This window comes from Felis catus, chromosome B2, assembly GCF_018350175.1.
Source record: "Felis catus isolate Fca126 chromosome B2, F.catus_Fca126_mat1.0, whole genome shotgun sequence".
NCBI classification, from domain to species: Eukaryota; Metazoa; Chordata; class Mammalia; order Carnivora; family Felidae; genus Felis; species Felis catus.
Window position 1 is genome coordinate 2,735,123 of NC_058372.1, and position 127,349 is coordinate 2,862,471.

The 127,349-nt window shown below is 49.0% G+C and overlaps 9 protein-coding genes, 3 long non-coding RNA genes and 14 other non-coding genes across 30 annotated transcripts; 15 read left to right on the top strand and 11 right to left on the bottom strand.

The window, feature by feature from the left end:
- Positions 1-9,007: 9,007 nt before the first annotated feature.
- LOC101083514 (histone H2B type 1-K) lies at positions 9,008-9,564 on the bottom strand. The gene has a single exon (XM_023254699.2). The coding sequence runs from the start codon at positions 9,522-9,524 to the stop codon at positions 9,144-9,146; it is 381 nt and encodes a 126-aa protein (XP_023110467.1). The 5' UTR covers positions 9,525-9,564; the 3' UTR covers positions 9,008-9,143.
- Positions 9,565-9,814: 250 nt separating this feature from the next.
- Positions 9,815-10,977, top strand: LOC101083265 (histone H2A type 1-J). The gene has a single exon (XM_023254698.2). The coding sequence runs from the start codon at positions 9,846-9,848 to the stop codon at positions 10,236-10,238; it is 393 nt and encodes a 130-aa protein (XP_023110466.1). The 5' UTR covers positions 9,815-9,845; the 3' UTR covers positions 10,239-10,977.
- A 5,941-nt stretch (positions 10,978-16,918) lies between these two features.
- Positions 16,919-17,451, top strand: LOC101083933 (histone H4). The gene has a single exon (XM_003985688.5). The coding sequence runs from the start codon at positions 16,945-16,947 to the stop codon at positions 17,254-17,256; it is 312 nt and encodes a 103-aa protein (XP_003985737.1). The 5' UTR covers positions 16,919-16,944; the 3' UTR covers positions 17,257-17,451.
- A 1,677-nt stretch (positions 17,452-19,128) lies between these two features.
- On the bottom strand, positions 19,129-22,657 carry LOC101084193 (histone H4). Its single transcript, XM_023254700.2, has one exon. The coding sequence runs from the start codon at positions 22,640-22,642 to the stop codon at positions 22,331-22,333; it is 312 nt and encodes a 103-aa protein (XP_023110468.1). The 5' UTR covers positions 22,643-22,657; the 3' UTR covers positions 19,129-22,330.
- A 4,122-nt stretch (positions 22,658-26,779) lies between these two features.
- On the bottom strand, positions 26,780-27,343 carry LOC101084446 (histone H2B type 1-C/E/F/G/I). Its single transcript, XM_003985690.6, has one exon. It carries the CDS (start codon positions 27,323-27,325, stop codon positions 26,945-26,947), a length of 381 nt encoding a protein of 126 aa, XP_003985739.1. The 5' UTR covers positions 27,326-27,343; the 3' UTR covers positions 26,780-26,944.
- Positions 27,344-27,613: 270 nt separating this feature from the next.
- On the top strand, positions 27,614-28,528 carry LOC101084707 (histone H2A type 1-E). Its single transcript, XM_003985691.5, has one exon. The coding sequence runs from the start codon at positions 27,648-27,650 to the stop codon at positions 28,038-28,040; it is 393 nt and encodes a 130-aa protein (XP_003985740.1). The 5' UTR covers positions 27,614-27,647; the 3' UTR covers positions 28,041-28,528.
- A 630-nt stretch (positions 28,529-29,158) lies between these two features.
- On the top strand, positions 29,159-29,768 carry LOC101084959 (histone H3.1). The gene has a single exon (XM_003985692.5). The coding sequence runs from the start codon at positions 29,184-29,186 to the stop codon at positions 29,592-29,594; it is 411 nt and encodes a 136-aa protein (XP_003985741.1). The 5' UTR covers positions 29,159-29,183; the 3' UTR covers positions 29,595-29,768.
- Positions 29,769-32,111: 2,343 nt separating this feature from the next.
- On the bottom strand, positions 32,112-33,030 carry LOC101085206 (histone H2A type 1-E-like). The gene has a single exon (XM_003985693.3). The coding sequence runs from the start codon at positions 33,002-33,004 to the stop codon at positions 32,618-32,620; it is 387 nt and encodes a 128-aa protein (XP_003985742.2). The 5' UTR covers positions 33,005-33,030; the 3' UTR covers positions 32,112-32,617.
- A 266-nt stretch (positions 33,031-33,296) lies between these two features.
- LOC101085463 (histone H2B type 1-C/E/F/G/I) lies at positions 33,297-33,767 on the top strand. Its single transcript, XM_003985694.3, has one exon. It carries the CDS (start codon positions 33,329-33,331, stop codon positions 33,707-33,709), a length of 381 nt encoding a protein of 126 aa, XP_003985743.1. The 5' UTR covers positions 33,297-33,328; the 3' UTR covers positions 33,710-33,767.
- A 4,224-nt stretch (positions 33,768-37,991) lies between these two features.
- LOC109500260 lies at positions 37,992-82,556 on the top strand. 5 transcript variants are annotated; one of them, XR_006598572.1, is made up of 8 exons: positions 37,992-39,331; positions 39,484-42,848; positions 45,193-46,545; positions 47,776-47,986; positions 75,945-77,205; positions 79,660-79,736; positions 79,824-81,277; positions 82,298-82,556. It is a non-coding gene; the product is annotated as an uncharacterized LOC109500260 (long non-coding RNA). The 5 variants fall into 5 exon arrangements; XR_006598569.1 differs by having other exon boundaries at positions 39,484-41,281; positions 42,301-42,848; positions 79,660-81,277; XR_006598568.1 differs by having other exon boundaries at positions 79,660-81,277.
- TRNAQ-UUG lies at positions 40,461-40,532 on the top strand. The gene has a single exon. It is a non-coding gene; the product is annotated as a tRNA-Gln (tRNA).
- Positions 43,673-43,744, top strand: TRNAQ-CUG. Its single transcript has one exon. It is a non-coding gene; the product is annotated as a tRNA-Gln (tRNA).
- Positions 48,269-48,340, bottom strand: TRNAM-CAU. The gene has a single exon. It is a non-coding gene; the product is annotated as a tRNA-Met (tRNA).
- Positions 66,154-66,226, top strand: TRNAV-CAC. The gene has a single exon. It is a non-coding gene; the product is annotated as a tRNA-Val (tRNA).
- On the bottom strand, positions 67,612-67,685 carry TRNAT-AGU. The gene has a single exon. It is a non-coding gene; the product is annotated as a tRNA-Thr (tRNA).
- TRNAL-UAA lies at positions 71,273-71,355 on the top strand. The gene has a single exon. It is a non-coding gene; the product is annotated as a tRNA-Leu (tRNA).
- A 7,774-nt stretch (positions 82,557-90,330) lies between the features above and the next one.
- Positions 90,331-100,306, top strand: LOC123385646. The gene is made up of 3 exons (XR_006598580.1): positions 90,331-98,083; positions 99,563-99,622; positions 100,146-100,306. It is a non-coding gene; the product is annotated as an uncharacterized LOC123385646 (long non-coding RNA).
- TRNAI-AAU lies at positions 95,084-95,157 on the bottom strand. The gene has a single exon. It is a non-coding gene; the product is annotated as a tRNA-Ile (tRNA).
- On the top strand, positions 97,230-97,303 carry TRNAT-AGU. The gene has a single exon. It is a non-coding gene; the product is annotated as a tRNA-Thr (tRNA).
- Positions 100,307-100,730: 424 nt separating the features above from the next.
- Positions 100,731-100,803, top strand: TRNAV-AAC. The gene has a single exon. It is a non-coding gene; the product is annotated as a tRNA-Val (tRNA).
- Positions 100,804-101,527: 724 nt separating this feature from the next.
- On the bottom strand, positions 101,528-103,356 carry LOC123385649. Its single transcript, XR_006598583.1, has 2 exons — positions 102,620-103,356; positions 101,528-102,198 (listed from the first exon to the last, which is right to left on the bottom strand). It is a non-coding gene; the product is annotated as an uncharacterized LOC123385649 (long non-coding RNA).
- On the top strand, positions 102,402-102,483 carry TRNAS-CGA. The gene has a single exon. It is a non-coding gene; the product is annotated as a tRNA-Ser (tRNA).
- Positions 103,293-103,365, top strand: TRNAR-ACG. The gene has a single exon. It is a non-coding gene; the product is annotated as a tRNA-Arg (tRNA).
- Positions 103,366-104,745: 1,380 nt separating this feature from the next.
- On the bottom strand, positions 104,746-104,819 carry TRNAI-AAU. Its single transcript has one exon. It is a non-coding gene; the product is annotated as a tRNA-Ile (tRNA).
- A 2,418-nt stretch (positions 104,820-107,237) lies between these two features.
- On the bottom strand, positions 107,238-107,310 carry TRNAF-GAA. Its single transcript has one exon. It is a non-coding gene; the product is annotated as a tRNA-Phe (tRNA).
- A 10,711-nt stretch (positions 107,311-118,021) lies between these two features.
- TRNAI-UAU lies at positions 118,022-118,115 on the bottom strand. Its single transcript has 2 exons — positions 118,078-118,115; positions 118,022-118,057 (listed from the first exon to the last, which is right to left on the bottom strand). It is a non-coding gene; the product is annotated as a tRNA-Ile (tRNA).
- Positions 118,116-127,349: the final 9,234 nt, after the last annotated feature.

The following is a 127,349-nucleotide window of genomic DNA, read 5'->3' on the forward strand; positions in this document are numbered from 1 at the left end:
AGACATTTAAGCAACTGTACCACCCGGGTGCCCCTAATTTTTTTATAGTGATGGTAATCTATAACGTTACTTCATTGTTACTACTTTCATGAGAAGTTTACTCTAGTTTTCAAATAATCAAAAGTAATTCCTTTTTTGAGAGAGTGCAAGCAAGGGAGGGGCAGAGAGAGAGGGAGCACAGAGCCTGATACGGGGCTCGATCTCCCAACCACGAAATCACGACCTGAACCTAAACTAAGAGTTGGACGCTCGACCAACTGAGCCACCCAGGTGCCCCTCAGATGTTTTGTGTTTTTTTTTTTTTTTAAAAAAAGCTCTGCAAAGTTTCCCGGGCTTGTCTGTAAATCTGTTACTCTACTGACTTTATACCGCTTGAAAAGGCTCTAAAATTTAATTTCTCCTCTTACGGGTTCCTTTATGCAAAATTCACTGATGTTATATAGGAAAATTTTCCTCTGCTTCTGGATCTTAGCGGTAATGTTGCTAACAATCTTATCAAAAGACAGAAGGCTTTTGATTTTGTTGAAATGTGTTTGATGGACTAAGGTGAAGCCACAGCACAAAGAAACCTGGAGCAGAGACACACATTATTGATGACGCCCTACCTGCCGGAGGGAAACTTAAAGATCGTCTTGTTAAACCCTCCTCTAATTTACAGTCGAGCAATCGGAAACGAGACAGGTCAGATGGCAAGCCCTCTAGCACGCCAGAACTCAGGTCTGTGGGATTCCTTTCCAGTGCCCGTGCGTGTGTGCGTGTGTGCGGGCATGTGTGCACAGACGATTCAGGAAAAGCACGAGCTGGAGAGGAAAGAAAGCATGACTCATCCATCCGGCATATATTTACCGTTATATGCCAGGGATTACGCCCACAAATGACATGGATTGTAACACACATTTACTTTTAAAAATTAGTAATTTTATTATAAAAGACAACTATGCTTTTAATCAGTAACATAGAGGCAAAAACCTTTAAGATGTCATAAGAAGAGGTAAATAGGAAACAGGGCGTACGTTGTTCGGTAGAGATCGTAGGGGCGAAAGAGTCCAGAGCTATTCTTGCACTAAATATATGAGATGCTAGATGTTTGGAACTCACGCTCACCAGACTCGTGTCAGTCGGTAATCATGAGGCCTGAAGTCAGCCCCACTCTGGGGACACCAGGAGTCTGGGAACAAAAATAAAGCCTGTGGCTGTCGAGCAGACTCCTGGGCCAGCTTCCGTGGGGCCAGGCGCCGGCCCTGCATCTGCCCCGCGGGCTGATGCTCGGAGAGAACAGATAGACGAGAGTCACACACACTTGAATCAGGTAGCTGGCTCGGCCCCCTCGTACACCGAACCTCTCTCTTCCCCTCTGCTGCTTGCGGGGTTTCTAACTGATTTAAGTAAGGCACTGTGGTGAGAGCGCTGAAACGCAGTCTGAGTCTTTCTGTGCCGTGCCCTCCGCGGGAGATCGCCGGGACCTCGAGGTAATTTCTTGCCTGATACCAGTGAGGCTGCCCGGTCCTAGCCACGGAGGGGGGGGTCATTGGGAGGGAGGCGGCCAGAAGGTACGTGCGGGAGCATTCCGGGCAGAGGGAGAGGTAGTGCGAAGGCCGGTGGGGTCAGGGAGGCTGGGGCAGAGGAGGCCAGCTGGACCCTGGGGATCGGAGGCCCGAGGCAGCCCTGGGCCGGAGCACCTGACCCCTCAGAGACCAAGGTAAGGGCTCGGAAGTGTTGAAGCTGATCTGACGAAGTCCCAGGGATCTCTGGGCTGCTGGGGGGATGCAGGGGCGAGGGGCTGGGAGCATTCAGCAGGTGGAAGCTGTTCAGTGGCCAGGACAGAGGAGGTGGGGCGTGGAATAGGATGGTGGAGGGGGCAGAGTGAGGGACTCGGGGTCTGCTTCCCTTCATCCCTCAGTCACGGCGGAGGGGGCCTTCCTCCCCAGTCTTCTCCCTCTGCACGCTTCCGCCGGAGTAAACCTCTCTAAAATGTCACTTGCCTCGTTAATAACGCTTTTCACAATAATGCTTCTTTCTACACAAATGAATCCAGACTAGTTATCCTTGGGACCGTGTGGCTTGAGCCCTGAATGCTGGGGTTTGCTTTGAAGAATTTGCCCATTCTGTTCCACCTCCCTTACAACACACCATACCAGATCATGATTCAGGAATCAGATATCTCACGTATAAAGCTCCTTCTGTTGTTGTATATCATGATCTATGTCCTTTAGGACAGTGACCATGTTTTTGCTTTTTTTTTTTTTTTTTTAAGTTTATTTATTTTGAGAGAGAGCATGCAAGCAGGGGAGAGCCAGAGAGGGAGCGAATCCCAAGCAGGCTCCACACTGTCAGCGCAGAGACTGACACGGGGCTCAAACTCACACACTGGGAGACCATGCCCTGAGCTGAAGTCAAGAGTCAGACGCTTAACCGACTGAGCCACCCAGACGCCCCTGATGGTGTTTTGTTTTTATCACCTGCTTCTCCAAGGACACAATAATAATTGATCCCCTTTCTCCAAAGGGGGACCCCCTTTCTCTCTTCAGTTCTCTTTGTCCCCCAAAGACACACACATTTATTTTCATTTCTTTCCTTCTAGGCTTGTACAACACGTCTGTGAGAAGGACAAGAAAACAAAGTCAAGTCTGAGGTTTGGGGATCGCTGTCCCAGCACCAGCAGCTCCCACGTGCCTCGTCTTTCCCAGAGCATGTTCTCACTCCATGTCTATTAAGCTTCCAGCAAGGGGGGGGGGGTCCCTCAGCGTCTCTGACAGATTTTACAGAGAGACGACTTGCTGACCTATCGGGTGCATACGTATCAGGTGGCCAGGGGAGGGAGGCTTCTGAGGCATCTACAAGGAGGTGACTGTTGTAAAGGCCAACCCAGGAGGCGGATGTGGGGAGTCCATTCCCTCCGGGGCCACCATGGCTCTGTGCCACATTTCGAGGAGAGCTGAGTTCCTCTATGTTCTTAGGGTCAAGGGTACATAGAGGAGCTCCAGTATCACAGTGGGCCCCGCACAGGTGGCCCCCCACCTGTGTTTCAGTGTCCCGCTTGTTTATTCTCTTCCGGCTGAAGCTGAATGTCAGTGTCAGTGCTGCTGCCTTCGTTCAAAGCCGGCGGGCTGGCACACCCACAGACAAAGCTGTCCACCTCGTCTCACGCCTGTGCTTACTCCCATGTCCAGGGTCAGCTTCTGGGAACCATTCAGCTAGACATGTGGACCTTCTGGCTTACCCAGGGCTGACGCCTCTCCAGGTCTTCTGCGAACGGATCTATCAGCACTGCCGACTGTTTCTGGGGGTACCCCAGCATCTCGGAAGCCTCCCAGCAGCTCTCGCCTTTAACATTGCCATGCTGTAGCCTGTGCGATCAAAGTCACCAGGGTCTGCATTCCCGCAGAGCAGTAGCGGCCCTTCGGGAGCATGCTAGGAACGAGGCAGACCCGATTTAGGCTGTCCCAGTGACTGGGGGGAGGTGCACCCCTAACAGGAGCGGACGGGCTGCTGGGTGTCCTATGAAGAACGGAGTCAGGGGACACGCGACTTCCAAGTGTCTCCGGGTAAATCTGAAGGTGCGGGACCTGTTGTGGATCAAGCCCAGAACCCGGAAGCACGAGGTCTTTGCCCACGTGTTTGTGTGTAGTTTAGGGGACACTGAAGTTTCCGACAAATCCAGATTGTGTTTTGTTCCTTTCACATGCTCATGTCCCCCAAGAATCATTGGTGTTTACAAAAAGAAAAAAAAAAGTCGCCTCACTGAGAGTTAAGTCTCTTTTCAGTGTTTGAACACCCAAGTCAACCCTACAAGGTCTTTGTGGCTCCAGGATGACTCTACACACAGGTTCTGTGAGGACTGTTGTGTCAACCTGACAGGGCCGTGCACTACCCAGATACTGGGTCAGACATTATTCTGGGTATTTCTGTCAAGGGGGTTTTGGATGACAGCGACATTTAAATTGGTAGACTTAAGGGGCTCCTGGGTGACTCAGTCGGTTAAGCATCCGACTTCGGCTCAGGTCATGATCTCGTGGTTCATGCGTTTGAGCTCAGCGTCCAGCTCTGTGCTGACAGCTCGGAGCCCGGAGCCTCCTTCAGATTGTGTGTCTCCCTCTCTCTCTCTCTCTCTCTGCCCCTCCCCTGCTAGCACTCTGTCTCTCAAAAATGAATAATAAACCATTAGAAAAATTAAAAATAAATTGGTAGACTTAATTTGTAAACAGATTGTTCTCCCTGATGTGGGTGGGCCACATTCAATCAGTTGAAATCAGGAAAAGGAACAAAAAGGCTGTCCGTCCCCTGACTAAGAATTACTCATGTCTGGCTGCTTTTGAGCTGGGATATTGGCTTCTTCCTGCCTTTGGACTCAGACTGAAACATGGGCTCTGCCTGGGTGTCAAACCTGCGGGTCTTCAGGCTGGAACAGCATGGCCTCCCTGGGTCTCCCAGTTCCTGACTCAGCCGGCAGCTCTCGGGCCTTGTCAGCCTCCCCAGTCACAGGAGCCGGGTCCTTGTAAGAAACGTCTTAATATATATACACATCCATCCTACTGGTTTCACTGCTCACCAGTACAGGTGCAAATACTCAACTACTTCTCTATGTGTTTTTGTGTAGGACGCAAGCATTCATGTTGAAGTCATCTCCTTTATTGTTAAAATAACTGTCTCGCATTTCATTTTTATATAATAGTTACACTGTTTCATGACCTTTAGAAATTAGGCATGCGTTTAAGTGTTATTACCTAAGAATTTAACTTTAGGCTGGAAAAAGGGGCCCCTAAAAATAGATATAAAAGGGGAGCCCGGGGAATGACACACATGAGAACCACTGCCTTTCATAAATGAAGTCCAGGAAATGTAACCTGTTTATTAAGCTACACAAGCCCAGACCTCACGGCGTGTGCATAAGCGCGGGTCACGGCTCCTTCCTCTCCTCCCCTGGCCTCAGCAGCCCTGGCCTGGAGCCTCTGCCCTGGTGCCTTGAAATTTAAAGGTTCTCCCCAGGGGTGGCTCAGTCCGTTAAGTGTCCGACTTTGGCTCAGGTCGTGATCTCATGGTTCGTGAGTTCAAGCCCCGTATGTTTGGGGCTCTCTGCTCTCAGCACAGAGCCTGCTTCTGTCCCCTCTTTCTGCCCCTCCCCTGCTCACATTCTCTTCCTCAAAAACAAATAAATATCTATACATATGAGGTTCTCCCCAAATTAATATCCTTGGGGTTCCAGTGTTCCTTTACAGCTTTTCATAATTTCTCCCTCAAAATGATGTAAGCCCAGCCCTTTGGCTGAGGCACTTATTTGGTTCTTCTTTCTGTCCCTGGGATTCTTGCACACCTGCAGGGGTGGGGTCCTCGTCCCGTAGTCTACCCGACCCCCTTCCTAGTACTGGCCAGGCCCTCAGTCAACTCGCTTAAGCTGAAGCAGTCCTAGTCACTCGTGATGCCAGGAATACTTACACGTATGTTCAACGCTGTAGGAGTTGAGAGAAAGTTCTTAACCCTATTCAAGTCTGGAAAATAATTTCCTTGCGCGTTTTGTTAACTTGTTTTGTGTTTTAATACCGCATGTCTGCTTTTCTCGGGAAACCTCCCAAGAGGCCGAATAGGGGAAAACATCAGAAAAGGCGAGCTTCTGAAACAGAAGCTCAATAGAAGTTGAAAGCAATGAGGAAGCAGCCGGGGCACCTGGGTGGCTCAGTCGGTTGAACGTCTGACTTGGTTTCCGCTCAGGTCATGATCTGGCTGTTCGTGGGATCCAGCCTCGAGTTGGGCTCTGAGATGACAGTGCGGAGCCTGCTTGGGATTCTCTCTCTCTCTCTCTCTCTCTCTGCCCTTTCCCTGCTTGCACGCTCTTTCTTTCTCGCTCTAAATAAATAAATAAATGTAAACAAATAAATAAGCCTTAAAAGAAAAGGTATTAGGAAGCAGATAAACGAGCCATCTGCAGAAACAATACACATTTAAAGGGGTTTGGACAGTTGTGGGTGAGGAGATGCTTCCGTATCCAGGAACCTAACAGGTGCCTAAGGGAAGTTGTGGTCAAATTAATGTCACGTGCCCGATACAATGTCCTGAGGGCTGGTAAACTGCATGAAATCTAGGAAGGAGTGAGGGAAAAAAAAAAAAAAGGGTTAAGCTTTTGTCAGGACATTTTGTTCAACCTGGAAGGAAGTTTTCAATGAAGAAAACATGGATTTCTCTAGGCTGGACAAAGGCCATTTTCAGGTAATGTAACTTGGGGAAAAGCCTCTCCTTTAGGATAAGATTCTCTCATCTGTTTTTTATGTTCCCATCTGTCCCTTTGTGCTCTAAAAGTTGTTCTTTAGAGACAAGATGACAAAAAGTATTACTTGGGGCACATCATGTGGATCACGGAAGATACCGGCCAGTCTGGTGTAAGACAGTGAAGTGACATTCAGATTGGGATGAGCTCAAGTCAATCTCCCCAAGACTGATCAGCAGTGCCATAAATTAATCAAGATACTTTGAACAACGAAGGGTTAGAGGCCTGGATCACCAAAGTGCAAATAACCCACAAAACCTAGCATTGGGTTCTTTATTTTTCTCTCCTTTCAGGAATTTCAAGTTTCTAAATGCTGAAGGGCAGTGGACCCGATGTGTGAACGCTGTACAGAGGGACCACAAATGCCTTCTGCGTGCTCCTGTCCATTCTGCGCAGATTTCAGAATCCTCCTTCCCGGGTTCTTCAAAACATCTTTCCTGCTGACAGGTGCAAGTCATATCTACCTATTCCTATACCTGTACCTGTACCCGTACCTATGCCATCCACACCCATCTCTGCACACACACGTTCCCCAGGCCGAGGATCTATGTGGTAGATAACTTAATGCCTCTAAACCCCCTCATTTCCTCCCCTGGATTTTATCTGCCGAGTCCCTCATGCTGTAAAACAGAAATACCAGAGTTTACCGCCAATTATCTGCACTAATGGATTAATGGACAGGACCAAAGGCACATGTGGTCTGTCTGAAAGTAGTGATGAAAATAACCAAATATATGCTAAATTTACTGTCATCAACTCTCTTTTTTTCTTTTTTTTTTTCATGTTTACTTATTTTTGAGAGAGAGAGAGCGTGAGTGGGGGAGGCCCAGAGAGGGTGACACAGAATCTGAAGCCCAACGTAAGGGCTCACACCCATGAACCACAAGATCATGACCTGAGCCAAAGTCGGACGCTTAACCAACCGAGCCACCCAGGCGCCCCTGTCATCAACCGTCTCGAAGGGCGATGGAAGGAGAAATGATACATAGACTTAAAAATATTTCTTTTCTAACAGAATTGAGGAAGGGATATACACACATACATACACATGAATACATAAAACATATACAAAACACACACACACACATGTATAGGCCAGAGACCTGTCCCAAAGATTTTGAGAAGCTGAGTAGACAGAAAAGTTTACAGGAGCTGGAGGAAGTGGGTTCTGGCTGAATTGTAGCCCACATCTTGAGTTTTCTGAATTCATGGGCCTTTTTAATAGCCCGTCAGTCTTTTTCTCCTCAAAGAAACTAATTCTATCTACAGAAACCCTGTACTGTATTGAATTCTCATTTATAAGGTTTCCTCTAGGACACAGGAGATGATGGGACCTTGATTTTTATGCAAGATTCTTTCCCTATTATATTTTTCAGTATCGCATTTGCTACATAAAGGGAGTATGTGTAACATACATCTTAAGTGTAAAACAAGTTGTATCAAACACCCACGATGAACTTCTAGCACTAAATCTGGAATGTTGATAACAAGTTATTTACCTCAGTCACTGAGGTGTGCGCTTCCTGATTTTTAAAAACTCGCACATGGAGCTCTTAAAGTTTTTTGAATCTTACACTTACACGTGCTTCTATAGAGGCTTAAATAATAATGTATTTTCGAGTTCTAGAGAGTGCTATCATATATGAACCTCCTGAGATTTAGGTTTCTGAAATTTCACCAAGCACTGCTGTGTATCTTAATCTTTTTCCTGCCATGTGGACTCCTAGCGAGTGAATGTACCGCAATATATCTGTTTAGTCTTTTTGGCCATGAGTATGTGGCTGCATCTACTACTTTGCCACTAGGAATGGAGAATATTCTCACCCAGACACCTGTGTGTGGAACTGAGTACTGACTGGACAAAGGACTGAACTGGAGTACTGACATTGGACAAAGGGCATTATCAAAAAGTTCAGCAAACCCAACTCAAATGTAGAAGTGTTTCCACCCCCCCCCCCCCCCCCCGCCAAGACCAAAATATTTTTAAATATGCCATTCCTAAGGCTTAAAGCGGAGAGAAGGATTTGTACTCCCTGAATCGGGGGTGAAGGAACAGCCTTCTCTGACTTTTCTCATTTTCTTTCCAAACGTCTTCCCATAGAAACAGGAAATGCAAGGCGCACAGAGAGAAAGAAAACATGGGATGGATTCTCCGACAGGAAAGGCAGGGAACAGAACCCAATCCCTCCTCTAAAGAGGAATTTCACTCAGAGAAACGAGGGAGTGAGTCCAGCAGCGGTTCCTCACGCCAAGCCACACGGCCCAGAATCACCCCAGTGAGGACAGACTACCACCGGGCGGCCAGCGGTAAAGTTTAAACTCCGCGCGCTGCGCCCTGGTTGGCTGCCCAGACCAACGTGGCCACCGATGAACGGGGATCTTCCATTTCCTTCTGCTGCCTTTCTAACTGGCGAGTAGCGAATCCAAACCTGGGGGAGCAGAGCTGGCACGATCCCCAAAAGAAACAGTAGTGAATAAAAGGATGTGTGCGCTTCTCAGCGCGTGCCCAGGGCTTCGCTGTAAGGTGCGCCTGGGACCTAAGGACAGAGCTTTGTGGTCATGGAACCTCCTGCCAGGCTGACGTGTTCAAAGCTGACCAGGTTTTGTTTAAGACAAAGGGTGCTTTCTTTCAGTAGGCTTGTCTGATCACGAATGTGATCCTTCCTGACCGAAACCCATAGAAATACGTCTCTGGAGTGATTTCAACTTGCTGTACACTGTAATTTCTAGCGAGACGAAAACACGGGACTCAGATACGGTTTCTTTACAGAAAACAAAGACCCAGTGTAAGTAAGTGCCAGTTCCCTTTAGAAGACGGAGTGGCTCTGAAAAGAGCCTTTGGGGTGTGGACCGAGCCTTACCGATTGCTCTGCAGCCGGCGGGCTCACTTTGCGCTGGTGTACTTGGTGACGGCCTTGGTGCCCTCGGACACGGCGTGCTTGGCCAGCTCCCCGGGCAGCAGCAGGCGCACGGCCGTCTGGATCTCCCGGGACGTGATGGTCGAGCGCTTGTTGTAATGCGCCAGGCGCGACGCCTCGCCCGCGATGCGCTCGAAGATGTCGTTGACGAACGAGTTCATGATGCCCATGGCCTTGGACGAGATGCCGGTGTCGGGGTGCACCTGCTTCAGCACCTTGTACACGTACACCGAGTAGCTCTCCTTGCGGCTGCGCTTGCGCTTCTTGCCGTCCTTCTTCTGCGCCTTGGTCACCGCCTTCTTCGAGCCCTTCTTCGGGGCCGGGGCGGACTTGGCTGGCTCAGGCATGGTCGGGAATCACCGCTAAAGAACTTGAAAACAGAAAGAATGAGTAGGAGGCTCTAAGTGTCCTTTTTATCCACAGCTTCTTAAACAAAGGAGGCACTGGACGAAATCCTGTAGCTAATTGGCGAGTTCTGCAAACGTCACGTATTAATTTTGTTCAATCAAAGTAAGTGTATTTGAAAACCAGCATCCCATTGGTTGCAGCGAAACTGTAATTTTAGCCAATGGGATAGTTTTCTTTTTGCGCCCATTAGAGACTATAAATAGGGTAGCTCTGGCTCAGCCCATACTGACCGTGCTCAGGTTTGTGATATTTACTCCGTTATGTCCGGACGCGGGAAGCAGGGCGGCAAGGCTCGCGCCAAGGCCAAGACGCGCTCGTCGCGGGCCGGGCTGCAGTTCCCGGTGGGCCGCGTGCACCGCCTGCTCCGCAAGGGCAACTACGCCGAGCGGGTGGGGGCCGGCGCGCCGGTGTACCTGGCGGCCGTGCTGGAGTACCTGACGGCCGAGATCCTGGAGCTGGCGGGCAACGCGGCCCGCGACAACAAGAAGACGCGCATCATCCCGCGCCACCTGCAGCTGGCCATCCGCAACGACGAGGAGCTCAACAAGCTGCTGGGCCGCGTCACCATCGCGCAGGGCGGCGTCCTGCCCAACATCCAGGCCGTGCTGCTGCCCAAGAAGACCGAGAGCCACCACAAGACCAAGGGCAAGTAGAAATATGGCCTAGTCTGGAGCTCAAGTCTCCTGTTCAAACCAAAAGGCTCTTTTTAGAGCCATCCACTTAATCAAGGAAAGGAGCTGTGCCTCACGTTCTGTCATTGTGATAACAGGTGTTGAATAGTGGCAAATCCTGTTAAAAAGAAAATTTACAGGCCTGTCAGTCGACCCAAGAGTCCTAATTAAAAGAAGTCACCTTGCCAAAAAAGACAAACCTTTGCCCTAAGGAACCCATAAGAGGAAAACTTGGGTGTCCTTGATTCTTCCCGCAGGATCGAATGTCCATGTGGAACCCAAACTTGGCAGCCTGTGACTTTGGCCTATCCTTACCTCTTCTAATTCAATGGAATCCTCCTGAAAAAGACTCCCCCCTCCTATATGTCCTGCGTTAGTCCTGCAGGCCGGTGGACTCCTTGTTTGAAATAAGTTCAGGCAGACCATGCATTTCATAATTGTACACAGGTGAAGTAAAGACGGCAAGGAAACACATCGGGGAGACCATGTGCCTTTGCAACAGACGTGAGAGGTGGACGTTGTAAGTCAGATTTTCACCTTAACTATACTGGCACCCAATGAGTCCCAGTGCCTATTCTGGCTGTTCTCGGCCACCAGCACGCCCTTATCACCAAACTCAGAAGCTGGAGGGCGTCTTCCATTCCTCTCCACGGAAGTACACCTCCGCCAATGTATAGTTTTTCCTCACGAAGATCTTCTAATAAAATTAAGTTTCTATGCCGCTTCTAGTCTCTGTGAGTTAGTTTGTTTCCTGGGTCTCTTGAAAGGTTTGTATGTCCTATCGTGAAATCTGAACTTCAGTCACAGGCAAAAACCCCCTAGAATCCGTGAACACAGCAATCCCAGATCGGAGGGAAATGTCACCTTTAAAAACGTTTCTTTCAAAGTTACGATTATTCGATGTCAAAGGACCCACATCCTGATTTCAGTGAATCTGATTAGTCAGTTGTTTCCTCTTAAAAATTCACCTGCATTAATCAAATCTGTAAATTTTGAACAGCTATTTCTCTTAGCATTGGAAACGTCAAATAGAATAAGTTAACACAGCTCCAAGGAAGGCCTAGGAGTTCTTTCCATGTTTAATCATAAAATACGCTGTTTTGATGATTGATGTGGCTTTTGTGACAAGGTTCAGAACAAATCTCCCAGCATGAGACACTTTGACGAGTGGAGTTTTATGAGCTGAAGACAATTAGGCCCAAAATACTCAGGTAGACTTTTTCCCACCCCCTCTACTGCCTACAAGGATGTGACTGGGCCTGGGCCAGGAAGAGAGCTATCACCAGAGGTAAGTACGAAGTGTGAGCTAGGTCAAATTTCTCCCTGTCTCCTTGTCTCCACAAGGCCTGGCAAACTTTTGTTTACTGAACATCCTCTCCCCATGTTCCTGTGAACAGTCTTCCCTTTGAAGCCCAGACCTCTGCCCCCTTCTTAGCTCAGTAGCATTCAAGCCTCAACTGCCTGACTGTGGGAGAGCCTCACCAGTCTTGGTGGGACTCCTGCATGTACAAAATTAAATGTTTTCCTCTTGTTCATCTGTCCTCTGTCAACTTCATTGTTAGACCAGCCAGAGCACCTAGAAGGAAAGATAGGACAAGTTTTGTCCGCCCTTAACAGATCAAATCGCTAGTAATTGCTTTCTTGCATTGTTTGTATTTCTCACAAGAACGACTACATTGTTAAATTGTTATTAAAATTACGTTATTCGCATGGTTTTGATTTATCAAACCAATGAACCCATAATCAAATAATTGGCAAATAAATACACATTTTTGTTTTAAGTAAAATATATTCAAGCGTGATACACTATCACTTATAATTCCATGTTAACTGAGTTTTTTGTTAGTTGCCTATAGCTCCAAGGTCATTGGATAAAGTGCGTACTATTGATGAGGGAGCATGAGGCCGACTGAGGGGCAAAGCACAAGCTGGCACACACCCCCGCCCCAGGTGGGCCATGTGTGATATTCCTCGGACACCCCTGACCGCCCAAGAACGAAGGAAAGGGGTGTCAGTGCTGGCCATGGTGCTGTGGGAAACTAAGGCAAATGGAAAATTAAATTCCCTTACTGCCTACAGCCATTGGCAAGTCCTTGAAACCAGCAGAGTGACCTCCCTCTAGGAGTTCAGCCGCCTCCATGATGGCACTTTGCTGGGGGCAAAATGGAACCTTGGCTTTACATTATCCCAACTTTAAGGATCTTGTCAGTCTACTTCCTTTATCTCAACTGCCCCAAGATATGTGCTGGTAATCCTACTCCAAGCTTATGGCCCCCCATAAGAGACCCCCATACATCTAAAGGGTCTCATGACTGAGGTTTTACTAAATGATAATAAATGGTGTTCCCTTAGCAACAGCTACCCCTCAAGGTCCTGGAAACTTGGCTTCCAAAATACCTTAGAGACTTACTCTACCTGTCAGGACAGCTCTTCCTGCCCAGGGTCCTGTCCCTGTGCTTTAATAAAATCACCTTTTTGCACCCAAGACGTCTTCAACATTCTTTCTTGGCCATCGTCTCTGGATGTCACTACCCGCCCCCCCCCAAAAAACTTCATCACTATTATTATTTATATAATCAAAAAAATAAATAAATAAAAACTTCTTTTAAAAAATAGAACAAAACCTTCAAAAACTCTTGATGAAATAATTCAGATATTTGTAATTGCAATCAGATCCAGAAGGACTGATGACAACTTCATAGTTTATACTGTAAAATCATTTTCATAGGAGGTAAAGTTCAATTTTAGGGGCAGAACATTTATGGAACCTTTTATTAAACAATTGAAGTATAATTGACACAGAGGAAAGCAGTGTTTAAGCTTTTTTCTGGCGTTGGTCTCTCCATTAATTTCCATCTCTGCAGATTCTGAAAGCACCTCTTCCCATGTTAGATTTCCCGTGTATCTCACCTATCAGTTTACAAAGTCCCTTAGAGTGGAGACTGGGTTTTATTCATATTTGTGTCTTCCTAAACACAAATGACACAATGACAACCCCACAAAATATAGTCAATAAGTTGTGTCAATTTTATAATAATAAAAATCCTTATAACATAGGTACGTGGTATAAAATAAAAGCAAAAAAAAAAAAACCACACACACACAAAAAAACAAAAGAGATGGAAAGGTAAGTAAAAAAGAGATCCCATGGAGGAACTGGAGTCAATCTAAGTGGAGGCAGCGTAAAGATGAGACGGGTCCAAGGAGCAAAGACCAGTCTAAAAGACGTAAATTGCCTTTTTCAGTTCATGGTATTTATCTGGAAAGAGGCTGTGCTTGATGACCTTAATTTGATCGGCCTCCTGCCTCCTCCCCTAATCTACCAACAATCTCACATTTAAATAAATGCTACTGCTGTCGATGAATATAAGTTACCTGGTGGAATAATGAAACAGCTCAAGTGATCAGGGGCCCCAGCGGCTTGGAGGAAGGCAGGGATGCAGGCCAGGGCGCGAACAACAAGGGCAGAGAATTAGGGATCCCCCAACCAGTACAAACTTCTGAGGCTTCAGTGACTTTCCCCTAGGGTTGCTTTTGTGTGGTTTTTATAAATCTCTCGGCTTCCAGATTTTTCTATATGCTTACTATTGAAGTTGTCTACATGAAAATATTGGTTTTCCTGGTGCAGTGGTAGTATCTCAAGAGACAGGGCTTTGGTGAAGAGGGAGTAGCAATGGACCCTCTGCTGCGATCATCCTTCACTTACATTTTTAGCTGTTAAAACACTGATTAGAAGTTAGTTCAAAACAGGGGCGCCTGGGTGACTCGGTTAAGCATCCGACTTCAGCTCAGGTCATGAGCTCACAGCTCGCGGGTTTGAGCCCCGCGTCGGACTCTGTGCTGACAGCTCAGAGCCTGGAGCCTGCTTCGGATTCTGTGTCTCCCTCTCTCTCTCTGCCCCTCCCCCACTCATGCTCTGTCTCTCTCTCTCTCTCTCTTAAACATTAAAAAATTTTTAAAAAAGAAGTTATTTCAAAACAGAATACTTGATGAAGATGTACATACATATATAGAAATGAAAACAGAGGAAAAAAGTAACATGTTCATTTTGTTTAGGGTAATAACTATTAAAAATATATTTTCACCAAAATAAATGTCCATAAAAAAAAATCTATTGAGGGACAGCAGATTTCTCCAGCCCAAAATATATCTCTTTGGCCTAAGGATTATTTTGAGCTAACAGCAATCAAAACCTAGCAGATTCAGGAAAACCTCTTATGTTCCCCCTTACCTGCCTAAATTTACATTGGAAAGGGGGCCTGTACCAGGAAAAGGTACTACCAGAGATACCTTTTATTTTATTTTATTTTTTGAGAGATATTTTTATCCTGGGAAATGTATCTGCATGACAGGGCAACCCTTATTTTCCAAACACCTTCTCTCTCCTTCCTGTGAATGGTCTTCCTTCCTTTTAAACCTCCAGACAGACCCTTTCCCTTTTCCTTAGTTCAATATGTTACATAAGCCTCATTACCTGGGTGCTCTATTTGTGTGTGTGTGTGTTTATTTATTTTTGAGAGAGAGAGAGTGTGAGCAGTAGAGGGGCAGAGAGAGAGGGAGACACAGAATGGAAGCAGGATCCATGCTCTGAGCTGTCAGCACAGAGCCCAACGCGGGGCTCGAACTCACAGACCGTGAGATCATGACCTGAGCCGAAGTCGGCCGCTTAACCGACTGAGCTACCCAGGCACCTGTGGGGGCTGTATTTTTATGAGACTCCCATACATATGGTTTGTTTCATTCCTGTTAATCTGTCTCATATCAATTTAATCATTAGATTAGCAAGGGAAGAAAGGAAATATTTCGCCCTTCCCCCACATAATATAATACATATTAAAATAAACATAGACTCTGTTAATAACATAATATGTAGTAAAAATAAATGTTAGTTATTTAACATTGTGTACATCATGTACAATGTTTTAAATTCATGTGTATTAAGGTAAAACTATTTTAAAGTATAAAGTAAATATAAAATGTTAAATTTAGTACTAAAAATAAAAATTACTTGTTATATTAAATAGAAGCATGCCATGTATATGCAGTATTTTACATAAATTATCTTCATTAATTCTTACACTGTTTTTGAGGTGATTACTGTTACTATCCCAATCCCATTCTGTACATGAAAAAAGATTTAGAAAGCATAAGCAAGTGACCAAAACCCAATCAGTAGAGAAGATACAATTTCAAACCGCAGTTGTTTTTGTTTTTTTGTTTTTTTTTTCAGCTATTAACCGGTTCCTAAAACACACACTTGAACAATGGGTGACGTTAGTTACAGTAGTTTACAAAATTATATTGGTGTCAAAATTTCAGAGTATGATCTTGTATTTGTTTTTAAGAAATAAAATCCAACGTACGCGAAGAATATTCTATTTTAAGTCTTCTATGAAAACCAAATTTTCATTTTAGTCGTTGAAAATTAAAAGGCTTAAAAGAAACTGCCAGCGGTAAGTTTATGGATATAAGTACGTCATTTTTGTAGGGCTTCAATTGTACTCCAGTGAATTTACAGTTAATGCAACTGTGATCAAAATCTTAAAGGGATTTTCCCCCCCCCGAAACTGCTACAATGATTCTAAAGTTGCCCATGAAAGGAACCTTGTGAGACTAGATCAGAAATTTTTGAAAAGAAACCATGAGACCTGTCATGGCAAATTAGGCCCTCTAATGCAACTGCAATGTAAAACGTTGATGTAATACAAAAGAACACTGTAGGGGAGGAAAAATAACTAACCCTCTACCCTGCTAGGTTCTGTACGTCCCCCCCCCCCGCCCGCCCCCCACGCCCCCTGCCATAGCAAAGGCAGAGTAACCAGAGAAAACAAGCAAAAGTTTAATGACGTACACGTCATGTATTCCTGGGAGATAGTCTGAAAAACTGAGAAGAACACCTGAAAAGGCCCAAGCCACCCCCTTTACATACTCTCTTCCACTAAAGACAAAAGACGTCATGCGGGAGGGGCGTGCACAGGGCGCCGGTTATGGGCTCCCAGGGAAAGGATGGCAAGCAACGCAAGGTTGTTCTGCAGAATCAAGGCCGGGCTTTCTCCATGGACAAGATTCCGTGCTGATCTAGTCGTCCTTCTTTCTGGCACAGAGAGGGAGACACCGATTGAGATCTCCTTCACAAATGTGAAACTCCCCTTAAGAAAGTGTGAGTTCTCCTCTGGCTTTAGAGATTCTCCTGCGTCTGGTATTTCTCTAAACTGCTCAGAAATAGCCCTTATGTCAGACAGGCCTATGTGCGGGCGGCGTACACCGTACCGTTCACACGCACGGGGCATGTTTGGCGAAGGTGTGTCTGAGCTCCCCACTCCTATTTTGGGGTGGCGTCCTAGGGTACCCTTCCCAATCATCCCCTTCTGAAGAAGGACAGCACTTGCTTATAAAAAAAAAAAAATGAGCCCCTGTGAACATTCTCACGGGAAGATATAATTTCAGATACAAATATCAACGGTTTCAGAAAAATCTAAAGCTTAAAACCGAAACTCCTCACTCCGTTCCCTCCCCCACACCGCCATTGGTTCTCAGCCCAGAGAGGGGCGGAGCCCGGCGTGCGGTCGCGGCGCCTCGGTTCCCGCGCGCGCGCTCAGTTCTCAATCAGGTCCGACGACTGCTTATAATAATGCCGGTCGGGACAGTGGGGCCATCGCTGAGACTTACACAGCGCATTTAGGCAACTATGTCTGGTCGCGGCAAGGGCGGGAAGGGCCTGGGCAAGGGGGGCGCCAAGCGCCACCGCAAGGTGCTGCGCGACAACATCCAGGGCATCACCAAGCCCGCCATCCGGCGGCTGGCCCGGCGCGGCGGCGTCAAGCGCATCTCCGGCCTCATCTACGAGGAGACCCGCGGGGTGCTCAAGGTGTTCCTGGAGAACGTGATCCGGGACGCCGTCACCTACACGGAGCACGCCAAGCGCAAGACGGTCACGGCCATGGACGTGGTGTACGCGCTCAAGCGCCAGGGCCGCACCCTCTACGGCTTCGGGGGCTGAGCGCCCGGGACCCACCACGACCTCCCCAAGCACAGAAAAGGCCCTTTTCAGGGCCCCCATCCTCTCAGCGAAGGAGCCGTGACGCGGGTTTCGCTTTGTGTTCTCTGACTTTGTTGTGTTAACTCCTATTCTGGCCTTTGCACTCCTATTCCTTACGTGTCCAGACTAGGAAAGTCTTACTGCCAACTGCCCACATTTTCGTCCGTTTTCCTTGGGCATCAGTGTATTTAGCAAACATGCTTGGTGTTCTCTGTTTAACGTTTAAGTCTGGCGTCTGGGGATTTAATGCTGCACTAGGAGCTTCGGTATGGCCGCAGTTGGAAGGAAATGGGGCGATTTTTTTCTGCCCAGACGGTGTACATGTGTCAGGGTTGAGAGACGAGACGGACTCCGTGTCTCCGCGCTGAATTCGTGACTTGGTGCGTTTAGTATTCTCGACGCTTTCAAGTTTAGTTCCTGTTTAGTGGCCTTTATTCTGCTGACCTATGTCCTCTGCTCAAGAAACCAGTGCGTGCTAAGGGGACTGGAGAGCAGCAGTAGTGACGAGCCGTCCTTCCTTGCCCCCTTCCTGATGCATGCAGCACGTGGTTGGCCCCCTGGCTCGGATCCTGGTTTCCACCCAGTGTGGAGACCGGTAGGTGGTAGAAGACTTGCAGGCTGATCCCCCACAGAGGGCTGCTGAGGGTGGGACGCAATTGGAAGGCATCTCAACTGAGTAACAAGGGAAACAAGGTTGCATTACAGAAATGTTAGGGTGACAAAACAAGGCAGACCCTAAACCCAGAGGAGCTACTGCAGGGATCTTGGGAGTGGAAGAGTGGAAAAGGAATCAAACAAGGGGTTAGGACATGAACCCAGACCTAAATTCAAAGTAGGTCTTAATATTCCTCCAGACCAGATCTTAGCAAGTAGAGAAAGAAACCCAAAGTCAAAGGTGAAAATCTGGATGTTGGTAGAAAGCTTGGCCAGTGCATATACACAGGCCGAAGTAGTAATTCCCACAGGTATATAAAAAAAGTAAACAGTGATCGAGATATTAGATATAGATATAGATAAATTAGATAGATAGATAGATGATAGATAGATAGATATTTTTCCCCCTAAAGCTGAAATTAAAAACTTTAAACATTTGCCCGTGCTTCACCAAGAGTTAACCTTTGTGAGGTCAAATACTAAATATGCACCTGGCCTTCTCCCAACTCAGGACCCTGGATGCATCTCAGAAATACAGTGCGGTCTTTCTTAATGATTGTGATCTCTCATTTTCCTGGGAATACTTGCGCTAACTTCAGCTAACATATGACTCTAAATTGCAAAACCCACAGTGTTTTGAATGGGATTTCCTTTTGTCTTTGCTATTCCTGTAGGAGATTGTCTGTCGGGAGAATTTGGTTTTGATTATATTTCCCCAACACCTTCTGAAGGTCTATTATCTGTTTGCGGCTTTCCACTGATTTCTTGAATAATTCTGGTAACAGTCTCTCAGTTCTTAAAAATAAACAAGTAAAAAAAAAAAACCCTTAAGTATTCTGTACATTACTTGTTATTTTTATAGTTAATATTCTAGTACTTGTCTTCAGAAACCCATGGCTTATGTTCATACCCTGATTTAAAGAAACATTCAAAATTTCTTGATATTACCTTTCATAAATCCAGGCCCCAAATTTTGAATAATGAAACCCTGAAGGTATTACTTGTATCTAAACTCCTCTTGTAGTTTCCCACGTGGCCAGGAGGCCACACATATTTTCTCATTTTATGAGAAAAGATGTACTTTGTAATTAGCAATATACAATTGTGAGAACTCCTTTCTTATATATCGTGTAATAGGAAAAAGGAAGGCAAATCAAAAATAAACTCTACATTCCTAAGTTAACCAGATGAAATATTTTTAATATAAATGTTTAACAATTTTACTTAAGTTGGATAGAACATATTTATATTTATATACAATAACCACACAAAACTACCAACAGACTTTGTTCCTAGATATCAACGCCACGGCAAAAAAAATAACAAATACTTTCTGGGAAATATCAGAAGGTTCCTGGAGGTTTATCAATCTCCGTATTCACAGTATCATACCTAAATAGAGGATTCTATCCTATTCCGTAATGATAACACTGATTAATATAATAAATTAACCAGACATTCTCTAGTCATCAATGGATGGTTACTATTTTTCCTTATGCTGTTCTCTATAGGCCCATGCTACAAGATACAGATCTGAAATTGAGTTTTACAGAAGAAGCATCAAAAGAACTTTAATAAATAATTGTACCAGATACCTGTCAGACTCTACCTTGGGACTGATTTAAAATTGTCCAAGCTGTATTAGAAGCAGGGTACTTAACCCAAGATCAGCAAAGCAAGAGTTAATTAGTTAGGACTGAATGAACTGATTTGGTTGTGGCTAAAATTCCCTTACTAAAGTCCTCTTATACTTGTAATTGTTGTCTTTTTCAAATGGATTCCTCAAATTTAAAAAAAATATTCTATTAAAAGAACTCCTGGTAAATTGTCAGGAATCTTAAAACTATCGACTCTGTGGAAAACAGGTTATATATTGATTGGCTCTATCTACAAAACTTCACAGAATAATGGTTGGATTTTATGCAAAATGCTAGGAATCCAAGGAATCCAAGGAATGCGGTTATTATAATGTGGTTGGTATAGGCTTAGAACTAATTGATCCTTCTTAAAACAAGTAGGCCTTTCCTTTATCCCCTTTTCAAACCATCATTAAAACAGACCAAGTAAGACAAAAGATAAAATTTAAAATACTTCATCATAAGATGAAGTATCACAGTTGATAAAAAGCCTTGATGTTGGTTCCCTAAACATTTCAAAGTGTATATTTCTCTACTATTTGCAGATATTCAATACTGCTAGAGAAACAAATATGATGGATGAAACTTCTGTCTTAAGTATAGATAAATACCTAGAAAGTGGAGTGTGTATGTATTAAGGATATAAAGAAGGGGTAAAGGACCAAGAGACATGTAATATTCATGAGGCACTTTTATACTTGAAACACCAGACACTAAATATGCATGAGATACGTAAGGCACTAAATATTCGTGATACACTAAATATATTTGGAACACGTAGTACCTTGATTCAGTCACCCTCTGGTGATGTCCATCCTGGCCCCACATGTCCTTTGCCTAAGATACGCAAATCAAGCACATGCCCATTAGGCAGGTGAACTAGTAAGCAACAGCTGTGACCAGGAATAACCGTCTGTCTTCCATAGACTAGCTCCCTGTCATTGGCCCTGGGCACCTTCCATTTGAGGAACTACTTGTCCCAACTTGGGCTGTAGTCTTCAAGAAGAAAGGCTGTATGTGGCAGAGAGAAAAGTAACTAAATACATGACCAATGATTCAGCTGCTGTGGTCCATCTATCTCCTCATGCCCTTACCCAAGCCTTAACTTACCACACGTCTTTCCCCCTGTCTCAGGCTATGTACTCAAATGTATTAAAAACAAACAAACAAAACACACACACACACACACACACACACACAAACAAGCATCCCCAGCATTTAAATTTGGTCTGAGTCTTTCTGGGCCACAGGACAGCTTGTCTGGTGGTGTATTCTGAGGCCAGCAAGGCATAAACCCAGAATGAGTACAAATGAACAAGTATACATTGTAAGAATAATCAAGAGAATACCTCCATTGGGTGGGGGATGGGTGAGATGGGTGATGGGCATTAAGGAGGACACTTGTTGGGATGAGCACTGGGTGTGACATGTAAGTAATGAAACACGAAATTCTACTCCGTAAATAAATAAATAAATAAATAGAATATCTCCGACATTTGCAAAGTTGTCTGGAAAAAAACATACACCGGAGGATTATGCACGGCTCCCTAAGAGACTATAGTATCTCCTATTAATGTGGCTGGATCTCTACTGGAATGTGGTTTTTAAGAAAAGTTGCTCACACCCGGAGGTCACAAAATGAGATACAATTAGTGGCGGAACGTAAATGATAAGTGCTTCACACACAGCACTGTATGGCAGGCAGGATTCAAGCACTTGTCATTAGCAACTCAATCCTCAAAATAATCCTTTGAGTGAGGTCTCCTCCTCTTCCTCCTCCTCCTCCGCTTCCTCCTCCTAACCGTGTAGGTGAAAAAACTGAGGCCCAGGAAAGAGTTAGAACTGAACCTGCTCTCACAACCAAGTGACGCTTCTATAACGACTGTTTAGACGTTTCACCACCTCTCATCACTTCAGTAAGCAAAGTTATACAACAGGACATTTACGTCTTAACTTTCACAATATTTTGTTTGTTTTACATGCTTAAGAGATTCGTCTTTATGTCCAAAGTTCACGTGGGTCCACTCGCTGGTGCCAAAGCTGACATTTTCCCTCGAGTTAAAAGTACATTTTCCATGTGTTACATCCACCATTTGTACTTCATAAATTAACGCTGAACGAGCGCCGATTAGGATCCTTGCCCTTAAAACATAACAAAAACACATTTAGCGTTAACTTTTAAAGGCTGTCTACTCTTCGTGGGAATTAAGTGATGGCGAACAATAGGACATTAGTGGCCCCTCCAGACTTAGACACCACTGACCTGATTGACAGGTGACATTTAGAGGGGGCGGAACCCTCAATTACAAACTTAAAAATAGACTGCCACCTTTCTTAGAATAAAAACCTCCCTAACTTTAAGTCTGAAAACTTTTTCAACTCTGCCAAGCGGACTCTGCAGGACTTCTGGCAAGGGGCCGATCACAGGAGGGGGTCTCCCCAGCAGGCCCATAGTTAAGCCTCAAAAAGGAAGTTGTGTCCACCGCAGGCCTCATAAGCCTCTTCACACGACCAGCTTCCTCGAGCGAATTCGCAGCTAACAAGACCCCAAGCCAGGCGGAAAGGTTCGCTGTTGTAGGTTTGCAACAGGAGAGGGAGCGACCCGTGCGGGATGCGGACCAGCGAGCGACAAACCAGCGTCACGGCTCCTCTGTGAGAGTGGGGGGAGCCCTGAGAAGGGCCTTTTGCTTGTAGACAGGGCGGGACGGGGGTGCGCAGAGCCCCGGAAGCCGGGAACCTGGAGCTTAGCCCCCGAAGCCGTAGAGGGTGCGGCCCTGGCGCTTGAGCGCGTACACCACGTCCATGGCCGTGACCGTCTTGCGCTTGGCGTGCTCCGTGTAGGTGACGGCGTCCCGGATCACGTTCTCCAGGAACACCTTGAGCACCCCGCGGGTCTCCTCGTAGATGAGGCCGGAGATGCGCTTGACGCCGCCGCGCCGGGCCAGCCGCCGGATGGCGGGCTTGGTGATGCCCTGGATGTTGTCGCGCAGCACCTTGCGGTGGCGCTTGGCGCCCCCCTTGCCCAGGCCCTTCCCGCCTTTGCCGCGACCAGACATACCGACACGAAAGACTCCACAAAGCCCTGTCACGTCCCCAGAGCTGCGAGCTTTTATGTATCCTCAGGCGGACCGAACTGAGAACCTAAGGAAGCCGCGAAGTGCCACCCAGTGGGGGAGGGAAGTCTGACCGAAAAAAAAAAAAAAAAAAGCCTTCGGTTTCCTTGTGCTCTTTTGTTCTATACCTAGTACCTTTTGTGACCACGTGTTAAAACTTTAAAAATTGTTTTTGAATGTTATGAAAAATACAAAAAAAAAAAAAAAAATGGGGGGGGGGGCAAGCAATAAATTAGCAAGCTCTTACCCCAGGATACAGAGAGCACTTACAACTACTGGCTACTTTGATATTTTGGTGAACAGACATATGCACGTATTTTTTTCAAAGAAAATTTACACAGTGCCGTGCATAGGGATTGTGGAACTTCTTTATGCTGATTATGTTTTTAGTCAATTTCCTCTCTCTAAAGAGAAAAAGACGTTTTTAATATCCACGTGGTATTCTTCCTTAAGAATTCTCTATAGTACACTTTAACCAATTCTCTAGTAAATCCTTAATAAACCAGATGTTTAAAAGAATTCTTTTCCCCACTGATCGATGTGTCACTTTTAACAGTGACTCGTACTTGGAACTGTGGGGGCAAGGGCAGGCCACTAAGATGGGCCAGTTTGGCGTGAAGGTTATTAAAATCCAGCAAATTCAGGAAAACTTTTTACCTCCTCCACAACTAAATAAAAAGAAATTGCATGGAGGACCTGCTCCAGGAAGCGAGCTTTCACAGTCGATAACTGTATTATGAACTATGTATAGAAGATGGGCAGGGACCCGGCAAGGCCTGTTTGATCAGAGTCCTCTCTATGCCCCCTGAGTGGCCCGGCAGACATTGGTTAACCAAACTCTTCAGAAGTGCATTCCTTCCCTTTGAAGTCCCAGACCCCTGCCCCCTCCTTAGTTCAGCCTGACATATGCCTCATTTTGCTGGACTGTCTTTGAAATGTCGTGTCTGTGTGGATTCCCTGTACATACACTATTCTATTTGATTTTCTCCTGTTAATCTGTTTCATGTCAATTTGATTCTTAGCCTAGCTAGAAGGACCTAGAAACGGACAGGATATTCTCCCTCCCTGACAGAACTATTACCAAAAAGTCTATTCTGTTCTATATTTTAATCAGTTTCCTTTGCCAAAGGAAATCTATTTTCACTTGGAACTTTGGAAAAGTTACATGACTGAAGGTGAAAAAAGTGATTATTTTGATATCTGTGTAATATTCCATCATAAGCAGTTTCTATGATACATTTTAAACAAATGTTCTAGTACTTAACATAATGTGCTTTTTTTTTTCAATTTTAAAGGAGATTTATACATAAACCTGAGGATAACCTAGAGTTGAAATGCTTTGTCAGAAAGGATGTAGATTTTGTGGTATTTGATTAATATTACTACACTTTCCACAAAATTCTTATCACATTCACCTGTGCCAGCGATAACTGTTGTGCATGTGAGTTTACCATCACTGATAAAATACTAAAGCGACATAGTTTGAGGTGGTATATTCTGCTCCCCTGCAAAATACTGGATCTTGTTTCAGGTTTAAAGGAAAAATGAACCCCTTTTGGAAGTTTTCACATCACTGCATTGCACTTATTAACTGGGGCAGAAAAATTGACATCTTTAAAAGAAAGAGCTCGTCATTTTGTACATTGTAGGAACTGGAAATTTTCCCTTTATTCCTTTCATGGTTCATTGGCTGGTCCACTAATTGAAATGACATAAAACAGATTAACGGGGGAAAAAAACAAATTTGATTTCATAAGTACAGAAGCCCTGTAAAAAATAAGAGACTCCAAGGCAGTCAGGCAGTCGAGACTGAGTCCCCCTCCCTGGCTGAGGGATGGGATGGGGACCTGGGGCTGCAAAGGGGAGGAGGGCCAATCACAGGAAGATAAGAGCCGCTGCTTGGTTAGTCAGATGTTTGCCCGGCCTCAAAACATCTTTCCACATTAAACGTTCTGTCTGGTAATAGCTCTCCCTCTGTTATCAACCCCTTATCGAAATCCTTTAACGCAGTTAAGGGAGGGGCAAAAGTTTTTCTTGGCCCGTGAGGTTGTTGATTGGCTTTAGTTCTTGTGCCAAATAGTCCACTTGTCAAAGGGGCATTTTGAGACTTGTTCTGAACCAGGTCACTGTCACATTGCTGGGCTTAGAACGGGGCCTGGCTCCTAGTATCGGGGCAATAAATATTTGCTGAGTGAAATGTAAGGAAATAGAGAATTCTCAATCCTCTTCGGATCTCTGGCTAAGAATTAAACCAACACGAGACAGACTAACGGGGAAAAAAAGGGTCCAAATCTTACTGAATTTTTCCATTCTACACGAGAGCCTTCACGAGAGCAGGACGTCTCAAAGTGACTCTCGCAGGGGAACCTCCGTATCTTTTAGAAAAAAGATGAATTTGTGAGGAATTGACAAGACACAGGGCTTTGAGCTTGGGGTAGTCAATTGAAGAAATAATGTTTTTTCAAATGGCCTTTTGGCCCCCAATTCCCCTGTCTCCGGTGACAAGAAGGCCTCCCTTCCTCTGGGTGCAGGGAGGGCACCTTTCCCTGGGGAGGCTCTTCTCCCGCCTCAGGGTCAAAGGGCGGAGCGGGGTGGGGGGTGGGGGGAGGGGGGTCCGAGCGACCTTCCAGCTTTTTAGTTTCTCAAACTCTTTCAAGCTCAAGATATTAATATACGCCAAGGGCCAAGGTGCCGTATTTGGGGGCAGCGAGTCTGGAACCCGATCGGAATGAGCGTGGCGAGCCTCTCCTCCTCCCAAGTCCCCTTTCTGAGCCCCCTTTCTTGAGCACTGATGTTGCTCCAGCTGAAAGCTGGACGTCAGCCTGTGCTCCGCCACCTTCTGTCAGTCCGTCCGTGTGCAGCAAGGCCTGACCTTTCTGCCTCCTTTTCCCCGTCCGCCCTCCTCTTCTGACTGCTGCCTCCTTAGTCCCGACCTCACCCCTGGCTGGTATTTCCAACGTTTTGACCCGGATCTCACTCCCTTTCAATCTGTTCTCACCTAGGCCACCGGGAAAATGATTCAGAATCCTACATCTTGCAACATTTTCAATTTCTGCAGTCTGCATTCTCCCAGTAGATAAACATTATATTTCTTGACAAGGTGTGCAGGGCTTCACAGTATCTAAGGTTTTCTACCCCACCCTCGGCTGGCCTTTCCACCTTCATCTCCAGGCATCCCAGCCTCCAGCCACTCTAGCTTCCAAAGTCTCTAAGGGTGTGCTAGGTGCTCAGACCAACCTGCCTGGAGCAGGCTTCCCTCCCCTCTACAGGGTCTTACCCACCCAGCAGGCTCCACTTAGCTCACTTCCCAGCTTATTTGCACAGTCCGCATTTTCTTCTGTTTCCTCTGGAGATGCTGGGACTTTCTCATTGCAGGAAAGTGTCTTAGCACCTACTAGGCACTGGAGACCAATTTGCTGCATACATGGAGGTGTGAAGAACTGTGGACTTGATACAAATAAAAAGACTGAGTTAGTTACTGGGAATATTAAAGAGAATTGAAGAGGCGGAGAAGGAAAAGAAACTTCTCCAAGTCTTCATTTAGCCTGATGGGAAAAGGCTCAGCTTTATTTTTCAAACTGTATTTGTTACACCTTTACTGAAAGCCCTTTAATAATGCTTATACTTTTACCAGGGAGCGGGGGGAGGCACGGTATGGACGCCTTCGTGGGGTAAACTGACAGAGGTGACCAGGTGAGGAACTAGAGAATAGAATAGTCTGAACTACGCTGTCTGGTGACGTTGTCACCAAGTTTTCAATCAGCACTGCTGTCCTGACATTAACATTACCTTCCAACTATAAAGCCGTATCAACGAAGACCCACACCCCATGATCCTGTCTTATCCCTCTTACCCCGGAGAAAACTAGCGTAGGTCTACGCACAGATTAAGTCGAAGAAGCCAGAAATCACTACTTTCTACGTAGTTCACCACAGGAACCTCTGAATAGTATTGCAGCCCAATTTAGAAAGCCGAGGTGATATCTTCTTTGGCTTTTTCTTAGTACACAAGATTTCATACTACAAAGCAACTTCAAATTTGATGCTAAAATGCTCGAGGCAAATCCTGCTAACAAGAATGTCAGTTTTTCATAAGTTATTTACTTCTAAGAGAACATACAACACCCAATTCTACATTAAGCAAGGCTAACAGCGAACAAGCTCTTTCTTAGAGAGCGTGGATGGCTCTAAAAAGAGCCTTTGGGGCATGGGTCTGGAGAATCCGATCTTCCTGGGAAAAGCGCGTTTACTTGGAGCTGGTGTACTTGGTGACGGCCTTGGTGCCCTCGGACACGGCGTGCTTGGCCAGCTCCCCGGGCAGCAGCAGGCGCACGGCCGTCTGGATCTCCCGGGACGTGATGGTCGAGCGCTTGTTGTAATGCGCCAGGCGCGACGCCTCGCCCGCGATGCGCTCGAAGATGTCGTTGACGAACGAGTTCATGATGCCCATGGCCTTGGACGAGATGCCGGTGTCGGGGTGCACCTGCTTCAGCACCTTGTACACGTACACCGAGTAGCTCTCCTTGCGGCTGCGCTTGCGCTTCTTGCCGTCCTTCTTCTGCGCCTTGGTCACCGCCTTCTTCGAGCCCTTCTTCGGGGCCGGGGCGGACTTGGCTGGCTCAGGCATGGCCGGGGCGACACGGGACGCGCTCAGAAAAAACGAAACCGTACGGCGGGTAAAACGCAACTTGTCCTTTTTATATAGAAACCCTTATGCAAATAAGGTGTAAGTTACAGTCCTGGGTCTGATTGGTGGCTCGTCAACATGACGTCACTAGTTAGCTCTGCCCAATCACAACGCGACACTCCCAAAACTGCATTCTCGTTGGAGAAAATAAAGCCACAAGCTTAGCCAATGCAAAGCCTTCTTTTTCGCGCCCAATCAGGGCTATAAAAAGTGCTGGTTGTGTGCTCGTTTCGCCAAGTGCCTCTACAGTGTCTAGGTGGTCATGTCCGGACGCGGGAAGCAGGGCGGCAAGGCTCGCGCCAAGGCCAAGACGCGCTCGTCGCGGGCCGGGCTGCAGTTCCCGGTGGGCCGCGTGCACCGCCTGCTCCGCAAGGGCAACTACGCCGAGCGGGTGGGGGCCGGCGCGCCGGTGTACCTGGCGGCCGTGCTGGAGTACCTGACGGCCGAGATCCTGGAGCTGGCGGGCAACGCGGCCCGCGACAACAAGAAGACGCGCATCATCCCGCGCCACCTGCAGCTGGCCATCCGCAACGACGAGGAGCTCAACAAGCTGCTGGGCCGCGTGACCATCGCGCAGGGCGGCGTCCTGCCCAACATCCAGGCCGTGCTGCTGCCCAAGAAGACCGAGAGCCACCATAAGGCCAAGGGGAAATAGAATCCTGGATTAACTTGCTACAACGCCCCTCCCGCATAAACCAAAGGCTCTTTTAAGAGCCACCTAAAATTTCCTGTGAAGAACTGTACACGAAGGACCTTTTGTTTCTGATAATTCTGAAACGTCATCAATCTCGCAACTTAATGCGTTAAGTAAAAGCAATTGAGTAAAAAGTTCGACTTCCTAGTCCTAACATTTTCAAATCCGTCCTCTTAACTTTTCATGTCATGCAAAGAACCTACCGTATGGACTTGTCACTTTCGAGTGAGAATTTTTGGATGTACATGCAGATTACCGGGTAGACCCACCATAGGTTACTGGTGGTGGGGAAGTAGATAATCCTTAAGACAGGAATATGAGTAATTCTGCTAAATTACACACCATGTTTCATGTCCTTTGCAAAGCCAGTCTCTCCTCCCCCGTTAGTAAAACAAGACAGGTATCGTAGTTTTGAATTTCCAAGTTAGCAGAAATAAAGTATGCTGCAATGGAATTGGCTTGTATTCTCTGCAAATGAGAAGTTCGTGGAACAATGTTTCCCTATGAAGTTTCTAGTCTGTGGATTGTTTGCATGCAAGTTAGAATTTTCTTGTTGAAAAATAACAAATCCCAAAATGTAAAAAGTATAAAAAATTGAGGGGAGTTGGTATAGAATTGAGCTGTCCAGAATGGTAGCCAGTTGTGTCTCGTGATCACGGGACGTGTGGCTAGTCTGAATTAAGAGGTGCTGTACGTGTAAAATGCACACTGGAGTCCGCAGAGTTTGGAGAAAGGAATGTAAAATATCTAACAGTTGCTGATTACATGTTGAAATGATTTTGGAAATACTAGGTTAAACAAAATATTTAAAATAATTTGTTTTTTTATTTTGTTCTAATGTGGATATAATGTGAAAATATGTTTCTTATGTAGCTTGCATTTATTTCTACGGGAAATCGCTAATATAAAGCGGACAAAAAATACATATTGAGGTCGTGGACAAAACCATCAGCACACTCGGCGCTCCATAAAAGTTTCCAGTCTTTAACCAATCCGGTTACCGGTTGTGTAGGCTGGTCCCCTTTTGTCCAATCAGCTTCTGACTCTCACTATAAATAAAACGGAACCGGCTTTCTTTTCTCACTGGCATCCAACGTCCAAGCCATGGCTCGCACGAAGCAGACGGCGCGCAAGTCGACGGGCGGCAAGGCCCCGCGCAAGCAGCTGGCCACCAAGGCGGCCCGCAAGAGCGCGCCGGCCACCGGCGGCGTCAAGAAGCCGCACCGCTACCGGCCCGGCACGGTGGCCCTGCGCGAGATCCGCCGCTACCAGAAGTCCACCGAGCTGCTGATCCGCAAGCTGCCGTTCCAGCGGCTGGTGCGCGAGATCGCGCAGGACTTCAAGACCGACCTGCGCTTCCAGAGCTCGGCCGTGATGGCGCTGCAGGAGGCGTGCGAGGCCTACCTGGTGGGGCTCTTCGAGGACACCAACCTGTGCGCCATCCACGCCAAGCGCGTCACCATCATGCCCAAGGACATCCAGCTGGCGCGCCGCATCCGCGGGGAGCGGGCCTGAGCCACAAGGTCTGTCACTCCTTCCCAAAGGCTCTTTTCAGAGCCACCACATGTACGCTGAAAAGGACTGTTTCCCTGTAACGGATATTGATGGGTTGGTTTCACTGGTGGATAACGACCATTTACCGGCGCTTTACAGTGTTTTAGGAAGTTAGTAAAGACCCTCACAAGTGCACTTCGCTATTGGCCTGCTTGCACTCCGATTTATACTTTTAGTCCTGTTTAACCACTCTGGTCTGGGGTTTATTAAACCTCTTTTCTCGGTAGACAACTTGATGTAAACACAAGGAAGCTACCCGCACATGTTCTCCCTTTCTTGTTCTCCCTGTCCCTTCTCAACTTTGAGGCAGGTGGGGAGAAATTTTCTAAGTTACTTTGTACTCTTGAAGTTGGGTTCCAAGGTCACAACTGCTAACTTAAAATCACCCATCTTGATTGTGTTAATTGCCTTCAGGTGAGTGGGTTCATGGTTAACTAGCGCCTGTGATTTCCACATCCAGAGTTTTAAGATAATGCCAGTATTTTACCAATTAAAAATGTCCTACTAGCCTCTACCAGCAAAACAATGTATTATAAATATCCTCTCCGTAATCTGCCTTCCTCTGGAAGGGAAGGCATATTTGGAGGAAAGCAGTGCCCTCCCACCCTCCCAATTTACCCTCCCCTACACACACACACACACACACACACACACACACACGAGGCCGTGCTGATCCAAATCAGATTGGTATTGAGTGTCAGTGAAGCTTTCCTTACCCCTGGGCTGGGAAACAGCTATTAAGAAGGGCCCCGTCCACCCTGATCAATACTCTTGCTGGTTGGGCAGAGTATGCAAAAAGTACACTTCTCCAAGTTAGTCTTTCCGTTCTCATTATATGAAGACTTATGCAGGGGCAGTGAGTAGTTCCAGTTGTGTGGACCTGGTCATGTTTAGATCTGTGGGTCTAAAATGGATACTCCAAGTCTCTGAAACCATTCCATGTGCTAAACTGATTATCTCGTGACCTACCTCAGCTCTTTCTGGGCTTTCAAGGTGTGCTTTCATCACCCCATAAGAGGAATTGAGTTTTGCTATAGGAATGGCACGCAAAAATGCATGCTCAGTGACCCCAGATCATTTTGGCTCATGCTAACGTGTCGAATGTGATGCCATCTTCTAAGGCTCACTGAAGGAGGAGGGATGGTCTGATCAGTCTGGGGTGTGCATTTTCACTTTGCTAGAGATCTGCAGGAATTTCAGAATGTATGTGAATATGTACGTCTTAACTCAGGAGGTAAGTCTGAGATGGACATAAAGGTTTGGGAGTCATTAGTACATAAAAAGTAAGGTTTGGGAGTCATCAGTATATAAAAGTCTTTAACACCAAGCAAGTGGCCTACAGATCCCTTCTGGCTTCTTCCTGTCTCTTGCAATCTGCTCTGTGGCCAGTATCGAACTTCTTGTCATTGCCTGAAATATCACAAGCCATGACTCTGGTGCTGCTCATTCTCTGCTGAGATCCCCACCCTTTCCTCTAATTCCCAGTTTCCTCCAACCTTCAGATGAGATGTTCCCTCTCCTTCCTTATCCTTCCGTCTTAGTCCTCCCAAAGTCCTGTGCTTCTTTCTCTTGCTATCTTGTGTTTTGATTATTTACTTTTGGGCTTTATCCCATTAGAATGAGTTTCTTTTGGACAGGCAGGGTCTTATTGTTGTGTCCTTAATGTATAGTACCTGAATATGAAACGGAAACTCACGGAAAGTGTAAGTACATTACAATTTAATAAATGAGGCCACAGAAAAAATAGTCTTTGTGCATCCATTTCTTGAGATTGCAAAAAAAAAAAAAAGTTGCATAAATATTCCAGTCTTTTCCAAGGACTAGTATACAAGGATCTTGCTTTGCCTGTGTAGAAATATGGACAACGGACCAGGATCTTTGAACTCACTATTCTCAAACGGGCCTTTGGCTTTTCAGAAGCGTTTCTATTCTTTCAAACTGGGTCTCCATCATGAAAACTTGGACTCCAGTTCTTAGCATTCAGTGCCATCCTTGTTACGACCAAGATTGTACCGCTATGTTGGACATCTACACGTTTGGCCATGTGGTAATATATGTATATACTCATAGACATGAATATACACATGAATAATTATAATACTATAAACTGTATTTGAATACTTTTAGTAAACAGATCATGAAAACCAAATTATTCTTTAAAGGCAATTTTTTAATTCAAAATTACCATCTTCCTGACACCCTAGTGATTTTGTGTACCATATATGGAAACCACTCCTGCATCCTGCCCAAAGTTACTTTGATAGTAAAATTGTCACCTACAACAAACTTTCAGACACTGACCTAGGTAGTCACCTTGAATCAACTTACTGTCCTTGTACATTCAAATAAATGACTTTGAAATTAGTCTATTTAGTTCACAAATGTTAACTTGTTAGCAAAGTATCCTAAACACTAGGAAAGGCAAAAAAACTCTTCTCCCTTCATTGTACCCACTCCTAACCTGACTCAAGAACTAGAATAACAAAAAAGTGCGTTTTATTACATGCAGAGGCCCACTGAAGTTTCCGACCCCAAATCAATGACCAAGGTAGAAGTTTTTACTTTTTAGACAAAAACCTGAGGATTTGGCAAAATACAGAAAACATGTTTGAGATCCTGGACTGAACAAGTTGAACAAAAGCAGACTAGTAGAAACTGCAGCTCCCGAGTCTTTAGAGTTCCTATCTCTGGTGACCCAGCTTTCAGAGAAACAGGAGTCAGTGTCTTTACACAGTGGAGGTTTCCCAAGTGTATTTACTTCAGAGTAATATGCCAGTGTGGTAACCTGGGGGCAGCCTGCCCTTGGCCACTACAATACCAACTCTTAAGTGTGAACAGGAAGCTAAAGCCCAACTAGAAATTGCACTTCAGTCGTCCTGAACGAAAGAATAACGTGAGAAGAAAACAAGTTGTGTCACCTTTTTAGGACTATAGAAGTGGCTCTGAAAAGAGCCTTTTGTTTTTGTGGTTTCCAAGCTTCCTTCTCACTTGGCTTTGTGGTGGCTCTCGGTCTTCTTGGGCAGCAGCACGGCCTGGATGTTGGGCAGGACGCCGCCCTGCGCGATGGTCACGCGGCCCAGCAGCTTGTTGAGCTCCTCGTCGTTGCGGATGGCCAGCTGCAGGTGGCGCGGGATGATGCGCGTCTTCTTGTTGTCGCGGGCCGCGTTGCCCGCCAGCTCCAGGATCTCGGCCGTCAGGTACTCCAGCACGGCCGCCAGGTACACCGGCGCGCCGGCCCCCACCCGCTCGGCGTAGTTGCCCTTGCGGAGCAGGCGGTGCACGCGGCCCACCGGGAACTGCAGCCCGGCCCGCGACGAGCGCGTCTTGGCCTTGGCGCGAGCCTTGCCGCCCTGCTTCCCGCGTCCAGACATAACGACCCCAAGTGCACAGACAGTACCTGATACAGCCAACACCAGGCCAGCACTTTTTATAACCCTATTGAGCGCGAAAAAGAAGACTTTGCATTGGCTAAGCTGGTGGCTTTATTTCATCCAATGAGAATGAAGCTTTGGGAGTCTCGCGTTGCGATTGGGCAGAACTAACTGTGACGTCAAGTTGACTAGTCACCAATCAGACCCAGGACTGTAACTTACACCTTATTTGCATAAGGGTTTCTATATAAAAAGGACAAGTAGCGCTTTGCCCGCAGTATAGTTTTCGTTTCTCTTCCCAGCGCGTCAGGTCTTCTCTAGGCCATGCCTGAGCCAGCCAAGTCCGCTCCCGCCCCGAAGAAGGGCTCGAAGAAGGCGGTGACCAAGGCGCAGAAGAAGGACGGCAAGAAGCGCAAGCGCAGCCGCAAGGAGAGCTACTCGGTGTACGTGTACAAGGTGCTGAAGCAGGTGCACCCCGACACCGGCATCTCGTCCAAGGCCATGGGCATCATGAACTCGTTCGTCAACGACATCTTCGAGCGCATCGCGGGCGAGGCGTCGCGCCTGGCGCATTACAACAAGCGCTCGACCATCACGTCCCGGGAGATCCAGACGGCCGTGCGCCTGCTGCTGCCCGGGGAGCTGGCCAAGCACGCCGTGTCCGAGGGCACCAAGGCCGTCACCAAGTACACCAGCTCCAAGTAGACTCGCCAAGTAAGCGCCCTCTTACCCAACCCCAAAGGCTCTTTTTAGAGCCACTTAAGCTTGCTAAGGAAGAGCTGGTGCACTGTCGTTATTAGGGAAACGGGTGTTGTTCTGGGTAGGTGATCGCGTCCCGGATCACGTTTTCCAGGGACACCTTAAGCACCCTTCGGGTCTTCTCGTCCAGGAGGCTGGAGGTGGGTTTGACGCTGCCATGTTGACTGGGTGATGGGCTTGGTGGTGCCCTGGACGTGACTGCAGCGTTGTGGTGGCGCTTAGCACCACCCTTACCCGTGCATTCCTGCGCTTGCCATGTCTACACCTGATAGTGGCCGTATAAGCGGAAACCCCAAGGACAAAAGTCGCAACCTGGAGCACTGAAGGGAAAAGAGAGTGGAGTGAGGCCAGCCTTTTGCTTGAACTCTGGGGACCAAGTGGAAACTAGAGGAACACGGGCGGGAAAGCCTCACAATTCATCCCACTTCTTCCTTCCAAAGGTGGAGGAGGGGCAGGTGGGTGCTAAAGCTTACGTTGAGTCTCCGAGGTCGTCTTGGGCGGAGATAAGGCAGCCTTCGTGGTGCCCTCGCAGGGACTAAAGAGCCCTAAGGGCTCAGCTTTAGATATTTAAAGCAAGAAAAGGAGATTAGTCAGTGAATGTGGGCCTCCACGTGCTATTCGCCATTCTGCACATGTGGGCACAAGGTGCAGCGAAGTTCTTGGGCTCCCTGGATAGGAGCGGAAACTCCGGGCTCTCGCTCCAGCTCCACCCCTTGCACGGCTCTGAGTACTGATCTGCAGGATGGACACACCGCCAGCAGGTGCACGGCGTCCAATATGGCAGGTACAGTGCTCAGTGCAAGTTAACTCCTCAGAACAGCTCTGTGAAGTGGGCACGGTCACCTCCCTTTCTCAAGTAAAGCAAAACAACTCACTTACCCAAGGCCACCCAGCCAAAAAAAATAATAATAATAATAATAATAAAAATAACGCGAATGGAATTTAAGCTGCCAAATTTGAGTCCTCGCTTTTGGTAGGATTGGCTGCCTCTTTTAGGGCATAATCCCTGCCCTGATGAGAAGGGAAAGTGTAAATGAAGGCCTTTGCTTTTATCATCCTTCTACAGTAACCCCTCATTTCTTCAGATTTATTGGGCATTAACTATGTTCCTAGCACCATGCTGGGCTCTTGGCCCCATCGGGCCAGTTCTTGCTGTGTCTTGCAGCAAATTGCATAAGGTACAGATCTCCACGTCTTCCCTCTGTAAAATGGGAATAACTCGGAGATGACAACGAGAGGTCTAAAGGAAGGTTGCAGCTCTTGGTCACTCGATGTTCCTTTGTCTTCTTGCCGGTATCTTTGTCTGTGTTCGAGTCACGTGGAATAACCAACGTGAAAACACGTTATGGCAGTAGTAAAGCATTTTGCTACCGGAAAGCCAGTAAATCAATTGCACTCCGGCCAGTTGCTACTTATGGTCCCCCGCCACCCTGTTGCATTAAGGTAGTAATGAAACTTCAGTAATTTTTATCTATTCCTCTTTCGAGTTTCTGAAAGAAATCTCTGTAGTAGTAGGCCAACGCAAAGTGACAAATGAAAGTCTTCTGTGTCCACCTCCTTGCCAGGAGTCTTGTGACTTTGCTAGGATAAAAAGATGCCAAAGCAGATTTTAAAATGCTTTCTTGCCACCACCAAAACCCCACTGTATTTCCCAATCCTTCCAACCAGTTAAACTAACATTTTATTTCGCCTTTAATACTCACTACAAGCCAGTCATTGTATGTTGGGTTAGAAATGGAAATTCCTGAGTAAGACTCCATGATCTTAATTCTCAGTCACCACTGGGGGCCCTGAAAATTGGTAATCCTTTCATGAAAGAAAATTTGACAATCTCTTTCAAAACAATGCATCTAGTTTTACACCCAGAAACCACCTCTGGGATTGTATCATTCGTGAAAATGTGCAAAATGACATATATGTACAGAGTTTTTCAGCAGCCCGGTTTATAGTACAAGAGACTAGAAGCAATCTGAGTGATCAAAAACAAAGCGATAAGTTACAGTGCATTATTCTGATGGTAAAAACAAATAAAAATGCTCTTTTTCATAATAACAGTAGCTAATATGTATTGCTTACCACGTGGCAGACGAGGTCCTAAAAGATTCCTCACATAAATTCCATCCTTTAATAAGGTTTATAATAACCTTAGGAGTGAAATTACTACTATGCCTGTTTTATAGATTATAAAGTGGGGATTCAGAGAGGTTGAGTACACGGCCTGAGGTTGCACAGCCAATAAGTAATGCAAACATACTTTTTAAAGAATCTAGCTTCAGAATCCACATTTGTAACCACTGGGTACTATTAGGCTTCTCCAGGTATCGATATGTGATGGTCTCCATTACTGGCTAGTGCAAAAAGTAAGGCACAGGATAGTGTGCAGAGAATTTTGTATGCGTATGTTTGTATGATTGTAAAATGCCTCTAGAAGGATACTAGATAAACTGCCAACGATTCAGGGAGGATCTTTTCAACTGTAACCCTTTTATGCTCTTCGAATTTTAAATCAGGCATGCACTGCCCATAAATGAATGCATGAACGAACAAATAAATAAACCTAAGAATCCCCCTGCTCAAATACAGATAAAACACACATAATAAATGCCTTGGCAGAGATGTGTATGGAAAACCCAAGGAGCACAGGACAGGTGATATTACCGGTAGGGGTGGGGATCATACAAAACAACATTCTAGGCAGAAGAAGTAGGAAAGTGGGTATCACATTCAAGGAATCAGTAATCGTTGGTGGGACTAAAGTCTACAAGGGGAGGCAGAAGGGAGCAGTCCATGGGCCCGAGCCATTAGTCTGATGGAATGTTATACCAAAGGCTTCATTCTGTACTCTGCGCAGGCTTCTGAAAATGGCAGGCCTTCGGGATAAAGCAACTAATACGAATTGTGAAGAGCTTATCAAGTAAGATTCTGAAATATGCAAAATTCTACACGCCAATATAACTGGATGGCTATTTGAGTGAAGCGGGCTCTCAAATTATTTATTAAATTAGTCCAGCATTCATAGGATCTCGTTGCTCCAAGAGCATGAAGGAGAAGAAAAAGAAAGTATCACTACTTTGGAACTAGTAGAAGAAGCTCAGAAGAATTTATGACCGGCTTAAGGGAAAGATTTCATATACAACATTGTGGCCTCTGTAGCCTATGATCAAAGAAGCCAATGGATGAGAAGTGCCCGCTTCGGAGATAAATGCCGGAAGGCTGTGCACCAATGTCTCGTGTTCCGAGGTCCTAGGAGACCCCCTTACAAATCTAATGACACTCCTCTGTGTTTATCACCTGCAAACAAACTGCTGGGTAGCAGCTTTGGACACTGGCACAGAACTCCATATGGGACGCAGTACGGTGTGCAGACAGGGCCTCACTGGCCAGGCTTGGCTTTATATTCTACATGAAGAAATAGAAAAGAAGTTGAAGAGGGTTTTATTTCATACAAGAGACGTGGGCCTTATCTTCTACCATCCAGGAGAGAATTCTTCGGTTTTTACTTTTTGGTGTTTAGTATACAAACAGTCCCCATCTTCTTTCATGCAAGTTTTTTTTCCAAATCGGTTTCCTTCATGTGAGGACATTTTCCTACAAGAACTTCCGCTTCAGTCTGTCGCAGCTCACGTTGACAAGAGATAAGACAGTGAAAGAACAGACCTAGTCCGGCCGACTAGTGACTGTGTCCCCGACGTGGCCGCAGAAAGAAGTTCCCGCTCAAACCTCAGACCACACCTCCTCCCCTTGAGTAACTTATGTTTTCTAAGAAAGCTGGCTACCGATTGATGCATTCTTCCGAAGTCTAAGGTGGGAGGAAGGGGAGTGTGAGAGGCGTGGAAAGTGTGAGTAGAAGAGGGAGGGCTTCTCTCAGGTAGGGGCCGGAGGCAGGAGCCCTCAACCCTGTCCAGGCTTAGAATGACCTGGGAGCATTTTACCCCTCCCCAAACCAATTAAATCAGTCTCTGGGGATGGTGTTTGGCGCTAGGTATTTATATAGCACAGCAAGGCTCACAGCCAATGGTTAATAGGTGACCAGTGAGAAACGTTCTGTATACACTGAGGCCAAACATGTTAGAGAGCCTCAGACACAGTGGTTCTTACACTTCACGTGCATCAGAATCTCCTGGAAGACTTGTTCAAACACAGATTGCTGAGCCCCACCCCCAGAGTGTCTGATTCAGTGGGTCTGTGACCACCAGGCCCAACATTTGCATTTTTAACAAGTTCCAGGTGATGCTGATAATTGCTGATCTGGGACCACACTTTGGCAGCCAATCGGCTGAGGCCACGACCCTTCCCCAGCCAATCGGCTAAGGCCATGATCCCTATAAAACCTTTGTGCTTTTGAAACCCGCTCTCTCTCGGGTATCTCACCGCCGGTGCAGGTAGGTAGGGGATTGAGCTCGAGCTAGCTCAAATAAAGGCTCTTTGCTTTTGCATCGGACTCGGCTCCCTGGTGGTCTTTGGGGATCACGAATGCTGGGCATAACAACAGGAGCTGTGACAAAGGTCCGAATAGTCCGTGGAGCTTCAGGCCACGTGTGTAACAGGAAAATCATTAAGCATCGTGCACTAGGGGAATAAGAAAAGTGTGCGCATTGTTGCAAATCCCAATTATAAGTCAGACAAATCATCGGAGAGCCAGTAGTTTGACCTCTGTGTGATCCAATCAGCCAGCATAAAGAAAATTAATCATAAAATAAGAGTGTTCTCTTGTATGGAAGCCACTAGTCTGGCATTGGAGAAACACTGGGAAAAGAAGGCTGCGGAAGTTACTGTGTAAGTGGCACGTGGAGGGGAGGAGCGAGCCAGACAAATAAATTAACTAATTAATTAAATCTGTTCTACGTCAGCTCCTGGCTGAGTAGTTTGTATAAAATAAAGCAAGGAAGTGGCTAGGGAGTTGGGAGTCACAAGGTTTTTTTTCAAAAATTGTTCCATGTTTGTCTCTCTTTGAGAGAGAAAGCGAGAGTGAGCAAGGGAGGGGCAGAGAGTCAGAGGACCTGAGGCAGGTTCCTCACTAACGGCGCCGACAGCCGAGAGCCCGACCCCACAAGCCGTGAGATCGTGACCTGAGTCAAGGTCAAACGCTCCACTGACCGAGCCACCCAGGCGCACGATGTGAAGGAGGGTAGGCGGACAGGGACGGTGGACACCACTGACATCAAGTGGAGAGAGAAACACCATCTAGGGGAAGCCACTCCAGGTGGAAGGGACCTGTGCGACGTACCCAAGTCAGCTCCCTGCTAAGCACCTTCTGGAACAGCCAGAGAGGCTGGTGTGGGCACAGCAAAGGGAGCCGTGGGGGGAGAAGTTTCGAGGTCCCCACGTCTGCCTCTTCCTCGTAGTGCAACTTCCTGCACAGAACCTCACAAACCCGAAGGCTCTCCAGGCAGCTGTTGAAAATGAGCCCCGCAAAATGAGAGCCGATGGCCTCACGTGCGCTAGGATCTGGATCCAGGGCAGCGAAGGGTATTCTTGTAAAAGTCTCCCTAAAGAGGTGACTTCTAACAGAGGAATCCCGTTCTCCGCCATACCCCCAGCACCAGGCAGACTCTGGAACGACACTGCGTGAGTGATGACCCACAAATGTCTTTTTTCGCTTCATAGAACAATACATGGCCCTTAGAGGGCGTCTTGGGGAGGGGGGAGGGGGGGTTCTTCTTCGCCTTAATCATCTACTTCATATTTTTCACTTTTCAAATTCCATCCCACTCTTGCAGACCCCAGGGCCAACAATTTTGGAAACAATCATCATGTTGGGAGGCCTATCGCAAGTTCTTAAATAGGCCCATAAGAAGACACGAACGCTGATGTTCATTAACATATTACTTATGGTGACGACAAATTGAGGACAGTCCTACCGGGCAATACTGAGGGAGTAGACAGGGAAAATTCCTGTTTCTAGAAGTTTTTCTGGTTACCGTTACTGCATAGGAAGCCAGCCCAAAATCTGGTACCATAAGAAACATTTCGTTATATTCGTGGATTCTGTGGTCAGGATGTGCTCCAAGATGTCTGGAGCTCAGGTGGGAGTTCACCGACTTGGGGTGACTCTCGGCATAGCTGCGGAGGACGACAATCACCTGACGGCATCTTTATCCCCACGCCTGTGCGTTGACACCGTGGGCCAGACCACTGACACGGGGTCCGGGCTACAGTACGGCGGCCTCACAGCGGTCAGACTTCTCCTGTGGTGACTTAGGATTCCAACCGTGAGTCTCCCAACACCCCCGACCAGAAACTGTGACTTCCCACGTCAGAATTAACCTCAAGACGCTAACGAAGTCCGACAGCGTCCTGACAGATGTCCACGAGACGACTCACTATGGACAGACGGGTGCAAAGGTGGGAGCAGGAATTTCAGTTAGAAAAGGCGCCTGAAAACCGGATGAAGGGCATAGAAGGTGGTGCCACCAAAGCCGCGCAGTCCTAAGGACCAGTCTTTGTAGAAGACTGTCCTGAGTAGGTCAGGCCTTCGGCCTCTCCGGTGGTGACCTGTAACAGCCATTCGTGCCCCCAGCCATGGAGACAGCCAAAGCACTCACACATTTCCAAAATGCGCCTGCAGGGGGCGGCACAGCTTTACTGGGGGGGGGAAGGAGGAGGAGGAAAAAAATGAAAATCTGGGGATTAGGATGCAGCGCCTCAGTGATGAATATTTATCACAAGGGATACCTGCTAAGCAACGGCACCCGCCGGCCCCATGGTGTAATGGTTAGCACTCTGGACTTTGAATCCAGCGATCCGAGTTCAAATCTCGGTGGGACCTTCCGGGCTTCTCTTTGCCAATTTTTTTTTTTTTTTTTTCTATTTTTCTTCCCGTGATCTCTCTTAAAACGACCCTCTCCCCCTGTAAGGCAGCCCATACGAAGCCCTAACGACCAATAATATTACCGGAAGCCAGAGCCCGCCCGCGCCAGCGAGACCCTGCGGAGAAACGCGCACAAGAAGCAGTCTCCAATCCCGTAAACTGCTCCCAGATCCAGATTGGGGGCGGGGGGCGGGACTCGTGTCTCCCACGTGTGCCCTTGGCTGGATTCCTACAGAGGAGGTTGTGCACACAGAAGAACTTCCGTTTTACGAGGAATTGCCAGGTTACTGTGAGACTGGAAAAGGGATCTGCGCTGAGAAGTGATCAATACCCGGTCTGAGCGGGTCCGCCCTCCCCGCGCTTGGCCTCCTCCATCGGACGCTCTCACCAAGCCCAGGCCCGCAGAGCGAACGGTCCCCTGCCCGCGGCCCGCAGCCCTTGCGGCCCCCCTCGACCCCTCGGAGCTTCCCGCGGCCCCCAGCCCTTGCAGGCCCCCTCGCCCCACCCCCTCCCCTCGGCGAGCTGCACGCCTCCGAGATTCCTTCTTGCACGTGAGTCGTGCTGCGTGGACGCCCGTGCTGGTCGCTTGCAGAATTCTCGCCGCAGCACGATCGCGGCCCAAACCTGCCCGCATCTCCTGCCTCGTCCGCCTGTCACTGTTCCTGCCCCTCGCAGGGTCCCGCGTCAGCTTCTAGTCACCAGCCGGGGTAAAAGTATTTCTGTTCCTTCCGTTCTTCCCCCCTCTCTTCTCGTTTTCTACCCACTCAATGTCTTCGCCCTCCCCCTCTGCCCTCGTGTCCTCCAAAAACCAACTTGCACCCTGCAGCCCTTCTCCCTGGGGCCGCCGCTGGCTCCCTGGCCCCGGGCGTCAGTGCCTCCTCCGTGTTCCCCTTCTCATCCCGCCTCGGGTTTCAATTCCTCGTGCAAGAAACCCTCCCTCCTGCGCGAGGGGGAGGGGTCAGCCCTGACGCCCGCTCACCTTTCAGGTCTGGGTCCCACGGGCCCTGGTCGTGGCCGTGCACCCGGACTGACTCACGCATCCCAGAACCCATACCTGGTTCCTTCTCACTCCTTTTCCTTCCATGATCCCGAGTCTACACCCGCTAAGAACGAGATTTGCCCCCAGACCGGAGCAGAAGTCTCCCTGGAGATGAATGTCCACAACGAGTGGTCTTAATGAGGCCACTCAGTGGCTAAAGGGAGGAGGAGGAGGGGGTCGGACCACCGTTTTTTCGCCTGTTTTGGGCAAGAACTCACTTCAGGGAAGAAAGGCCCCTTTCCCTGCATTCCTGCCCAGCCCCCGAGGCCCGCCTCCGGAGCGCACTAATCGTGCGTTCGCTGAAGACTTCGGAGTGGGCACGGGAAGCGGACTTGGGCTGAGGGTGCTCCGATCTCGTCTCCGTGGGCGCAGGACGGAGACATAGGCTCCTGGACGGTGCCCTTCCTGGGCGCCCGCTCAGGTCACACCCGGGCTCTCAGCCGGCTCACCTGCGGGCGGAGGGAAACCCCCCAGGAGGCGCCCAGACGTGCTGATAAACGGGGAGCCGCTGCTGCTCAAGTCAGGGGCCCTCCCTGAACCTCCCAAGGTCAAGGTCATTGGGATTCTTTTTTTCCTTTGGCGTCGGAAACTGTGATTGAACTAGTGTGTTCACCTCTGGCTGCCTTCGTGGAGGAATGAGAAATGTCGGGGCTTTCCCGGCGCAGGGTTAAAGGTGTTCTTTGGCAGGACCTTTTCCTCATCTGCGCCGGATCTTGGCGGATTGAAGGACCCGCGGAGGATTTGCACCCTCTGTCCCGAGGAGTTCCTACCCACTCTGCGCGAATACGACCTGCACCTGTTCTAGGCTTCTGGAAAATTCCCAGCCCCGCTTTCCAGAAAGAACCACCCTGCAAAACTCGCTCTGCGAGGGGACCCCGCAAGAAGCCCGGTGTTTACAGGGAGAACGGCGCGTTGCGGGGTTCGGTCCTCCGGGGTTGGGGTGTTGGGGGCGGCCTGGTTTCGCGGCGCTTTGTTGCGCGTTGCCGTCTGTGTCCACCAGGGGGCGCGCCGTCCTCTCAGCGCCTCGCTGAAGAATCCTTTAATCTGGGGAGGCGGCCCGGACCGGCGGCCCTGCGCCCACGGGCTCCGGATCCTGAAATCCCGGGGGGGCAGCCCGGCCGGGCTGTCCCGCGCCCACAGGCTCCGCATCCTGGGAAAGCACCCAGAGCGCGCACGCAGCCAACGAAAGGGCGGCGGCGGGCGGGAGGCCCCCGTGTCGCTCCAGCAGGTGCCAGGTCCGTACGCTACTCCGCTATGTCCAGGGCGCGCCCCACGACACGCATTCCCCGAGTCACGTGCGTTCGGTGGCCTCTGACACCCGCTTTCCGTCGGGGAGAGGACTGGAGGGCGCGGGGCTGGTGCCGGAGCCGCAGGGACCTCCCTCCCGCCACCGGACCCCACACACACGGGTGCTCCAGGGTCGCAGGGACCCTCCTCCCTCCCCGTCCCCAGTCCACCCCCAAAGAGGTGCCGCAGGGACCCTCCTCCCTCCCCGTCACCGGTCCCCCCCCAACATACACACAGGTGCCCCAGGGTCGCAGGGACCCTCCTCCCTCCCCGTCCCCAGTCCACCCCCAAAGAGGTGCCGCAGAGACCCTCCTCCCGTCCCGTCCCCGGTCCCCCGGCGCAAGTGCAGGGCCCGCAGAAGGAAATCAGCCTTGATAAGCAAGCGGAGTGAAGGACCGCAGGCCTCGGCCTCAGGCGTCCCCACCTCCCAGGGCGCGTGTGAGTCTCACGTGAGGTAACAATACAAACACCTGTCACAAAACAACCTCGGTGACGGCTCGGCCCGGGTCACGACCTCACCTGTGCTCCTATTTAGGGGCCCGGAGCACCCCGTTCCGGAACCGCTTGGGGGGAATACGCAGGTAAAAGTGGGGGGAGGATTCCTGACGTTTGGAAGCCGGTGTTTTCCAGTAAGACCCTGGGGTAGGAGATGTGCGACAGGTGAACGTCCACGACTCCATCCCGGAGGAGGAAAAGTCACCTGTGCTTATAGATCAGGGGACTTGGGCAAGAAGAACTATGTCACCAAATTAGGGGGGAAGGTGGCTAGGTGGGCCCCATGGTGTAATGGTCAGCACTCTGGACTCTGAATCCAGCGATCCGAGTTCAAATCTCGGTGGGACCTTAGGGTTTCCTTTTTCAATTTGATCCCCACCTTTCTATAAACTACTGGTCATTTTACTATCTTTTCCAAACCGTTTCTCTTCCGCACCGTTCTATTCCATTTCATCCGCAGACACGTGACTGTAAGGGAGGGGGGGAGGGAAGGAAGTCCCATCACTTTCATTAAGTTCCAGCGTAATATTATTTTTCATATCCTGTACTTATGAAAAAGTATGTTTAATGTTTGGTTGCATGCTATTACGTTTAATGGCTGCTCAAACAAGAAGAAAAACATTTAAAGTAGAGAGACTTACACACCTGAAATAAAAATCATACCTCAATTTTTATATGATTTTGTTTTAGACTAGGATAATTGGGTCATTAATCACAGCCTTTAAGCGTAAAAATGCAATATATTGGGATAAAATTCTGTGGCAGATAGAGAACAGAAATATTTTTAAAAGAGAATTCATGAGCACTTTCAACTCTTAAAAGCATGCCATATTTTTTGAATTGAGGTATAAATAATATATAACATTATATTAGTTTCAGGTTTGTTTTAGATCTCACATATAAATGAGATCATAAGGTATTTGTCTTTCTCTGTCTTATTTCACCAAGTATATTTTTAGAAAATCCTAGTGCATGTAGATCGTTAAAGCTTTTAGTTTCCAATGGTCAGTATTTCAATCATTGATTGGATTCTTTCTTAAGTTTACCATATGCTACAAGTTACATTCTTGGGAGCGATTTAAATTTATGAGGAAATATTTTAGAAGAGCGCTGGAAAACGTGTGAAAGCACAAAAATACAGAATTAAAATTGCTTGAAACTGTTCTTGGTTCAAACAATGAAGTCATAGACCAAAGCAGCCCTTTTACATCATCTCTGACTGGTTCATTGCTAATTTTCAGGTGGACTTCCCCTTCTGTTTGTGTACATTTGAGTTAAGGTGTTTTATTATGATTTCATAAACTTTTATCGAAGAGTATTGTTTTAAACCTTCCTCGCTTAAATATCCAATAGCTTCCAAGTAAAATTTTTTGAGTTGTCTTATTAATTGCAACTACGTATTTTATTAATTTATATTTTGTATCTAAGTCACGAGTCTATCTGGAACTTGATTTTTAACATGGTTGAGAGTAAATGTCCATCTTTGTTTTCTTCCATAGGTCAAGTTAGTTACACCACCACAATTTGTTTTAAAATCGCCTTCACTTGCTGGATGGAAATATTAGCTTTGTTGTATGTTAACTGCCTTGTATCCATTTTTAAATGTATATATTTCCCTCTCTGTATACTTCTGACAATGCTAAAAATTTTCTGTTTAGAGTTTCTTTTAATACATTTTAATTCCCTTAGAGCATTCTTCCCTTAGGTTATTGAAATTTCCAGGTACAGGGGAATAGGAGGATAAAGGGGGGGGAGGAGGGCTGGAGATTCCAATAATGTTTCATTTTTAATTTCCAGCTTCTGGTAAAGAGCTGAGGGCTAAGTCGCTTCTGGTGAACGTAGACATGAGCTCATCAGCCTGGAGAGAAGCCTCGGGAGCTGGGTCCCAAGTCCTGTGGGTCTCTGCCTCATTACCTACCTCAGAGCAAAGACGCCGGTGCCCTTGGACACAACAGGGTCTCCTTGGCGAGCCTGGCAGGCTTTGAAGGGATGCGGAAAATAACGACGGCGGTCGTCAACGTCTGGAGCATCTGTCTGAGGGCGTCTGGAATGATACAGCTCAGAGTCTGCACGAATCGGGCCCAGGGCTCCGTCTCTGCGGACACGATCTGCACCCCAAGGGCAGTCTGACCCTGTTTTTCTCTGCTCCACTATTCCCTGTTCCTTCTTCTGATTCCCCCCACTCTTCTCTGGCTACTTGCAAAATAAACCAGAGCGTTGTCTGCGCTCTTTCTGAGATGCCCGGAAAAACTGCATCGACGGTCTGACAGCGCCCTGTCCTTCAGCAGGACCGCACTTACCTCGCCCGGTAGCAACAAGAGACTTACAAACTGGGTGGCAGCTCCCCATCCTGGCATCACACGAGGGTGGGTGTAATTCGCGTGAATCAAAGGATTTACGTGGGGAATCCGGGAAGGTTCTCGCTGAGCTGGAGGCATCGGAAGCGGAGCCCCGGGCTGGAAGGGCCGGAGAACCTCCAGCAAGTTCAGCGCGCAGCCTTGCTTCCTGCGGCTGAGCTCCCAAAACGCTCGGCCCGTTTCCACAGACAGGGACTCGTTCAAGGTGCGGCCACGGCAGCCGAGGGCGGGGGCCCCACAGCGTCCGCCGAAAGTGTACCACTGAGTCCGGGAAGACGAGCGCGGATGAGGCCAAGCGCCGGGAGTGCAGCGAGCTGAACCTTTTCTGCAGGTGAACTCGGTCGCGGCCACGCAAACCAGGACCTCGTCTGCCTTTAATCACAGCCCAGCCCTCAGGAGCACGGACGATGGGGGGGCGGGATTAAGGAGACATTCGGGAAGACACACAGCAGATTTGGGACACCAGGGGGGTGAGCCACCCGGCTCCGGTGAGGATGGGGACAGGGTGCGCTGCGGCTCCTGCTCCGGGCACAGCTGACCTGGACGCTGCGCTGGACGGCGGCGGGGACCCCACGGAGCGCAAGGCGGCAGGACGGTCCCGCGCTGGGAGCTTGCTGGCGGGCGGGCGGGAGGATGCTGTTAAAGGAGCAAACTATGTGCGGGTCCGATGGGGGCAATTGGGGTGCCGAGGAAACCTACTGGGAGCAGCGAAGCCGAAGCCCGGATCAAGGCAGCGGAAGAAGCCTCGGGAAGAACCGTGACGCCCAGGCGGAGGGATGAGCAGCAGGCGCAGGTGAGAGAGGTGGGCACAGGTGTGAGCGGGGGAAGGGGCGCAGGTGTGAGCGGTGGGTGGAGACGAGCGTGGAGAGCACAGGTGTGAGGGGGCGCAGGTGTGAGCGGGGGAGGGGGCGCAGGTGCGAGTGGTGGGCACAGGTGTGAGCGGCGGGCAGAGGTGTGAGCGGCAGGTGCAGAGCTGAGGCGGGGCGGGATGGGGGGAAGGAAAATGAGTGGGGGGGGGGGGGAGGATTTCTCCACAGCTGGCGCCTGGAGACCAGCACGAGGTGCCGAGGCAGCAGCAGCAGCTGAGGCCGCATCACAGTGTCAAATATTCTATTTTAAACAAGAGTCTTCCGGGGTCGCCCGGGGGGGGGGGGGGGGGCTCAGTCGTTAGGCATCGACTGCAGCTCAGGTCACGATCTCCCGGTTCGTGGGTGCTAGCCCCGCGTGGGGCTCTGTGCTGCCGGCTCAGAGCCTGGAGCCTCTTCACATTCTGTGTCTCCCTCTCTCTTTGCCTCTCTCTCTCTCTCTCTCTCTCTCTCTCTCTCTCTCTCTTTCAAAAATAAGTAAACATTAAAAATATTTAAAAAAAAAAGAATTCAGGTCATTGGCTTTCAGTTTTGGGTTTTCATCCCTCCCCTTCCCATTCTTGTTGATTTCATATTAATTTTTGAAACTGTAGAACCTTCACAAATGTAGCTTTCGAAAGGTAAAGGCTTACCAGAAAGTACAGTCAGAGAAACGTTCTTCCATATTCCTTTACGCCCAGTTCTACCCTTTTACATCCCCAGCTTCCCTGGCCATCTGTGACTAATGCTGCGTGTGTACATGTTCCTCACTCTGGACATTTAAGGGGAAAATGCTTTTAGGGGCCAAACAAGCAGAATACGTCGAAGAGGACCAGTCTTGCCCAACAGGAACGTCTTCACCACTAAACTCCTGTATGAACATGATTACTCGAACTTTCCCTTCGGCTGTCTTGCCCTGTGGGGGTCCCGCTGTTCAGAAGAGTCTCTGTCCCCTCGTCACAACCCAGGCACACATTAAAAAGTATTTCGATTAGTAATTTTCTTTGTAAAATCTGTCTTCTGCAAATGTGTCAGAAGGAGTATTTTGCTTCCTCGTTTGTCCATGGAATTTGGTGTCCATTTGGAATGTTTTATTCTAGTGGATTCCAGTGTTTTCTACCATTTCACATCTAACTTCTTTGTTTCTTGTGTTTCTCCTAACGTTCCCGTGAATCTAGTTTGGGCACGCATGGACAAGGAGAGGCTAGAAAAGACACCTTCCCAGTTCCGGCACATAACGTTGCTCCAGAGAAGAATTTGCAGCCCATTACGATGGACTCGAAAGGAGTGTCGTGAAATCGTGCGCAGGAATAGACACGCGAGTGAAAGAAGCAGGAAACCCACCCAAGTAAAAAGGCAGCTTTGCAGTAACCAGCGGCCTGGGCAAAAGTAAGTAATGCTTCTCCTTGAGGCGTAAGAAAACCGCACGACAACGGTCACATGCCCCCTCAAGGTGCGCCGGCCGCCTGCCGGAAGGAAGCTCCGCACCTGTCACCTTCCCCTTGTCCCTCCTCAGTAAGATTTGCCTCTGCTCTGAAACGAGCCATGAGAGAGTCATGCTATCATTTGAAGGAGAAAGGATGAACATACCACACGTTTCTAGAAATCAGGTACTAGGTCAGAGGTGACTACTGTGAGCCCGAATGCACATTTTCCACCAAAAGGTCCGGTTAGCAGAGGATGGTTTCGATCCATCGACCTCTGGGTTATGGGCCCAGCACGCTTCCGCTGCGCCACTCTGCTCCGCGGGAGACGTCCCGGCTCTTATGTTTTATCACGTGAAGGAGCAGCCCCTTCGCCCGGCTGCCCCTCGCCTCTCCCGCCCCTGTCCCCCCCCCCACCCCCCACCTCCCACCCCCCGCTCCCGCCTCGGTCGCTGCCGGGCCGCCTTCTCCGGGAAGCAGGTGGTGCGGCGGCCCGAGCGGCTTGCTCGGCAGCGGGAGCGCGGACGCGCACCCGGGAGCTGCTCTGGGCTCGGCCGCCCGCTGGCGGGGGGAGGAAGGCACACGGACGCCGGCCTGACCGCCCCGCCCGCGCGCCGCCCCTTCGCCTGGCAACCGGGGTGAGCCGGGTACCCGCCCTGCTCCCTGCGCCCCGCTCCCGCTGCCCGCGCGGTGGTGGCCGCTGTCCCCTGCGCCCGGCTCCTGCTGGCTTGCGCGGTGGTGGCCGCAACAGGTGTCCCCTGCGCCCCGCCTCCCGCTGTCCCCTGCGCCCGGTTCCCGCGGCCCCTGCGCGGCTGTCCTCGCGCGGCGTGTGGCACCGGGTCCCGCGCCGGCCTCTCGGAAACTGCTTTCCCGGCTCGGGGACGCGCAGGGCGTGGGGGCCATCACCCTTGCCGGGGAGGAGAAGTAATTCTCTCTCCAGCCCTCCGGTCTCAGTAACTCAGTAACAACACCAGCGCAAAAGAAATCGTTTACTAACGTGCACCCGCAGGACGAGGAGCTCCGCCCAAATCCCAATCCCACCCGCCGCTGAAGACTCGAGAAAGGAGTTGGGGGGGGGAGGGGCGGCAGGGGAGGTGACCGGGTCGCTCACGGTAAGCCAGCGGACGTTTGGGACACAGCTCTGTCCGTGCCTTCTCCCTGACAAGGGTCGACACCTTTTGTGTTTCCCAGCACCGAGGGGAAGACGGACAACTTTGTAAACTTCTGCCCGGCTTTTAGGCACATGGGGTGGATGGGGGTGGGGGAGGGGGGGAAGGGGGGGCGGTGCAGAGAGCCTCTTGTATCTGCGCTTCTCCACTGCCTTCCGCTCAAAACAGTCCTTATGCCACAGTGGCCTGTTCCGCCAGCCTTCATTCCAGCCACTGCATGGGAGTCTTTCCTTCTCTCGGAGGCAGGCTGAGCCACTGGGCAGCTAGACCGAGGTTAGGAAGACGCTGCAGAGGAGGAAGGTGACCGATTGATGCGCACGACGTGGATCCCCGCAAAACAGATCCGTGCCCCCAGCACAGGACCGGGCCCACAAGATTTGGAGTCTGGGCCCTTAGCCTCTAGGGAGGAAGCCTCTGGTCTTCCTCCCCAGCCCCGTTCCCTGAGGCCCACGCGGTCACTGGACCTCTCCCTGCCCCCACCCCACCCAAGCCTCCAGAGCCCCAGAGGGTGCCCACCGGGCACCGGAACACAGCCTCCCTCAGTCTACCTTGATTTCAGTTTCCTCACCTACTCGTTCCCCTTCTCTCTGCCTTACTTCTTTTTAACATTTCTTGCAAGGCCCGTCTATGACACGGGATTCCTTCTACTTCGGCTTGCCGGAGAAATCCCTTCTTCACTCCGGAGGTTAGTTTCACTGCATACGGAATCCCACACCGGCAGTTTTTTCTCTCAACGCTTTAAACATTTCCCCCGCGCTGACTGCATGAGTCCTAACCCGCGGTTCCCTGGAGACCTCTTTCCATTTCCTCCGGCCGAAGGCAGCATCAGGGCCCAGGGGACGCTGTCCCTCCCGACACACCTGATCCAAGATACTGACCTGCCAAAGCGAAGAGGCGCCCAAATCCCAGCGAGGGGAGCAGCCAGGCGGACGAAGGGACAGTATCCTCCTGTCTTGTGACACTGTACCTGGGAGGGTCCAGACCGCCTCCCCGGAGACCATCATGGGAGCGGGCTCCTCAAAGCCGACTATACTGGATTGCATGATCAAGAAGGCGTTCTCGGGAGACTATGGGAGAAGACTGATCCCTGGGAAATTCTGCACGGTCTGTGAATTAGGATGGCCCACGTTCGGTGCAGGCTGGCCTCTGAGGGCACCCTAGATGTCCCCACGGTCCGAGCTGTTTATAAAGTAGTTGCTGGAGACCCTGGCCCCTCGGATCAATTCCCGTACATTGATCAGTGGCTGGAAACAGCCCAAGTCCAGCCTCCTTGGGTCCAGTTCTGCATTAATAGTAAGGGACAATGTAGGGTCTTGGTGGCACAGGCCAAGAAGAAGACCTCACAGCAGGAAAAAACGCCCCCCATCCTCCCAGAAAATTCAGAAGCCCTTCCATTTCCTCCACCATATGCCCTCTATGCCCCACCACTCAAGAGAGGGGAACCTCACCTGCCCGACAGACCACCTCTGTCGGTTTCGCCTCCACCAGCGGCTAGCCCACCCCTCCCAGGGTCACCCAAACCGGTGCTTGGGTCTGTGGCTCAAGGTCCAGGACCCCCAATGGCAATGCAGTTGCTGTTATGGGAAACAAGGGGTCCACAGAGAATATAGGTCCCGTTAAGACCCCAAAAGAGGGAGGATCGGTTTTCTGCTGCCGACCGTTCTCCACTACTGACCTCCTCAACTGCAAACACCACACACGCCCGATCTGAGAGGCCGCAGGCGACGACAGAACTCCTAGAGTGTCTGGTCCAGACCCCCCGTCCTGTCTGGGTCGACAGTAAGCAGCCTCTGCTCACCCTTTTCAACACGGAAGAGCGCCCACGAATTGTCATTGAAGCCAGAAAATGGCTCCAGACCCAGGCACCAGGTGGACAACTAGATGTTGAGGCTTGAGCACGGGAGGCTGTGCCCGAAGAGGAGCCCCGCCGGGACCCCCACACGGAGGAGGGAAGGGCCCGGTTACAGAGATACCAACTCACCTTCCTCCAAGGGGTAAAAGCAGGGGCCAGAAAGCCCACCCGCATGGCAAAAGTATCCGAGGTCCTACAAAAGCCAGAAGAGAGTCCAGCTGACTTCTATGACAGATTATGTGAGACCTACAGAGTTTACTCTCCATTCGGCCCAGAAGCCCCCCAAAACCAGCGCATGGTCATTGCTGCCTTCGTGGGACAGGCCCCGTGTGACATTAGACAGAAGCCCCAAAACCGGGAAGGATTCACTGGAAAGAAGGCCACCAAACTATTGGAAATCGCCAACAGGGTTTTTGTAAATCGGGACCAAGCTGCCAGAAAGGAGACAGACCGAAGAATGGAACAACCGGCAGCTCTCCTGGCCACGGCCTTGGGGCGCCACCCCCGCTGGAGGGCCCCCACGGACACCCTGAGGAATGCAAGAACAAAAGAGAAGGGCGCCACTGACACAGGATCAGTGTGCCTACTGCAAGGAACGTGGACACTGGAAAAATGAATGTCCCAACCGCCAAAAGGGAAAAACGAAAACTTCCCCACCAGCTGGAACCACCCGAGGCCGACCTGATCGGACCGGCACAAGTGGACCCTGATTAGGAACGACCAGGCTCTCTCCAGCTGGGCCCCCACGAGCCCATGGTCAAAATGAAGGTAGAGGGCCAGACAATAGACTTCATGGTCGACACCGGAGCCGAACACTCTGGTGACACACAGGTGGCACCTCTGTCGGGTCACAAGTCACCAACGTAGGAGCCACTGGGCCGCAAACCCGAAGGCCATTGCGCGGTCCCCAACAGTGCCGGCTGGGGGTCACCAGGAGGTTCATGAATTCCTGTAGCTACACGACTGCCCTCTGTCACTGTTAGGTGAGACCTCCTGGCCAAGTTGAGAGCAGAAATAGCCTTCACCTCGGATGGACAGACGCAACGGTACCTAAACAAGAGGCCCAACCCATGGTTTTGTCCCTGATGAATCCACAGGAAGAGGAACAGGTTATATACTTGCCTTCCCGGTGAGCCAACAGCGGCCCCCAAACTAGAAGCCGAACTCCCTTCAGTTTGGGCAGAAGGAACCGCCCTGGTCTGCCAAAAACCACCCCCTGATACTAATTGACCTAAAGCCTGGGGCCCGACCTGTCAAAATACACCAAGACGGGGTCCTGCGGGAGGCACGCCTGGGGATCCAGACACACTTGGACAGGCTACTCAAATGGGGATTTCTGAAGCGATGCCAGTCCCCGTAGAATACTCCTCTGCTGCCCATAAAAAAGCCTGGGACAAATGATTACCATCCTGTACAGGACCCAAGAGCCATTAACGAAGCAGTCATCATGCCTCATTCAGCGTTGCCTAACCCATACGCTCTACGAGGACTCACATCCTTGGGAGCAGGATGGTTCACAGGCCTCGGTTTAAAAGATGCCTTCTGTCTCCAGTCGGCGCCTAATCGTCAACCCTTATTCGCCTTTGAGCGAAAACCCTGCCACGGGGGCAAAGGGGCAATTCACTTGGACTAGACTGCTGCAAGCCTTCAAAAATCCACCCATCTTATTCAGTGGGGCGCTGGCATCTGACTTAGCCAGGTTTCCGGAACAGGACCTAGGACCTAGGACGTGTCCTCCTCCAACGTGGACGATCTCCTGCCGGCCAGTCCCACGCGGACCCAATGCTGGGAGGGAACCAGGGCCCCACTCAGGCTACTGGCAGAGGCGGGATACCGGGTGTCAAAGAAAAAGGCACGGATCTGCCGACAGGAAGGTTAAATATCTGGACTTCAAAATCACCCAAGGCCAACGGATGCCGGGAGCAGAAAGGAAACGGGCAGCCTGTGCCACCCCGGCTCCCCCTACCCGCCGGCAGGTCCGAGAGTTCCCGGGAGCGGCAGGATTCTGTCGGATATGGATGCCAGGGTTCTGAGTTGGCCAGGCCGCCACACGAGACACGACAGGGAAAAGAAAAGGCCTTCGCCACCGTACAAACAAAACGCACAGAGGCACCGGCCTTGGGGCTCCCAGATGTATCGCGAGATTCCAACCTGTTCGTACAAGAGAAGAATGGGGCGGCCCTGGGGGTTCTCACCCAGCGATTTAGGCCTTGGCGAGGACCGATGGCGTACCTTTCAAAGCAGACTGACTCAGTTGCTGCAGGACGGCCACCCTGAGGGCACTGGGAGCCACCGCACTTCTAATCAAGGATGCGGACAAATGCCCGTGGCGACCAAACCTAAACGTTAGGTGTCCCATTCTGTTGTTTCCTTGATGGCTGCCGGCGGGCAACACTGGCCACCGTGCGCTCGGGTGACACAGTACCAGGGACGGCTGAGGACCCACGAGTAAGACCGGAAGCCGGAAAAAACCCTCAACCCCGCCTCTTTCTTGCCCGCAGGGCATGATTGTCCGGAGGCACTGGACGAAGTCTGTTCTGGCCGAGACGACCTATCAGACAGGCCCTTACACAATCCTGACCTCATCCTGCGCACCGACGAACGAAGGCCAGACACAGCGTCTGGCTGGTCTCCGCGCTGGTCTCCGATTGTGAGGTCGTAGAAACAGAGGCCCTGCCGCAAGGACGGTCGGCCCAAAGAGCGGAGCCGCGGGCCCTCCTCAGAGCACGAGAACTCGGGAAGGACAAAAGGGCCGACACGGACACTGACTCGCGCCAGCCTTGGCCGCTCCACGCGCGCGCGGGGCCCTATGCAAGGAGGGAGGACTTGCGGCGGCGGGAGGACGCGAAATCAAAACCCGGGAAGAAATCCCACAACTATTAAGGGCAGTCTGAGAACCCAGGGAGGTAGCAGTCACCCGCTGCGAGGGACACCAAAGAGGAAAGGACTGACTCAGTGTCAGAAGGTAGCTGCCGGGCAGACGCCGCAGCTCAACAAGCAGCGGAGAGCGAACAACGCCCCCAAAGGCCACGCTGGCCCTGGAACTGCCCACCGCCCCGAGGTACACGATCCGAGAGACAAAACGGGCACAGCAGGGAACAGGAGGCCAGACAGAAGGATGGTGGGTGCTTCCAGACCGAGGAGTCTCCGTACCGGAGCCGCTAGCCGGCCTGGTGGTTCTCCGACAGCCTGAGCTCACCCACCTGGGAAAACCTGCCCCTGGGACCTTACGGAGCCGTTACTGTGTAATCGCTCGGCTCCCGTCCCCCCGTGCCTCGGCCTCTCAACACTGCCTCCTCGGTGCGCGAAATAGCGCCAAACAAAGCCCCACCGGGCCCAAGGGAACCCAACGCTGTGGTCAGGCACCCTTCGAGGATTTGGAGGTAGACCCAGGGGAGGATACAAATACCTCGCGGTATTCATCTCCACGTTCCCGGGCCGGGCGGAGGCCTCCCCCCACACGCTCTGAACACGCAAGAGGGGTAACCAAGGCCCTGCTAAACGATATCATTCCCAGACACGGAACGCCCCTAACCATAGGCTCAGACGACGGCCGGCTTTCTTGGCCGAGGCGGTGCAACAAGTAGCCATGGACCCGGGGATCCAGTGGGACTTACACGCGGCCTACCGGCCCCAGAGTTCAGGGAAAGTGGAACGTGTGAACCGGGCCCTCAAATGAGCTGTGGAGAACTCGGTCAAGAAACTAGTCTGCCCTGGGCTGAAATACCGCCCCTGGGCCTGCCGCAAGTACGCTGCACCCCTCAGCAAAAGTAGGATTCTCGCCCTTCGGGATACTGTACGGGAGACCACCCCACTTGATTCAACTCCAAGGGGACATCAAGGAAACTTAGAGGTCCATAAACAATTGCAAGGGCTAGGACAAATGGTTCTTGGCCCGCAGGAATATTCTTTGTTTGTGGAACTAATGCTGATTTGTGCCTGCCTGCTGGCCGGATGGGAATTTGCGCCTTTGCACCCCTAACCCCCCAAGCGAGTATTCTCCCCGACAACCAATCTCTTACCGTTCCCTGGGCTGCGCATACCGGGTCCAACCGAGCTATCCAAGCTACGCCTCTACTAATCGGGTTGGGACTCACTGCCGGAGTAAGTACTGGCGTTGGGGGAGTAGCCTCATCGATTTCCTTTCACCAAAACCCATCCCAAGATCCGACAGATGACGTAGAACAGGTTGCAAAGTCCCTGGTGGACTCCTTAGCAGCAGGGGTATGACAAAATAGAAGAGGGTTCGACCTGTCCAGGGCTGAGAAGGGGGGAAATACGCCTCTTCCTAAATGAGGAAGGTTGCTTCTATGCAAACCAAGGAGGAATAGTCAGAAATACGGTCCAACAGCTGAAGGAAGGGGTCTCGGACAGAAGGCGAGAGCTGTCAGAATCCTGGGGGTTCTGGAATGACATACGGAAACGGGGCCCTTGGATTCTGCCCTTAGTTGATCCCCTCCTAACGCTTTTGATAGCCCTCCTGTTTGGCCCCTGTGTTCTCAATGTGATAACCCACTTTGTTTCCTCTTGGGTAGAGACAGTAAGGCTTCAGACGGTGGCGGGAACCAGAAGCCCTAACTACGATTACAGCCCCTTGGACGACGGGGGGGGGGATGGGGTGGGGGGAGGGAACCCCTGACTGCACAACCTCTGCGTCCCCACTCAGCAGAAGTACCAGAGGGGTCGCCGCCTTCCTGTTACAATGCCAGGACTCCCTTCACTGCTAATATAAAACTTTGATGTTCTCTAAGTCCGCTTGAGAATCAAGAGGGGGTAATGAGAAGGAGAAAATCAGACGCGTCGTGGCTTCCCTCAGAGACTTCTTACATAAGGTCTGAGATGTGCAGTTCGTTCCCTGGTAATTCACCGTGTGAGGGGACGGAAGCATTCTGTGCCTAGGCCCGTCTGTCTGTCGGTGAACCTGGGCCTTGGGCTGTGACCTTCCTCCGTGTTAGCCCCACCCCCCCTTAGGTGAGCAGAAGAGGCTAGAGGGGGCTGGGAGCTGGGTGTCGCTCACCCCCCAGGTCTGTCTGGCTCGGTCCCCTGTGCTCGGGCCTTGTTGGGGACAAGAGAATGAGGGTATTTTTGAATGGCTACGGTTCTCCTCCCCTTGAGGAGGCGTGGGGGGATTTTCCTCCAGAACCTGGTAGGGCTCCCAGAGGTGAACTCCGCGAAAGTGCGGGGCCTTCCCGGAGACTGGACCCCCTCGAGTTTGTAACTTCACGCTTGTCTGCAGGAGGCTCCATTCCTCGGCCGAGCTTCCCCCTGTGCGGCGCTCCAGCCGCGGTTTCTCCTCCCGGCCTCCGGTACCGTGAGCTTCGAGCCTCCGGCCCGCCTGTCGCTCCGGTTTGGGAGGCGGTGGTTTGCCCTGCTGAGCTCTGTTCTGTGAAGACTGGAAGAAGATTTGCAAATTTTCAGTCTGTTTCGTGTTTTTCTCGCTATGAGGATAAGACTGGCAACTTGTAAACTCCTCATATGCTGGATGGGAAACAGGAGGTCCTCCAATTGGCTTTGAAATGCTTCTGTTTGATCAGATACGTGCCTGGCATGGGTGGTCATCAGCCATTTCTGCCTCCACGGTAGTGACCTTTAGCAACACTACGGAATTAATGAACCCAGTGAATGAATCGTCATGAGGCCCTGAGTGGTTTCTGAGCAGTACGTGTCTGCCCATCTACATTGTTTAGGAATAACTTAATTTATGATTTCCATCTGGATTCAGTAGGTTCCCAGGGCAAAGGGCACGGAGGGAGGGTGTTGATGGTCAAGACTGGTCAAGGAAATGGGCCAGGCCTACGAGAGCAGCCCAATGTAAGACCCCTTCACCGGAAGTGGACGTTGGGCCTCCTGAAACTGATGTGGGCCTCAGGACCCAGAGGGGCCCCACAGGACCAGCCGAGAGAGTCCTTGACTGCTGATAGGCCTTATGCTAAGTTCCAGGGAGGGTGTGAACCACCGTGGAACCTGAGGATTCAGGGACCCTCAGTCCTTTCACTGGGGGTAAGAGGTTGCCTCTCCCCTGCAATCCCCAATTCTTTGTGGGCCCCACAATATGCTGGCCCTCCACAAGCAGCGGGGTGGCAGGAAGCACGGGTCTGTCCTCAAGGAGCCTCCACCCCTGCGAGAGACACAAACACCAGCATCAGCTTGAGCCGCAGGGCAGACACAGCGCCACGGGCCTCTGCCGGCTGGACCGATCCGGGGTAGCGTCCTCAGGGGCGAGGCGCCCACACCGGGTCCTGAGAAATGACTGTAGTTGCCTGTGCTTTTCGCTTCCTGGGCCTCGGGTCTTGTTTTCATGCCTTGGTTGGAGGAGGGTGCGTGGCTGTGTTAATAAGCTTTGTCCTCCTTCGAAAACTCTTCCCAGTGATCAGGATCTGAAGGAAGCACCTCTTCAGGGCAGGACCAGAGACAGCATGGACTTTACTCCCGCTGCATGGCCAGGACCACGGTCAGGTGCAGCCAGGGGGAGACGCGGGTCCCAACTCTGCATCCCCCACGCCCAGGTCCCTCTCCTCGTGAAGACGGCATGCGTCTCAGTCAGACCGTGCCCAGGGGTCATGTCCTCGGCAGGGTGATGGCCCACAAAGCCACGAGGAGTCTCAACCCCGTGACATTGCAACATGAGACGACTTAATTTTCCTCCAACCGCTGCCTTCAGACTGGTCTTGTTAAACCTCTCTTTCCATCCTGTGGGCCAATTCCGTAAGTTTGAGGACACATTTATTTCAGTGTTCCCCCTGTAGGGCTGGGGGCGGAGAGGAAAGAGAAGTAAGGAAGATGGCGGATAGACGGAGGGGGCAGGTGCTCTGTCTTCCGAGGACGCAGGAGGGTGCAGGGTCAGACGCAGGGTCAGATGTCCCCTCTCCACTGCCAGGCCTGGCTCATCCATTGACTGGGGAGCAAAGGAGGGAGAGAGACCTTTGTCTCCTCACATGACTGGCCGCTGCCCAAGGCCTCTGCCTGTTGTGGGTGCTGCTTCTCGGGCTCACAAGGACTGGCTTGCACAACTTCGTGCAGGTGCACCTCTGAGCCACCACTCGCCCCAAATCTACAGTCTGTGAGGCTGATGACACTGACCTATCTCCCCTGACACCCCTGAGGCTGAGACAATCCTAAAAGACAAATTTGTCACTCGATCGGCCCCAGATATTCAGAGAAAACTGTAAAACCTGACTGTTGGTCTGGAAGGGAGCCTGGAGGAGCTCTTACGAGCTGCCAACTGGGCATATTACAACCAAGATCAAGAGAAGAATAAAAAATAAAAAAATAAAAATAAATTTAAAAAAAAAACAGAAAAGGAGGCTTAAAAAAGAAAAAAAGAGTCCGAGGCCTTAGTGGTGGCCTTACGTACTAGGTCAGACCGGACTTCCCGAGGTCCTGGCACCAAGTGCCATTTACACGGCCGTTCAGAGCACTGAAGTGAGACTGTCCTCAGAGGGGACAACCAAAACGAAAACCCCGTAAACCAGGCCCTTCGCGCGGAGACAACCGCTGGAGATCTGAAGGCCCCCGGGCCTCTCTCTATGAGGGCTCAGAAAACCAGTGTCCCTGGGAGGGACTGACCGGGGCCTGGGGCTCTTCACGGTGGCTCCCCTAAACCAACTGTCCATCAGAAACCCAGAGCCTCGAGTGACTCTCAACATGGAAGGAAAACTGGTTGATGTCCTTCTTGACGCCAGAGCTACCTTCTCCATCTTCCTTTCCGCTCCAGGCCAAAGGTCCACACGCAGGAGAACAGCTAGAGGCGTCTCCGGAAAACTTACACCTGAGTTTTTCTCTCAGCCCCTGGGATACCTATGGGGAAAACTAATTTCTGCTCCTTCTTCGTTGGTGAAACCAGACGGCCTTCCTCCCTTGCTAGGAAGGCACATTGTAACTGAATTAGAGACTACACAGTACTGACACCAGAACAAATGAACAATTGTGTGCGTGTTTGGGAATTACTGGATAGTGTAGGCTGTAGATACCAGGGTTCGGGAAAATAGTTTGCCTGCTATATCAATGATTAAATGAGACTCAATCCCACCTACTCTCCCCCCACCCTGAAAAAATAAACTGGGGTCTGACTCCAGCCCTTGGAATGGCTGCAAACAGAGCAGGGCATTTACTATTACCGGGCTCACAGAGCTAAAAGATCATTAAAACACAGCATCAGGCTTTTCATTTAGGGAGGGACAAAACTTATCAAACGGCCCAAAGGATGTTTACTAAAAAAAAAAGTCGTCAAGGACAGTTCTGCGAGTAGTAACAGCCTGTAAAGTGTCTTAGAAACAATCCTTCCAACCACAGACTTGCTCCCCCAGATCATCAAGGAACCAGAGACTATCCAGGAAAGACTAAGCATTAGGTTTCCCTCATCTGCCAAGGTCAAAGGAATTCCAACGCCTGTGGGTGCGGATTGATACTTTTACTAATTGAGTAAAGGCCTCCCCCTACAGGACAGTTCCTCGAGTGCGAACCCAACTGAGCCGTGTCAGAAGGAATTAAGTTGCTTCCTGGAAAAAAAAAAAAAAAAAAAAAAAAAAGCCTCGCTGTCATAACTCTACTCTCTGTGCGGGAATATCCTGCTCCACTGAGGGAGGCAATGGCCTCATTTTTGGTGGCTCTTTTCGGAATGTGGAGACTTGAATAAGCCCCTAATCCCGACCGGCTAGAGAAGTCCCGCTCCGTACCTCCCAGCAAACGCTGTCTACTGTGGACATGAAGGCTCCCCCATGGCGGCCAGGCCTCTCCTGGCCTCTCCAGGTCCTGGGCCCTGGGCTCCGCAACAGCTTGGAGTGGTTTCTCCCCGCGATTGTTGTCTACTTCTGACAACAAATGTGCTGCACCTCCCCCCCCCACACACACACACCGCCAGTTCCCCAGCTCTCCGGACACCGACCCGCTACGTGTCCCGAGGTTCAATCCAGTTCTGACCCTCCTTGTGCATTTGGTGCCGGGTGAACTGGGGAGGCCCGGGGCCCGGGGCCCTGACCCCTTCCGTCCCAAAGGTGTCACTGAACGCTCTTGGCCTCATCACGAGAAAGGACTCAAGGTCAGACACACAACTCAGCACGGCAGGTGGTGACGCATGGGAGGGAGAGAGAGGGCATAGGCCGCACACACCCACCCGCCGAGCGAGCCAGAGTGTGGCCAGCTCTTCCTCCCAGGCTCTCAGGTTTCTGTCTTGGGAGCAGCCGTTCACTAGAGGACGGGATATTCGTGACTTGGGGCGGGAGGTTTGGCGCCTTCCCTTCCTCGCTTGCTCCGGGGCTCCTGTCGTGGCGCCACCCCCTTGGGCCCGTCTGGGGTGACGGGGCTTCCCGAGGAGTCCGGACACCCGGCCATCATGGTTTCGCAGCCTGTCTGCAGCCCTGAGCCCAGTCACGCCGACACAAACAATTAACCTTCACAGGCGTGTTGAGGGGAAGGGGGGAAGAAGGCTCCGGTTCTCAGCAGGGTTTGTCCAGCAGAGGCCTCCGACCCGGCCCCTGAGGCTCTCCGTCCCTCAGCCGCGTCCTGGCGGGAACCCCAGGAAGGCCCCCGGGTACCTGCGTCTCCTCCACTCGAGATGTTTCCACACGGCCAACGCGCGTCCTCGCCTTCGTGGGAAGCCGGGAGCCCCGCGGGGAGCCGGCACCCAACTGAGCCCTCAGGTCTGCGCGCCTTGGGCTCCCGGCCCCAGCTCTCTGCACCCCTGGCTGCTCCCGGCTCCGATCCCGCAGAGGCAGCACACCATTCCGCTGAGACACAGGGGACTCCGGAAGGGAGTGCGTCAGTCACACGCGGTGTCCCTCCCGGGGCCCTTAAGGGAAACGAACGGGACACCTGTTCCAAAGGAGCGCCCAGCTCGGGTGAGGCTAAGACCATCAGATCGGCAGGAGGGGACGAGCTGTCCCCGAAGGGGGATGGCCTCCCGAGTGACCGAAGTCGGAAGGCTCACTGGGTGCGGGCCCCCCCCCCCCCCCGCCGTTGTGAGGCTCTGGGACAGCCCCTGGGGACTCAGCATCTGAGTAAGACCCGTGGTCAGAGCCAAACGTGGGCGCTTTTCGTTGGGCTCAGACTGTTTCTGATAAGGAGACCTGTTAAAGGATGAACACGACTGTCTGGGCCAGCACCTCATCAGGGTGTCGCAGGCGGCATCCTTGCTGAGGCTGCTTCCGGGGGCTGGCACCGCAGGGGCCCCCTAACAACCCGGAGACTCAGAGCCACTGGGGCAGGTGGCTGGGATGGGGGCGCGGGGTGACAGCAACGTGGCTTAGGGAGTCCGCGAGGAGCAAGAAGCTTCCTCTGTTTGAAGATAAACAGTGATTCATTCTATCTGGCCAAATGGAGACGCTAGGAAGCAAAATTTAGGATTAGGAACGAAGACCTTATTTTCCAAGCCAGGGAACCTTTCAAATGTCGAGGGAAGGTGCTCACCACCACATTCCAGAACACCACGTGTGTGAAGTGGTCAGACTAGAAGAAGGTATCCAGGCCTGGAAACGTTTTCAATTCAAGAGATCTTTCGTTCATTGTGTCCTGTCCTAGATCTCAGACTTTTCATTCCTTGTAATCAACGATACCATGTCCTGATGGTCGATACTTGCCTAGCGGATGCTGGGATGTAAATCCAGCCGGTAGAATCACCAGCACGCCCAGCCATCTGTTCATGGTAGTCAAGACTGGAAACTTCCCAAGTGCCCATCTGCAGGCACGTGGACATGTTCACATGAAAAAATACATAACGCAGAACGTAGAATGAATAATCTACAACTTCCATGAATGAACTTCGCAGACCCGTTGACCAAAAGAAAAAAGACACAAAAGAGGATTCGTTTTGGGAGGGGTGGCAGGGCGGGCGGGGGGGGGGGGGTGCGGGGGTGAAGGTTTATGGAAGGACTTGGCTTATGCCAATTACGGGGACTGCTAAGCAATTTGTAAATCCGTACGGCAGGCACTCAGATAAGGCGGGCCAGCAGGAAGAGAGGCTGGCAACAGAATCAAATGTATAGATGAAACAGAAAGTCGGTTCTTTGAAAGTTTCAACAAAACCGACCAGTGTTTAGCTACATTGACTAAGGAAAACAAAGAGAGGAGACGCAAACGATGAAAATGAGAAGTGAAAGTGGGGACGTTATTACAGATTTTATAGAAATAAAAGCAATTGCAAGAGAGTACTCCGAAAAAGCATACTGGGTAAAGCTAGATTAAGTGGACGGATGTCTAGAAACATCCAATCGGCCAAATAGAAAACATGAAGCAACAAACATGTGAACAGACCCGTAACTGCTGAGATACTGAAGCAGGAATCCAAACCATCACAACAAAGAAAAGCCACCCCAGATGGTTTCAGGGGGGAAATGCCACCAAACGTTTAGAAACGTACTTTTGGCGGCCGGAGGGGGGTTGTGGGGATGACAAAGGATGTTGATTTAGACTTGATCCCTTGAGACTGTCATACATGGAAAATTACTTCCTTTAAAGTGGGGGAAATAGTCATCAGATTGGCGTCACCTCCTCCCTCCCCTTTGCCACGGCTCTTCCAGCGGGTCCCCTCGAGTCCCCGGAGTGTGAGGACCGGGGTCGCCTCCTGGCACCTGCCCGTTTCTAGGTTCGCTCCTTCTGGAAAGCTGTCCGCTCTTCTGACCGGAGGCTGTCTGCCGGCCCCCTTCGCAATCCCAGCAGCCGCCCTCAGGAAGTAGGAAACGGTGGGTTGTCCAGTCCTGATTTCAAATGTGCTGCCAGGCTTCACGAAAATCTCGGTGGGCAGAGGAAGGCCTTCTCTGTGCATCGGTGTTCACAGCAGCGTCACCCACGATAGTCAGGGAGCACCGACCGGGATAAATGCCAACAAGTCTACACACAGAGGCAACGTATTCAAACTACAGAAACACAGAGATAGAGAAAAAAAATCCCGAGAGCCGCTACAGGGGGAAGAAATTACCTACAGAGGAGCAAAGCTAAGGATCACAGCCGCTTCCCCCTCAGGAAATGTGCAAGCAAAAAGAGCGGAGTGAAATATTTCGTGCTAGAGATAAACACATTTCTCTAGAATTCTGCACCCTGGGGAGTCATCCCTAAAGAGTGGAGAAGATATAAAGATTTCCCCAGAGAAAATACTGAGAGCATTCGTGGCCAGCGACCCATCTAGCAAGAAACGTTAAGAGAAATTCTTCAGAAGAAAGGAATGATACAGATCAGAAACTCGGATCTATGTGAGAAAGACCATCAGAGAAGAAATACATGAAGGTAAAATGAAAACTTTCATATTTCTTACTCTAAATTGACCTGACTGATAACAGGGTGTTCAACATAATAATACCCACAACATACTAGATTATGTATGTTGTATATCTCTGTGTGTATATACATATATTTGCTTATGTATGTGTGAAACAAATGACAACAAGGATACAAGGAACAGGAGGGAAGAATTAGGATTATTTTGCTGTTATAAGGTACTCACACTTCCTGTAAAGTGACACAGTGTTTTGTTTTGCTTTGTTTTGAGAGAAAGAGACAGAACGTGGGAGGGGCAGAGAGGGAGGAAGACACAGAATCCCAAGCAGGCTCCAGGCTCTGAGCTGTCAGCACAGAGCCCGACATGGGACCCGAACCCACAAACCATGAGATCACGACCTGAGCCGAAGTCGGACGCTTAACCGACTGAGCCCGCCGGGCGCCCCTGACACAGTGTTATTTGAAAGTGGGCTTGGGTTAGTTGTAAATATATATTGCAAAGTCTAGGGTGACCAGTAAAAAAAAAAGTAACAAAAGAAGTATAACTGATATGCTAAGAAAGGAGAGAAAATAAAATAATATAATATAATAATGTGAAGTGCTCAATTAAAGCCACAAAAGACAGAAAAAGAGTGGAAGACAAACACAGGAACAAAAAACAAAGGCACCAAACAGAAAGTAGTAACGGCTGTGCAAAATATTAATCCCACTATACCAGGAATCGGCCCAAATATCAATGGTCTAAATGCACCAATTAAAAGACAGAGGTTGTCAGAGTGGACCAAGAGACAAGACTAAACTATATGTTGTCTACAAGAAACCCACTTGCAACATAAAGACACATAGCGACTGAAGGTAAGTGAATGGACACAGACACACCAGCCGACGTCGGAACAAAGGGAGCAGGAGTAACGTGTTAAAGTCAGACGGAGCCGACTTCAGAGCAAGGACACCACCAGACATAGAAAGGAGCTTCATAGAATGACAAGGGGTTCGATTCTCCCTCGACAAAAGGGGTCAATGCTTAGTGTGAACATGCCTCACAGATCATCAAACCACCTGGGACAGAATGTAAGAGAATTGCAAAGAGGAACAGGTGAATCCATGATCATGTTTGGAGACTTCCTGTCGGAAATGGTCCAGCAGGCAGGAGATCAGTGAGGACACAGCCGAGCTGAACAACGCCATCAAGCAAATGGATATCATCTACATCTACAGACAGCTTACCCGACAACAGCAGAACACTCGCTCTTCTCAAGGTCACACGGGACCACATTCTGGGCCATACAACACACCTTACCACATCTGAAAGCATTGAAGTCAGACAACGTCTGCTCTCGGGCGCCAACAGAATTGAACTAGCAATCGATAGCAGAAAGATAGCTAGAAAATCCCCCCAAAACCCAGAGACTAAACAACACACTTCTCAATGACACATGGGGCAGAGAAAATGTCTCGGGAAAAATGAAAAACATCTTGAACTAAATGACATGAAAACACACTGTTTCATACAGTAAAAGAAGTGCTTAGAGAAATTTAGAGCATCGGATGCATATTATTTGCAAAAAAAAAAGATCGGAAGTAAATCATCTGAGCTTCCATCCTAGGAGAGTAGAAAAAGAAGACCTAATTATCCAAAGCAAGCAGAAAAGAATAATAAAAATTAAACAGAAATTAAAGACAGGAAATCAATGAAACTAAAAGCTGGTGCTTTGAAAAGATCAATAAAATCAGTAAAAATCGATCAGCCTCTCACTAGACTAAGGAAAACAAGGGAAGGGACACAGATTCGTGATAGCAGAAATGAAAGAAAGGACAAAACGATAGATCCCAAGGACAATAAAGGGATGTTATGCACAAGCTTTATACCCACAATTCAGATAACCTAGACGGAATGGACCGATTGAAGTTGTGAAGACAGAATTGGCCAAAATTCACACAAGAAGAAACAATGACCCTCAATAGGCCTCCACGTGTTAAAGAAATTGAATCAATAAGAAATACCATTCCAAAACAGAAATTTCAGGCCCAGGGAAGTTCACAGTGAATTCTGCCAAAGATCTAAGGAAGAAATAATACCGATTCTCTACAACCTCTTTCAAAAGACAGAAGCAGAGGAAACGCTTCCAAACTTAGTGGGGCGAGCATCATCCCAACATCAAGATCAAAGACATGGCCGGAAAGGAAACACAGACTGTCATCTTTATGAACACAGATGCAAGAATCCTCAGCAAAATACTAGCAAATTGAATCTAACAACGTATCAAAAGAATTATACACCATGACCCAGTGGGATTTATTCCAGGTGTGTAAGGCTGGTTCCAGATCCAAAAAACTTAATGTAATCCATCACACCAACAGGCTAAGAGAGAAAACGCGCGTGATCAGATCGGTAGCTGCAGAAAAAGCCTTTGACAAAATCCAACTCCCTTTCGTGATAGGAGCGCTCCGTCAACGTCTCTACCTTCTACTCAGTTTCGCTGTGAACCCTAAACTGCTCTTTAACAAGTCTATTGAAAAATAATAAATGCGTATATTAGAAAAGAAAACGGTTAATGTGTGTGGAATTGTGTGAAAGGGAGTGAAGTTTTGAATTTCAAGCTGGGCAGGGAATAGATTGAGAGCCACGCCCGGGAGCATGTGGAGGGTGGGGAAGAACGAGATCATTCTGATGGTGGTCATGGTTTTAGCATAAGGCTCATAGAATTTAAACACTTAAAAATGTCTGGGAATGGGATACCTCCTAACCTCAGCGTGGTGCTTGTTTTGGATCAAGTTTAAAATGCGGTTGTGGACACTGACTCCGCAAACCTGAGTAGAGAGAAGACCCCGGGCTTTTAGGAACCAACACTGATGAACGCAGGAAACCTAGGTGAGTGCCACCAGCCTGGCCCACATGCAGGGGTTTCTGTGGTGTAGCGGTTATCACATTCGCCTCACGCGTGAAAGGTCCCTGGTTCGAAACCAGGCAGAAACACACGCACGGCCGAGGAAACCCTTTTCTCTTCCAACAAGCCAATGCCGTGTGTCACATAGACACCTGTCACCCTTCTGACCCAGCCTTCTATTCGCTTTATCTATGGTCTCCTGTGCACAGCTCCGTCCCTTCCTCTCCCGAGTTAGAGAGTCATGGGGACACCCCGAGACAGGGTGTCTGTTTTGTGCGCCCGGTCACCAGGCCAGGGGACACTGACGGGGACCTGGAAGGAGGAGTTGTTTGGGAAAAGAACATAAGCCAGAAAAATACGTCAGGTGGAGAGAAGGCCCTCTCACCGAGTTTGTTTTCACAGTTCTTACAGCGCGACGGTTTTCTCGAGTGCCACGTTCTCCAGTCAGTACCCTCCAGCTCCCGGGGCTTCTAAAAGCACTGGGTCTCATTGACCGTCACCTTGGACTGCATTCCACTTTCAGGAGTCCTTTAAAATCCAGTCTTTGGGCAAAAAAACCAGACTCCCAAAGAGGGCCAGCGTCACGGCTGGCAAACCACACGCCCGACTTAATGTTCTACCACTCCTGGTCTGAAATTCTCAATAACTTTTCAACAGAAAGCCCTGCGTTTTCATTTCACGCTGGGCCCACAAATCCTGTCACGCGTCCTCCCGAAAGCTCACAAAAGGAGCGGTCGTGCCACCTCTCTGGTCCTTCGGGGGAGGAGCAAGCAGCTGAGAACAGTGCCACCCCCTGCTTGACGACGAATGTTGTGTGGGGGAGGGGGTGCCTTTGCAGCCTGGACCGCCTTAAGAGGCATCCTCGCACATCAAAAGGAAAAGATCGGCTAAAACATTAAAATTCTATTCTAGGATTTGATTATTTTTTTCCCAGCGTTTTATTTTGATCTAAGTACTTCCAGTCCCAGCTGCCTCCAGTCGCCTGTTAGACTTCTTGTTTTCTGTTTTGGTTGGTTCCATCGCCATTCTTCTTACTCTTCCAAGATTCCATCACGTTACTGGACTTTTCAAAATATTCTGTGGCGTCCTAGAATCCACAATCACGGGAGAAGGAGGGGTGGTTATCGTGGCACTCGGTTTGCACAACATGCACGGTTTGTCTCTTTTTCTTGCCTTCTTTGTGGATTGCTTTAAAAGCAAAATGCTGAGACTGCGAGCTTCTTTGGGAAATGTGGAGCGTAGCTATAGAGGTTTAAAATTAGAAAATTAGGGCTCGCGTCTAGTTCACAGCATAGCTTTGCCAATTCACGGTGAATAATTTTCTCAGTCTTCTACAAAACGCCTCAGACAGGTAGACTCGACATCTGAGGCTTCCATCAGGTATAAAACCCAAGTTCTGATTTGTCTTGCTTATTTTTTATCCATTGCCTGTATTTGCCTTGGACAATGTCGCTTTGTAAAACCTCAAAGAGGAAGGCCCCGCTGGGATTCGAACCCAGGATCTCCTGTTTACTAGACAGGCGCTTTAACCAACTAAGCCACGGAGCCTGATGTCCCATCCCTCCCTGACGCATATTGTTTTATGAAATGTCACACCTTAATCTACGTGGAGCCCAGGAGGGGGTCATCGACACCAGGGAAACCTCCTTCCTCGGGGAGGAATCCTCGAGTAGGATTGTCCTTAACTCGAACACCTATGCACCTTGGGAGCTCCCTGCCTCCCAGCAGACGGGCACAGGAGGCACGGGGCACGCTGTGTGCACACTCGCGTGCAAAAGGAACAAAACAGGAGGCACACGGGTCCACGGCGATCCTAGGCTCCGGTGGGCACATGACGCTTCCTGATCAGGACTCAGCGCTGCTGTCTGGGAATCGGTCTCCCGGACCCTTGGCCGCGCCCTCGGGATCAGCCATCCCACTGGCGGGAATTTCTCCTACTTGCAGCTGAAGAGTCGCCTTAGCCGACCTCCTGCCTGTAGTCTGGGAGGTTCCGGCCCCCCTCTTCATTTCCTTTTTCTTTTCGTTTTTCCAGGTCCTCTGTCCCTTTAGTTCAAGCTGCGTTCAACCACCCTGCTCTTTAAAGACCTGCGATCTCGTGAACGTTGGTGGAGTTTATTCTTGTATAGTGGGAGTTGGCAAACCGTGACCCATAGGACAAATCTGGCCAGCTACCTGTTCTTGCCAAGTTTTATTGGAACACGGCCACACGTATTCTTTTCACATCATCTGCGGCCACTTTCCTGCTTATGACAGCAGATTTGAGTAGCTTCGACAGACGCTGACTGTATGGTCCACTGGCCCGTTGAAGAAAAAGTTGGCCAACCTCTGTATTAAAAAAAAGCGACATTCGCAGACCTCCTGCAAACAAGCCCTTGTTTGCCTTGGCTTCCAACTGAGCTGCCGTGGCATCACACCCCCAAGAGTTGTGCTTTTGTGGATGGGACGGGCGGGGCAAGTCCTTAAGAGGCTCAGAGGTTTTTCTGCTGAGATACCGCCTTAACTCCCTTTGGAGTGCCAACGAAAGAGTTTACAACCACGCCTGTGGCTTCATCTTGAGGCCACGTTTTCTGACAGTGCTCTGGATTTAACTCTTGCCTGAAAGTCATTTCTTTCTTAACTTCGGCATCGCTTTTCATCGTGGAGCCGCTGGGGATGACGAACGGCTTGTCCTTCAAGCCCTCTGAGTTGTGGCTCCTTTGTGTCTGACAGTCCTCCCCTCCACTGAAACCTGAGCAGCACCTTCGCAGTTCCGCCTGGAAACCTCTCAGCTAAACTGGTCCGTCGGACTGGCTTCCATTCCATGACACTGCAGGCCCTGGCGTTTCTAAATCCCCTACTGCTTCACGACGAATCCCTTTTCCTCCAGGTTCAAGTAACATTTTCCTCGGGATCCATTTGTGCCTCCTGTGGCTTACCCGTATATTTTGGGGCGGGGGGATCCAAACCTAAGGTTATGCCTTGGTACGGACCCCACCTGATGCCCCATAAGTTAGGATGTCTCCTCAGGAGAGCTGGTGGAACCATTTTCAGGGCTTTGTAAGCAGCTTGCTCTTTTCCAGTGGCTCCTTTCCCAGCCTCCTGGAGTTTTAACCTCCCCTTGAGCGTGAATCAATATCCCGCCCTGAAGGCACAGGAGGGCCCCTCAGCCAGCCCGGGAGCCCTCTTCGTGCGCGGCTTTCTCCTCTCCGGTGTCCTGCGCCCCCTGTATCCTGTATCCCCTTTGGCCTCCTTGAAGCGCTGTTTGTGCTCCCAACGCGGGGACCCCGCCTGGCTCTGAATCGCCCTCCGCCCTCGCCCTCCGCCGCGCTGGGGCTAGAAGCTGCCTCTAGGCCCTAAGCTAAGACCTTTGTGAGACTCACCTCTTCCGGCCCCCCCCCCCCCCCCCCCCCCCCCCCGCTGCCAGGGATGGGGGCCCTGCACTGACAGCAAATGTCACAATTCCTGTCCGGCCTCCTTGTTGCCCATGAGCGAAACGCAGCTCCTACAGGCACGCATCCCTCACGGGGGGAGGCGGAAGCCTGCGTCCCTGTCGCCCTACTTGCCCACTTCCTTCTGACCTTGCTGCCGTTCGTGGCTTTTTGCTGCGGTATCGTCTATCTATCTGGCCCTTGCTACTTTGGGACAACTTAAGTACACTCCCCCGTCATCCCATTTATCTATTTATATTTCTCTCATGTCCTTTATTTTACACATTCTCCATTGTAATGGAAGCAAATGCTAGAGTCTTATGTCTTTATCGACCGTGCTCTTGAAGTGGTTTAAAGTTCTTCTCCTCATAGACTTCTGGTAGCTTTATTTTTTACTTTCACATTTGGGAACTAAACTTACTAGCTGATTCTACTGTGTAGCCCGTGTTCAGAACAACAGTAATGGAATGTTCTGGGAACCTTTGTGTCTGTCCATCCTGTAGGATGCTACCTCTGATCTGTGTTTTTGTGGAACCAGCAGTCCTGTCCAACCCCAGCCTCAGCCCAGTTCTCACCCCAGCGCTGAGACGTCTGGGTTTCCTTCTGGGCTTGTTAAGTGCAGGACCCTTGGGCCCTGTCTCCTTTCTAGGAGTTGAACCTTGATCTGGCCGGAGACAGAACCCAGAGCCGGCCAACCGGAGGACTTGAGGGGGCCACTCCTTGTGGGTGAATTTATCAGCCAGAGAGAAAGATCTGAATGTGGATCCGGTCAGTCTGCACATTCAAAACGAGGGTTGGGTCCATCAACGGAGATTCTGGAAGAGTCATCTCTGCTTGTCCGGTAGGGCAGACATGACCCCCTCACACTGTGGTGCCTCCCTTCGGTTCCCTGAGGGCCGTGTCACACGCTAGGTGTTGGGTAGCGCCCTCCAGATCTCATTTCAGCTCAGGAGACCCCAAATGTCCCATCGGATGCATACAATCGCGACGACGACTTGTAGCGCCCTTGACGGAGTGTGGTCCGCAGACGGAGGGCGGTGGTCACCCTAGTGTGCCCGGTGGGGTTGGCATTCTTGGGGCCCACCCTATACCGGAGGTGCGGGGTCCCACCCTCCGCTCCTTCGGGGACACACTGGGCTGGCAGTTACAGCCCCTTGCGGTTAAAATCGGAGTCACGCATGTGAACTGTGTCCGCTAGGGATTTCCAAATCTACCGCCAGGGCGAGCTCGTTTAACCTCACGTCCCTTGGGCCCCAGCCCCGCTGCCCAGACCCGAGTTGGGGAGGGGGGAGGGGGGAGGGGGACGGGAGAGGGAGGGGGACGGGAGGTCTGGGACGGGGGGGGGGGGGGGGGGGGGGGGGGGGGGGGGGAAGGGGGCACGAGCTCAGGAAAACCGCGGCCTCTCCAGCGAGTCCGGATCACGGCGGCGGGGAGCGGAGGGAGCAGGTGCACCGGGGCAGGGGGAGGGCGGGGCTCTTTCCGTCCCTCCCCCGTTCGTTTTTCTCTTCGTAGTACACAGAAAGAGCTACTTCTCTGAGGCACAGGCAGTAAGCTGGGGGGGGGGGGGCGTGGGCGCTCCCCGAAAGCAGGCGGCGGGCTGCTTCCTCTGCGACGACCCGCCTCACGTCCGATGCAACCCCCAAAATCAGAAACCCGGGGCTTCCTTCCTGCGCGGCGCGAATACCGTGCTTGCAACAAAAAACAGTTGCCGGGGGCGAAAGCCCAGCCACCGGGATGGCCGAGTGGTTAAGGCGTTGGACTTAAGATCCAATGGGCAGGTGCCCGCGTGGGTTCGAACCCCACTCCCGGTAGGGCGAGTTTCTGAAGGCTGGAGGCCCCCCGGCCCCCCTGGGGCGGCGAACGCGGCCTGACCCCACGCCTGCTTTTCTTGTCCCCCCTACGCTGTCCTCAAGCAGAAGCACCTGCGTGAACCGAACCAACCGATTTTTGCTCGGACCCCCTCAGAGGGCCAGCGTGAGGCCCTCCTCCCCCCTCGCCCCCCACGCGCCGCCCCCAGTCCACAGTCTTCCTAAGGAGCTGCTCCTCCTGCGGGCCTTTCCGTTCCAAGGGGGACGGAGGCCTGGGGCCCCGCCGGACGACCACCCGCCAGGTGCCCCTCACCCCCTGCGGCTGGCTCCCAAACACGGCTGACCCCGCGCCAGCGGAAGGTGGGTGTCTGCACATGGAAAGACGCTCCCGCAGGGGGGTGTTAGCTTGCCTTCCGGTCAGTGTTGTTGGGCATCTTTTCAAGTGGATGAACCCCCTGGGTCTCCTCTCCTGTGAACTTCTTATATCCTGTACTCATTCCTCTCCTTCCCTGTCAGGTCTTCCTCTTGGGGGAAACAGGAGTCCGTCGGGCCTTCTGTCGGTATGTCACAGGTTTATTTGCCTTGGAACTTGGCAGGGATTTTGGAGGCGGACACTTTGGACCGTGCGCCCCCACAGTGATCAGCCTTCCGGTTCAATGTCTGACTTGGATGTGCCTTTTCCTGCTACAAGAGCGAGAGTGACAGAGGAACGCCATTTCTTCTACAATGTTCATGATTTCTTTTTTGTATCTAGATCTCTGAGGCATCTGATTTTTCCGTGTTTTAATATGAGAGATACAGATCTAACTCTACCTTATTTCCAGAGGATTACCAGTAATCTCAACACCATATTACTGAATGTCCATATTCTCCCCATCCGTTGAAATGCCGGACTACTAAATTCTGTTCTCTAAAATGCATAGGACCAGATGATTGGAAAGACCATGAACCTTGGAACTCAACAACCAGTGTTCTGATTCTGGCTTTCCCATGGCCTCTCTGAGCCTTGATTTCTTCCTTTGTTAAATGGAGACAATAACCCTTATCTCATGTAAATGCCTGCTGAATTAAGAAGTCTCTTTGCCTCGGTATAGATTAGTCATCTTTCCCCTAAGAAGAAACTCACACACTTCTTTTGTAGCAGTCCTTAACAGAAACCCCGAAATCAGATTTAACATCAGATAAAATTTGTCCTGATGGCTAAATTGCTTCTATGTTTTGAGATCAAACATCGAGATTCCACATTTGAATGTTCTCTGATCCTGGGGCAGCTCAGTGCATCATTTTCATGAGCGGCCTTGAATTTCAAGTGTGAACCTTGAGTTTCACGTTTGCTCCTGGCCATCCCCGGCAGAAGGAAGGAACTTCCTGTGTCTTCACGGTCAGAAATAAGTCGGTTTGAGAAAGACTAACGTTCCATGGAGAGGCAAGACTCCTCCCTACCAAAGGTGGTTTCTGTCATCTTTTTTCTTTCCCGTGAATGAGGTAGAGAGAGGACGGGTGGAAGTGGAAGATTTATTTTTTTCTGAAATGAGATTCCAGATGGCAAAGATTTTACCCCAACTGAAATCTGCTAAAGAGAAAACACAGCAGTCTCTCAGTGGTCGGTTAGTGATGTCGTGCAGACTGGCGCCCAATGACACCGACGTCCAGGTTCTGTCACTGCACAAGTTCTCTTATGTCACATCTCCCCACCAGAGAGTCAACTCATCTAAAATTACCATCCCAAACCCCTCTCTGCCACCAGGAAGATCTGAACCCGTTGTGTCAGGCACTTGACTGTATTAACTTCCTCCCTATCATCAGTGATGCCGGCAACTTCCACGCAGCCCCAACCTCTCCTGTTGTTCCTCGAGGCAGGTAGAATTCCGTGATGGGCTCCAAGTTGCCCTCCCACGGTGTATAAGCCTGTACAATCCTTCACAGATACTAGTCTTTCATCTAATACATAATTAATAGCTACCAATTCATCCCTTAAACTAGTTTATATAGTTTATAAATATATATATATATATATATACACCATATATGGTACATATATATGTGGTGTATATATGTATATGGTGTGTGTATATATATATATATATATATATATATATATATATATATATGGTGTGTGTATATATATATATATATTGCAACATGCATCTTGATATTGGGAATGCAACACTGAGGGAAAAACAAACTAAGTTTCCTCCCTCCCACCCAGGCTTTCTGGGTAAAGGAAGAGACACACAGGTGGCTTTTATTTTCAACAGGAAACTGATTCGAGGAGGAAACTGAGGCTTTCTGGATCGGTTTTGTCTTTGGACAGAAATCGTCAAGCCAGCCACACTCCTACCACCTCACCCTGGGCCATCCTCTCTTTCCTGCCTGTGCCAGCCTTCTCCAGAGAAACAGAACGAGTAGGGTGGAATATATAGGTTGGCTCCTGTGAATATAGAGGCTGAGAAGTCATCAGATCTGCAGGCAGCAAGTGGGAGGCCCAGGAGAGCCAATGGTGTGGTTCCGGTCCAAAGACCAGCAGGCTTGGGATTCAGGAAGAGCCCACGTTTCAGACTGAGTCCGAGGGCAGGAAGAAACGGCTGTCCCGGCTCAAAGGCCGTCTGGCAAGAGGAGCTCCATCTTCTTCAGGGGAGGGAGGCCCATTTTTTCTATTCAGACCTTCAACTGATTGAAGGAGGCCCACCCACATTGGGGGGGCAAGGTGGTTTACTGTCTACTGATTTAAATGTTAAACTCACCCCAAAACACCCTCATGGAAACATCCAGAATATGTGACCAAGTATCTGGGAACCCCATGGCCCAGTCAAGTTGACCCATAAAATTAACCATCACACCAGTTCAGTGTAAGCAAAACCATGATTAAAAAACAAGGAAGGATAATTTTCACTAATCTCAGCACAGTAAGAATTTAAGAAACAATGCAGTATATACAGTTTTTGCATGAGTAATATATTCACTTGGCTGAAAAATGAGAGAGTATTAGAAGGTTCCTGAAGTCTGTGGTCCCTCCTTCCCCATCTCTACGGGTCTCACCAACACCTTTACCTCAGTTTCTTATACAACCTTCCTTTTCTTAATGATACTTGCAAATATGAACGTAGTCTTATCTTCCCTAACTTTTTACATAAAAGAGAAAATATTTACCCACTGTTCTGCAGCTCCAATTTTCAGGTAATGGGACAATGAGATCTCGATTTCATCAGTACTTGGCTCACCGATAACACTTCCCGTTTTGCACGTGGCCCAAGTGTGGCTTTTTTTCAGATGAGTTTATCCAACCAGGAAGGAGTTGGATCTGAAAATTTCTTTCCCACTGCACCTCTAGAGAAGGGAATGAAAGCAAAGTGTAGGAGCTAGAAGGGAGGAGGAGAAAATGAGATCCCTATTACTTTTTGTTTTGCTCTTAGGGACAAAATACTTTTTGTCTGACGCAACATAGTGTTCAAAGATACCTGAGGTAGGGGTTTCGAAGCAGCTAGTGATCAAGGGAAATTATATATATTCATCCAAGAAATATTTATTAACCTTCACTCTTGAGAATGTAATAGTTATTATTTTTTAGCAAAGAGGCTTAAGAAATAGCATTAAGTTAAAAAATGGATAATCCTTTTAAAAAATGTATGTATGTATACGTATGTATATAATGTCCAGCAGTATCTATACTATAAAATGTGCTTAAGTGTTTACTTAATGTGGGAATATATATGTATATTTTTGTAGCCATATTTTTTATGTGTTTTGGCAACAACCCTCCGTAATACTTGTATAATTAAAAAGGAGAAAGTAAATGCAGAAATAGTGAAAAAAAAAAAACCACAACAACCAATCCTTTGGATCTTTACATGTGGAGAAAGGATGAAATACTTAAAAAAAATAAAACTTTATGAAGAATCTTTTGTCCTGACAGTGGAAGGTGGACGCTCAGGGTTCCTTACCCAGGATGGGAGTCGTCTGACCTACAGTCTGTATCAGGGTTAGTGATGAGGAAGGTTGAAACGATAGAAACTTAGAACGGTGAACACTCTTGTTGGTTATCGGGATTCCACTATGAATTCAGTTATCTAGATCAGGGGATTCCTACAAAGGTGGTCACTCCCTGATCAAAAGATAAATGTGCTTTTAAGAGACCATGGAGTAGACTAGTTCGGAAGGAAGACTTCAGAGCAGATTCCCCAGATCTAGAGAAGCCGACCCCTTACTGAGACCCTGAGAAGAGAGGGGTTCACGGACATGTGGACACCACAGCAGAGCGATCTTGTCTCCCAGTTGTGCCTCCGCCACGTACCCCCCCCAGCCACAGTGTCTCACGGTTCCAGTGGAGATAATAACCCCTACGTCACCGAGTTGTGAGGACACACACACACACACACACACACACACACACACACACACTGCGTGCAGCACAGCAAGTAGGGAGTGCTCAGTAATCACTAGTTCCTGTGCCCCATAAAAGAAAACCATTCCCTTCCTTGATAAGCTGTCCTGATGAAAATGTTCCTGATTGATTGATTTCTGTGGCTTTTAAAACATTCTAGACGTTCACTTCTCACTTCTCTAACGCTGTCATCTCATCCACACTTTTATAGGCCGAACACCTGAGTCAGGTGTTCCCAACACATCACCCTGGGCCTGGCCGCGAGCCTCCGGCCTGGCGATCTGACTCCAGTCTCCAGGACCCTCTGCGGTCCCACAGCAGCGGTGTCGTGAGTGGGGCCAAACGGTCACTGCCCTTCCACCAGACGGAGGAAGACGGCTCCACCAGCCGCAGACGCTGTGCCCGCCAGCAGCATTTGCCGAAACGACACTGTGGGGAAAAATGATCAGTCACAACGCTCCCAGAGGGAGGAAGATTTTTATTAAAACTTCAGCTTCACAGACGGAGGAAGAGCTTTGTTAAAGACAATGAAATACTGTTACGAAACAGCCCAGTAAGTGCACATTTGTAGAGAAAATGGGGAAGAGGCATCTGTGTAATTTAGGAACCAAAATACAAGACCGCCTCTCTGCTTCTTCACACGCAATTCTACCCCTTCACTTCCTCCACCATGAAACACACCTCTGATCCAGGGCTCTACAAAGACACCTGAACAGAACAAGGGGGAGAGTCGGGGACACTGCCTTTGGGGTGGGTGGCTGAGAAATCGCCAGCTGCGGGTAGGGAGCCCTCTTCGTTCAGTTCACTCTCTCTGCTTGGTTTCCGGCTCAGTTTTGGGTCTTCTGATGAGACGGTGTCCATGCGGCTTGGCTGAGATTTTAAAACTCCAACAGCTCCCAAACCCTGGGAACTGTGAAGGCAGAGGGCTCCTAAGAAAACAACTATACTGATGACTCTGGTGGAGACAGTCTCTAATTTTCAAGGAGTGGAACAGGCCCAGAGACTAAGGTGTGGTTTTGCGATCACCCCGTAACACAACGTCCAAGCTGACAGCGCCCAGCTGTGTGACTGGGACGGAGACACAGGGCCCTGCACCCAGAGGGGCCTCCTGCTCTGCCGTCGCTATCTTGAGATGGTTGATGACCTTCGGCCAAGAGACCCCACAGCTGCATTTTGCACTGGGCCTCACAAAGTATGTAGCTGGTCCTACATCAAGTAAGAACAAAATTTTTAACATACATCCCGAAATCATGGGCAAGCACCATAAGGGACACTAATGCTCAGAACCAAAGAGGAAAAGGAGAAAGTAAGTAAAGTGACTACTGATAGAACTTGAGACTAAGGAAAAGGAAGACCAAAGAAACAAGCTTTCTTTATCCCCTTCCCGGGAGGCTGACTGACCTTCCTCAATCAGAACCCGATGACCACTCACCAGACAGGAGAAAGATGGCCGAGCCGGACAGGTGTATGAGGTAAGGACACTTTTGGTTGGTGATTTCTGGCAGATCAGGTCCCCGAGCCACTTCCAAAGTTTGCAGATAGTGCGTAGATACCGAGAGGAACACAAGAGCACGTGCCAACCCAAGAAGCTGGAGAGACAGACCTTCTGATCAGCCTGTGCTGACACTTCACGGCTCCACTGCAGAAACGTGATCCGTGAGCCAAACCGTCCTCCATACTGCCCCTCATTTGCCTTCTGTCTCCTGGGAGACCACTGTTTTCTCCTAGAAAACAGTGTTTTCTCTTCATGCTAAACCACCGCTGGAAAGGCATCACCTAAGAAACGGAAGGGGCAGGGGGGAGTTTCCCCAGACTCTCCAGATTAACTCCTTATCCTTCCAAAACAATTCCTAATGATCCGTCATTCCTAAAACTTTCTTGAATCTCCCATCCTGGCCCCAATAACCTTCTACAGTTTAATTCCTTATTTAACAAGTAACGTATGCCCATGTCATGCCCGACATTCTGTAATACTGCCTTCCAACACCTCTCCCGGGCCGGCTGTCATCCCCACCAATCCAGACCGCAGACTGACAGCCTCTCCCCCCATAACTTTATCAGGTCCTTCTGCTTAGAGGGCTCCTAAAATCTCCCCAGCACATGTGATGTAATCCTTTGAGTAGCATCCAAGCCCTTCCTTAATCTAGCTTCACCCTATCTGTCCAGCTTTATTTCTGTCTACTTCCTCCAAAAATTGAACCTCTCTGCCAAAAAAAGTTCACCATACTGTTTCCCAAATCCTGCATAGGCAAGAGTTCCAGTATGGGCTCCATTTAAACCTTCTGTCCCATTGCCCACTAAGTACCATCCAAGTATCTCATTCACTTAGTAAGCGGATATGTCTTGACTACCCACTGCGGTGCCTACACTGTTCCAGATGCCTGGTATTGGTCTGCAAACAAATATGGTTACCATAGGGAGATCTCCCAAGAGTGGTGCAGCCCCTGGGTTCTGCTCGTCCCCATCTACCCGGTCCCCCTGCTTCTCTGCCCTCATCAGCCAGTGTGAATCTATCCTTCAAGGCCCAAGCTTCGGTTGGAAGCTTACCCAACCCCCATGTCCAAACTGTGTGCAGCCTGTGTGAATACATAGGACAATGCAGTCATGTATCACTTCCAGCAGGGAGGCCAGCATGCGGCTGGAGTGGAGAGAGTACTAGACATCACCAAGGTGATGAGGGCCAGACTGGAGGATCCAGCTGTAACACTAAAGAATTTGGTTTTTATTCTAAGAAATCATTGCAGCAGAGAAATAAGGTCGGACTCACATTTCTATGGATTCACTCAGTTGCTGTTTTATGATTAGACTACTGGGCAAGGTTTAAGCAAGGGACTCAGGGAGTGACTGCGATAGTGACACCATATGACATCATGGTGGTTTGGAGCATGTGCTTATTGAGGAGGGCGCTGCCAGTCTCCCACTGGGTTTACTTGGCAGGTAGAGCCACTGGGCTTAGTGATGGATTAGACATGTGAGTCAGGAATGAGCTCAAGGTTTTGGATTCAGATCTGTAAGGACCACGTTGCTTTTTGCTGATATGGGTGAGATCAAGTTGCAGGCACAAGGAGGTGAGAAGCAGTTTGATTTCGGACATGTTACATCAGATATACCTTTTAGACATCCAGGGATGTTAGGCGATGGTATATACTCGCATGGGGATTAAGAAGGAGGTCCAGGGTAGAGACACAGGGATTTAAATCTGAGAAATGTCAGGAGACATGGGAATTTTTTTTTTTTATAATTTTTTTTTAACGTTTATTTATTTTTTAGACAGAGAGAGAGAGAGACAGAGCATGAACGGGGGAGGGTCAGAGAGAGGGAGACACAGAATCTGAACCAGGCTCCAGGCTCTGAGCTGTCAGCACAGAGCCCGACGCGGGGCTCGAACTCACGGACTGTGAAATCATGACCTGAGCCGAAGTCGGCCGCTTAACCGACTGAGCCATCCAGGGGCCCCAGGAGACGTGGGAATTAAAACCATCGCGAGTGAGTGAGTTTCAGTGTGGCCCAAGGAGAGAAGTGATCCTAGGACTGAGCTCAAAGGCTTTCCAGGATTTAGAGACCCAGGGACAGAAGTACCCAACGAAGACGACTGGGAAGAAGTAGCCAGTGGAATAGGAAGAGACCAAATGAGAGAGGTGTCCTTGAAGCCATAAGAAAACGTTTCAAGAAGGAGGAAATGTCTGTGCCAAATGTCATCGATAAGACAAGTAGGTGAGGGATGAAAACGGAGCCTCAATTCATCAATGAAGGTCATTGCGACCTTGACAGACGCTGTTTGAATGGAACGACAGAGCTCATCAGAAAGACGGATGGAAGAGGAGGCCCCCTGGAAGAACGGACAGAGGACGGACGGACACAATAACAATAGACAAGTCTCTGAAGAGCTTGTGGGATCACAAGGTCTTTTGTTTTTTAACACGCAGAAGAGAGACCCTGGTAACCTGAGGGAGATGGCAATATTCCCGAGGCCCCAGATGAGAGGATGAGCCAATTGCCCAGGGTAACTAGGAAGAAAGGCAGAACACACACCCGTGAGGTCATAGATGAGGTCATGAGGCTGTGTGGAAAACGTCTTCTATTTTCTCAGAGGAAGAGACGGCAAGGTCCTGGCCGAGGTGAGCACGGGGCAGGAGGTTCTGGAGACGGTGACAGGTGAGAAGTTACCTAGAAGAGAGGGCTGGGGAATGGTGTGGGGTCGCGGGGCGGCACGAAGGGCTCACTCAAGGTTTATGGTCATGAGTTTACAACCGGACAAGTCAGCCTGGTTTTTCCAGTTTCATTCACTGTATGGGTGTAGGCAGTGAATAAACAGAAATGCAGGTTTTTGATGGGTCGGCATCGCATACGAGTGTTGATGAGGCAGGTGGGTGGAGGGGGTGTGCAAGAGAGTGGCTCTAATGGCGTCGGGTAAGGCGGAAGTGAGGACGTGACAAGGGGGGTGGGCAACACGGGGGGAGGTGGGAGTGGACACAGGTGCCCTGGGGTCAGGGGGCTGATAGAGCTGAGGCCCGAGAGGGGATGAGTGGGAAGAGGTCACAGACAGAGCGAGACGCTTGAGGGTCTAACCACGTCTAAGGCAGTTTTAAACCTGCAGCTCTCCGCAGCAAGACACTGTGGACGGACAGATCGGCTCTGGAGGTCACAACGAACCTTTCTGACTTTGTGCTTCCGTTGTTCGTTTTGAGTTTTTAAAATTTATTTAAATATGAGTAAACACACATTTGGTACTTTCTACCTTTTACTTGTAAGTAGCAAAGGCAAGTAGTGGATTACAAAACGTCCAAACTATACACACGCACACGTACAGTCTGCACGCAAGACAGATTTATGGCCGTGAGCCGAGGCGCAGGTTGGAAAGCCCTGGTCTGAGCCTGGGCCGTATGAGGGGCTGCGAGGAGGGGGCGGAGACAAGATCACGGGATGAGCGACCAGGGAGCTGGGAGGCCAGGAGTACTGGGAACGGCCTTCCCGGGTACTAACCTCACCAAGAATCATGCCAGGGGTCGTATCAGAGTGAGAGTACTCCAAGGGCTTACATTTTCAAAAAATGGGAGGACTTATCCCAACAGGCTGTAGATGACAGCAAAAATAAAAAGGTGTGGCCAAGTCCTGGGGAAAAGCTTCCAGGCTAGGAGTTTTTACGGAGGGGGAGAGAACAGTCTGGAAGAGGTGAGGAGGAGCAACGGGCTAACACACTGGGGAGGAGCCAGCAGGGGGAACGGGGTCCTCAAGAGAGAACCCGGCTCTGGTGAGGAAGTGGACAGAAGGACCAGTCGGAGACTGAGAACACAGGCCACTGTGCCTGCTCATTGGTGGCCCACGGGGTGACATCATAAAGTGGGGAAATCCTTACGGACCCAGCATTATGATCTAACCTGCCTCTGCCAGCACAGTGCATGTTCTCATGTTCTCTTTCTCTGGCACTCGCTCAACACAAAGCCATCCTTTGTCAGTGTCCCTTTTTCTGCTCTGCAAGTAGGAAGAGACCCCACGCTTGTGAACAAGTCCAGACGCGACTGAGAGCGATGTCAGGGTCACTGAGTAAGTGGCGAGCAGCTGACAGATTCGGGGCTGGGGGGGGGAGGTGTCACAACACCCGAGCGCGGGGAAGACTTCTGGATCCCCCCCCGCCCTGGCCACCCTTCCTGGCTTCTCTGTCCCCACTAACCAACTGAGATCCAGGCCTCCAAAATACAAGGCCAAGGCAATGATGGAGTCTCTTAAGTGCCCACCTCCCCGCATTAGCACTTTCGCGTCAGTGTTGTTTGATTGACGTTCAGTCCTTTGCTCAGGGGCCTTTGCCGTCCTTCCTCCTCCTCCGTCCGCTGACTCCGCTTTATGTTGCTTCGTGGCTCTTTTCCAGCGGAAAGGTTACTTTTTGTTTCCTCCCACCAGCCCGTAAGGTCACCGGGCGCAGGGACCTCGTCTGGGTCCCCCTCGCCTAGAACAGTCTGGCACGCAGTCACCTGTAATACCGGGTGAATGAACGAGCCCGTCACAGAATGACTGCACCAGCGCTCAGAAACGATAAATCACAAGTGGGATCGCCAAAACTGGACCCGCCGAGAGGCAGAGCTCCTTTGCGAGGAACTAGCTGAGCTTCCGGGATGGCCACGGCACTAGCGGGGGGCGGTCCCTGGAACTAGGTGGCCAGCGGGGATAAAAGTCCACCACGAGCACCTGGGCCGCACTCCAGGAGCTGGCTGACTTGGTCAAGGCACACGAAGAAAGATGGGGTTTCTGGAGCAAGAAACCCTGGATCCCTTCTCCCCACAAACCCACCAACTAGCGACAATGCAAGGACAACGCCCCCGCCGCCCCCGCCTTTCTCTTTTGAGAGACAGAGCACGAGTGAGTGGAGGAGGGCAGAGGGAGAGAGAGCATCTCATGCAGGCCCCATGCTCAGTGCACAGACCTGCGCGGGGCTCAAGCCACCATCCCCGGCTGAGATCATGACCTAAGCCAAAATCAAGAGGTGGACAGTCAACTGAGTCCCTCCCCCACCCCCCCACCAAATTCCCTTTTTAAGAAATCAAAAACTAAAAGGTTTCTTCATCCTAGGGGAACCCAGAACTCGACTCACCAAAACTGGTAGATTTGGGACACACTTGCTGGGTTTGCAAGGATATTCATCATCGTCGACAGACCGGAGTCAGTGAATACCTGATACACCACGTTAACCGAATAAAGGACTAATTAAGAGGTGCAGAAAAAGCATCTGACAAGACTCAACAACCTCTCATGATAAAACCTCTCGACAAACTAGGTTTAGAAGGATGTGCCTAAACGTAATAAAGATCAATTATGAGCCCACAGCTAACATCATTCTCAAAGGTGAATAAATGAAAGATTCCCTCTAAGATCAGGAACAGGGCAAGGATGGCCACTCTTGCCACCTCTGCTCATCACAGTACCGGAAGCCCCAGTCAGAGCCATTAGGCAAGAAAGAGAAAGAAAAGGCATACGGATCAGAAACGAAGAAGTAAAATGATCCCTGTTTACAGCAGACACGATCTAATATAGAGAAAAATCTTAAAGACTCCATTTTAAAAAGTGTTAGAATAGGGGCCCCTGGGTGGCTCAGTCAGTTAAGTGTCCGACGTTGGCTCAGGTCACGATCTCATGGTTTGTGGGTTTGAGCCCCACGTCAGGCTCTGGGCTGACAGCTCGAAGCCTGGAGCCTGGAGCCTGCTTCGGATCCTGTGTCTCCCTCCCTCCCTCTCTCTGCACCCCCCCCCCACCTGTGCTCTCTCTCTCAAAAATGAATAAACATAAAAAAAACCTTAAACTTTTAGAATAGATGAGTTCAATAAAATTACAGAATATGATATCAGCCCACAAAACTCATTTGTGCTACTAGACACGAATAACAAACTCTACAAAAAGGAAATTAGGTAAACAATCCCACTTATTACAAAAAAGAATACTCAGGAAAAAACTTAACTGAGGAGATAAAACACCTGTACACTGAACACTACAAAACAAAGATGAAACAAAGAACTTACAAACAGACTTCCTATTGGGTGGAAACCTTAATACTGTTCCAATGTCCACACTTCCTAAGAGATCTACAGAATCGATGTAATCCCTATCAAAATCCCAAAGGCATTTTTCACAGAAACTGAAAAAACAACTCTATAATTCATACAGAAGCACAAAGGACCCTAAAGAGTCAGACCGATCTCGAGAAGAACAAAGCCAGAGGCATCACACTTCCTGGTTTCAAAAATACTACAGAGATACAGTCATCAAGAGTACAGTAATGGCATAAAAACAGACATATAGACCAAAGAACAGAGTGGAGAGTCCAGGAATAAAGCCATGCATCTACGGTCCGCCAATCTTCAGCAAGAATACAAGATGGAGCAAGGATAGTATAGTCTCTTCGACAAATGGTGATGGAGAACTGAATGTTCACACGCAAAAGAATGAAACTGGACCCTTATCTTACACCACATATAAAAAACAAACAACATACAGTAAAAACTTATATGTAAGGCCTGAGATTTTAAAACTGCTACAAAAAAAACACGGGAGAAAGCTTCATGACATTGGTTTTGGCAAGGATTTCATCGATAAGGCACCAAAGGCTCAGGCAACAAAAGCCAAAGCTGACAAGTGGGACTACATCAACTTAAAATGCCCTGCACAGCAAAGAAAACAACCAACACAGCAAAAAGACAACCTACAGAATGGGAGAAAATATTTGCAAACCATGTATCTGATAAGGGGTAATTCTCTAAATACGTAAGGAACTGCTACAGCTCAATAGCAATAAATAAAACAAAAAACTAATAGTGCAATTAAAAAATGGGCTAAAGACTTGAAAAGACATTTCTCCAAAGAAGATATATAAATGGCCCACAAGTATATGAAAACATGCTCAATGGCATTAATCATCAGGGGAATGCAAATCGAAACCACACACACACACACACACACACAACCACAATGAGATGCTACCTCATACCTGTGAGGATGGCTATCATCAAAAAAACAAGACAAAAAAAAGGGACAACGGTGCTGGTGAAGATGTGGGGAAAACAGAACACCCGCACCCTGTTGGTAGGAAGGAAATGATGCAGCTGCTATGAAAACAGGAAGGCGTCTTCTCAAAATATTAGAAGCAGAACTATCATGCGGTAGCCACCCCACTTCTGGGATTTCTCCGAAAGAGACGAAATCAGGGTCTGGAAGAGAGATTAGCACTCCCGTGTCCACTGCAACAATGATCAGAGTAGCCCAGATGTGATCACCACCTAGACTTTCAAGCAGATAAAGAAAACCTGGTCTCTGCAGACAACGCGAGGTTATCCAGCCCTAAAACAGTGGCATTGCGCACTATTCCACCACACGGATGAACCCTGAGGATAGCATTCCAAGTGAAATAAGCCGCTTCAGGACAAATACGGCATGATTCCGCGATTTGAGGAATATAGTCTAGTCAAATATACAGAATGAGAGTAGAACGGGGCTGCCGGGGGCCGGGGGTCATACGGAGTTACCACAGACACGGTTCCGGTCAAGGAAGATATCAAGCTCCGGAAATGCGCTGTGCAACACGGACCTCCGGCCAACGGCCATCTATTGTACGTTTAAGAGGGTAGAGTTCACGTTAAGTGTTCTTTCCACAATAAAAAAAGAGAAATGAATCAGTGTAGTGACGGATGAGAGAAAAGCAAGTTCGTACAGACACAGGAGAAACTACAGGAGGGTGTGGGGCCGGCAAAGAATGAAACAGGCTGAACACCTGTGATTCTCAACTCACTTCCCCTCGTGCTGAGTCCACAGAAACCCCCTTCGGAGGTGAGGCCAGAAGTCCTAAGTGACGCGAAGGTGACTCCCTCAGAACTCAAGAATTGGTCCGTGACTGCTGCTACCGGGACAAGAGGTCTGCAGAATTTAGGACGTATTCAGACCATTTGAATATTTACCTAAAATATGTGAAGGTTAAAGATGCCCCCGAGATACTCAAATGAGAATAATCACCTCTCAGCAGTGTATTGACACCCAAGTACAATTTGCGATTTGCAGGCTGGCTCCGTGTTGTTCTTTGCAGAAACGCGTACTTCCCAAGTGAGAGACTTCAAACCTGAAGGGATCTATCCGTTTAAACTCTGTAGAACATAACAGCGATGATTCCGAGAGCTATCTCTCAGCTCCCGTAGTTGTCAAACCCGGACGCACGTGCCCCCCTGGGAACACGTGGACGCAGACACTGTAAAGGAACCAGCTTGTGACCGTGGATTCCCACGAGACTCGTGACCGATCTGCCCGCAACCTGCTGCTTTCCCACCTTCCCTTTGGTCACAGCCCTCTCCACCCAGCCGTCCCAAGTCACACCCTTCGCACTGACCCAAGAGGCACAGCCTCCTCAAGACGTCTCGTGAGAGGACCCTGAGATAACAGCGTCAGCGAGCAAGTGAGCCTTACATGACTTGTAACAAAATGGTTTCTACTCTATTTGCTTTGCACAGAAGTGAGGAGGGTCTAACCCAGCTGTCAGAATCAGAGTAACAAACATTTTTATGACGCATAATGTGATCTGGGCATGTAATGCAGGTGTCGGAAAAATTAGAATAGCATTCCTACTTCAAAATCCTTGAATTCCTACCTACTGATTCTTGTAAACTGATATAGTCTCTCATCTACAGTAATGAAAATAGACATAAAATTGATATTGAACTTGTCCCATTCTCGCAATGAGGAATATTCATCCACAGATACATGCATTAATTAGAAAATCGTAGCCACATCCATCTCATTAAGAGTGAATTTGCAACTCAATTTTACTTTATTAACCTATCAAATAAGTTAATAATCAAATATATCCACAATGACTTGATTTTACACTAATAAAAATTATAACAATGCTGAGAGCAAATAAACTCTTAAAGTTATTATGGTCAATGGAACTTTTTAAAAAAAGTTCACTGTTTATACTATTTTGTTGCAGAGAAGACAGGGTAGACCAAAAACAGCCATGTTACAGTAGAATTTATTTTTGTGGGGTGGCGAATGAAAATACAAGTTCAGGCACAAAAGACGAGGATGTAAAATTTCAGACATTAAAGGAAATTATTTCTTTTAATGGATGACAGCTGGGGCGCCTGGGTGGCTCAGTTGGTCAGGCATCTGACTCTTGACTCCTCTCAGGTCACGATCTCATGGTTCATGGGATCAGCCCAAGTCACCTCTACACTGAGAGCGTGGAGCCTACTTGGGATTCTCTCTCCCCCTCCCCCGCTGGTGCTAGCAAAATATATAAACTTAAATAAATAAATGGATGATAGTTCATTTAAAATAATCATCACTATGGTATTTAGATTCCACTGGATAAATTTAGGAGAGTGTTAGGGGAGCCTGGGTGGCTCAGTTGGTTAAGCGTCCGACTTCGGCCCAGGTCATGATCTCATGGTTCATGGGTTCAAGCCCTGCATCGGGCTCTGTCCTGACAGCTCAGAGCCTGGAGCCTGCTTCTGCTTCTGTGTCTCCCTCTCTCTGCCCTCCCCCACTTGTGCTCTGTCTCTCTCTCTCTCTCAAAAATAAGAAAACATTAAAAAAAATTTTTTTTTTTAATTTAGGAGAGTGTCGGAACACATTTTAAAATGTCATCATTTACAATCTACTGGCAATCATATTCTTTACCATCGTTTAAACTTATGATGGAGAATTTTATATGTCAATGTAAAAATGTTCAAGGGGGTGCACTATCTATTATCTCTCAAAGGGGTATGCTTTCAAATTCTGGAGATCACTTCTCTAGAATAGGAGTTCTTAACATGGGATGTAACGTAGTCATTACAGAAACACTAGTAGTTCGTCTTACTAGTTTTAGGACACTGGCAAGTCACGTAAGTTCGGCTCCGTCTACTTATGTGTAAAACGGGGACAACACTCTATCCACAGAGAAGAATCTGTCGACCTTCAGTATGCATTAGAATCACCTGGAAGGCTTGTTAAAACAGATTGCTGGACCCTTGCTCCCAGAGTCTCATTCAGAAGGTCTGGGGTCAGGCACCCAAATTAGCATCTCCAATGAGTTTCCAGGTCATGCTAACGCTGTTGGCTCGGGGACCACGCTTGGAGAACGTCCGGTCTATCTCATGAGATCATTACGAGGACTTTCGGGGCTAGTACGTGACGTGGTGACAAGTGCCGTGGCACACAGCAGGGGCTATTACTTACCCGCCGGGTGGTCAGTTAGGACGGGACTCACTGCAACAGAAAAGTCTAGTTTTTCTCTGGGTAAGTATGTCATTTATCAAGAAGTCCTCAGGTAAATCATCTAGGGCTGGCACCAGTGTTCAAGAGAGTCACGAAGTTCCCAACCACCTTCTGTCTTCTTGCTTAACCGCCGTCGTCCTGTGGCTCTCGTCGTCACAGACCCGTGAGCACTTCTGTTCCTCCCGGAATCCTGTCTGCATTCCAGATAGAGAGCAAAGCACAGGCTAACGAGGTGATGGAGCATGACGGCCAAGTCACCCTCCACCTTTGCAAAGACTTCACTCTCTTTAGAGAAGTCACTCCCTTTGAAGAAGTGTTTCTAGAAGCCCCTCGCAAGTGATTTCCACTTGAATCTCAACGGTCAGACCCAGGTCACATGCCAGCTACTCCAACTACACGGGAGTTGGGGAAGGAAAGACTTTCTGGCTCTCTAGCTGTTACGGTGGCGGAAACCAAAGGAGAAACAAATTTGGATACAAGACAGACAGCACAGCATGTAGGTGTTGGCCACTGGTGGTCGATTTCACTTCCAGCCCCATTCCCTTCCCGGAGGTCAGGGGGTAGAGCTGAAAGTTCCAATACTCTAATCTCAAAATCCGGTTCCTAGAGCTTTCCAAAAAAGTCACTTCATTAACATAGGCTCAGGTGTGGCTGAAAGAAGTTCGTGATGAATAATAAAAGATACTCTTTTCACATTTAGCACTCAAAAGCTATTTCAGGAACCAAGTGTAACACCAAATATTATAACCAAAGACGCCCCTCTTACTCTAGTCTCTTAGGAAATGACAAAGGTTTTGGGAGCTACGAGCCAAGAACCATGGAGGAAGACCAAAATATATACCTAATGTATCATAATAGTTTATTCATAAATAAATAAACTTTCTTTACTAATATGGAAATCTCTAAAATATAACATTAAGTGGAAAAAAGCGAGTGTCACATGACATATAAGAAAGAGTGAAAATAACATATCTTTGTATTTGCTTGTATTTCCACAAAGGAATTCTGGAGAGACAACTAAAAACACTAACAACAACGGTTCCCTGTTTGCTGTGCCGGGGAAGGGAGTGGTGTGGATGGGAGGGAGGGTAGGAGTGAGACTTTACTGTGTACCTTCTTTATTATTTTCATTTTGAAACACATGAATAAATTGGGTTTTCAAAAACAAATATATAAGGGGCGCCTGTGGCTCAGTCGATTAAGCATCCGACTTCAGCTCAGGTCATGATCTCACGGTTCGTGAGTTCCAGCCCCGCATCGGGATCTGTGCTGACAGCTCAGAGCCTGGAGCCTGCTTCAGGTTCTCTAACTCCCTCTCTCTCTGCCCTTCCCTCGCTCACTCTGTCTCTGTCCCTCTCAAAAAATAAATTTTAAAAAAACGTTTAAAAAATTAAAAAAAAAATGAGAGCCTATAGCAGAAGCACCCCACTGGCTTAACAGTAAAAAAACATAGGCTTTGATGTCAGACGGACATGAATTCAAACCCTTGGTTCTGCCACTTACTAGCGATGGGATCTTGAACTACTCACCGAGTTAAACTCTGGGCCTTGGCTACACCAGCGTGAAAATGGATTTAACAAAAGCATCTCTCGCTCAGGGTTGTGAGGATGAAGGAACGCACGTGTAAACCGGTTCAGCAGCGGCTGGCATACAATTCCTCCACCTGTTGTTGGAATTACTGCAACAGAACAAAGGTCATTTTTTCCCCCAATCACTAGAGCTTTCAAGAACATCGCTGGATTTCCACATTAACTCCTGAAGAAAAGATACTAAAATTCCATCACCGAGCTCCTAACAGTGCCAGGAAATCCTTATACGGATTCCACCTTTGCGAAGAAAACTGCTTAAACCGAGAAAAATATCGCGGCGTTCTTCAAATTCGATAAAAAGAGGTAAGATTCTTTCCCTCTACTCGTTGCTTGTATGACCCAAGTTTGTGACTCAGTACCGTGCTGGTAAATTTCCCTGGGCCAACGGATTAAGTGCCGGTTAAGCCACAATGTCTCCACCAGGCACCGCGTCAAAGAAGGGTTTCTGCCCGGGATAAAGAGGGGGCTCGGACAGCAGCCAGGGGTGACCACCACCGTCCGCACATGGACACTTCAGATGATCTCAAGGTCAAGGCCGGCTGTTGAGACAGAGGGGCTGCAATCGTGATGACCACCTGTCCTCCCAGCCCCCGCCCCATAACTACCATCTCGTACTCATCCGATGCCCAGAATCGTCGGTCCCTGAACGCAGCCACATTTCCGCCTCCCACGGAATACTCTTCCAGAAGATGCTGTTATCCGGGGCAGTAAACTCCAGCACCTGCCGCTCAAGACCCCGAACCCTCCTCCGCAGGGAAAAGGCCACACTGCTCCGGAGGGACCTCCCCTGGTGGGGCGGGGAGGTGCCTTCGGCTCCCGGGCCAGAGTCGCCTCTCGACCCGGTCATCCGCGCACTCGGTTCCCTCCCAAAGGCCGAGGAGAGGCCCTTCCGTGCCTTGCCCCGCGCCGGCCGCTTCCCAAGCGAGGACAGGGACCGTGGGGGCCAGCTCGTGTCCCAGACCCACGTCCACGACAGTTGCCCCCACGTCCTGCCCTCGTCAGGTTGTAGGCTGCGAAGCCCGGCCCTCTTCGAGCAGCCTCGAAGCGCAGAGGGGGTCCGGCTGGGGCCCCGGGATCGAAGAACTGGCGTCCAACTCCGCTGGAGCTCCCCGCCGCACAGCCACCTCCGAGTCCACCGCCGAGCGGGACGGCTAGGCTTCCCTCCGCGGCGTCACTTCTGGTCCGCTCTAGGAACCTGGGAGGAGTCTGCGCCTCTATGGTTAGTTGCTCCGCCTGCCTTTCTCCTCCTTACCTTCAACCTGGGCCCGGAGGGGTTGGATTTGCCAGAAATTGTTTGGAAAACTTCAGAAGTATGCATACAAAGAGAGAATCGTATAATGAATCCGATAACCATATCTAACCCTTTCAATAATTAGCAATTGATGGCAATTTTATTAATCTATACCCCCAACCCTCATTCCCCCAACACTTTGCAGTAAATCTCAGACATTAATCTTCCATAAATTTAGCACAGCGGGGGCTAGGGTGAAGCAAGTGAGCTCTGCCTTGGGCACAAAATTTACAAGGCTACCAAAAAGCTTACCAATCGAGATAATATTTTAAAGCAATATTTTAAAAACCAAAATTAATGCAAAAGATCCATAATGAATACAATATCAAAATTCTTAATAGAGAATCAGTATTACTGATTTTCCTTTGGTCTCAGGCTCCACTATGACTGGCACAAGGCTAATACTTATGTATCTCCAAAAGATAAGGACTCTTAAAAAACATAATCACAGTATAATGATCACATCTAAATATAACAAAAATAAGATCAAGCATTCAATTATTGTTCCAATTTTGCCACGTTTGATATATCTTATAAATGTGTTGTATAATATAATTATATAGAGGTATTAAAATTATAATATTCTATATAATATAGACTATAAGAAGCATGTATATAAGATACACATACACATTTTAAAAAACAAGTGATTGGACATATATGTCTCTTCAGTTCTTTGAATCTATAGTTTCTCTCTCTCTCCCCCCTTTTATTTGTAGAAGAAACTTGAGGTTTTCCAGTCTGGGTTTTGTTTCCCAAGGACTTTTAAGAACGCACACATCAGAAAACCAGTCTCTCACTTCAGTGAAGAGAAGGAAAATAATCTTTCCTTCTGCCCTTCTGAGTTCTCGATGTGGGCCCCTATAATGTAAAGACGATTAACAACGCACTTTATTTACCATGATTTATGTGACACGGGAGGCCTCACAGGGAATGTCCCAAAGTTAGAGCTGCACACGCTTACACGGAATTGGACAAAGAGCAGTAAAATTAAGAAAATGTGATGAGGCAAGGTGGCAGGGGCTAGGGAGTTAACTGGGTGAAGTGACCAGAAGATAAGGGTGAATTTAACCAGGTTTGTTTGTACGGATTTCCCTCAGCCTCAACTTTCTATCCTTGAGAATCAGAACGTTACTCTTCTCTTGGTAAAAGGAATCAAGATAATTACCAATCGAGATACTATTTTCAAGCAATATTTAAAGCCATCTTTCACAGGAGAATTTTATCTCCTACTTTTAAGAATAAGAAGAAAGGCTGGAGGGTTTTTCTTGCATCTGCTGCTTTTCAAAAGCGTTTCGCTCAAAATGACCATTGCGCCCCAGGGGCATGTTTCGGGCTGGCATTGTCTGCCACCCTTCACCAGCTTCTTCCTTATTTCCTAATGCCAAAGCCCATAGATCAGCCAACCTACCTCACAAAAGGAGAATTTTCAGCTGGACCACCTGAAGCTAGAGGTCGAGCAGAGACTGGAATGGGCAGGGCAGGCCAGAGACCCAGACCCTTTCCCTCACCAGCCACACTGGTCATCTGGCTCTACGGTACGGCCTATTCACTTGGTTTCATGGCCTTTGAGTTGCTGTGCTGATGGAGGGGAAGGATTTCCTCTACCCTTCAAGTTTCTTCTAGCTGGTCTAAGAATTAAGTTTACATGAGACAGATCAACAGGAGGAGAAACCCCAAAGTTTAATTACGTACATATGGGGGCCCAGTAATGAGCAAAATTAAAAGCTTCCTTCCACAAGGAAATAATGCAAATCAAATGTCAATGATAAACGAGACACACGACTACGATAATGCACCTGAGCTAGAAAAAAAGTTAACATGAAAAGTTTTTTAAAAGAACCCAGGAAATAGGAATGGACAAAACTTTGTGCGAGCAAACGGGGAAGTCAGATCTGAGATGAAACAACCAGTGATTCTTAGGACAGGTGGAGAAGAACACAAATTGAATTTGGAAGTGAATGCGGTTGAAGGTGAGCAGAATATCACACCCCAAAATATGTCATTTTAACATACTGGTTATTTGTAACTAAAGGTGTTTGAGAAACAATTGATGCACGAACAACACTCTGACCCTCCTTTGTCCTGACAAAAGCAGGAGCGAAGTCTCCCATGTGAAGGGTCCCCTCCCTGTACCAGAAAGGTAGAGGACATCCTTAGCACTAGAGATGACCATCCGGGGTCTACAAGATTCTGTTTGAGAAGCCTGTACAAATAGACCTTGTCACTTCTCCACCGTTAATTATCCCAAGTCCAGACCCCTTTGTGCTGTCAGTTCTTCACAAATTGATTGTTTATTTGCCTACACGGTAAGAAAGCTTCCTGCTTTGGTCACATTTTTGAGTTTCCTTTCTTTATGGGGTTCTCACATGTATAAAATTAAATGTATCTTCCTCCTGTGGATCAGTCTTATCTCAATTTCATTACTAGACCAGCCAAAGAACCTAGATGGGAAGAAGGCAAACATTTTTCTGATCCTACACAGTGTTATAGGAATAAAATGGACCAGCAGTTTTGGGTTGATCCCAGAGTTGCTACAGTATACTTCAGCTCCAGCCTTTCAGTATCTTACAGTTTAAAATAACAGTTGTAACTAAAATCTTATGTAACAGTTATTATGTATCAAGCACTATTTATGTGTTTTAAATGAGTTAACATATTGAAACATAACAAACCTATGAGGTAGATATTATAATCATGCTCATTTCACAGATAAAAAACTGAGTCAGCATTCTGATCAGATAGCTCTACAGAACTTCCTTTTAACGAAGTCACTATGCTGTTTCTCAAAGGCACGTTTGTCATTTTGTCAGTGGATGATCATATTCCAAGGAATCGTCCTATTCGAATAACCAAGTTCACAGCATCTTGAATTGTATCTTAGAATATTAATTGCTCCAATTTTAAATTAATATTAATCTCATCATTACTACTGAATATGAACTGTGGACTTGAAAACTCCTGTCTAGATAAGAAACTCTGAGCATATGTGAGCCATGTACCCTGCACTATTGGCATGGGGATTCTTTCTGGGAATTTCACTTTAATGACTTAGTAGGTTACTTCCTTTTATTTAGTTTCCCAATAAGGAAAAGAAGTATAATGAGTGTAAACATCCTACAGATGGATGATTCTTTTTTTTCTCTTTCTTTGTTTTTTTCTAAATTTTTTTGTTATTGTTTGTTTTACATTATGTAAGTATATATAGGGGCTCATTGCAGAAAATGTGGCTAAGCAAAAAAGAAAAAACTAAACATAGTTCATAACTCCACCATCTAAAGGGAATGACTATTTAGCACATTGAATAATGTCCTGAGACATGTGTGAAACATTCTTATTGATTCTTTAGTTTTAAAGTTTTAAAAAACATATATGTCACACTTACAGAAAAAAAAAAAAAGCAAAAGTAATACAAAGAACTCCTATATACTCTTCATCCAATTTCACCAATTGGGAACACATTTTCCACGTTTGCCCCTTGTCTTACGTTACCCATTTCCCCCCAAACCACATGAGAGTTAGTCTCAGGATAGTTTTCAAGAGATCATAGTCATGCACACACAGTCTTTCGGACTCCAGTCTGTCACTTCATATTTCCTTCACATCTTTTCATGAAGGACAGCACAGTGCCATACTGAAGAGTGAAAGATCGATACGCATTTGTCAAAATTGTAATTTTGTTCGATAATTGAGCAGCTTAGGAGTGCCTATTTAAGTCTCTAAATGTGATACGGCTTGAGAAAGAAAGCGCTTTGTTCACACTAGAGAAAATTAAGGATATCATTTCCACTACCTCCTTCCCTGTGTTGGAAAACCCGACACTTTGTATGATGTTGAGAAATTTCTAGATTCAACTCCTGGCTGGCAGGACCAACTCATTTGAAAATAAGCTTTAATTTTTGACTGTGTACAAAGTGGAGAGTGCAATTAGAAATACTCAAGATACACTAAGAGAAAAGTGCAAGGGCAAACAATGGGTAAATGATTATGAATCTTTTGCAGGGAAAAGAAGAAAAAATAATAATAAATACAAATATTTATATCTATGAAAACCAGTAAGGATAAATGAGAAGTTAAGAACAGAGTTGACCTACAGAAGGTGATGGTGAGAAGTGGGCTAAGGAAGAATACCGCTGAAAGGGAAGCGTTTGCATTTATCTTTTTAAAGTTTCTTTCTTCAAAACCATCAATGTATGTATCATTAACGCAAAAACAGAAACCTCAAATAACGTTCCAAGTTATGTAACCCTTTCATGTCAGAATAAGTGTGAGAGTGTAGGAAACAAAGATCTTTGTCAATCCTTACTATTAAAGTTTTGGAAAATTTTTCTCATTTTGTAGTCCTTTCTGTCTTTTAGACTGAACCGGGGGATGCAGAATGACCCACGGTGAGTGGTAGGAAGGGCGATTCCACAACTGGTTTTCCACAACTGGTTTTCAGAGGAAACAAATAATTCAGGTTTTTCTCCTTCCAGAAGAGTTTCGTCACAGGAAAACAAAGCCCTCTGCTCTGTCGCCCCCGCTAGTGTGCGAGAGCGCGGGGGGCCGAGACAGGTGCAGGGCACCGCCAAGCTGGGGGCGGGGACTGTGCCCACCTTGGGGGCCAGCACCGCAGCAAAGAAGTTCGGAGACTCGCTCACCCAGCAAACCCCGCACCCAGAGGGTGTGCAGGCCCGCGGGTACCCCCGCTCCCAGAGGATGTGCAGGCCCGCGGGTACCCTCCGCGTGTAGCGCAAAAGTTGGCCCGTACGGGGATCGAACCCGCGACCTTGGCGTTATTAGCACCACGCTCTAACCAACTGAGCTAACCGGCCAGGACACGTGCGGGCTTTTTCCCACGGTAAACGGCACTCAAACAGCATTGCTTCCTCGAGGCTAATCTCGGGAAGAAGAGAGGATCGCTCCTATTCCTCGCGTCCTTCCCGTCTGGAGGGGCCGAGGGGGGAGAAGGGAGGGGGAAAGCTCCATATTCGGCCTCAAGGGATCGGGCTTCTTCCGGGAAAACCCGAGAAGATTCAGGCCAACGTCAGGGAGCGGGATCCAGGCGCCTCGGCGCTCCCGGGGACCGTCGAGACAGGCCGGCTCCGCCCGGACCCTGGGGACGCCGCACCTCGGACCCCGCGCAGCGCGGCGCCGAGTCCGCCCCTCAGTGCCGCCGAGCTGGAGCTGCAGTGTGGCTCCCGGACGCGTGGTGGCGCCCGAGAGCGGGGCTGGGGTCTGCGGGGCTGCTGACCCACCGGGACCCGGAGCGCGACCCGAGCTCCCGAACCCAGCCGGAGGGAAGGGGGAGGCGGGGCGCGTCCTGGGCCCGGGAGCAGCGCCGGGACTGAAACGGGAGGAGGAGCCGAGGCCCCGGTCGGGCGACTCCGGAGGAAGCAGGGAAACCTCGGAGCAGGTGCGCCCTTCCCAGCACGGCCTGATGCACCTGCCGGGACGCGCCCACGCGGGAGGGGCCGGCAGGGGGCGCCGGGCGCGGAGTCCTGCCATCCTCCGCTCTCTGCTAGGTCCCGCTTCCCCCTGGCTTCCCACCACGGCGCTTTCTAAGCCAGGGGTACTAATATTTTCAGAAGTTCACCGGTCTGTGCACATTCTCAAAGCCTTCTTTCCCCTCCATTTATAAGTACCTGTGAGCACGTGTATGTATTATATGGGCTTCTCTCGGATATGCACTATAGTATGTAAGGTGTTTAGGACTTGATATGCGCTATTTTTCCCTAGAAATGAGAACCATACCCTTTGACCAGCTAACTTTGCCTTTTCTTTTCTAACTTTCCATTTCAAGCATTTGCGTTTAATATCATACATATAAATCATTCTCCTGGCCATTTAGCACTCTTTTGGCAACTTTGTATACCGTTTGAAGCAACTAGCAGGTATCTTCATACTTTTTGTTGTTATTCTGTGGTGGGAATTCTGAAAGTTTGTAGAGCAGAAGATTAATATCATTATCATTCTTGTTTTCCCGGGGCACTTGCTATGGTAAATGATTTCTGAAAGTCTGGACCCCATTCAGACTTCACTTTGACCTCTAGAGACCAAAGTATGCATCAGTCACTACTTGCCTTTTGTCAAGGGTCAGTTCCCTGGGAAACGCTCTGAGTTCATGGGGAACGCTCTCAGAATCAGTAAATACGAGAGGGTGAGGGAAGCGGGATTGGGAAGAGGCAGAAGCTGAGCTGCGTGTAGTTTAACAGAGGCCTCAAGCTGATGTCTCAGGGGGATTTGAGCTTGGAATGGCGCTTCAGGAACGTCCTGCGTTGAGGCGGAGGAGGGTGGGGGAAAGATTTGTACTCTAACATCACCCAGTCTTGGATGTGAGCACCCCTCGAAGGTGGGTGTAACTTGGAGCAAGGTGCCTCTTTGGTGGAGGAAGTTCCCAGGGACCAACCCAGCCGTGAGTGAACCATGGGCAGTCAACGTCTGTGAGTGCAGAAAGGAGTGCCACCATTTTGGAGGGCCATCTGACAGGCGCAAACAAATCCTCACAGTCCTTTCAGAGCCATGTGTCAGACACGTGCTAATCTTTGACCAGCGACCTCTCCTTTTCCACACGAATAGAGGAGAGAGCAGGTGTGGTTAAGAGAAAAGGATGATTAGTAGAAAGTCAACTCGTTTTTCCTTTAGGGTTCAACAAAGGTCTGTGTCCCCAACAGACTTCAGTGGGTCTAGTGGTGTCCACCTTGAAACAGTGATCCACAAAGAGACAATCATTTCAATCCAGGCCCTCTGTTCATCCTTCCAAGAGAACATTCTTCTTTGGTTTTGACTGAGACATGTCTGTTCTTTCGTTTCTGAAACATCTGGTGAACTAGTTACTAAGTTCATTACGGTTGAGGTGTGTGAAATCATACTGAAATAATATGTAATTTAGGGGCCCACTGTACCTGGCTCCGTGGCTTAGCTGGTTAAAGCGCCTGTCTAGTAAACAGGAGATCCTGGGTTCGAATCCCAGCGGGGCCTGTGCCTCAGCTTTCTTTCTGGCTTTTGTGATTTAACCTCCCATGTTTTCTCCGGGTGGGTAGGTACCAACTTGAATTTACCTGGGGAATACTCACGCCTTTGAGACGCATATCCTGTACATCGTAAGGGTAATTTAAAGACTCAGAATATCTGTTCTAGGGGTGATATATCAGGAAAAGGCAAGGAGCCTCACCTAGCCTAGCTGAGGTTTGCCCCTCTGCCCTGCCATTTGAGATCAAGTGACAGAGATTCAACCACTGTGAAAACACCCTTTCAGATATTCTTTGTATTACTAAGAAATTACTGATGACTAAGAAAGGATTGATTACTTTCTTGTTGATTTTTGAGCATCAGGAAATGCAAAGGTGTTAGAAGACTAATATTTTATTAAAACTCCTTAAAGTGGATTTGAATCTAATGGACTCCATAAGAGTTAGTGGTTAACAGGACTAGAAAATACAAGGTAGTTCCTCTATAAGATAATTTGAATCAAGTCCCGAACATTCAAAATTGTGTCTTTGCTGAAGAGAGTTCTAACTAAATACCATTTATTTCCTGACATAAGTTATTCTTTATTCAAACCTCCTCCCCTATTAAATGTTCCCTGGCTCGGGATCCTCAAACAGACAGCTCTCTTCTGCGCTCTTACAGGAGGCGTGGTGTTGTTTTAGGTCAGCTGTGTGCTTCTTTCTTCTTCGTGTTCAGGTATCCGTTGCTAAAATTGGGCACTGGAGAGGTTGGTGAATTCATCTGAATGAAATGTCCATTAAAAGGTGAAAGGTAAAGTATGGTGATGATGAAAAGTGTTGGAGAAAGGGAAATGATTGGGAGGGATGTCCAGCTTTCACCAGGAAGGCTTAGGTGTGAAATGAATGCGATAATGACCACCCTGTAGATAATTACTTGCACAAATCATTACTCAGCAGACTCAGCTGAGATCTTCTGGATTCATCTGTCCCTGTTCCCTGTTGTCACACTTTCTTCTCTGTGTTGATATTGTTTAATGCTGAGTCTGTGTCTACAATTCCACATAAACAGCACATCAAACTTCGGAGTGTCGAACACTCTCAGATGGTTAAGTTTTAAGTTCTTGAGCCTTCTACCTACACCACGATTACACCTGGAAAAAATCTCAAGCACCTTGGCGCTTTCCAGGGCTGATGTCCCCAGCGCTGACCCATGGCAGAATCTCTGGAGTTGATCCTTCATCCTTTAGAATTTCTTCATCAACTCTAAGCATCTTGGCGGCCTGCCTGGAGCTGATCTCCCCAAATATCCACATCCAAAACAGATCTCGCCCAAGCTTGAAACTCATTATTTCCATCTGCACTTAGATTTCACATAGGCACTATTAGCACAGTGCGCCCTAAACTCAACTGACGTCAATCCCATTGGAAACCTGTGGCTAAAATTAACCTCGCTTCCTCCCACTGCCTTTCCCACCACGAAGTCACCACAAAGTCTTGTTGATTGTGCCTTCAACACGCGTAAGATGTCCTTGCCATCTGTCCTTCTATTGGTCCCTCTTTGGGTCTTCAACATCTCTTAGCTGTCCCTGTCTTCCAGATCGGCCATCGAAAGCCATTCTCGACACACCAAAGTCTCTGTCTTAAAATACAAGACACCACTTCCTTCTTAAAATTTCCCAATTTTAACCCTCTCTTCTTTTTCTAATATATGCATGTAAACCTGTATATTTTCCACTAAGTATTGTTCTAGTTGCTTGTAGTTAGAATTACCTTCTGGTTTCCATTATACCTTGACTTTGACTTGTGGCTTATATAGAAGTGTCATGCTGAAGTTTCCCTATATCTGGGCATTTTCTACTTTTTTGTTACTGACTTCCTGTTTAATTCTGTTGTCAGAAAATATCTGAAGGTTTATTTTAGTCCTTTAGAAATTTGGGGGACTTGTTCGATGGCCCTGTTTTGGTGAATTTTTCAGGTGCACCTGAAAATAATGTGTATTCTGTAAGAGTTAGGCATAGTGTCTTAGAAGTGCTAATTAGGTTAAATTGCTAAGTTACTAGCCATGGCCTAAATCTTCTATATCCTACTTATTTCCCCTTTTCTTTCAGCTTCTCACCAGCTACTCCAAGGGGTCTTTTAAATCACCAACCATGGTCGTGGTTGTTCTATTTCTTATTTTAATTTTCTCAGTTTCGCTTCATCCAAGAATTAATAAGTGTCCTTGGTGAATTGATCATTTAATTGTTGCTGAACGTTTCTCTTTAACCTTGGTCTTGCTTTTTACCTTCAGGTCTACTCTGTCTGATATTCATATGGCCACACCAGCTTTCTAATGCCTAGTGATTTCAAGGTAAGCTTTCCTCGTCACTCTACCTTCAACCTGTCATCATTAGTCATCTTGCGCGTCTCTTGTAAGCAGGGACCAGTTGGCTCCGGTTTTTCCTATTTTGCTATTCTGCCAGCCGATCTCTGCCACTTAATTACGTGTTTATCCCACTTACATGATATGAAGTTATTTATATTTGGATTTAAGTCCATTGTCAAGTTATTTTTTTGTCCACTTGTCCCCCCTTTTTATGTTCCTCTTTTTCTGTGTTTCTTTGAATAGTTATTATTCCATTTAACCTTTGTTTAACCTAAAATGTATTATCTTTTCTCTCCACCTCCTTTTTAAGATTTTTTAAATCTTTAGTTTCCGAGCATTTCAATATAATTTAGGTGGTTATGATTTTCCTTATGATTATCCCGGCTGTCATTTGCTGGGCTTCTTGAATCAATGAGGTGATGTGACTTTTATTTTTTTCATTGAGCTGTATCCTTAAGACTGGTGCATTTTAATAGTGTAAAGTACACCTTGATTTTTTTTTTTTAAGGAAATCTTCACTGATGACATCTACACTCCAAGAATTAAAGCTTAGGCTCCAACCTGTCTCATCACATTCAGATTAAATTATACCTTCCCCTCTGTGGAAGGCACACACCTCATCTTCTCTGGTCTGGCCCACATATTCCCATTAAATCTCATTTCTTTCCATGCCCTCCTTCAAATCCTTGGATATCCACCGACCTGCCTCCTGACCTTCCCCCCCCCCCCGCCCCGCCTCCATCCCCGCCCACCCACCATTCCCGGCCTCCCAAGATCATGCCCACTCCACTCAGTTCCCAATGACGAGACCCCCCTTTCTGACGTCTCTGCATCATTCTTCATAGTCTTTTCATCTATGAAGTCTCAGATCAAGGGTCATTTTCTGTAGAAAGCCTTCATGGGCACTGGGGTAGTTTCCAATTTTTTTGGCTAAACAGGCTTCTCTGAACATTATGGTAGATACATTTGGTGAACGCATTTCTCCTGGGATTGGACATTGTTAATTTTAATTTTGTAAAGGGGAAACTCCCCTACGAAAAAGACCTGGGGGCATCAAGAAATATTTACTTTTACTAAGCTCTCCCATCACGGGGTTTCCGTAGTGTAGTGGTTATCACGTTCGCCTAACATGCGAAAGGTCCCCGGTTCGAAACCGGGCGGAAACAGCCGCTGGCCCTCGTTTTGCTCCTGAGCCTACATCCTTTTAGACGTGAACCTGCACTTCCTCTCTGGGGTCTCAGACTTAAAAACACACGCGAACATTGGCTACGCCCAAAAACGTCAGTTTAGTAGAAGGATGATCTTGAGCTGAGAGCAACTGAGAAAAAGCAAACAGGAAGAGCCCTCTGTCCTCCTGTGTGCCTGAAACAGGACATAAGTGTCCCTTGGTGAAGGTTCCCCCCACCCCCCATGTCCTGCCAGAGAGAGAACCACCCCGATGACGGGAGGTAGGAAGTCAGCGCCAAGAGGAGCCTGAGGAAATACACTGGGAACCAACCCGGTCTTCCATTCTTTCCCTGCTCTTTTCCTTCCCACAACTGTCGCCCCTTGGAGCCCACGCTCCCCTTTTCTGGGTCTACCCGCTTCCCTACAATGTATCGCCCTTTGCTAAAATGGCATAAAAACTTTCCAGTCTAACTGCTTCTTTGGGTTCTCACTTGTTTTACGTGAAGCCTTCACGCCTGTAAAACTAAAATAAGGAAAAAAAAAACCAACATCAACAAACTTTGTAAACCTTTTCTCCGGCTCGTCTGTCTTTTGTCAGTTGCATTCGTAGGCCCCAGCCCCCAGCCTAAGAGAAGAGAGGGAACATTCTTCTTCCCTACATATGGAAATTGTGAACATCGGGGCCTTGGGAATTTGAAGAAAATGCACGCATATCCAAAAGGATGTGAAGGGATAAGCGTGTAATGGGGAGCCAGGAGTACTCACATTTCAACACACGGTCCCATGGTCCCATGAACTAACTCACATGGTCCCACCCAAAATAAATAAGTCACACAGTGTGTTACAGTGATTATGAGTGACATGGGGGGAAATAAAGCAAAGAATGAGGGGAAGCACCGGAAAGAGGGGAGGTGAAAGTTTCAGGTGTGAGTTGCAGGTGTTATTTGAGGAAACACCTGCAGTAGGTAAGGGGCTGGGACCGGGCAGGGCCCAGCACGGGACAGCGAGGAGCCTGATGCTTCCAGCGAAGAGCAAGGCTGACAGCGACTGCAGCCGGGTGAGCAGGGGCGCAGGGTGACACCCGAGGTCTTCAGGGGCCCGGAAACCCAGGTGGGGACTTGGGCGCTTACTCCGATGCAAGGAGGAGACGCCACTGAGTTGTGAGCACAGCTGGGCCATCAAGTGGAGTAGGTTCAGAAATATCCCCTGGCTGCTCATGGTGGAGTGTTCGGTGAGGGCTGGAAAGGCCGGATGCGGGACCCGTTAGGAGACGCTTGCAGCATATTCCGCGTTAGACGTGCAGGCGCTGTGCACCAGGCTGCTAGCAGCTGGGTGGTGAGAGCGTTTTCAGATCTAGATGCTTCTGAGGGCAGAGGGAAAGAGAATTCCCGCACCTGTGTGGAATGAAAGAATAATTGAAGTCAAGCGTGTTGCCAAGATTTTTGCCTAAATATCTGAAAAGTTGAAAGAGCCATGAAGTTGAAGAAGGTTTGGAGGGGACCCTCCGGCATCAGCCACCCCTATCTCTTCTGCCACGCCGCCGGGTCAACGACAGACACTTGTCTTCAGTCCAGCAAGTGAGGCCTTCTCCACGGGGGCTGTGATGGCCGAGTGGTTAAGGCGTTGGACTCGAAATCCAATGGGGTCTCCCCGCGCAGGTTCAAATCCTGCTCACAGCGTTGCAGCTTTTTGGTGAGGGTCCCAACCGGGCCCCCTCCCTTCAGCCACGGTCCCAATTTATAACCCTGAATGTTTGAGGTGCCTGGGCCACCAGCCCGGTCTGACTTCCACCCTCCCCTTCCCTGGTCTGGGCACCTGAGAACGTCCAGATTTCCACGTCTCCACCGTCCACGCCGAGATCCGGCCTTGGAGAGCTCAAAAACACCGGCTGCCTGATCGTGAGGCTGTGGAATCTGACGAACGCCTGCTCACGCTGGTGACTATTCTGCCTCCCTCGAAGAGCCCAGTACAATTTAAGCCAATTTTGTGTTTGTTAGTAAATGAGTTCCTGGTTTCCAAGTTTCTCCGTCAAATGCGAATCTTAAAATGTATACTTCCACTGAATTCTCGCCTCCTTATTGCATCTGGTGTTTCTTGCAGTTTGTGGGCGACGTCTGCGGGCGGGGCGGTGAGGAAGAGCCCCAAAGCCAGGCACCAGGATAAGCTGGAGTGAAGACAGAGTCCAGAGGGAACGTGAACCCTGCGTCCATGGAGATTTGTTCAAGCAAAAGCCAAACCAAAACGAAGCAAAGCAAACAGCCCCGAAGCACCAAACAAGCGTCCCATGGGGACAGTCAGAGAAGTGCAGGTCGCCCTCTGTCTCCAATGAAAACATTTTATGTAAATGTGTTGTGCAAGCAAGTCATAAAAATCAATTATGCTTTCCCAGAATTGGTACAGATTTTGTTCCTAGTCAACCACTTCCTCGTCTGGTGTGAATTGTGTAAAGTAACGAAAATACTAACACTGAGGCCGACTGAGCAAGCGCGGGCCAGTGGCGCAATGGATAACGCGTCTGACTACGGATCAGAAGATTCTAGGTTCAACTCCTGGCTGGCTCGTCGGGCTCACTTTTTTCTCTTCACGCTCTCCAGGTATCTATAAAAAAAAGAAAAAGAAAAAAGAAAGATTGAAACAATCCTCAAAGTCCTCCGAACACACTTTCCTGGAACATGATCCTTCACCCTGGCGATGCTATCCCACATCGGCTGTGGGTTGGGTCTGAAAGAGATGCGTCAGAAGCATCGAAGGAACGATCCTCTAAGCATTTTCTTCCTTCATCTCTTGAACTTGAGACAGGAGATTGGCCGAAAAAGACCGTTAGAAGGAAGGTTTTAAAATCAAAAAAGCTCTAAAAAATAAAAGCTGTTCTTCCAGTATCTTCTCCACTCACATTTTTCCCCGTGGGAAGGGTCCTCACCCCAGAGGTCTCTCCTGCGAGCTGCTTCCTCCCACGGCTACCAGCCAAGAAAGGGAACCCCTCCTGGGGAACCCCTCAAGGAAGGTTGGGCTGTGGGGACACGGCGAGCGGCTCTTTGCCTCAGTGGGGCCCCTTAGAGCTTGGCCCTGATGGACGGCCGCAGTCGCCACTCCTCCCCGACATGTCCCCACGTGCCCGGCCAGGCCATCGTGGGGACAGACGCCGCTGCCCCCGAGGGACAAAAAGCCGACAGGAATCCCTTCTTTTACAAAAGTAAACAGTGGGAGAAGATGAGGAAGACCCGGGAGGTGGCAGCTCCCGGGGGTGGGGGTGGGGTGGGGAGGGGGCTCTCAACAGACCTGCCTCCTCCCTGTGCGTGGGGCCCAGCACAGAGGCTGGGGGGGAATCACTGCCAAGTGGGGGAAATTCTTCAAACCAGCCCAGAAGATCATCCTCCTACGTGGACCGATTTCCGAATGTGTAGCTTGTCTCCTCGCTCGGCCTGGCAGGTGAATTGCGGTCAGCGCGTGCGCCTTGGCGGGCGGGGACGGAACCGAAGAAAGCAGGTGCAGCCTGGCCGGGGGCCCGCAGGTGCAGGGGCGGAGACCCGACCGGAGCAAAGCCCGTGTGTCGCTGCCCCAGCCAACCGAGTCACCGCCAGCCTCCGCCTGCCTCCTTTTCTCTCTAGCAGCTTCTCTTACGCGCCGGGATAATACCGTCTCCTGGAGTTTCACCGAAAACCGAGCAGGCACATTGCTACCACGGTCCTTGACGCCCCCCTTTCCTGAATCACAGCCGCCTCGTTCCCACACCACTCCCTCGGGTTGCTTCAGGAAACTCTTCGCACCGGGTGTGGTTACTTTTAATTAAGAAGAACAAGCGAAGCGAAGCGAAAATACATAGCCTTCTTGTCGGGAAGAGGAAGGTCCGAACTTCTGATTCTGATTAGCGGCGATTTGGGGTCCGACCAGTGAGTTGGCCAAGTCCACGCGGCGGGAAGGCCAAAAAAGGTCACGCTGCGTGGCCCGTACGGGGATCGAACCCGCGACCTTGGCGTTATTAGCACCACGCTCTAACCAACTGAGCTAACCGGCCACCCGACGGAGAATGCTTTCTAAAAAAGTAAGTTCATCTACAGTTTTGTTTGCCCTAAACTAAGGGGAATGTCTTCTTTTTCTTCTCTCGCTTCTAAGGACCATTTTGAACCGTATCCATAGCCTGTAATGAGAAGTCTACACTCTGAGTTCTTCGGATTTGGACTAGGAAATCCACGGAGGGACTTGTGCAGACGCTGGGTCCAGCCTATTTGTGGAGAGAGCACCGGGACGGGATTTTCGGTTGTGGTGAAGGGAGTGTCCCCTTTTTAGAGGCGAGTCGGTAGCTCCGGATCACACGCCGCAAACTTCTCTCCCAGGACTTGTACCTTAGTGACGCGTCCAGTTCGGGTCGGTTCCAGGCAAGGAAACGCAGACGAGCGCGAGGCAGGAAAGGCGCTGTGCCCCGGGGTCTCTGAAGCCCCGCAGACACCTGCCCCGACGTCATGAGCCGGGACGGCGGCCCCCAGCAGCACGGGTCACCACCGTGAGTTGTCCTGTTTGGGGGCGCGAGAGCAGGGCCGCGGAGGTTTGCAGAGGGCGAGGGGCAGGCGGCGCCCGGCTGTTAATTCTCCGCCGACGGCACCTGCTGGGTGTCCCTCGGATCGCGGCGTGCGAGCCGGGGGGGGGGGGGACCCCCAGAGTCAGCCAGCTGCGCGCTGGGCGTCCCACGAGCCTCCTGGCCGGTCCCCCGAAGACAGGTTGAAGGTGTTCCCGGCGTGAGTTACTCCCCACGTATTTGTCGAACTTTCGTGCTGAGAATACTTTTCCGAGAATACTTTTATTTAGAGCTAAGAGAATCAACAGGTGATGACGACTGTTGGGTTCAAAGCCGACGCTGGCGCAGGACAGAAGCACGCGCCTCCAGGGTCCGCTCTGGAAGTGTCCAGGGTCGACGGATAGAGACTGGGGGCCCAGGCCTTCCGAGTCCCCGAGGTGGCCTCCGCGGTCTGCGTCCTCCTCGTCGTCGCGGGGAGCCGCGCGCCCCACCGCGACCTGACCCCGGGGTCCGCACGGCAGCCGCGCCCCCCGACCGCGTCCCGGGCTCCGGGCTCGGCAGGCAAAGCCGCCGCGACGCACGTCGCTGGTTTCCGGGCCTTGAAACGCCGAAGGGATTACCCTGGACTCCTTCCTCCGGGAAGAACGGAGTTTCCAGGGCGGCCCGGCCCCCTGACTTTTCCGACCCCGCCCTAGGGTCTCCGGGACCACCGCGGGCCCCGCACTCGCTCCCCTGCAGACCCAGCCCCTCCCAGCTGGGGAAACCTAGGGTGTGGGTCAGCTGTCCTCACCCCACCTCAGTCACCTGCCCACGTGGACCGAAGGTCCCACGCCCACAACTGTATTTTTCCGTGCCTGCTTTTAAGTGAAATATTGCGTGTGAACGTAGCGATTCTGGATCAGAAGAGGGGCTCGTGAAAAGACCCGTCCTTTAACATGATGGTATAGAACGAATCCATCGATCCTAGACTCTACCCTCAGATCGTCCTCGGAGACCACCAGAGCGCTCGTCTGCTTCCTTTTCCCCCCCAAAATATCCTACCCCTAGTCAAGCGTTCCTTTAACGTCCCCACCTACACCCTCGGCCATATGTTGTAGCGTGTGCAGCAAATGTCTTGTAAGAGAATTTCACACGATGCGCGTTATGTTCCAGATTAGATTCCGTTAAGTATCCAGCACTGTCTTGGGAAAAATGATAGATCAATGTTCACAATTCCTGTGATATTTTATAGCATATATATAGTCACGTATAATCTTAATAAATACTAGTAAAATTCAGTTCATGTCGGGGGGGGGGAGAGGGGAAAGTGGGTGATGGGCATGGAGGAGGGCACTTGTTGGGATGAGCACTGGGCGTTGTACGGAAGCCAATTTGACAATAAATTATATTTTTAAAAATAAACCGATGTTCTTTAAAAATAAATAAAATTCAATTTATGTTTAAACTATCATTCTCGCCTTTCTGCACAGTAAAATGACGCACTAGGACTGTCCCTAGAGCTGAAAACCAAAATGCTGTATAAAGTAAGCAAAACTTCTTACGGGATTCAAAGTGCTGACCATGTAAGGACCCTAAGTGAAAGCAGAAACAGAGGTAATTAAGTGAAGAACTCAAAGTGCTCATGCCCTGATTCTTATAGATGCATTTAGCAACACCCTAGTGCTCTGAAAAAGGCACTGAGCTCTCTTTACCTGAAGGAACTGGAGGAATTTAGTGTATAGATGTAGAACTGCGTTTTGCCAGAGTTTACAAAAGCCCTTTCCAATAAAGTAAGGGTGAATGTATGCGGTTCCTTTCCACATAAATGGTGCTGTGGACTGAACTTAATTTGAGGGTGACTGACATTTGCTATGGGTTCACGGTTTCCGGGGCCCATCAGTAATAGGAAAGTCAACATTTGCAAAAGGGACACGGGACGTCTGCCGAGACCCGGGATCGAACCAGGGACCTTTAGATCTTCAGTCTAACGCTCTCCCAACTGAGCTATCTCGGCGAGCCCTGAGAGCGTTTCTTGTCAATTACTCCTTAAATAAGCTTTTCTGAACAGCCTATTTGCTTTTTAGGATGATACGTTTCAGGAAAGTCAGTAAATTTTTTGTTGTGTTGTTTTCTGAAAATGTAACTCAAAAATAATCTTCTGAAAATGTTACATTTTTCCCATTTCAAAACTAATCCTACGGACATAGAAATCAGACGGGGGGGGGAGTCACTATATTGTACACCTGAAACTAATACAATACTGTATGTTAACTATACAAAAAAAAAAAGTTAAACAAATTTACACAATGTGTGAACATATTCAAGGTTTCCTGAGTATTGTAGGAAGAACAAAAGGTGATAAAGAAAATTTTGTACAGGGTTTCTAATGTATGAATTAGATAGCCGTGGGAGTGTAGGGATTCAAAGCTTCCTGCTGGAAGAATTCAAGAAAACGCCATTTGGGGTAATTTCTAGTTTGGACCCCCCCAATTTTTTTATTCTTTCAGTTGTTTTTATTCCTTTCCCCTTTCATTTTATGAAAGTATAAATTACATAGCGTAAAGTATGCACATCTTAAGTGCACAGCTTGATGATTTTTACACACCCTGTGTAAGCACCTGAGCACTGTCAGACTCCCTCTCATTTGCTGTCCTCCCAAAGTCAGCCCCTGGTCCGGGCTCTCACTGTATGTGCTGTCCTTTACTGTGTCTTCATACACATGAAAACAAATTGAATCTGCATTATGTCCGGTTTCTTTCACTCAATATTGTCTTTGAGATTCATCTGTGTTTTTATCTGTGACGACAGTTTGTTCTTTTACATCAACTTCCATTTGGTTACACCACAATTCACTGGTTCATTCTAATGCTGATGATGGCATTTGGTTTCCAGTTCTAGACTACAAAAGCCACTGAACCGTCTTGTGCATGGTTTCAGGTGAACATGAGCACTCATTCGTCATATAAATAGATACATACGCAGATAGATACATAGACAGATACAAAGGTATATGGATAGATACATAGATAAATACCTAGATACATAAATACACAGAATATGAAATTGCTGGGTCACAGGATATATGTATGTTTAACTTTATTAGATGTTGCTAAACAGTTTTCCAAAATGCATGTAGTAAGTGTACACACTCTTAACCGCGATGTGTGAGGCTTCTGGTTACTTCATAGACTAGCCAGTACCGGATATTGTCAGCCATTCTAATTTTGGCTGTTCAGGCCAGGATGTCGTGCAGTTTCTTTGTGATTTTCACTTGTATTTTTTTTTGATGACTAATGATATTAATTATTAACAGAGGGCAGAATAAGATATTTTTGGTGTTTCTCTGTATTGTTTAAAATAGTTACCCTATGGGGGTATCTGTTATTTGGATAACTGAAAAAAATAATAATTTAGCATACCCTGTATCAAAAATTATACGAGCAACTTGCAGTCAACAAACCCCACCTCCTGTATAATGCAAAACATCATCATAGTCTTTAAGCGCGGACAAGCCCAAACACAAATCTTTCCTCTTTTGCCCAAACCTGCTGGTAAGACCAAACACAGACCCTTCCCCTGTCACTCCTCGCCAAGTTCTTGTCCTTTGTGACATGAGTGATTGACCAAGATGAGAACTGTTTGTCCCTCTGTCGCCCCACCCCCACCCCCCGTTCAATGATTCGAGACAGACTCACGGGACTCAGCATATAGGTGTCCTCATAGCTATGATTTATCACAGCAAAAGTCAGCAAAGGAAAAAGGCACCAGGCGCAAAGTCTGGGGGATACCAGGGGCGAGTCACAGAGGACAGGCTTAATTCCCACAGCCGAAAATTGTGACAAGACACGGAAAATGTCCACCAGGGAAGTTCGTCAGGGACCCGGTGCCCACATACTTGGGGGTGGGGGGAGACTGCCTAGCGTATATCGAAACTGCAGACCCAGGAAGAAGGCAGGTGTTCGGCAGAACTGTATGCTTTGCATGAACAGCTCAGGCACAGTGAGGCGCTCCCACCATTTGGGAAACGGTCGGAATCTCTTAAAATCTAAGTTCCCAGATGCCAGCCACAGGCCCATCCTGCAAGCAGGCCCTTCTAAGGACAGCAGCCCCAGGCCTGCTGTGTGAACTCTGTACAATCCCCTTGAAAGTAGCCAGACACACAACTGAACACTTCCCACTCATCTGATTGAAACTTCCCCAATGGCTAAACGATTCCACACAACCTCATGTGAACGCTGTGTACATTCCCTATAACAACAGTCTAAGGCAAACCACCCTGCAGAGAACACCGCGATCCCGCATTCTGGGGCACTCTCCCGATCACGAGGGCCTAAAGAAAGTCGGTGTCCTCATCTCTCTGGCTTTTGTCTTTGGCCGTTTGGTGTCCTGGGTCACACGGGAGTAAAAGCCCACCTGGGACACCCGTCTCATCCACCCAGACGCTGAGGGCTCCCAGCCTGCTGTCGTCCTTTCCTGACGGTGGCTCTGGGATCGATCCCAGTGAGACCACCTGCTGATACAGGTGCTCCAGACATTCGTCTGGGGCAGCTCGGTAAGGATCTAATTTTGCTTCTTTGTTTGACAGTTATTTTGCTCTGGCTTTTCACCTTGATATTATGGGTAACTCTAAATGCACCCCAAGCCCCCTTCAAAAGCTCCTGCCATTACATGCTTTGGCACAACGGTGACAATTCAGTTCATTTCCTCCCCCAAATGGCAGAATTTAACTCCTATAACTATCTGTTTTTAGTGTGCCCTTGATTATGTAAGATAACAAAGTCTTTCCACCTTTGACACAGCTACGGTTATTTATAATGACATTACCTTCTATGTTGACTTTTTAAAATAGGCTATTCTTCACAGCATTTCTAGGTTTACAAAAAAAACTGTGCAGAAAGTTCAGGGAGTTCCCAGATTCCCTATTCCCCCAAATTCAGAGCTTCTTCTCTTAGTAGCATCTTGCATTAGTATGATACATTTGTTACAATGGATAAACCAAGAGTGATACATTGTTGGCAGCCGAGGCCCATAGTTTCCTAGGATTTACTCTTTGTGTTGTACAGGCCCATACGTTTTGAAACATGCAGTGGTTGAATGACGCAGCCACTGCGATGTAGGCGTTAGGCTGCTCTTGACCTTCTGATGACATGTCACAAGGAGGGTCGTCTGCCTCCAGACCTCAGCTGACCGCGGGCAGCGGAAACTGTCAAAAGTGGAACCACATGTATGGAGGGATTACCGCACAGACAGTCCCCATTTATGATGGTTCCATTTACGTTGGTGCAAGAGCCATACACATTCAGGAGGAAGCGGACTTTGGATTTCGATCTTTTTCCAGGCTGTGACATGGGTGGGGTCCTCTCTCGTGATGCTGGGAAGCATCACGACCATTCTGACCCCATTCTGCTGGTCACTTTCAGCACAGCATTGAGTGAATTACATGAGACATTCAACACTTTAGTATAAAATAAGCTGGGTGTTAGATGATTTTGCCCAACTGTAGGCTGATGGGAGCATTCTGAACACATTTGAGGCGAGCGAAACTGATGTCCTGTAGGAAGTGCATTAAATGCATTTGTAACTCGTATTTTCCATTTATGATGGGTTTAGCAGGACGTAACCCCACTGCAAGTCAAGGACATCCGTATTTGTAAACATTTTCCATTCATTTCCCTTGTTCTTTGTTTTGTTAGTTGTCTCCCGCTCCGTTTCCACCTTCTGGGGCTTCCTTGAGCATTGGCTGTGATTCCACCTTCTGTGATTCTCACGGACTGTGATCAGTGACCGTGATTCCCTCTGCCGCTCTCCTTCCTCTCCAGGTTTTGGGTTACCAGGTCGCCCTGTGACCTCAATATCCTGATACATCTAGGGAGAATTATTGATTTTCAGCTTTTCTCTTGTGGTGAGGATCAGAGTGATGGCTCCCAAACTGTTTACACGTTGGAGCAGAAACTGAAAGTCCCCTGTGTTTACCTTTAAGATCTTATTGTCACTTGGTTAAATAGGTAGCCAAGTATTAACTTGCAAACCTATTTAATTAGATGTTACTACCTGGAAACTTTTGACATTTTTTTCTCCTCGCTTCAACTCCCGACGCAGTTTACACCTAACACTGACTGAGACTTCCCAGAGGGCTCCTAGAGAATCAGCCACGATTTGCTCCTGAATATTGTAAAAAGAGGGTGTTAGAAATAATTAAGCTTATTCCCTATGTTACTATTGATCCGTTTCATGGGAAGCACTGTCAGATCGGGGGGAGATTTCTACCTGACTCCTCTACCTGGAGTTGGCCAAACAGCAAAGTGTGAGGGCACAGTCCCTAGGCTTCTCTCACTTCTGACACGTATTTGCAAGTTTTCGTTCTGCAAAACACCATTGGGCTCGATAATTTACTAAAAGGGGTCCCGGAGCTCATCAGAGCTATTATACTCATTGGTTACAGTGTATTACAGGGAGAGGACACAAATTAAAATCAGCCAAAAGGAGACACACATCCAGCAGACCCTGGCAGAGTTCCAAATGAAATTGCTGTCATCCTCATGATAAGCGATCGTTCTGCATCGACGTGTGACAATGCACAGAGTATTTATTGTTAGCTCAGGAAATTCACCTGAGTTTCTGTGCCCAGAGTTTTTACCGGGCTTCATTGTACAGGCATAAGTGATCGATTACGCATGTGCTTGAACTCACTCTCCAGGCTGCCTGAGAGCATGACCTAAAGCCCCCACCCTAGATCACATGGTTGGTCTTTCTGACATAGCTGTGGTATGTGGCCAGACCCATCCTAAAATATATATACAGTAAGACCTGGGATTGCAAGTATCTTGTTCTGCAAACGTTTCACAAGACAAGCAAACGTTTCTGATAAATTTTCACTTGATACATGAGCGATGTCTTGCAAAACGAGTCGTACGTGACGCCGAACGTCAGGTGATCACAACTGAGCCAATGGTTTTGAAATTCGCTTGAATATACAAATACACATTGGATATATTTGCAATGAAGTGCTTTAGATCACAAGCATGTTTCTGAAACGAATTAGGCTCACAGACCAAGGTTTCACTTCTACTATTGGGTATGACATAGATTAGCTTCCAATATCTGAAGCAAAGGACAGACCTCTCTGGCCGTTTTCACTACCTGGGAAGGGGTGGGGTCCTCTCCACATGTTCACCTCGAATGGTATCTGGCAAAGAAGAGAATGTGAGTCACTCTAGTTTTTGAAGAAACTAACAACATTGGTAAAACAAAGAAAATTGTCAACTTTTCATGTTTATGGGCCCTGCTTCTGGGCTTCCGGGGAAGCCATGCTTTAACATTTACCAAGGTCAAAATGACTCAGCAAAACCTCAAAGCAGGGGCTCTATTTCTGCCTTGAACACACACGGTACATCTGCTTTATTTAAAAAAATAATAATAACCAAAAAGGAGCATTCCTAACATAAAGATAAGAAGTTTCAAAACCTCCCTGGTTCCTGTAAGATTAAAGTCACGCGGCATTGCCCATACTAAAAATGTAAGATAAAGTCTAACTTTCTAGAGTGTTCTTCATCATGATGGTTTGTAACATTAAAAATTTTTTTAATGTTTATTTATTTTTGAGAGAGAGAGACAGAGCATGAGTAGGGGAGGGGCAGAGAGAGAGGGAGACACAGAATCTGAAGCGGGCCCCAGGCTCTGAGCTGTCAGCACAGAGCCTGACAGGGCTTGAATCCATGAACCACGAGACCCTGACCTGAGCCAAAGTCTGGCACTTAACTGAATGAGGCACCCAGGCGCCCCCATAACTTTTTAAAATGTAAAAAACATATATAACTGCACCAAATGTTCCTTCCTAAGAGCTCTCTCTTCTTTGCAAAGTTTGTGTATCCCAGGCACCTGAACTAACTTGTGCTCAAATGAAACTCTTTTCCTTTCTCTTTAAAGATTTTTAAAAAGCTTATTCAATTTGCGTCCACAACGTAAAGCAACCGCCTGTGCTCGGGGACCTGGGGGCTGGGAGATAGGACCAGGGAGGACCTCGATACTCACGAATATTCAGAGCCAAGGAAATGTGTTATCTAGGCAAAATAAATAAATAAATAAAAATTCACAAAATTGTTACATGAACCATAACTTGGTTGTGACAGAAGACGCAAGAGTGGGCCATATTTAAGTTACGGATAAAATCACTTACAGGGCTTTTTAAGGATATGGATCTTTTCAGTTTGCACCAGAAATAGAAATGGAAACTGGGGAGAAACAAGCAAATAGTAAAGAGACCCACAGGTCAAAATTGTGAGAAAGTTTCTTGTTCAACTATTTAAAATTCTATCACTCCAGGGGCGCCTGGGTGGCGCAGTCGGTTAAGCGGTTAAGCGTCCGACTTCAGCCAGGTCACGATCTCGCGGTCCGTGAGTTCGAGCCCCGCCTGGAATCTGTTCCCGATTCTGTGTCTCCCTCTCTCTCTGCCCCTCCCCCGTTCATGCTCTGTCTCTCTCTGTCCCAAAAATAAATAAACATTAAAAAAAATAAATGAATAAAATTCTATCACTCCATAAATAGTCACAAAATTTTACTGGACACAATGAAGAGGGAAATTTTTGAAGTAGGATATTTGGCTGTTTCCCCTTCTTCTTTTCTCCTCCTCCTCCTCCTCCTCCTCCCCCGCTTCCTTTTTAATTTTAGAGAGAGTGCACACAGGCTGGGGAAAGGGGCAGAGGGAGAGAGAGAATCTTAAGCAGCCTCCATGCCCAGCGCCCAGTGTGGAACCCGACATGGGGCCCAACACGGGCTGGATCCCACGACCCCAGGATCATGACCTGAGCCCAAATGAAGAGTCGGACACTCAATCGACTGAGCCACCCAGGCGCCCCTATGTGGCCTTTTCTGATGGCACACGAGGTCTCACGGTGGCTAAAACAAACTCATTACCACTTCTATTTCTCAGCCAAGCGTGTAAATCAATCCTCATTTGGTGGAAGTGTGTATCAACTCTAGAAAAACCTCGAGTTATAGTGTTTAAAATGTCTGATATTGGCGCCTGGGTGGCGCAGTCGGTTAAGCGTCCGACTTCAGCCAGGTCACGATCTCGCGGTCCGGGAGTTCGAGCCCCGCGTCAGGCTCTGGGCTGATGGCTCAGAGCCTGGAGCCTGTTTCTGATTCTGTGTCTCCCTCTCTCTCTGCCCCTCCCCCGTTCATGCTCTGTCTCTCTCTGTCCCAAAAATAAATAAACGTTGAAAAAAATAAATAAATAAAATAAAATATCTGATATTTTCACCTGGAACAGCCAACAGAAGCCCTTTTTTTGTTTTCCTTCTCATCATTCCCATCCAAACCACCTTACTTTTTCCTCCTTCCTTTTTTATCTTCCTTTTCTCTTCAAAGTTCTGCATTCTTCTCCTGTACCATTTTGAGACTCTGTAGATATTTTTGAGCATTTTGAGCATTTTTGAGCAAAAAGTCATGGTAATTGCCCTTAATAAGCAAACTCGTAGGAAAGACGGCTGTGTATGTAAACACATCGTTTTTACCATGAGATAAATGTGAATTTAGCACTACAAATTATCTATCAGGAAGAGGGAAGAAACCATCAGGTCTGCTTCCGGGCCACGAAGAGGGAGCAGGAATCTGGTACGTGGACCAGATGAAGAGAATCTCGTAGGCAGAGAAAGGACTCAAACAGGCCGTGGTCACCGCTGCTGTTTTTTTTTTTTTTTTTTACCTGAGCTGACACATCCCTGCTCTGACCTTTGACTCCACATTCTTCAGTGAAAGACACTGCAACACAAAACAAAACTCCCTTGTTAATATTGTTCATCTCTCAGTGTCTGCGTTTTAACGTTTATCTTGCTGAAATAAATAAATTACATCAATAAAACAAAATAAAGTCTCACCATAAGGGGTTAAGGGGGGAGACAGAGGGGGCAAAGGTGCAGAGGCCTCTGAGACACCACAGGTGCAGAAAGCTTACCTAGGGGGACACTCTACTCAGAGTCAGGAGTTGAGCGGGTGCTAAAGAAATCAGAGCAGCTAAAATACAGTCCTTGTCCCCCCCCCCCCCCAGGAGCTTATGATCCACGGAGTGAGGGAGGGAAGCAAAGAGGAGCCTGAGCTAATCCACCCGGGGCCCGGCAGAGCAGGGGAGGCTCGCAGGGCAGTGCACCGTGGACACCGGGGAGGTACGGGAGTGTGGTCACCAGCAGACACATGGATGCAAAGGAAGAGAAAAGAGCCAGGACACAACGAGGGTACTTATCAAGGCACAGCGGTCTGTGGGAGCACGGACTATGAACAGGGGAATAGACAGAGACGTTAGGAGGTAAGGTGGAATCAAGAAGACCGCGTAACAGACAAATACAAGGAATCAAACATGAGTCTCGGCCACAGACCTCAGCACAGCACGATGCCAAGTAGAAGAGGCCGAACCAAAACCCCACAAGTTGTATGATCTCACTTACACGAAATTCTAGAAAAGGCAACCGGATGGCAGTGGAGAGCAGGTGAGTGGTGGCCAGGGGGGCGTGCAGGGGAAGTAGGCTACACCAGGGAAGGAGGAGATGCTGGGGGAAGGCGCTGCTCCCCGTCGACGGTGGTGGAGTTTACCCCTGAGATACGATCATCCTGCTGGGCAGAGTAAGGCCTCCGTGAAGATGTCCACACCACCACCCCCAGATCCTGGGAACGTGCTGCCTCACACGGCAAACGGAATTTTGCAGATGTGCCTAAATTCAGGATCTTAAAATAGGGAGATTATCCTGGATTATCCAGGGGCTCCAATACAATCATAAGGGTCCTTAAAAGATGGAAGAGGAGAAACATTAGAGTCGGGAAAGGAGAGGTGACCACAGAAGCAGCGATCAGGGTCATTCCATGGCTGGCTCTGGAGATGGAATGGCCCAGGGCCAAGGCGCCGGCGGGCTCTAGAAGGCCGAAGGCCGAGCAGGCAAGAAGAAGGATGCTCCCCCAGAACTTCCAGGAGGTCCCAGCCTGGCCAGCAGCCTGATCTCAGGGCAGTGAGAGCCACCGTGGACTCGCGGCCTAAGGAGCTGCAACGCAATGATCCTGCGCTCTCTTAAGCCACTAAGTTGGTGAGAATCTCACAAAAAAGGAGGTGCTAGAAAACTGCATGGCTGTCTTCTGTTTTGAACAACCCGCGGCAGTGCTCTAAAGTCAAGCCTCGGAAGCCAGGGACAGCCCAGCCTCGGACAGCACGCAGGAAAGCCCTGGGGACACTGCTCTGTGCCTCTGGGATTCTGCTTCCACACCGTCTCCTCGAACATCCTTTGGCCTCGGTCCTAACTGGTACCGTATAAAACATCACGTCACGTGTCAGCTTTTCAAAAATTATCGAAGAGGCTCTTCCGTGCAAAAATACACAGCAGTGAGCTTCTGGGGACATCCCACAGCTAGGCCGCGTGTTTGTTCTTCCCTGGGCCTGGGCAGGACTTCCGCGGTGGAGACCTGAGACTTGCTTCCTTGCTTCCTTCAGGCCTCTGCCTACAGGCCACTGGCTTAGCGAGCCTTCTGGTCACAACCCTATAGGATACAGCACTCCCAGCACATACTCCGGTGCCTCCTGTCCCTTGTGGCCTGTCTTTGTTTTTCTCCAGGAAACACTCCGCCACTCTACTTGGATGTTTATTTTTAATTGGTCACTGCGGATTCCTCCCTCCTAGAACTCAGGATCCAGAGCACAGAAGCCTCATCTTTTTACTTCAGTGGGTAACCTCAGCACGAGGCACGGACCCAGTAAAACCGCAGGCATTCCATATTTGTTAAATGACCGCCTTTGAAGTAAAGAGCCCAGGAGAGGGAGTGGGTTTAAGGTTGATAATTTTCCCACGTGTCGATGTTACAGACCCGACGGGGTTAAGGTCAGAACAGCGCAGAGGTCAGCAGGATGCTGGGCTCTGGGTTCAAACGAGAGGGCTGGGTGCGACAGAAAGGGTAGACCTCGGTTCTTACGGAGAGGCTGTAATCAAGGGAACGAATGCCACACAAAGAATGCGTGTATCCTTAGCCGAGAGGAAAGCGGAGGACGGAACTGTAGGGAATGTCGTATTTAAGGAACAGAAGAGGAGGAGGCCCTGAGACAGAATAAATCCAGGAAAGCCTGGACAAAAAAACAGGCAACCTTGAATCATTTATTTCAGACACAGCGTCAGAATGACAGCAGCTCTGCAAACAGGCCTTGTCTGTTTATTTTCTGATGAAATTAGGAAGAAGGACGTACCCAGCCACCTGTGCCCGGTGCCTCACTGCTAGAGGCCGGCCTAGGCGACTACAAATCCCACGAAGATTTCACAGGTGGAATCCGGCCACCAGACGGCGCCCTGCGGCTTCAGAACTAAGATGCGGGAGCGCCCCCCCCCCCCCCCCCGCTCCCATCCGCACCCCCCGAGCTGACAGCAGACAGCACGCCAGGCCCCATCCGCTCCCCCGCCCACTTCCCAAAGAGCTGCGGAATCCTTCAAGGAAAGGATCGGGGAAAGGATGGGGCCTCCTCCGCCGATATGCAATGGCTGTGAGGTCCCCTGACCCGGGAGAAGCGCCTCTGCCTGGACAAATTCAATTTGCCTCCTTCTGGTGTGCGCTTTCGTCCCGTTCGAAAACCACCACACACCCTCCATATCCGCGGTCTCGCCACGGAAAAGAACACAGGCTCCCTCCAGCGCTTTGTCCGGAGGAGGAGGGGGAAACGCACCCGAAGAAAAGGAGTGTGAAACCGCAAAGGGAAGAAAACATGCTCCAGGTGAGGCTCGAACTCACAACCTCGGCATCACCCGCACATATACTGCTGTATAAGTACCGCGCGCTAACCGATTGCGCCACTGGAGCATGCTTTCCCCGCACCGCCAGCGCGCGCTCTACAGAGCCTGGGGCCGGCGCGCGGGCACGCGGACGCGCGGGGACCCGCCCGCACCCGCCGCCCCGCTGCGAGCCGACGCACGCCGTCGTCCCGACGCCTGCCCCTCCCCCCCGGGACGGGCGCGCGCTCCGCCCTCCCGGCTCCGCCCCCTCCACCCCCACCGCCCCCGCGGGGCGCGGCCCGTGTCCGCGGCCGGGAGCCGTGGGGCCGCCCCGCCCGCAGCTCCGAGAGGTTCCCACCGCGCCCGGGGCGCCGACGAGCCGAGTCCCCGGCCCCGGCTCCGCGCGCCCCCTGGAGTCCGCGCCCGCCGGCTCCTCGCGAGCCCGGGTCCCAGCCCGCCGCTCCGGCAGCTCCCGCGGGAACCGCTGGAGTCGAGACCCCTCCCCGCTGGTGCTGCGCGTCACGGCGGCCAAGGCCCGGTCCACACACCCCCACCCCCTCCCTCCACCCCCCTCCTCCACCCCCCTCCCTCCACCCCTCTCCTCCACCCCCCTCCCTCCACCCCCCTCCCTCCACACTCCCACCCCCATCCTCACCCTGCTCCTCCCCCCCCACCCCTCCAACCCCCCCAGCTCAACACCCCAACCCCATCGCACCTCCACACCCCCCAAACCCCTCCACCTCCCCACCCCCCTCTCCTCCACCCCCCTCCACCCCCCCATACCCCCTTCTACCCCGCACCTCCCTCTCCTCCACCCCACTCTACTCCACTCCCCACCCGCATTCCTCCACCCCCACCCCCCCTCCTCCACCCCGCTGGGTCTTGCAGGTTCCTGGCTGTTTGCCTCCGTGATGTCATGCCCACCCACAACCCTCATCCCCTCCATGTGGCCTTTAATCATAAAAGCCCCTTGTGTGCATTGGTCTGCTGGCTTATTCGTTTGATTTGGGCCCGCGGAAATTGCAACCATTAAAGCATAAGCACACACGAGATACGAGGCCTTTTTGCTTTTGTGGAACAATTCCTGTGCCGGAGAAGCGGAATCGTTTAAAGAGGAGAATAGCCTGCCCGGTATTCTTGACCACACACTGCCTCACAGTCGGGGCTGAGAGCAATAGACCAGCGACCAGGTTCCTCCTCCCAGACACACGCACGGCGGGGGAGGGGAGCGCAGACCATCGCTGGGCCGCTGTCATTCCACGTGTGTGACACCTGAACACGAGAGGTGAGAAGCAACACTAGATTTTCGGTGGGTGACCCTCAACCGGAGAAGTCCTCCCCCCCCCCCCCCCCACGCCCCCACCCCCCCACCCCCTCCACGGCCTCCAGAGACCAAGTTGGCCTGACCTCTAGAGACCATCCCATCTGAACAGCAGCCGTCGGCAGGCACTGTTCTGCGGCCGCGTGTAAATCCCAGGGCAGCGTCCATGGGGCCGTGTCCCGGATCCGGATCCAGATAAGAGCCCACATCTTGGGAATTACTGTTCTTAAGAGGTGGAAACTTACAAGACTTGGGGCGCCACCAGATCTTAAGCTGATTTTCATCAGAGAACCCAAATCTGTGACACAACATAGGCCTTAAAGCATAAAATCGTGTGCGTGGGGAAAAGCAGGAAGCTAAATGCTTAGAATCGTTAATGGTAAAAAAAAAAATAATAATAATAACCATCTTCTGATCTCCACCTTCTGTCGTGTGGAAGGCTGGCCCGTCTGGACGACATCATGGGCTCCCCACCAGCCGCTGACATCAGGTGCAGTTTCACGGTGGGGGCACCAGCGGGAGGTCAGAGAGGACACGGAGGTGGGGGTATCTATCTCTCTGCACTCCTTTCTGGGCCTCACCTCCATCTAGCTCATCCAAGTGGACCTTTCCTTCATCTCCAATAATGGCTTCTTCCCTGTTGCTTCAGGCCCTAGGGATACTAACCACCCGACAGCAGTAGCTGTGTTCTCTGTCCTTCCCCTCAACCTGCCCACACCTTTGTCAAATAGCCTGTTTATGAACCCCTTCTAAGACTATCCATTGTGAAGGTTCCCTCCGCACCTGAGTTCCTGGGTGATAGGAGCCGTGATATAACTGGCAGTGTTCGGAATGACTGGCCGGGGTTTGGGAGGTAGTGTGTGATATTATGTTTTGAATGGGGGGGGGCGGGCACCAACGTGGAAATAGGCATATTGTTGTGATTGATGGGGTTCAGAACACGCTAGCCCAAAATATGGCAAGTTGGCAAATCAACTATTTCAAGCGGAAGGAGCTTGAGAAAATGTGAGAAGCAGGAAGGTCACTCTGACCCGCCCCCTGCCCGTCTGCCCCGAAGCAGGTCATAAAACTCCTGTGTCAGAGGTACCCTGAGGAAAACAGCATCCTTATCTCCAAAGACAAAGGGACCCCGGGACCCGGGAAGAATCCAAACAGTGTCTCCCGGTTTACCTTTCGGCCTGTCACGGGTCTGCATGCTCGTCCATTCTTCATCAAGCTCGGTGTAAAAATAATCAGGCTTAACCCTGTCTTCAGGTCTTATTTCCTTATGAAGGCTCCCGGGTCACGTACACCTTATGTCAAATAAACTTGTGTGCTTTCCTCCTGTGAATCTGCCTTTGTCGGTTTAATTTTGAGACCCGGCCAGGGACCCTACGAGGGTCAAGGAAAACCTTTTTCCCTCCCTTGCATAATAGCAAATAAAGGGCAACCACTGGGTCTTTAACCCACTTTTCAAGAAGACAGTGGACACACGGTAGCAACTGAAATGTCCCATTAAAGTCATCTCAGCCGGTAACTCTAGGAAATACTCACATTCTGTCTCAAAAAGATGATTCTATAGAGTCCATGATTCAAGGTCCTCATTATTCTGCGTCTGCAAGAGGCAGATGTGGCTGGACTTCATTTGCCATTTGAGAAAAGTGGTGTATTTTTATAACCCGGGGAAAATGCCATTTACCTTTGGGTGTATCTTCTCTTCACAAGTCTTTAAGACCATATTAATAATGCGGAAATGTTGAAATAGCATTTGAAACACCTCAGAGCCTGGCTGCTATGTGCTTTGGGGGCACAAAACATTCCAACCCCTCTGAATCTGTATTTTTAGAATAGTGGTTCTTCCCCCTGGAGGAACTGAAAAATTGCCTAGCACCATACCCGCAAACAGTCCTCACCCTCAGAGACTGAATTTATTGGTTTGGGATAGATCCCCAAAATCAACAGTTTTAAAAAGCTCCCAGTTGATCCTAATAATTATAAACCCTCCCTGTCTCTAAATCTAAGAAAATAAATAAAAATAAGAGAAAGTGTTTGGATCCCTAGCAAGTATTCAGAGCGGAGAAAAGGCTAAAGTCTTATGTCCATTTTTTAAAGGTCACCCGAAGAATGAACAGTTACGAGCACCAATCTAAAAGAAGAGAACTGAGCAGGTTCTCTGAACACACTCCCAGGTACTTCATAGAATGAGTCAGTTACGTAAGAGCTGAAAGCAAACAGTAATATCCTCCAATTTGGAAACACGTAGATTGTCGGTGGGAGGTGGGGGCTGCAACCTGGGCAGAGGTTCCACAACATCCTTCCAGACCGAAAACTCATCTCCCCCAACACCGATCAGGGGAACTTCCCTCAAGATGAAAGAACTGCCAAACCTCAGTCTGTTGGCGTCTTCCCTGTAGGATGACGTTAGGAGAGTCTTCGAGGAAGAATTACCCAGAATGACTAACCTCCAAGAATAAACCATGTCTTGGCAGGTCACAAAGGAACGAAGGAAATTAATGTGGAAAAATGGGTCGATTACTGAAAAGATGCCCAAAAGGTCTGTAGCCCCCTCCAGCCCCGTGGAGAAATCGGCATCGCGTACAAGACCCAAAGAACCCTGAGATTCTGTGTGTGCGTGTGTGTGTGTGTGTGTGTGTGTGTTTCTCTATCCCCCCATCTCAATTCCTCTCTCTCTCTTCCCCCCTCTCTCCCTCTGTCCCCCCTCTCTCTGTCTCTGTCTCTGTCTCTGTTTCTTTCTGTGTGTCCCCCTCTCTCTCTCCCCCCCCCCTCTCTTTCCCCAGAAGGCCGGTGAGGATGGGGGTAGGGAGAGATAGGATTAGTGGAGGTCTATGGTCCGAAGGCTCACTTTCTCTGATAACCTCAAACCAACACTTTCACCCAAATCTGAAGAACTATCCCAAACTGACATGTTAGAATGCGTCTCTTATGGCCCTTTAAACAACGTTTCAAAGACTCATTGTACCAATCAGAGTTCTTACCTGTATATGGCCAACCCAACTGTGCAACAAGTGGGTAAGAAATCCACCAGAATTCCTGAGGAGGCCAGAGGGCCAGGTGTAGACGCTGTGCAACCAGCAATAACGCCCCATCCACCCACCACCGCCCTCCCAGCACAGCTGCACCGCCAGGCAGTGGTGCAAGGTTCTTCTGAAAAATGAACACATCTTCTGCCCCTCTCGGCGGAGCCGATGCTCGCACTACCTGCTTTTCCACGTCCACAGCGCCTGAACCGAAGCCAGACGTGGGTCGGGGGGCCGGTGGCAGCTGGGTCACATGCTTATGCTCTGGCTGTGAAGCAAAATGAGTTTAAAGATGTCAAAACTGAATGAAAACAGAGACTGAAGAGCAAATAAAATGCATTACAGCATTTACAAAGTAGAAACAGCGAGTAACCCTAACAAACTGAGTCTGTGACAAAACAAGATTAGTGAAAAATTCATAAAATTCAAAGGAAAACGACAAACACAGAAACAGAATCACATAGGTTTTACCGAAACACGACGGAGATCTAAACAATCTGGTGGCCGGTGTCTGAAGTAGAGAAAAATGAAGTGAAACAAGAAATAAAACCTCAACAAAAATGTTTGCAAATATTTATAAAGAAAGTCATCTTCCAGGAAAAACAAATATTGAATCCGTCAAAACTGAGATATCTTGTCATTGTTACCAAACTTCATAAACAGAAAGACAGCAAATGACCTACAAAGGGAGGGACGTCAGGTCACGTGTCTCCGGCGATGTTAAGTGCGATTAAAACGCATCACAACCTTAGGAGCACCTTGCTTGGGTCCCACGGAGCCTGGGAGTGCAAGTGGGCATCCGACAGCTTGAAAAGTTATCACCTTCACAGTAAATCTACTGAGCATCCCCTTTGGGCCAAGTAACTGGCTAAAGGGTAAAACCAGGAACAAGGTGACGGTTGGCCCATGCGGGGAGATGATCGTCCCAGAATAAAGAAACTATAGCTAGGTGGGCCATGTCGTGGTTTTCAATGTGCTTTCATGGTTTGTACTGTATAGATTAAATAAAGTCAAGTATGAGGTAAGGGAGACATTATTCTACATATCCTTCGTGTGTGTGTGTGTGTGTGTGTGTGCGCACGCGTGTGTTTCTTGCACGTGTGTTTTGAGAACGTTTAGGTACAGCTCAATGTGGGCTCAGAGCCTAAAACCTTCACATCATTAAACAAGAATAAAGAAAATAAGTGTTTGAGACATGATAGTGGGAAAGGAACAATTAAAGAACCAAGGGAAGCATAAGAAATTAATTTAAAAAGCTAAAGGAAAAAGAGCAGGACCCCAAAGATTATTTTTAGGAAAAAACAAAAGGGAAAAATATATAGATAACATGAAGAGAAATAAAATAGATAATAATTAGGTTATTAAAAACAGGAACATAAAATCGGGAATTACAACGAGGATGCAGAAGAAATGTAGAAATATAATTTTTTTTAATTTTTTTTTCAACGTTTATTTATTTTTTTGGGACAGAGAGAGACAGAGCATGAACGGGGGAGGGGCAGAGAGAGAGGGAGACACAGAATCGGAAACAGGCTCCAGGCTCTGACCCATTAGCCCAGAGCCTGACACGGGGCTCGAACTCACGGACTGCGAGATCGTGACCTGGCTGAAGTCGGACGCTTAACCGACTGCGCCACCCAGGCGCCCCCAAATATAATTTTAAAAGAGTATTTTGTACACCTCAACCAAAAAAATGAGAACCTGGACAAAATTGGTGATTTTCCAGGACAACGGGCATTACTGATGTGGCTAATACCCACGGAGACAGTTAAGTGACTTGTCAGAGCAAAGCCAGGCGTGTGATGACATTGCAGGAGAGGGACACTGACTGGGTTCTGCGAGTGGCACAAGAATTAAGTTGACACAAAACATTGACAGGAGGAAAAAAGCTATCTTAATTACGTACGCACACAAAGGCATCTCACAGATGACCGAGGCCTCCGTGCCATCCTGGGAGACGCACAGGAATCGAGATGTGGAGCTTCTGAGTTGGAAGAGGCAACTTATGGGAAGGTAAAGGAGGAAATGCATGGTAAATAAAGTTGCCTTTCTGTGCAGCTAAGAGTGTCTCCTGGATAAATTTGTCTCTGGGAATAGCTCTCTTCTTGGTACAGATGCTTTTTCTAGTGGAAGTTTCCCTTATAAATGTAAATTCCTTTACAAAATTTACAGGAACTTACAAATTCCTTTACAAAATTCCTTTACAAAATACACTGTATTTTAGGCATTTAAGCAGCTGGGGGGGGGGGGGCAGTAAAGAGCTTGTCTCTGCTGGTCTTCCGTTGCCTAAAAATAATGCCTTTCCCAAAGCGGCATATTTTGGAGTGGAATGCTTTGAACCTTTTTAATATTTAAATACTGAAAATAGCATAGTGTAGGAAGAAGTGACTTTGTTTTTGATTTTATAACACCAGCATTACTCTGATACCAGCAACAAATAAAAGTAACACAATTAAAGAGCTCCAATACAGGAATTCTCTGTACTTTCTGCTCATTTTTCTGAAAATCTATTCTAAAAAATAAAGCTTGCTAATTAAAAAAAGAACACCGATTCATTTTGCTTTGCAGAGTAGGAAAAATAATTTGCCCTCTGTCCCTCTGGGTTCTTGCCCGAGATCCCTGTCGTGAACAATTAGCAAAAGAAAAACACAGAAGCTCACTAACATGGAACCTCCGGTACATATGAAAGACGCCCAGGGGAAAATGAGTAACTCTTCAAAGTGACTTCCAACTCCAGCTGAAATACTATCCTAGTTAAAGACGAAGAAGAGAAAGGTATGGGGGTGCCAGTTTTGAGGTTATCAGGAAAAGCAAGGTAAACACAGGTAATGTTTGTCACGCAGCGTAAAGTCAGAGCCTTTTCCATTGATGATGTTACCAAACCCAAGTTTAGCTGAGCGTCATCGACTGAAAGGCCCAGACTCAAGTTTTGACTGGAAAGGAATCGACCTTTATTTGGAGCCCAGGAAACTGAGGAGAAGGGGGACTCTTGTCCAAAAGCCAACTCCCAGGTTTCTGCCCGGCCCAGGGGTTTTTAAAGGAACTTAGGGGATTAATCGGCAAAGGAAGTAAAGGGGCCTATAACATTTCTTGATTATGCGCAGACCCCATGGTGCCAGCCGCTAATGTTATCTCAGTGCTGGGGTGTGTGAGGGAGTTGGGTTCCTGTTTCATGGTACGTAGGAGGACTCCGTTCTTTCTGCAAAGGAGGACAAGGTCTGCAGACACCCACAGGGAGATTAGTAAAATCATTTGTGTGACCTGAAAAAGAAAACCATTTTGCTAGAAAATTGCTAGGCTAATCGAAAAGCTAAGGTGGCTTTAAACCCGCTTGCTGGCCTCCGTGGCCTGGGAACATTCTGGTCCTTCACTCCTCAAGGCCAGTGCTCTGCAAATCTCAGAGAGAGCACATTAGTTCTGTTACAATGAAGAGCCTTGGGCCAGCAAGTAAGGGGTGTGTTAGCTTGAAGCAAGTGAACCCTTAAGACTGACCGGATGGGGGGGTCCCTGGGTGGCTCAGTGGGTTGAGGCTCAGACTCCAGCTCAGGTCATGGTCTTGCAGTTTGAGGGTTCGAGCCCCACACTGGGCTCTGTGCTGACAGTCCGGAGCCTGCTTCGGATTTTGTGTCTCCCTCTCTCTCTGCACCTCCCCCGCCCATGCTCTGCCTCTCTCTGTCTCTCAAAAATAAGCAAACGTCTAAAAATTAAAAAAAAAAAAGACAGACTGGAGGGCTGTTACAAAAAGATGCTCTTGTGATTTAGAGTACAGAGAAGGAAAGCCTCACCCATAGAGAGTTCCTTTATAAACTGCCCTTACAAACGGGTAACTTCTACTCTGTTTTTAGAGCCTCTTCTGTGTCTGCTTTTTCTCAGGACCAATCAGCTCAAAACAACCCTTATGGCGAACAGGCACACCGTGGGGTGGAACAGTCCGATCTTCAGCTAACTAACACCACTGCGGAAGGTGTTCACGAACAGAATCCAGCAGTACCCGTTTTAAGCGTACTTGCAAAAAACAGAAGGTGGTCATTTAAACAATTTAAAGTTGGTTCCGTACTACATAATTAATGAATGTAATTCATTAATTCAATTCAAATGAAAAAAAAAATGACATAATCTTGAGTAGGCCAAATAGGAAGTACATAAATTCGGCACACCTTCCCTAATAAAAATACGCTCTCAATACTTAGGCATGGATATGTCGGGGCCCAGGGCAGGCCGCCCCAAGATGGGTCCCTTTGGCATAAAGATTATTTTGTGTTAAGAGCTATCAAAACCGAGCAGATCCAGGAAAAGCTCTTTACCTCCCCCTCGACTGTCTAAAAAGAATTTAGATTGAGAACCTGCTCCAGGAAGAGAGCGGTCACCATGGACGACGACACTCCGGGGTGAACTAGGCAGGGCACGCAGGGGGGGGGGGGCCGGCAAGGCCTGTTGGACGAATGTCCTCCCTGCGTCCCACCGTTTCTGGGTGGCCCAGCAAACATTTGTTTACCAGACGTTTACTCGTTTCTATCTTCCTGAGGATTCCATTCCTTCCATTTGAAGTCCCAGACCCCGACCCCCAAGGTTGATGAGGACGTGTGTGCCTCATCTGTCTTTGCCTGACTCTCTTTGGAATTTCCCTGTCTGTGTGGATTCCCCAGACACAGGCTTTAAATTTTATTTTCTCTGCTAATCTAGTTCATGTGCATTTGAGTCTTCGTCCAGCTTGGAGGACCTTGAAGGGGACAGGAGATTCTCGCTCCCCAACGGATCCGTGACTGAAATATCACGTAGGCGCCCAGCAGAGGGCTGTCTCGCGTCCTGGGGGATGTGATGCAGAGTTGGGGTATCTTCTGGCCTCGGAGTGTCCCTTCACAGAGCCTGGGGCCCCTGGGCCCCAACGGGTATTGCCTTGCCTGGCTGATTCCCGTGGGACGGTCCTCCTATGCCATGGTTTTGTGCGAGTCTAGAGACATCAGGCTCAAACACTCTGGTTCCC

Excerpts from the sequence above, each read along its gene's own strand:
- LOC101084707 (XM_003985691.5), top strand. The coding sequence starts at position 27,648 with ATGTCCGGACGCGGGAAGCAGGGCGGCAAGGCTCGCGCCAAGGCCAAG.
- LOC101083933 (XM_003985688.5), top strand. The coding sequence starts at position 16,945 with ATGTCTGGTCGCGGCAAGGGCGGGAAGGGCCTGGGCAAGGGGGGCGCC.
- LOC101084193 (XM_023254700.2), bottom strand. The coding sequence starts at position 22,642 with ATGTCTGGTCGCGGCAAAGGCGGGAAGGGCCTGGGCAAGGGGGGCGCC.
- LOC101084959 (XM_003985692.5), top strand. The coding sequence starts at position 29,184 with ATGGCTCGCACGAAGCAGACGGCGCGCAAGTCGACGGGCGGCAAGGCC.
- LOC101083265 (XM_023254698.2), top strand. The coding sequence starts at position 9,846 with ATGTCCGGACGCGGGAAGCAGGGCGGCAAGGCTCGCGCCAAGGCCAAG.
- LOC101084446 (XM_003985690.6), bottom strand. The coding sequence starts at position 27,325 with ATGCCTGAGCCAGCCAAGTCCGCCCCGGCCCCGAAGAAGGGCTCGAAG.
- LOC101083514 (XM_023254699.2), bottom strand. The coding sequence starts at position 9,524 with ATGCCTGAGCCAGCCAAGTCCGCCCCGGCCCCGAAGAAGGGCTCGAAG.
- LOC101085206 (XM_003985693.3), bottom strand. The coding sequence starts at position 33,004 with ATGTCTGGACGCGGGAAGCAGGGCGGCAAGGCTCGCGCCAAGGCCAAG.
- LOC101085463 (XM_003985694.3), top strand. The coding sequence starts at position 33,329 with ATGCCTGAGCCAGCCAAGTCCGCTCCCGCCCCGAAGAAGGGCTCGAAG.